The 141445-nt window shown below is 50.9% G+C and overlaps 3 protein-coding genes and 1 pseudogene across 7 annotated transcripts; 3 read left to right on the top strand and 1 right to left on the bottom strand.

Moving 5' to 3' along the window:
* Window positions 1-12372: 12372 nt before the first annotated feature.
* On the bottom strand, window positions 12373-22438 carry LOC145539168 (olfactory receptor 226-like). Of its 3 annotated transcripts, none has more exons than XM_081572723.1 (2): window positions 22415-22438; window positions 12373-13774 (listed from the first exon to the last, which is right to left on the bottom strand). In XM_081572723.1, the coding sequence occupies exons 1-2, from the start codon at window positions 22436-22438 to the stop codon at window positions 12845-12847; spliced, it is 954 nt and encodes a 317-aa protein (XP_081428849.1). In that variant the 3' UTR covers window positions 12373-12844. The 3 variants fall into 3 exon arrangements, with proteins under 3 accessions (XP_081428849.1, XP_081428848.1, XP_081428847.1); XM_081572722.1 differs by lacking the exon at window positions 22415-22438 and adding an exon at window positions 16690-19182 and having other exon boundaries at window positions 12373-13818; XM_081572721.1 differs by lacking the exon at window positions 22415-22438 and adding an exon at window positions 18942-19182 and having other exon boundaries at window positions 12373-13818.
* Window positions 22439-31163: 8725 nt separating this feature from the next.
* SCART1 (scavenger receptor family member expressed on T cells 1) lies at window positions 31164-73184 on the top strand. Its single transcript, XM_081570329.1, is given in 42 exon segments — window positions 31164-31326; window positions 32427-32744; window positions 33427-33723; window positions 34544-34852; window positions 35217-35522; window positions 35661-35978; window positions 36049-36363; window positions 38132-38446; window positions 38780-39094; window positions 39583-39618; window positions 40702-40839; window positions 41303-41580; window positions 42852-42905; window positions 44328-44485; window positions 44765-45002; window positions 45124-45157; window positions 45241-45536; window positions 45767-45848; window positions 47100-47160; window positions 47208-47408; window positions 48964-49066; window positions 49308-49390; window positions 49862-49955; window positions 50037-50165; window positions 57025-57092; window positions 57438-57577; window positions 57639-57824; window positions 57930-58061; window positions 58383-58490; window positions 59965-60288; window positions 60330-60434; window positions 61383-61691; window positions 63050-63363; window positions 63725-63779; window positions 63782-64027; window positions 64166-64483; window positions 64554-64868; window positions 66331-66645; window positions 66837-66905; window positions 66981-68972; window positions 70998-71102; window positions 72778-73184. Coding segments are annotated over 40 exon segments (8085 nt in total). The 5' UTR covers window positions 31164-31259; the 3' UTR covers window positions 67517-68972; window positions 70998-71102; window positions 72778-73184.
* An 18497-nt stretch (window positions 73185-91681) lies between these two features.
* On the top strand, window positions 91682-137906 carry CYP2E1 (cytochrome P450 family 2 subfamily E member 1). Of its 3 annotated transcripts, none has more exons than XM_081572717.1 (10): window positions 91682-91849; window positions 127397-127611; window positions 128544-128703; window positions 131786-131935; window positions 132214-132374; window positions 132826-133002; window positions 134008-134149; window positions 136054-136241; window positions 136723-136864; window positions 137544-137906. In XM_081572717.1, the coding sequence occupies exons 1-10, from the start codon at window positions 91831-91833 to the stop codon at window positions 137732-137734; spliced, it is 1545 nt and encodes a 514-aa protein (XP_081428843.1). In that variant the 5' UTR covers window positions 91682-91830; the 3' UTR covers window positions 137735-137906. The 3 variants fall into 3 exon arrangements, with proteins under 3 accessions (XP_081428843.1, XP_081428844.1, XP_081428845.1); XM_081572718.1 differs by lacking the exon at window positions 91682-91849 and adding an exon at window positions 92459-92606; XM_081572719.1 differs by lacking the exon at window positions 91682-91849 and adding an exon at window positions 120590-120641.
* Window positions 109537-110502, top strand: LOC145539903 (olfactory receptor 13A1-like; annotated as a pseudogene).
* Window positions 137907-141445: the final 3539 nt, after the last annotated feature.

The raw sequence follows: 141445 nt of genomic DNA, 5'->3' as shown, positions 1-141445 counted from the left end.
GAGACACCTGCTGAGGAGACACCTGTTGAGGAGACCTTGCTGAGGAGACACCTGCTGAGGAGACTCTGCTGAGGGACACCTGCTGAGGAGACACATGCTGAAGAGACCCTGCTGAGGAGACACCTGCTGAGGGACACCTGCTGAGGGACACCTGCTGAGGAGACACCTGCTGAAGAGACCCTGCTGAGGAGACACCTGCTGAGGGACACCTGCTGAGGGACACCTGCTGAGGAGACACCTGCTGAGGAGACCCTGCTGGGGGACACCTGCTGAGGAGACCCTGCTGGGCCAGGAGGTACCAGCTCTTTGCTGGCAGCAGGCCCTGACCATGTCTAGGTTTTTGCCTGTGGTAGATTTTCAAGCCTTGTTTCCCCAGCTTCCTGCAGACGTGTGTCCAAAGTGTCTGTCCCCACAGGCTTCTTTGGGCAGCAGGTGTCCTGCTCAAGGGCCAAGAGCTGAGGGCAGGCTGTCCCCCCGCCCAGCTCAGGAGCCTGTGCAGCAGAGTCTGGGGCAGCTGCTCATCAGTTGCCTCTTCCCTGACCTGCTGCACCCGAGGGAATGTCTTTCTTCTGAGTTCTGTTTCTGAGAAAAGTTGGTGTTCCTCAGGCAGCTGGGGAATCCTTCAGAATCCCCTTGGTGCCCAATCAACTCACAGTTGATGAGCATTCTGGTCCAGAATAATGGGAGAAGTTTTTGGAGCTGGGCGCTGAGGGGCTACCTGCCCTGGGGCATCATTAAAAAGAAGACAGGTGGGGCCGTGGGGGCTGAAGCCCCGGGGTCAGCAGGTGAGGGGCGTTCTGGCTCATTAGGCCCGGGCGACACGCCAGGATATCACCCTGAGGACAGTGAGGACTTTCCCAATTCACAGTGACGTCGCATCCTTCCGGGGTTCAGCTCAGAGGAGACAATTAATTTCAAACAAGCAATTGCCTACCAGGCAGGTGATGCCCCTCCTGAGAGCGGGAGTGTCTGCTGGGAGGCAGGGCCATGGGAGGGGAAGGTTGAGCAGAGACCTGGACTGTCCCCTCCTCCTTCCGCCTCCCAGGCCATGGGGGCGGAGGTGTGGAGAGTGTCTAGGCCTTGGCGGCCGCCTGCTCACCTGGTCCCCGTGGAGTCTCCCTGCGGAGCGGAGTCCTTCTGGCAGGTCTGCTGGCGGCCCCAGGGCGCACCCGGGAGGAAGGCCAGTCGACCTCGGTGTATGCAGGTCACCCCTTTCACACCTGTACACGCCGGACCGAGAACCTGATGAGGCTGGAGCCCCAGATCCCAATGCCTGCTTCCCCAGGGGTCCTCAAGGACAACCACAGTCTCGACCACCTAGCAGATTCATCTCGCCCTTTTTCTTCATTTTTACCTAAGTGGGATCACACAGAATGTGGTCTTCTGTGCCTGGCATTTCCCCTTGATGTCACGTGTGTGAGACTCTCCCGTAGTGATGTGTGGGTGTCGTTCACTAGTCCTCACTGCTGGTAGTCCTCCACTGCACAGACGGACCGCGGTTCATCTGCTCAGTCGCTGAGGTTGTCTCTGCCTTTCGGTTATTATAAATTATGCTGCTCTGATAATTCTTACAATGTCTTTGGGAAGAACACGCATGCAGTTCTGTTGGGCGTGTATGCGGGAGTGAAACTGCTGGGTCCCAGGCCAGTGAGTGTCCGCCTTTACAATCCGCCGTCTGCCCCGGTGAGTGCCGCCCTGCCCAGTCCCTTCAGGAGCGCAGGCGTGTCCTGCACCCTCGCTCACACGTCGTACTGTCTGTCTGCATTTTGACCATCGTGGGCGGTGTGTATCATGCTGTGGTTTCAGTCTGCATCTTCCTGATGACTAAGGAAGTGGGTCTGTCTTCTTGCTTGTTTGACATTGGGATATGTCAGACCTCCCTTGATCTTGGGTTCAGGAGAGCAGAACGCAGCTTTCTGTTCATTCCCAGCGGCCCACAGGATGGCACTGGGGTGGTCCTGCTGATGTTCAGCATTGACCTGGTCTGAGGGTCGCCTTGGAGACGGTGGACCAACCATATCCTCAATATGCTCCCCCAGCCTCTCCATTTGAAACGCATGTGCTTGGCTAACAAGCTCCCTTCAAAGCAGATGTGTCTCTGCGGCCATAGTGTTGCTGTGAGCAGGTGATGCCTTACGCCCGCGCAGTCACTGCTCGCAGGGCCACTTGAGGCATCACCGCCGTTGCCAGGAGCTGGGGCGGGGTCTTGCTCCCCCTCCCAGTGGCTCCGTGACCCTGTGCTCAGTCCCCGATGTGGGGGTGACCAGGCCGCCCCCGCAGCCCGGTGTGCTTGGCGTGCTGCCCTCCTGGCAGGATGAAGCAGGGGTAGAGCCTCTTTGCAGAGGAGGCTCACGGCTGCACCATGAGCGCAGCACAGACTCCGGTCTGAGCCTCTGTCCACCACTTCCTCGCACGGGAATGAAAGGACGTGGTCCCGCCCCGGGGAGGCAGCCGGATGGAGGCACGGGCCTGGTGGGGAAGGGGGCGGCGCAATGGGTAGACAGGTGTTGTTTTTTTCTCTTTGAAAATTAATTAATTTTTAATTGAAGAATAGTTGATTTACACTTAAGGTGTACAACAAAGGGATTCAGTTATACATATATACGTGTATATACATTCTTTTTCATGTTGTGTCCCATTACGGGTTATTACAAGACATTGAATATAGTTCCCTGTGCCATACAGTAGGTCCTTGTTGTTTGTTTTATTTATAGTAGTGGGTGTCTGTTAAACCCAAACTTAATTTATCCCTCAGCCCTGCTTCCCCTTTCAGTTCAGTTGCTCAGTTGTGTCCGACTCTTTGCGACCCCATGAACCGCAGCACTCCAGGCCTCCCTGTCCATCACCAACTCCTGGACTCCACCCAAACCCATGTCCATTGAGTCAGTGATGCCATCCAACCATCTCATCCTCTGTCGTCCCCTTCTTCTCTTGCTCTCAATCTTTCCCAGTATCAGGGTCTTTTCCAGTGAGTCAGCTCTTCGCATCAGGTGGCCAAAGTATTGGAGTTTCAGCTTAAGCATAAGTTTATTTTCCATGTCTGTGGGTCTATTTCTGTTTTATAAATACGTTCATTTGTATCATTTTTTAGACTCCACATATAAGTTACATCATATGATCTTTGTCTTTCTCTGTCTGACTTATTTCATTTAGTGTGATGATCCCTAGGTCCATCCATGTTGCTGCAAATGACATTATTTCATCTTTATGGCCAAGTAGTATTCCATTGCCTGCATGAACCATACCTTCTTCACGCAGTCATCTGTCAGTGGGCGTTGGGGTTGTTCCCATGTCTTCGCTGCTGTGAACACTGGGGTGTCTGTATCTGTGTTTGTTTTGGATGTATACTCAGGAGTGGAATCTCTGGATCATATGGTAGTTTTATTTTTAATTTTTTGAGGAAATGCAATACTTTTTCCACAGTGGCTATCATTTGCAAATTATTTTTCTAGGTTGTCTTTTCATTTACTTGATGGTTTTCTTTGCTGTGCATACAATGAACTATTATTCATCCTTAAAAAAGAAATAAATCGTGCTATATGTGACAGCGTGGATGAACCTGGAAGACACTGTGCTCAGTGAAATAAGCTGGACACAGAGGACAGCTCCTGCATGATCCCACTCACATGAGGCATCAGTAGCGGTCTAACTCATGGCAGCAGGAGCAGCATGGAGGTGCCAGGAGCTGGGGCGGGAGGAGGCGCCTGTGTCAACGACTATAAAGTCTCTGTGACACAGTGAGGGAGCGCTGGAGCCCCGCTGTACACAAGGTGCTCATAGTCAGCAACACTGTGTGTGCGCCTGCATTTCAAGAAGGGGAGAACGAGCTGGCAGTGTGGCCTGGGCTGGCCCCCTGCTCCCAGACGGTGCACTTCCTGGGAGAGGGCAGGGACCTCCCCCGCCCCGCCCGCCCAGAGCCAGGTCCTTGTCCAGCTAATGGGCAAGTGTATCTGGCTCTGTCCTAGGCACAGCGTACTAGATGTTGACAGAGGAGTAGGAGACACAGTCCCTGTCCGCTTGAAGCATACAGTCCAAGCATTTCTCAGGAGTTGCTCCATGGTCACAAATAAAACCTGGACTTGGTTGCCAGTATTGCAAGAAACACTCTTTAAAGACAACATTTTAATGGAAAACATTGCACCTCGCACTTACCTGGTATGAAATTTCTCCCTAGTAACACCAACTTCATCATTATCAATAAAAAAGGTTTACTTTTGTTAGAATTCACCTTATATTCCCTTCTGTAATTTGTATAAAGATTTTTTGAAAAACACATTTTGCAAGGCTAAGTAGTGGAAGGGTTAGGTACACAATCAGCCGGAGCTGCAGGCTGTGCAGGGCAGCTGGCTGTTCTGCAGGTCACTTTTACTGATGTTCTGAGGGCAACGGAAAGCCGCTGGGAGCAGCGGTGAGGGCTGCCCCCCCACCCCCCAGCCACGCGGCTTTCTGAGCCAGCCTGCTGCCGTTTGAGGGGCTTATGCCGTGGGCCTCTTGGCGTGAGAGCAGCCCGAAAGGAGACGGGCCTCAGCCCCGCGGCTGAGCGGAGACGAGTTCCGCCAAGAGCCACGGCTGCCGCCTTTCCCTGCACCTTCTTGTCTTCCTGTGTGCTTAGGAAGGAGTCCGTTCAGGCCGTTTGTCCGTTAAAACACCTGAGGTTTTTGTGTTATTCTTGGGCTTCAGGGGCAAGTTGCTGAGGTAAAGGGTCTGAGGTTGGAAACCATTTTCTCTTGTCAGGCTGGCTTTTAGTTTTTAACTGTGCCTCTTGAAGAGCAGATTTCAATTTTGATGAAGTCCAATGATACATTTTTTAAAAATGGATTTTGGTTTTACTTAGCAAAGAAATTTTTGCTTAACCCAAAGTAAACAAGATTTTTCTTAAGGTTTTTTTTTTTTCTTCAGGTTTTATAGTTAAGTCTATGGTCTATTTTAAGTTTATTTTTATATTGTGTGAGTTATTGATCAAAGCCCACTTTGAGGAATCCAGATTTCCAATTTTTCCAGCAATGTTTATTGTAAAGACTTCTTTCTCCTTTGAATCTTTGTCAAAAATCATTTGTCTATTTCTAGCCTCTCTCTCCTGTAACAAGCAGGCTTCCCAGGTAGGGCAGTGGCAAGGAATCCACCTGCCAATGTAGTGGGCTTGATCCCTGGGTCAGGAAGAGCCTCGGGAGTTGGAAATGGCAACCCACTCCATGATTCCTGCCTGAAGAGTCCCGTGGACAGAGGAGCCTGGCAGGTACAGCTCATGGGGTCACACACATGCACCCTCTTTCTGCTCGGTTCCGCGATCTGTGAGTCTGTCTCGATGTTGATAGCGCACTGGCTTGCTCTCTGTGGCCTTGTAATAAGACTTGAAATCTGGCTGTATTTTTCAAACTTTGTTGCTCTTTTGCAAAGTTGTTTTGACTATCTTAGGGCCTTTGCTTTTGATTTAAATTTTAGAGTCAGCTTGGCAGTGTGTAGAGAAGCCTGCTTAGATTTTGGCTGAGATAACACTGAATCCACAGATGAGTTTGTGGGGATTGGCATCTTAACAGTATCGAGTCTTTCAAAGAGACAATGTGGTTTACATCTCTTTCACTTTAGGTTTTTGATCTTCTCCACGTCATTTTGTGGTTTTTAGTGCATGACTCTTGCATATCTTTGGTAAGATTTACACTTACCTATTTTGAAATATTTGAAAAATATTCAGTTTCCTATTGCTTGTTACTAGTATATAGAAATAGAGTTGATTTTGAATATTGATCTTGTATCTGCAACCTTATTACTCACTTTTTTATGGATTCCATTACCTGGCCCCTTCTGGATGTGTCAGCTGTGAACAAAGGCTTGTTTCTTTCCTGCCTGGACTCCTGGTGTCCCTCTGTCCCAGTGCTGGGCTGGCGAGGCCCTCTGATAGCGTGCGCTGGGCACGGTGAGGGCAGACCCCTGTCTTGTTCGTGACGCTGGGGCAGGTGCTCTGCAGAGGCGCTCAGACCGAAGGGGTTCTCGTGTTTGTGTCGAGAGAGCTAACTTAGCAAGTTGATGAGGAGTCCAAGCCCAAGGCCCCTTTAAGGAGGAGGTAAACACTCTTTCTTTTCCATTCTTTTGCCTTAGACAAGTAGGCCTTGTAGGCACCAGTATCTCTTGTTCAAGGACCTGCCTCTTTTTTGAACTTTGGATGAATATTATGGAAGAAGGCCTGGGAAAACTTCCACAGCCTTGAGCTCTGGGTTAACCTTCCTTCTGATTAATCTTGTGCTGATGTCATCCCAGGATGTATGTTACGGGAAAGGGTCTGGGCAAAATTCTCACAGCCTTGAGGTGTTTTTTATCTGTTCTCAGCAGCTGGTTGAGAAGTAGACAAGGCCCCGCTTAAACGAGTGAGGCGGATCCTCTCCTGCCCTCTTCTGATGCCTGTGTCAGGAGCTTTTTCTGGCACTTCCACTTTAAATAAAATCTACACAAAGTTCTAAGTGACTGAGACTGTCTTTGGTCCCAGAATTAAATCTTCTCCTTCGGAGACCATGAATCTGGCGGTACTGATCACGTCCATTGTAAGCTATCAGTACTTTGCTGAGAATTTTCTCCAGGGATGAAGGTTTCAGGAATGAATTTTGTCACGTCTGTCTGCATCTGTTGAGACGATTATGTGGTTTGTCCTTTAAAATCTGTCATTATGTTGTTGATGTTTTAAAGTCGGTTGTTATTTTAAGATCTGTACTCAGTCACATTAATTGATTTTCAAATGTTAAGACCAACCACACTTGGGCCTGATGTATTATGCCTTGTGTACATGGTTGAATTCTATGGATTAAACTTTGTCTAGAAAGGCTGTGTGTACATTCATGAGAAATATAGCTCGTAGCGTTCCTTTTTTGGGTAATATCCCTTTTGCTTCTGAATCAAGGTAACACTGGCCTTATAGAATGAGCTGGGAAGCATTCCCTTCTCTTCAGTCTTCTGGAGAGTTTTGTGTATTATTGTTTCTTTAAATGCTTTGGGGAATTCACCAGTGAAGCCATCTCTCCTGAAGGTTTTTTGTGAGGATGGGGAAGTTTTTATTTGCAAATTTAACTGATATAGGGCTACTTCAGTTCCCTGTTTCTTCTTAAGTGAGCTTTGGTACTTTGTGTTTTTCAAGCTATTTGTTTATTTGATCTAAGATGTTAAATTTATTGGCACGAAGTTGTTTGTAATGTTTTCTTACACTTTGAAGCTCAGTAGAATATGTAGTGATGTCACCACTCTCAATCTTGATATTTTTGATTTGTGTCTTATTTTTCCTGATCAGCTTGAACAGAGATACACCAGTCTGATCGATGCCCTCAGAGAAGCAGGTTTTGGGTTTCTTTCTCTTTTTCCCCCTGTGTTTATTTCACTGATTTCTGTTCTGATCTTTATCATTTCCTTTATTCTGTTTATTTTGTGCTTAGTTTATTATTATATTTCTGGTTTCTTCGTGTGGGAGCTGATCTCATTGATTTAAGGCCTTTCTTCTTTCCTAACATAGGTGTTTGATGCTATGAATCTCTCTCTAAGTATTGCTTTAGGGGAATCCCACAATTTTTGATATGTTGTGTTTTTATATTGATTTAAAAACTTTCTTATTACTCTTCTGATTTCTTGTTTAACTAATGGGTTATTTAGAAATGTGCTGTTTCCAAATAGCTGGACATTTCCCAGATATCTTACTCTTAGTAATTTCATTTTAATTCTGTTGTGATCAGAAACATGCTTTGTATCGCCTATAATTCCCTTAAACGCAGACCCACTGTAGGGCCTAGAATACGGGTCTGTGTTGGCTGTGTTCCACGTGCACTTGAAAAGCACGCGCTCCTCTGTCCTGTGAAGCGCCCTCCACGTGTCCGTTGGGTCGGGTCCATGGTTGTTCAGTCTCCTGTGTCCTCCCACGTCTACTTGCTTCACCTCCTTGGGTCTCATAAATGCAGTTGTTTTTTCAGATGTTTCTGAGTCTGACACTGGCTGTTGCTTGCGGTCTTTCACCTCTTCATGTACCTTTTCGTCTTTGCTTTTGTGCTGATGATTACAGTTGAAACAAAATTTGAAGGACTGCTTGGCACATGTTGTCTTCCTGCAGGAGGGATTTTTTGTTGGTTTTTACGTCTTCCAGACACATGGTGGTGCTGGTTGTCTACGATCCTGCCAAGGTCAACGTCTGCGCTTCGTGTTCTGATTGTCCTGGGCCCCAGGGAGCTGGGTCTTGACCGAATCACGCTCACACCCTGTGGGCTGCCGCTTCCCAGGCAGGTTGTGGGTTTGCAGGGTCACCGTGGTAGTGGGGTCTGTGGGACCTCAGTTGCCTGAGGGCTGAGTCGGGGCTCCTCTGCCAGACATCAGTGGTCTGCGACGCTCAGCCTGGCAGTTCCTCACTGAGCCTTGTCCCTTTGGCGCTTTTGAGATTAAAACGTGGCTCACTCCCCGTATCTCATTGTCCTCCAGGAGAGCATTAATTTGAAGTGCCCAATTCTCCAGCCTGGGTCTCTTCCAAATCTCTGGTTTAGACATCAGATCTCCCGGCCAAGTGCTCGGTCCATGCTCAGGAAGCGTCTCTGGGCTGGTACCCCCACGTGAGTGTCCTTGGTTCTGGGCATGTGTAGGATAATTCCTCAGAGTTCTGCCCAAGCTCCTGTCTGGAGGGACCAGGGCCAGAGCTGGGGCCTCACTTTCCCTCGGACGTCCAGATGTGTCTTCCCTGGGTCTCTGTCTCTGGAGTCCTGAAGGGTCACACGGGGCTTTGCCACCTTTCCTAACCCCCCATTTTCAGCCCCTAGTGAGCTACACTAAAGCCTTCAACTGTGTGGATCATAAAAAACTGTGGAAAATTCATAAAGAGATGGGAACACCAGACCACCTTACCTACCTCCTGAGAAACCTGTGTGTAAGTCAAGAAGCTACAGTCAGAACAGGACAAGGAACAACAGACTGGTTCCAAATTGGGAAAGGAGTACATCAAGGCTGTATATTGTCACCCTGCTTATTCAACTTATATGCAGAGTACATCATGTGAAATGTTGGACTGGATGAAGCACGAGCTGGAATTAAGATTGCTGGGAGAAATATCAATAACCTCAGATATGCAGATGATACCACCCTAATGGTAGAAAGTGAAGAGGAACTAAAGAATGTCTTGATGAAAGTGAAAGAGGAGAGTGAAAAAGTTTGGTTAAAGCTCAACATTAGAAAAGTAAGATCATGGTATTTGGTCCCATCACTTAATGGCAAATAGATGGGGAAACAATGGAAACAGTGAGAGACTTTATTTGCTTGGGCTCTAAAATCACTTTGGACGGTGATTGTAGCCATGAAATTAAAAGGCGCTTGCTCCTTGGAAGAAAAACTGTGACAAACCTAGATAGCATATTAAAAGGCAGAGACATTAACTTTGCAGATGAAGGTCCGTATGGTCAAACTGTGGTTCTTCCAGTAGTCATGTATGGGTGTGAGAGTTGGACTATGAGGAAAGCTGAGAGCCGAAGAATTGATGCTTTTGAACTGTGCTGTTGGAGAAGACTCTTGAGAGTCCCTTGGACTGCAAGGACATCCAACCAGTCCATCCTAAAGGAAATCAGTCCTGAATATTCACTGGAAGGACTGATGCTGAAGCTGAAACTCCAGCACTTTGGCCACCTGATGTGAAGAACTGACTCATTTGTAAAGACCCTAATGCTGGGAAAGATTGGGGGCAGGAGGAGAAGGGGACGACAGAGGATGAGATGGTTGGATGGCTTCACCGACTCAATGGACTTGAGTTTGAGCAAACTCTGGGATATAGTGAAGGACAGGGAGGTTTGGCGTCCTGCAGTCCGTGGGGCCACAAAGAGTTGGACACGACTGAGCGACTGAACAAGATGTGAGCCCGGAGCTGGTGGACACCTTGCTCCCTGCTTCCCGGCGGGGGTGGGGGTGGGTGGGGGCGGTAGCTGGGCTGCTCTCTGGTCCCTGCTCCTCTGAGCCAGCACCCTCCGTCCCATTTCTGAAACATCGCTGTTGTCCCCTTGGTGGAGGGGGTCCCTCTGCCACTGTCCAGGGGGAGTTAAAGATGAGAGCACGTGGTGCGCGGTCCACTCTTCCTGAAGGCTGGTCTCCACTGGGGGTCGTGGGAGGACGAAAGAGGACACAGGAGACCTGCGGGTGGGGTGGGGAGGGGGCACTGTCCCGGCGTGAGTTGGGGGCCGCCTCACCGCTGATGGGGTGTCTTGCCTGGTGGAGCGGGGCGCACTGGGCAGTCCCCCTGGCTTCTGGCCGCTGCTCCGACAAGCTTAAGTGGGAGAGCCGGGCACGCAGGCCTCCTTCTTTGCTGCCACGGCCGCGTCTGCATGGTGCGGAAAGAAAGGCATAGCCACTAGAAATATACAAGCTTACAGAGTCCGAGGAAACAGGAACGGGCGTCAGCCGAGGTGGAGGGTGGGGCAGCGTGGGCTCAGCTGCGTCCCCCCGCGCCCCGCGCTCCCCGCCCTGGGCCCCTCCCCGCCCACAGAGGACCCCGCAGGGCGCCTTCGTTTGCCCTTAAGTTGGGGCTGTGGAACAGATGACTGCGGTGGGTGGACACACATGTGTGGACACTCCTGTGAGCTGGGGCGGTTTTAGGGGCCTCTGTGTGCAAGTCCTGCTGGTCTGTAAGAGAGGGGTGGGGGGAGAGGCGGGCTGCCCTGGGGGACCAGGCTGGGAGGCTGGTGAGCGCTGGATCTCAGGGTCCTGGTACGGATTTGGGACTTTGTCCGATGGGTAACGGGGTTTGAGGAGGATGGTGGGGAGGGGTGGGAGCCGGGGTGGGCCTGCAGGGGTCCCCGTGGGGGGAGGTGCAGAGGGTCGGTCGCAGAGCCCTGCAGGCTGGTGGTGTGGAAGGAACAGAGGAGGGTGCCCGGGCTGGGGCGAGGGGTGGAGGGTTGGCTCTGCCCCCTGGAGGAGGAGGGGCCAGCACTGTGCCGCATGGAGTGAGGGCGTTGAGGGCAGCTGTGGGTCTGAACCTAGAGGACCCTTCTCTGGGGATGGGTGAGAACGGTCCTGGGCAGCGTCCAGGGCCCAGGGTGTGGATTGGAGTCCAGGGGCCCACACAAGGAGGCCTGGGAGGCCGTCCCACAGCTCTGCAGAGTCTGGGAGGAGCGCCCCACCAGGGTCTTGGGGCTCAGAACTGTGCGGTGTAGTGGCCCTAACAAGAGGCAGCTGAGCCCTGATTACAGTCGCCAGGACGTGGCCGCAACCTGGATGTCCATCAGATGGATAAGAGAGCTGTGCTGCATACACACAATGCAATATTACTCAGCTATTAAAAAGAACGCGGTTGAATCAGTTCTAATGAGGTGGATGAAACTGGAGCCCATTATACAGAGTGAAGTCAGAAAGAAAAACACCAATACAGTATATCAATACATATATATGGAATTTAGAAAGGTGGTAACGATGACCCTATATGAGAGACAGCGAAAGAGACACAGATGTAAAGAACAGACTTTTGGATGCTGTGGGAGAAGGCGAGGGCGGCATGATTTGCGAGAATGGCACTGAAACGTGTCTATCGCCGCGTGTGAACTAGATCACCAGTCCAGGTTCGATGCACAAGACAGGGCGCTCGGGGCTGGTGCCCTGGGATGACCCCGAGGGATGGGGTGGGGAGGCAGGTGGGAGGGGGTTCAGGGTGGGGAACACGTGCACACCCGTGGCGGATTCACATCAGCGTGTGGCAAAAAAAAAAGGGCTGGCTGAGGGCTGAGACCACCCACCCGGAGGCGCCCTCCATCCCAGCTGAGCCGCCTGCCTGTCCCCTGCGCTGCTCTTGCGCTAGCGGGTCTGTGCTGTCTCTCTGTCCCCCTTCCCCGAGCCCTGGACCCTGCTCTCCCCGCTGGTGTCTGACCCGCTGCAATGAATCCAAGGGAAATGCCTCGTTTCGCCTGGTCCTCTGGTCCAGGTCGCCGCCTGCATCCTTCAGGGTTTCTCCGAGGGTGAGGGTGGTGTCTGGCCTCTTCCCTGCTGGGTCTGCATCCTGCCCTCGGGCATGGTCCTGACTTCGGCTCCCACTGTATCCTGGTGACACCGAGGCTTTATTCTGGCGCCTTCTGTCTGGAGCCCCAGATCCAGGCCGTGCACTGCCTGCTGGGCGTTTCCAGATGTGAGCTCAGCCTAGCCTGGGGTCTGCCCTCCTCTCTGCTTCCTGTCGCTGTCACTGCTGCTGGCCCACAGGGACTGACCCCGCCCCCCTCCCTCCGAGCCTCCACGCCCTGCTGGCTGGCTCGGGATGGGCCTGTGACCCCGGCACCTTGGAGGCCCTGCCTTGTGGCCCTGACCAACTGCACCTGCTACTCCACCGTGTCAGCCAGCCGTGATTCCCTGACCCCCTGGTCTCAGCAGCACCTCATAGCACCCGCAACAGGCTGGCATGCAATACTCGCTTTATTAGTTAAATGACAATCAGTGACCCAGTATTTTCCACTGTGCTTTTTAAAATAATCACTTTACAGATATTTGGTTTGAAAGGACACCCATTTTGAAAGAGGGACGTAGCCATAGTTTCTGACGTTAGGCACCTCTCGGGACATCTGCCACGATAGCTGAGCGGTCGGACTTGTAGAGCCAGGATCTTATGCAGTGATGGGTGGTCAGCACCAGCTCTCCCAGGGTGAGGCCCCTTGGTGGGCTCTACCCACAGTGCTGGCTGAAGGGGCAAAGCATGGACTTGGCCCCCCACCCGCAGAGCTGGGGCTCTGTCCCCCCTCATCTTTCCCTGTAGCTGGTGCAGAGTGCCTCCCTCTCAGACAGAGCCTTGGGCCTCCCAGCACTGTTTCCTGGTGCAGCAGGCAGTCCTGTCTGTCTGAGAGGTGTGCCGGGGGCGTGTGGGGCGTGTGTCCTAGGAGGTGGCGCCCCGGGCCTGGGCTGCCCTCTGCACCACCTTGTGCAGGGCCTCCTTGACCTCCCGGTTCCGCAAACAGTAGATGACGGGGTTGAGCAGGGGTGTGAGCACCGTGTAGACCACGGACACCAGCTGGTGGAGGTCAGAGGAGTAGATGGCACGAGGTCGGGCGTAGATGAAGAGGGAGGCAGAGTAGAAGATGACCACCACGGCCAGGTGCGAGGCGCAGGTGGAGAAGGCCTTGTGCCGGCCGGCGGCGGATGGGACGCGCAGCACGGCGCCGATGATGGCCGTGTAGGAGGAGACGGTGAGCAGCAGGGGCCCAAGCAGGATGAGCAGCGCCAGGAGGAAGTCCACCAGCTCGGCCAGGGCCACGTCGGAGCACGCCAGGTTCAGCAGGGGCGACACGTCGCAGAAGAAGTGGTTCATGACGTTGGGGCCGCAGTAGCCCAGCCGCGCGATGAAGAAGACCTTCCCTACAGAGATGGCGAAGCCCGAGAGCCAGGAGCCGGCAGCCAGGAGGCTACAGAGGCCGGGGCTCATGATGGCCGGGTAGTGGAGTGGGCGGCAGATGGCCACGTAGCGGTCGTAGGCCATGACGCCCAGGAGGACGCACTCGGTGCAGGCCAGCGCCAGGAAGAAGTACAGCTGTGCCATGCAGCCCGCAAAGGAGATGCGGTGGGACCCGGGCACCGCCAGGCTGAGCAGCATCCTGGGCACCGTGACGGAGACATACCACACCTCCAGGAAGGACAGGTTGCTGAGGAAGACGTACATGGGCTTGTGCAGCGTGGGGCTGGCGTGGACCACGGCGATGATGAGCAGGTTCTCGGTGATGGTCAGCAGGTATGCCAGCAGGAACAGCACCAGCAGGCACATGTGGAGCCCCAGCGAGCCCGGGAAGCCCACCAGGATGAACTCGGTCACCTCTGAGTGGTTGGCCCCTGCAGACGGGGCCTGCATGGCCCTGCCTGGGGGCAGAGGTGGCGGGTTACATGTTGTGCCTCCCGTGTGGCGCCCAGCTCCCTGTGAGGAGGGGTCCTGACCCTCGTCTGCATCCCCACTGCTGCCCATGCCTGGTCCACGGCACCGCGAGTTTCCTACCGGGCGCTTGGTGGGCGCTGGGCAGACGTCTGCTCTGGGCCGCCAGCCTGCCTGGCCGCCGGCAGACAGACACGATTATTGTGGGGAGGGGGAGCCAGTCGCCTGCGGGATACCTCAGAGCCTGACCTGGGGACCTGCCGGCAGGCTTCATGGGGATGGGTGGGGGGCCACGGCCCAGGGCCTCCGGTCAGGGACAGTGGGCAAGTGAGTGGGGCAGCCGGGAGGGGCCAGGCCTGGAGCCAGACTCGCTGTCTTCCCAGGCGAGGGCACCTGTGCATGCGGTGACAGCCCCGCCAAGTTTACCCACGGTCACACCATGGTGCTCGGCAGCTCCAGAGGGTTAGCAGCACCCATGGACCAAGTCCCCCTACCCTGGGTCGCCTCATAGCCCTGGACACGTGAGCTGTGACCCCAGCCTGAGTCCCCTCTGCGACCTTCAGGGTCCAGCCCTCAGCTGCCTGACTCCATGCCAGTTCTGCCCAGTTCCATCTGAGCCTGGCCCTGCGGGCATGCTCTGGGGTGGGACCATTCTGTGTGGGTCTCCGCCCCTCTACCCCAGGGGACAGTCAAGGGGCTGCCAGGGCACAAGGCTGGCAGCAGCTTCCTCCCTGTTACAGGAAATCATTCTCACAGGCTCAAAAGGGCTGGGTCCTCAGGCCGGAGTCAGCCCCCACCCCACCTCACTGGGCAGCCGGCGCTCTTTTCTCCTGCTGCTTGCTCTGCCCCCCGCCCCACGTTAGCCTGTTCCTCTGCCCTAGGCCCTCCGGACGTCCCTGTGAGCTTCCAGGCCTCCGAAACCCATTTACAGACCAGCCCGCTCGTTGGCGATGTGGCTGGGTTTAGCTTTGTGTCCACTGTAAGAGCCTCAGAATGTGGCCCCGAGCGGGCCCAGGCTTGACGCTGGACTCACACCCTGTCGGTCACTCAGCAGGCTGGTCACCTGTGGAGAGTGTGTCTGGGGAACAGAAGCCCCAGCCTCTCATCTCTGCCCTGTGTCTGGGTGCTCCAGGTGGCAGGAACTCCCGGTTTTCATCCCGCAAAGGCTTCAGGGGGCAGCGAAGCCCCGGCTCCCGGGTGTGGCTCCAGGACTGCCTGCTTGGGCTCAGACCTTGCCCTTCTGCACTCTCCTGCTGTGCCCTTGCCTCCGGCCACTCAGCTGTCCCGTGGGGTCATGGCAGGACCCTGGCTGGGCTCTCTGGGGTGGGGATGAGCTCTGAGGACCCGCACTCGCTACCGACCCTGGGGCACCTTGAGGCCCGCGGGGTGGCAGTGACTGCAGGTGGAGGAGGCACCCGGCTAGACCTCGGAGGCGGTGCTGGCCCTGCTGTGGCCGGGCCTGGGCAGAACTGCTCTGGGTCCCCTCTCCCTGCTGTGGCCCCTGGTGGTCTGACAGCCACGTCCGCTCAGATCTGCCGCTGACTGGCTGTGGGGCTTGGAACAAAGGTCTGTCCTCACCTAGCCCCCGTTTCTCTGAAAGAGGGAGCAAGAGGCTGCTTCCTGGGGCGTGTGGGAGGGGGAGCCCCGGTGCTCGCCACACGACACGTCACACAGACGCACGATCCATCGCCACCTGACACGTCACAGACACACGACATGTTACAGACACACAACACGTCACACAGGCAGACATGTCATACAGGCACATGGCACATCATACAGATGACACGTCACACAGACACATGACACGTCACACAGACGACACGTCACACAGATGACCTGTCACACAGGCACACGAGGTCCCTGTCCTGCACTGGGATGCACCAGTGAACACAAGTGCTCCCCAAACCTGGCATGATCGCTGGGCCCACAGGTCCCCAGACTCAAATGCACTCACAGGCACCCACTCCCTGCACACCCAGCCCACAGGCCCCAGCAGAGCCCCGTTCACGCGGACCCCACGCCTCTGGGCAGACAAGGACACCCAGACATCAGCGTCCGTGCCCCAGGCAGACAGACAGACGTCCTCTGCCCCACGCCGCCTGCCCAGAAACATGTAGGCTCTGACAGAAGGGTAATCCCCAAGCCACAGACACGCTGCCCTTCACGCGAGTGGAGTCGGGATGCAGACCTGGCTGCCGGCAGCCCAGGTGGGCTCGCGGCCCGTCGCTGTGGGCACAGGTACGCCAATACCGGCAGGGCCCCGGGGGTGCAGCCGGGCTCACTCCAGCCCTGCCGGGGCCCCGCTCACCTGTTGTGGGGCCTGAAGATCTCTGGGGCAGGGACCTGGCCGGCGAGGCTCCCTGCCTGGTCCTGGGCGCTGAGCGGGGCTCAGGGGAGCTGTGAGGTCAGGGCAGGGCACGTGGGGGCGGCCAAGGCTCCCACAGGCTGGGCCTGCTCTCAGCTGGACCCAGCTCTGGGCTCCTGGCCTGTGGATGTACCCCTCCCAGGGCGGTCTGGTTCCCCACGCCCACCCGGGTGTGCCGCTACCAGGACAGGGCTCTGAGGAGGTGAAAGGATGAGCCTGGCGGCAAAGATCCCCTTTGCAGCAAAGAGGCCCCTCCAGTCAGAAACAGCAGGCGATGCCCAAGGCAGAAACAGGCGCCTCCTCAGGGTCCCCGCTTCACGGGAGCAGGAGCTGGGCCTTTTGGGGAGCACAGGGACCCCGGTCCTCTCTGCGTGGGGAGAGTGGCCGAGGGCAGGCGCCCACACCGCCCGCTCCCCCGGCCACCAGTGTTTCTGAGGGATAGCCGAGTCTTAAATGGGAGGCTGAGCTTGGTCCCCACCCCCCGCCTTCTCACCTGAGACGAGGAGGAGGAGGAGGGGGTGGCGACAGGGCTGGGCCCCCCGCCCTCATCCCAGGGGCCAGCGCGCGGCCGCAGCTCCTCCGGGGAGGCCAGGCCTCTGCCCAGGGGCCCTCCGCTCCTGTGATCCGCTCTGTCAGCGGCGGCAGCTGGAAGCAGAGCTCAGAGGGAAACCTGCCTTCCCCGTGCTCCTCCTGGGGCCAGAGCTGGTGTGACGGGCGTAGGATGTGGGGACCAGTGGACACTCTCTTCACCCAGCAGCCGTGTGGTGTAGCAGAGGGGCCTCAGGCGGGAGCCCCTGCCCAGCACTGGCCACAGCTGGGGGTGCAGGAAGGGCCCAGGTCACGCCCCAGACCTGCTGTCCTGGGCGAGCTCCATGCAGGCCCCCAGAGGGGTGGGAGCTGGGGCCCCCTGCTAGTCTCACAGTCACCTGCCTCCCTGGTGGTCCACTGCGGGGGTGACACGAGCTGCACGGAGACTCCTCTGTGAGGCAGGAAGGGGAGCTGGCACTGGGACCCTCTGCCCCGGGGAGGTGAGGGGAGGTGTCGGGACCCCCCAAGTGGGCCTTGGCACCCCGGCACATAGGTGTCTGTGCTGGATCAGAGAAGGGGCCCCACAGGCGACAGGGACAGCCGGCCAACCTTCAGGGGTGGGCAGGGCCCAGGAGAGGAGCCTGGGACAGGCAGATGGGGGAGGGGGATGTCAGCCTGTGAGGCCCGTTTTCCTTTGCTACGGGCGAGGGCCTTACCGCGCCTCGTTCTGAGGATGTTAAAGCTGACCTATTCAGGGGGTAGTTTTAAGTGACCGAGAGTGTGGCCAGGCCTGATGACACTGGAGGACACTGAGACATTGTTGATGGTGTGGGTGGCGTGTCTTTCAGTCTGACACCCTCTTTTCCTGCTGGGTGGGGCCGCAGAGGAGCAGCTGTGGGCCCCTGTCTGCTGCGTCCTGGGGCTCTGCCTGCATGGAGGCCCCTGGCACCTTCGTGGGGGTGGGGCTCTGGCCGTTTGTGCAGCCCCCCATTCCCGTGTGCCCCGGGCTTGCTCTCAAGCCTCTGGGACCTGGCACCAACCGCCCCTCCCTGAGTCAAGGTCGGATGTCTCTCCTGGAACCCTGGTGGGCACCCAGTATCTCGTAGTATCTCAGGCTGCAGAGCGCCTGGGACGTTGTGCCATCTGTTGAAGACCATGGCATGTGGTTGGAGATTCTCTTCTTGGGAACCCAGGCATCCGTGGACAGCCTCTTGGCTCATGGTCGAGGGTTCCCCAGCCTCCGCTTCCCAGGGCCCTGCGCCCCACGCCGAGTCAGACCCCCCCACCAACACCCCGGCTTCATGTCACCTCTTGTCCAAGACTTCTTGTCCTGCCTGTTTCTTGGGTCACTCCCACAGCACCCCCTCCGCCCCACATGCGCAGCCTCCGGGGTTGGCAGTCACCCACCCCTGCGGAGCCCCCTTCTCTGTCTCTGCAACAGGAACTGCCTCCCCAGGAGGTTCCTAAACTCCACACCCCCACCCTTCTCAGAAAACAAGCCACAGGGTAGGGGCTGGACTTCCTGCCTCCGCACAGAGACCTTATCTGTACCCGGGGCTTCTGAGGCCTTCTGCCCACAAGTGAGGCTGGCCTCCCCTCGCTGTGCTGAGCGCTGCACCCCCCGCACACCCCAACAACCCTCCCCGGCTTCCCTCCTGGGTCTCCGCCTGCTTGCTTTCCTGGCTTCCAGCCTCGGTGTGGAAACTCCCAGCCCCGCGGTCTCCCCACCTCTGCCCTTGGTCGTCAGATCCTCCCTTTCACACCCCGCTAGTGCCAGCTGGGCAGGGAGGCCTGTGACCGGCTGTGTCTGCAGAAGGAGGGGACCCACTCCTGCCAGCTGGGCAGGGAGGCCTGTGACGGGCCGTGTCTGCAGAAGGAGGGGACCCACCGCTGCCAGCTGGGCAGGGAGGCCTGTGACGGGCCGTGTCTGCAGAAGGAGGGGACCCACCGCTGCCAGCTGGGCAGGGAGGCCTGTGACGGGCCGTGTCTGCGGAAGGAGGGGACCCACCACTGCCAGCTGTGCAGGGAGGCCTGTGACGGGCCGTGTCTGCAGAAGGAGGGGACCCACCACTGCCAGCTGGGCAGGGAGGCCTGTGACCGGCCGTGTCTGCAGAAGGAGGGGACCCACTCCTGCGCCCCGCTCTCTGCCCCTGCTCTGCTCCTCCGCCCCACGCTGCCAGCCCGTGTGGGAGACCCCCAACCGCGCGGACCGCTCACCCAGAAAGGGCCGCTGGTAGTTGCCTGGGATGGCTGTTCCTACTTGTTTGGTGCCTGCATGCTAGGTCTCTTCAGTCGGGTCCGACTCTATGTGACCCCATGGACTGTAGCCCGCCAGGCCCCTCTGTCCATGGGCTTCTCCAGGTAGGGATACTGCAGTGAGTGACCATTCCCTTCCCCAGGGAATCTTCCTGACTCAGGGGTCGAACTGGCCTCTCTTAGGTCTCCAGCGTTAGCAGGCAGGCTCTTTACCACTAGCGCCACCTGGGGGCCCAGGGAAAATTTAGAATCATTTTGCCAAGTTTAGTTGCCTTCCTTTGCAAAGTTAATGTCTCTGCCTTTTAATATACTATCTAGGTTTGTCATAGCTTTTCTTCCAAGGAGCAAGCATCTTTTGATTTCATGGCTGCAGTCACCGTCTGCAGTGATTTTGCAGCCCAAGAAAATAAAGTCTGTCGGTGTTTCCATTGTTTTCCCATCTATTTGCCATGAAGTGATGGGACCAGATGCCTTGATCTTAATTTTTTGAATGTTGAGTTTTAAGCCAGCTTTTCATTCAGTAGAGTTATTCCTAAATAGTTAATACTTTTGTTGCTTTTATAAAGCATTGCTATTAAAAGAATTAATTTTCTGTTTATTCTTACATGTAGAAAAACAAGTGACTTGTTTATTGACAAGTATCAACTACAAATTGGCACTTGCCAAGAGCATTTGCCAGCAACTGAACGAAAACAACAGGATGTTTGCCATCTGCCGCTGGGGAGATTGAAGCCTGTGCTGCAGCAGCTGCGGAACTTCACCACCCGCTGAGGGGAATTCAGGGTAGAGGGAGGTGCTCTGTGTTCCAGGAATTCTGGTGGGACAGGGCTTCAGGTAGTTAGACATTTTCAGGAACTGATTTCATGATCCCAATCCTTCCGTCTCTTCGTATCTAGAATATCACTAAATTCCTTAATGGTGTCATCAACTCCTCATGACTAGCAGAGAAACTTTTGTAAAGTAAGCACTTGATGGCCTTGAACTCCCCCCTTCACAAAATCTCATGTATTGATGTTCTCCCACCGCCTCTGGAGCAGTCTCTCAGCGCTGTCTGAGGGGCTGTCCCCAGGCTGCAGTTCTCCTTTTGCCCAGCTCTCACACTCTGCATCTTTTTGAGTCAACACAAGTTATCCAGTTACCTTGCTAAACTTCTTCTGAATTCTACTAACCTATCTGTAGCTTCTTCTAGATTTTTATAGTCCCAGGGACCTTGTCTGTGAGAATGACAGCTTCACACTCATTTCCAACCCTTACAAGTTTTCTTCCCATAACTCACCACACTGGTCAAGACTCAGGGCAAAGTCAGACAGAGAAGTGAGAGTAGCCTGTTTCTGGTCTCAGAAAGTAGGACGCTGGCTGCGAGCTGTGTTCTGGTGACAGTTCTCATCAGATTAAGAAAATTCCCTCCTACTTCTCGTTTGCAAAGACTTACCTTATTTATGGGGCTTCCCTGGTGGCTCAGACCGTAAAGAATCTGCCTGCCAATGCAGGAGACCTGGGTTGGATCCCTGGGTTGGATCCCTGGGTTGGGAAGATCCCCTGGAGAAGGAAATGGCAACCCACTCCAGTTTTCTTGCCTGAAGAATTCCATGGATGGAGGAGCCTGGAGGAGCCACAGGGTCGCAGAGACTCGGACACGACTGAGTGGCTAACACACATGGATTTGCCATGTTTGCCTGTTGGCAACCATTTTGGTTGGTTGAGTTTCTGTCTATTGTGAATAATGCAGTTATGAACATTCCCGTGCAAGACTTTTCATACACACAGGTTTTAATTTCTCCTGGGTAACCGTCTAGGAGTTCGACGGCAGGATCATGTGCTGGGGTGTGTACAGCTCACTGTGAGATGCCTGCCTTCCCAGGGTACTGTAGACTGTGAGCCCCAGCTGCCCCGAAGCCCTTCAGTTGTGCTGACAGCCGGGTAAGGCTGCTTTGCTATTTTAATTTGCAATTCCCCAGAGTCATTTGACATCTATGTTTCTTCTTTGGTGAAGTTCAAATAGTTTGCTGATTATATCATTGGGTGGTTTTCTTATCCTTGAGTATGAAAATTTATTATCTTTTGAATAGAAGTCCTGTATTAGATGTGTAATTTTCAAGTATTTCCTCCTCATCTGTAGGTTGTCTTTTTGTCCTGTTTCAAAGAAAGGTTTTTAATGTTGATGTAGTCCATTTTATCTATGGTTATTTTATATTTTGTATTTTGGGGTCATATCTAAGAAGTATTGGCATAATCTCAGGTCAAAAAGATTTTCTCCTATGTTTTCTTGATAATGTTAGATTTTTACATTGAAGTTTATGATATATTTTGTGTTAATTTTTGCGTATGGTATGAGGTCAAACGTTCATTGGATCACAGAGAAAGCAAGGGAATTCCAGAAAAACATCTACTTCAGCTTCATTGACTACATTAAAGCTTTTGACTGTATGGATCAAAGCAAACAGCGGAAAATTCTTAAAGAGATGTGACTACCAGACGACCTCACATGTCTCTGGAGAAACCTGTATGCAGGTCAAGAAGCAACAGTTAGAACTGGAAGTGGAACAACTGAGTGGTTCAAAATTGCGAAAGGAGTACGACAAGGCTACATATTGTTAGCCTGTTTATTTAACTTATATGCAGAGTGCATCATGTAAAATGCTGGGCTGGATGAATCACAGATTGGAAATCAAGATTGCCAGGAGAAATATCAACAACCTCAGATATGCAGATGATATGACTCAAATGGTAGAAAGTGACAAGGAACTAAAGAGCCTCTTGATGAAGGTGAAAGAGGAGAGTGAAAAAGCTGGCTTAAAACTCAACATTCGAAAACTAAGATCATGGCATCCGGTCCCATCACTTCATGGTAAATAGGTGGGGAAAAAAATGGAAACAGTGACAGATTTTCTTTTTTTGGACTCCCAAATCATTGCAGATGATGACTGCAGACATGAAATTAAAAAATGCTTGCTCCTTGGAAGGAAAGCTATGACAAACCTAGACAGCATATTAAAAAACAGAGACATCACTTTGCTGACTAAAGTCCAAGCTATGGTTTTTCCAGTAGTTATGAGAGTTGGACCGTAAAGCAGGCTGAGCTCTGAAGAATTGATCTTTCAAACTCTGGTGTTGGATAAGACTCTTGAGAGTCTCTTGGACTGCAAGGAGATCCAACCAGTCAATCTTAAAGGAAATCCACCCTGAACATTCATTAGAAGGACTGATGCTGAAGCTGAAACTCCAATACTTTGGCCCCGTGATTCGAAGAGCCAACTCATTGGAAAAGACCCTGATGCTGGGAGGAGAAGGGATGACAGAGGGTGAGATGGTTGGATGGCATCACTGACTCAATGGACATGAGTTTGAGTGAACTCTAGGAGATGGTGAAGGACGGGGGAACCTGATAGGCTGCAGTCCATGGGGTCACTAAGAGTCGGACACGACTGAGCGACTTCACTTTCACTTTTCACTTTCATGCATTGGAGAAGGCAATGGCAGCCCACTTCAGTGTTCTTGCCTGGAGAATCCCGGGGACGGGGGAGCCTGGTGGGCTACCGTCTATGGGGTTGCACAGAGTCGGACACGACCGAAGCAACTTAGCAGCAGCAGCAGCAGCAGCAGTGTTTTGTGTCTCTTAATTCTATACCCCCAATTTTCCCCTCTCCCTTCCCTATCTCCTTGGGTAACCATAGTTTTTCTTTTTCCCTCACATTTGTGAGTCTGTTTCTGTTTTGCATATACACTTGTTTGTATTGTTTGTTGGATCTCACATGTGAGTGATGTCATGCAGTGTCTGTCTCTCTCTGCCTCGTTTCACTGAGGATAATATTCTCTAGGTCTATCCGTGTGTGCACGCTCAGTTGTGACTGACTCTTTGCAACCCCATGGACTGTAGCCCACCAGCCTCCACTGTTCATGGGATTTTCCAGCCAAGAATACTAGAGTGGGTTGACATTTCATTCTCCAGGGGATCTTCCCAGCCCAGGGATTGAACCGGAGTCTCCTGCATTGGCAGGTGGATTGTTTACCCCTGAGCCACCTGGGAAGCCTAGGTCTGTCCACTGTAAATGGCAGACTCTCACTCTTTTTCATGGTTGAGTAATATTCCACTGTATATATGTACCACATCTCCTTTACCCGTTACTCTCTTGACGGGCACTGGGTTGCTTCCATATCTTGGCTGTTGTATTAACATTGGAGTGCACGTATCTTTTCAAATTAGCATTTTAACTTTTTCTGGATGTATGCCCAAGAGTGGAACTGCTGGATTCTATGGTAGTTCACTTTTCACTTTTTTGAGGAACCTCTGTACTGTTTCCATAGAGGCTGCACCAATCTACATTCCTATCAACCGTGTACAGGGGTCCCTTTTCTCCACCTCTGCTCCAACGTTTTTACTTGTAGACCTTGATAGCCATTCTGACAGGTGTGAGGTGATATCTCCTTGTTTTGATTTGCATGTCTGTGTCTATTGAGATGATCATGTGATTTGTATCTTTCTTTTTGTTAACGTGAATCACATTGATTGATCTGAGAACGTTGAACCATTCTTGTGTCCCTGCAGAATAAATCCAACTTGATCATGGTACATGATCCTTTTTATATATTGTTGGATTCCATTTGGCAATATTTTGTTGAACATTTTTGCATCTATATTCATCAAGGATATTGACCTGTAATTTATTTTTTTGTAGTGTCTGTGTCTATTTTTTGTATCAGGGTAATGGTAGACTTGTAACATAAATTTGGGAGTGTTCCAACCTCTTACATTTTTGGAATAATTTGAGAAGGATAGGTTTTACTTCTTTTTTATATATTTCATAGAATTCCCCTGTGAAGCCATCCAGTCCTGGACTTTTATTTTCTGGGTTGTTTTTCAATCACAAGTTCAATTTCACTACTAATGATCAGTCTCTTTAAATTATCTGTTTTCTGTGGGGTTTTTTGGCCATGCAACCCAGTTTGTGGGATTTTAGTTCCCTGACCAGGGATTGAACCCATGCCCCTGAAGTGGAAGTGTGGAGTCCTAACCACTGGACTGCAAGGGAAGTCCCCAATTTTGTTTTCTTGATTCTGTCCTGGCAGGTTGTATATCTCTAGAAATTTGTGGATTTCTTCTTTGTTGCCCTGTTTATTAGCACATAACTGTGGTTTTCTGTTATGAGTTTTTGTATCACTGTGGCGTGGTTGCTATTTCTCCTTTCGTTTTTTATTTGTTTATTTGGTTCCTCTCATTTTTCTTCTTGGTGAGTCTGGCTATAGGTTTATCAATTTAATTTTTTTCAGAAAACAGTTGGTTTCACAGATCTTTTCTACTTTGTTTATGTCTATCTTCTTGATTACTTTCCTTCTGAGGGCTTGTTTGTTCTTTTTCTAATTCTTTCAGGTGGCAGGTTAGCTTCTTGGAGATGTTCTTTCTTTCTTGAGGAAAGCCTGGCTGCTGTGTTACCAAAATAAAAGCAGTTCTTGGAACTGCTTTTGCTGCCTGCCATGGATTTTGGAGCATGTGTTTCTATTTGCATTTGTCTCTAGCTGTTTTCTGATTTCCTGTTTGACTTCTTCATTGACCCATTTTTGGTTTGGTTTTTATTTTAGTTGCATGTTGTTTAGACTCCACATATTTGTTTTTTCTTTTTGTTTCTGTAATTGATTTCTGGTTTCATACAGTCGTGATCAGAGAAATCGCACGAACAAACATGCATCTTTCTTGCGGCTTCGGCTGTGCAGGGGCCCTGCTGCCGGTCTCCAGTGCTAACTGCTCTGCGCGGAGACGTGGGTTTGGTGTGTTTGGTGCGTCCCTGGGAGCAGCTGACTCCACCTCCTCTGACTCCACCATCTTGACTGATCCCCCTGAAGTTTGTATAATTTTCTTATTAGTTGCTCTAGCTATTATACACACAAGGAACTTATCACCACTTACAGGTGAAGCACATATATTTAGATCAAATACTTAGGAAGTTGTATTTTTAAACTGGGAGGGTGAAAGTGAAAGTCGCTCAGTCGTGTCTGACTCTTTGCGACCCCATGGACTCTCCATGGAATTCTCCAGGCCAGAATACTGGAGTGGGTAGCCTTTCTCTTCTCCCGGGGATCTTCCCAACCCAGGGATCGAATCCAGGTCTCCTGCATTGCAGGATTCTTTACCAGCTGAGCCACAAGGGAAGCCCAGGGAGGGTAAACTGGGAGGGTAAAGGAACCTAAACGTAAGTAAAGCTTCTGTATTTCACTTGAAGTGGTAAAATGTCATGCTGTCTATATGGGCGTCTATATACACTACGCACCACTTCAGATGTTATAACTTTTGCTTCAGTCATAAAATGTGATGAAAGAAACTCACAAAGTGAAAGTCTATTATGTTCATTTCTACTTTCACCTATTCCACCGTCCTTTCCTTTCAGAAAGGTGCGTCTCACTGTTATCCTCCTCTCTCTGTTTGAGGGCTTCCTTCCGCCGTTATTTAAGGGCAGTTCTGGTCCTTTTAGGATTTCTTTCTTTGTCCCTAGTTTTCAAATGCTTAATTATTCTCTGTTTTCATGTGAATTTCTTTGAGTTTATTCTCTTTGGGGTTTACTCAGTTTCTTGAATCTGTAACTTTACATCTTCTATGAAATTTGGGGAGTTCTCAGCCATTATATCTTCAAATTCTCTTTCAGTCTGACAGTCTTTTCTCTCTTTCCCACATCTCCAATGATAGTAATGTTAGATTTTTAGTTATTGTCCCAAAGCTCTCTGAGGCTCTGTTAACTTTTTCCTATTTTTTTCTGTTGTTTACACTGAGTAAATTCTATTTTTTTCTTCAAGTTCACTGATGCTATCATTTATCATGTCCATTCTACTATTGAGTCCACTAAGTGAATTTTTAAAAAAATTCACTTATTCTATTTTCAGTTCTGTAATTTCCGTTTGGTTCTTTAAAAAACCTAACAGCTTTATTGAGATACAATTCACATAACACAAATGCATCCTTTAAAAGTGTATCATCCAGTGGTTTTTAGTGGATTCATTCAACAATCACCACTGGCTAATTTCAGAACAATTCCATGATACCCCAAAGGAGATCCTGTCCCCATCAGTGGTCATTTTCTATTTCCTCCTTCTTCCAGCCCCTGGCAACCGCCAATCCATTTTCTATGCTGTGGACGTGCCTCTTTCGGACACTTCATATAAATGAAACCGTGCATGCAGTCTTTTGTGGCCGACTTCTTTCACTCAGCATGATGCTTCCAAGGTTCATCCCACTGTGGTATTTGTCAGTATTTCATGCCTTTTAGTGGCTGACTAATATTTCATGGAAATATCTTGTTCTGCTAGAACAAGACCCAGTTTCCCCCACAGTCAGGCTCTCCCATCAGGAAGCTTCCATAAGCCTCTTATCCTTGCCCCTCAGAGGGCAGACAGACTGAAAACCACAATGACAGAGAACTAGCCAATCTGATCACACGGACCACGGCCTTGTCTGACTCAGTGAAGCCATGAGCCATGCCGTGTGGGGCCACCCAAGACGGATGGGTCATGGTGGAGAGGTCTGACAGAATGTGGTCCACTGGAGAAGGGAATGGCAAACCACTTTAGTATTCTTGCCTTGAGAACCCCATGAACAGTGTGAAAAGGCAAAAAGATAGGACACTGAAAGATGAACTCCCCAGGTTGGTAGGTGCCCAATATGCTACTGGAGATCAGTGGAGAAATAACTCCAGAAAGAATGAAGAGACAGAGCCAAAGTGAAAACAATGCCCAGCTGTGGATGTGACTAGTGATGGAGGCAAGGTCCGATGCTGTAAAGAGCAATATTGCATAGGAACCTGGAATGTTAGGTCCATGAATCAAGGTAAATTGGAAGTGGTCAAACAGGAGATGGCAAGAGTGAACGCCGATGTTTTAGGAATCAGTGAACTAAAATGGACTGGAATGGATGAATTTAACTCAGATGACCATTTTATCTAGTACTGTGGGCAAGAATCCCTTAGAAGAAATGGAGTAGACCTCATAGTCAACAAAAGAGTCCAAAATGCAGTACTTGGATGCAATCTCAAAAATGACAGAATGATCTCTGTTCATTTCCAAGGCAAGCCATTCAATATCACAGTAATTCAAGTCTATGCCCCAACCAGTAATGCTGAAGAAGCTGAAGTCAAATGGTTCTATGAGGACCTACAAACCTTCTAGAACTAACACCCAAAAAAGATGTCCTTTTCATCATAGGGGACTGGAATGCAAAAGTAGGAAGTCAAAAAAAAAAAAAAAAAAAAAAAGTAGGAAGTCAAGAGATGCCTGGAGTAATAGGCGTTTGGCCTTGGAGTACAGAATGAAGCAGGACAAAGGCTAATAGAGTTTTGCCAAGAGAATGCACTGGTCATAGCAAACACCCTCTTCCAACAACACGAGAGAAGACTCTACACATGGACATCACCAGATGGTCAACACTGAAATCAGATTGATTATATTCTTTGCAGCCAAAGGTGGAGAAGCTCTATACAGTCAGCAAAAACAAGACCGGGAGCAGACTGTGGCTCAGATCATGAACTCCTTATTGCCAGATTCAGACTGAAATTGAATAAAGTAGGCAAAACCACTAGACCATTCAGGTATGACCTAAATCAAATCCCTTATGAGTATACAGTGGAAGTGACAAATAGATTTAAGGGATTAGACCTGATAGACAGAGTGCTTGATGAACTATGGACAGAGGTTGTGACATTGTACAGGAGACAGTCATCAAGACCAACCCCAAGAAAAAGAAATGCAAAAAGGCAAAATGGTTGTCTGAGGAGGCCTTACAAACAGCTGAGAAAAGAAGAAAAGTGAAAGGCAAAGGAGAAAAGGAAAGATGAACCCATCTGAATGCAGAGTTCCAAACAACAGCAAGGAGAGATAAGAAGCCTTCCTTAGGGATCAATACAAAGAAATAGAGGAAAACAATAGAATGGGAAAGACTAGAGATCTCTTTAAGAAAATTAGAGATACCAAGGGAACATGTCATGTAAAGATGGGCACAATAAAGGACAGAAATGGTATGGACCTAACAGAAGCAGAAGGTGTAAAGAAAAGGTGGCAAGAATACACAGAAAAACTATACAAAAAAGATCTTAATGACCCTGATAATCATGATGGTGTGATCACTCACCTAGAGCCAGACATCCTGGAATGCGAAGTCAAGTGGGTCTTAGGAAGCATTACTACTAACAAAGTTAGTGGGGGTGATGGAATTCAAGCTGAGCTATTTCAAATCCTAAAAGATGCTGCTGTTAAAGTGCTGCAGTCAGTATGCCAGAAAATTTGGAAAACTCAACATTGGCTACAGGGCTGGAAAAGATCAGTTTTCATTCCAATCCCAAAGAAAGGCATTGCCAAAGAATGTTCAAACTACCACACAATTGCATTCATCTCACACGCTAGCAATGGGCTTCCCTTGTGGCTTAGCTGGTAAAGAATCCACCTGCAGTGTGGGAGACCTGGGTTCGATCACTGGTTTGGGAAGATCCCCTGGAGAAAGGAAAGGCTACCCATTCCAGTATTCTGGCCTGGAGAATTTCATGGACTGTATAGTCCATGGGGTTGCAAAGAGTCGGACATGACTGAGCAACTTTCATACGCTAGCAAAGACTGTGTGGGTCACAACAAAATGTGGAAAATTCTTCAAGAGATGGGAATACCAGACCACCTTACTTGCCTGCTGAGAAATCTGTATGTAGGTCAAGAAGCAACAGTTAGAACTGGACATGGAACAACAGACTGATTCCAAATCAAGAAAGGAGTACGTCAAGGCTGTATATTGTCACTCTGCTTATTTAACTTATATGCAGAGTACATCATGGGAAATGCCAGGCTGGACGAAGCACAAGCTGGAATCAATATTGCTGGGATAAATATCAGTAAACTCAGATATGCAGATGACACCACCCATATGGCTGAAAATGAAGAAGAACTAAAGAGCCTCTTGATGAAAGTGAAAGAGGAAAGTTTAAAAGCTGGCTTAAAACCCAACATTCAAAAAGCTAAGATCATGGCATCTGGTCCCATCACTTATGGGGAATAGATGGGGAAACAATGGAAACAGTGAGGGACTTAATTTTCTTGGGCTCCAAAATCACTGCAGATGGTAACTGTAACCATGAAATTAAAAGGCGCTTGCTCCTTGGAAGAAAAGCTATGACAAACCTAGACAGCGTATTAAAAAACAGAGACATTACTTTGCCGATAAAGGTCCATCTAGTCAAAGCTATGGTTTTTACAGTAGTCGTGTTTGGATGTGAGAGTTGGACCATAAAGCTGAGCACTGAAGAATTGATGCTTTTGAACTGTGGTGGTGAAGAAGACTTTTGAGAGTCCTTTGGACTGCAAGGAGATCCAACCACTCCATCCTAAAGGAAATCAGTCTTTGGAAGGACTGATGCTGAAGCTGAAACTCTAAGCCTTTGGCCACCTGATGTGAAGAACTGACTCATTGGAAAAGATCCTGATGCTGGGCAAGGTTGAAGGCAGGAGGAGAAGGGGAGGACAGAAAATGAGACGGTTGTATGGCATCACTGACTCGATGAACTTGAGTTTGAGCAAGCCCTGGGAGTGGGTGATGGACAGGGAGGTCTGGCATGCTGCAGTCCATGGGGTCGCAAAGAGTCGGACACGAGTGAGCAACTGAACTAAACTGAATGTTTCATGGTGTAGATACATGACATTTTGTTTATCCACTCATTGACTGAAATACATTTAGGCTGTTTCTATTTTTTCTATTATGAATAATGCTACTATGAACATTTATGTATAGGTTCTAATGTGAACATATCTTTAAAAAATTCAAGTATAACTGATTTGTAATATTATACTAGTTTCAGGTGTGTCTGTTAGTCACTCAACGATGTCTGACTCTTTGTGACCCCACAGACTGTAGCCCGCCAGGCTCCTCTGTCCATGGGATTCTCCAGGCAAGAATACTGGAGTGGGTAGCCATTCCCTTCTCCAGGGGATCTTCCCAACCCAAGAACTGAACCCAGGTCTCCTGCATTGCAGGCAGATTCTTTATCATCTGAGCCTTCAGTTGTACAGCAGAGTTGCAGTATTTTTACAGATTATACTCCATTTAAATGATTACAAAATAATGTCTGTAATTCCCTGATGTGCACGATATAGCCTTGTTGCCTGTCTTGGACATGACTTCATTTCTCTTTGATCCATGGGATTTCTGGTTCATAGGGAACCACTGTGTGCTGTGCTTACCCGCTCAGTCCTGTCTGACTCTTTTCGACCCCGTGGACTGTAGCCCCCCAGGCTCCTCTGTCCATGGGATTCTCCAGGCAAGAATACTGGAGTGGTTGCCATGCCCTCCTCTAGGGGATCTTCCCAACCGAGGGATTGTACCCAGGTCTCCCATATTGCAGGCAGATTCTTTACCATCTGAGCCACCAGAGAAGCCCTAGGGAACCTCTGTGTTTAACATTTGGAAGAACTGCCAGATTGTTACCCAAAGTGGTTGCACTATTTTACCATTCTGACTGCAAAGTATGAGTGTTCCAGTTTCATTTTTATAACTTCTATTTCTTTGCTGGAATTTTTTTCATTTATTTAAAAAGAATTTGCAATTTATAATAGAAGCATTTTTATGATAACTGTTTGAAAGTCCTCATCAGATAATTTTGACGAGTATTGACAGCTGATCGTCTTTTACCTTCAGATGTGGTCTCCCTGGTTGTTCTCACGGTGAGTGATTTTCAGCTGTGCCCCCTGCAGTTGGCTGCGATGTCAGACACTCTTGACTCTTTAAAGCCTCCATTTCAGCCGGCGGCTGTCTGTTTAGACTCGGCGTGTAGGTTCCAGTCTTCTTTTGCGGCCTTAGTTCCAATGATAGTTTAGGTCTCAGAGCCCTTGCACAGCTGTCATGGCCTGTCTTGTTCCTCTGTACTTTGGGCTCTCACTGTGTCCCTGCTGGTCCCCATGATGTCTGGGGTCACTGTCACCACCCACGATCGGGCTGAAGCCTGGGTGGAGGGCAGGGCTTGGCTGCTGCTGTGGCTGTGAGCCCATTGGACCACCTGCCTGTCTGTGGGGTCTGAGTGAAGCTACCGTCAGTGTTATCAGCAGAGGAGGAAACCCGAAGGCCGGGCCCCTCGCTCGTGTCTGGTGGTGCTCAGGGCGGCCAGGCCATTGGCTGCTCTGCCCACAGATGGAGAGACGGAGCCTCTGATACGCTCTGGAAAGGCCCTCGCGGTAGCATTGGTCCTGAGGGGCTGCTGACGGCCCTGGACTGTGATCCCTGCCTTTGCGCAGGCCGAGCCGCGGGAGCTGACTCGCAGCTGTGCGGCCATGAGGCTGGCTCTCTGGGCCTTGGGACTCGGCGTCCTCCTCCTCAGGACCAGGGCAGCCCCAACTGGTAAGAATTTCCTTCCTCCGTCCATGGAACCTTCTGGAGGCTATGCTGCACAGAGGCCAAGGCCCTGGGGTGTGAGGGTCCCCTGTTGTGATCAGCTGTCTGCTGGGGTCTTGCTCAGCCAAAGTGGGGGCACATCCTAGGGCAGAAGGGTCCAGCGAGGAGGTGACAGAAAGCCGGACAGGGGGACATGCTGGGTGGGGTAGGATCCGGGTGCTGATGCTGGAGGGTGGGAAGGGCCGGGGGCTGGGCTCTGAAGCGACAGTGAGGTCGGCTGGCGGGAGGGGTGTGGTTTGTGCTAAAGAGGCGCACGCTGCACGTGTACGTCCAGAGAAGGGGTGGGCGTGAGGGGCTTTGGGGGCTGGTGGGAGCGGTGGATGAGGGCCGGGCGGGCGGTGGGGGAGTGTGCCTTCTTCTGTCCTGGAGGGTCTCCCTCTCTCTCCTCCCTGGTGAGTGCTGGACTCTCTCCTGCCCCATGAGTCCGGGACAGGCCCTGGAGGTGGTCTGGCCCAAGCTGGGACATACTCGTCCCTGTGGAGGCTATGTCACCCCTCTGCATCAGCCTAGGGTTCGGTGGGAGGAGGACGGTCCAGGGTCTGAGACGAGGGAGGCTGTGCAGGAAAGATGGGGTGAGGGGCCTAGTGAGGGGTGCAGCCCTGCTCCCGGTGGAACTGGAAGGTCAGGGGCGGCTGGGACTCTTGGAGACCCAGGAGGCAGCCCCCAGGAAAGTGAGCTGGGGGACAGGAGGTGGGCAGACGGGGGGGTGGGGCAGGGGTGAGGAGGAAGGTGGGGGGCTGCGGGGCTGCTGGGAAATGACCTTCAGCTGGAGGCTAGGGTGGGTGGTGGGAGGAGCCCCCAGCTCCAGGCAGAGGATGGAGACTTCCACGCCTCGGGCCTGCAGTCACCCATGATGTGGGGCTCCGGCGGGCCAAGGAGGGCATTCAGGGCCCCTGCCCCACCACCTGTCTGGACTGCTTTGCAGGGCGTGGGACTTGGCTTTGCACTGAGTCCTCGGAGCCAGGCCTTGGCAGGGGCCCCAGGCACTGTCCTCACCACTACCGACTCTGCTGTCGCCAGCACTCACTGGCCCGTTCCATCTGCAGGCAGACCCGATGACCTGCGGTTAGCCTACCGGCCCAGTCCATGTGATGGGGTGGTGCTGGTCCGGCACGAAGGGGCCTGGGGACACGTGTGCAACCAGGAGTGGACGCTGAAGGAGGCATCTGTGGTCTGCAGGCAGCTGGGCTGCGGCCGGGCCGTGGGCGCCCCCAAGTACGTCCCGCTGCCCGGAGAGGCGGTGCAGCCCTGGCTCCACAATGTGTCCTGCAGGGGAGACGAGGCCTCCCTCTGGGGGTGCAGCCTGGGGGCCTGGACGAAGAGCGAGTGCCCCTACGAGTGGGTGGTGGTGGCTCTGTGTTCCAGTAAGTCGTGGGTCGGGGTGTGGGGGGAGGAGGGGGCTCCAGGGCTCTCGGTGGGGGCCCCCAGAGCCATCTGAGACGGGCCGACTCTCAGCTCTCCCTTCCTCCCCTGTCAGCAGTCGTCTGTGTTTTGCTTAACAAATTCCTTCTATACAAGGCAGCGGCAGTGTTCTGGGTGCTGGGGATGTGGCTATAGTAAACCGTATGAAATTGGCTGCACAAAGCCTGCTGTCCAGGGAGAGACCGAGAGGGAACGCACAGCAGGCGGAAGAGCGGTGAGGGGGTGGACACACAGGCAGGGGTGGGGGCGACACTCGAGGGGGCCCCACGGACTGTGCGGGCATCTTATCACCGTCGCCAGCTCAAATGTTCTCCCTGGAGGTCTGTCTGGAGGGTCTAGGGCTGCGTCCGGGCACTTCACGTCCTGTCTGAGCTGACCCACAGGGTGGTTTGTGTGGCCCGGAGCAAAGCGAGAATGTAGGCGTCTGTGTTGAAAAATCAACAAGGGTGTTCCAGAGATCGTTGAGCCAGGAGGGCTTCTGAGTGGCCCAGGGCTGACCCCTCAGCGAGGCGCAGGGCCGACCCAGCCCAGGCAGGGCCCCTGCTGGGGACGGCTGTCGTTGAGGCCTGAGGTCGCGCGGTCAGCAGAGCCTGGACTGTGAGCGACGCCCTGTGTGTTTCGCAGATGGCACTTTCCGGGAGGTGCGGCTGGTGAAGGGCCGGAGCCCCTGTGCGGGACTCCCTGAGATCAGGAATGTGAACGGGGTGGACCGCCTCTGTGGCCTGCACCGGGAGGAGGCCACGGTGTTCTGCCGGGAACTGGGGTGTGGCCCTGCCCTGCAGGCCCCCCGCCAAGATGGCAGCGTCGCCAGGAAGTACATGACCTGTGGGGGCGACGAGCTGACCATCCGGAACTGCAGACTGAACAACAAGTTCCGCAGCGGCTGCGACTTCCAGCGAGATGCCCAGGTGGTCTGCTCAGGTGAGACGGACCCTCCACCCTGGCGTGGGGTGGGTGGGGACAGCAGGGAGCTGGCCGTGGGCTGGCCATCCCTCCACGCTCCGAGTGGGCTGCGGCAGAGTGTGCCCCGGGAGTGCCTCCTGCTGGCCCAGTGCTGCCTGAGGCCTGGGGTGCCGACGTCGGGGGGCGGCCCCCGGACGCCTGTGCAGCCCACCTGTTGTGGGGGCGGCGAGAGCAGGCTGGGGGAGGTGAGCGAGGGCAGACAGGAGCGTCTCCTTGAGAACGGACGCTGTAGGTCCTCCTCGCTTTGGACAGAGACCTGGAGGTGAGGGCACAGATTGGAGCCGGGGGCGCGTACAGCTGGTGCCTCGGGAGCTGCTGCAGGAGTGCGGGGTGGCCCGGGAGAGCTGTGGGCCAGGGAGCTGAGGGTGGGCGCGGTCCCAGCCATGTGCCGCGTCTGTGCTGTGCTGGCTGTGACTGCTGTGGGTCTCACACAAGTCAGGGTCGGTAGTGGGAGTGATCTGGCCCCTTAGATCCTGGCTACATTCTGGGTGGAAATGAGGTAAAGTGTGCCCTCTCCTTGGTGCCCTCAGGGAGCCTTGACCTAGCCTCTGAGACAAGGAGGGTCTTGATGCCACCGCCCCGGGCAGGCAGAGGTTGTGTGGCACCTGTTCTGACGGGGACGGAGTGGCCTCTGGCCATCGGTTCTCCCGGCGCTCAGCAGGCCCCTGCTGCCGGCGGATGATCACCTCTGGCAGGACTGCTCAGGGTCCACGGGGCCGCTGAGGGCTGAGCTGTGAGCTGAGAACCCCGTCCCTGTCGGAACTGTCTCCTCCTCCAGGACACACGGAGGCCAGGCTGGTGGGTGGCGAACACTCCTGTGCTGGGCGCCTGGAGGTGAGGCGTGGCCTGACGTGGGGCACCGTCTGTGACGCTGACCTGGACCTGGCCACCGCCCGCGTGGTGTGCCGGGAGCTGCAGTGCGGCGCGGCCGTGTCCACACCCAAGGGCGCCCACTTCGGCCAGGGCGAGGGGCTCGTGTGGACCGAGGCCTTCCGCTGTGCGGGCAACGAGTCCCTGCTGTTCCACTGCCCTCGGGGGCCGGGGCACCAGTGTGGGCATGGCCAGGATGCAGGGCTCAGGTGCTCAGGTGAGGCCAGGAGGCTGCTGGGAGGCTGGGCCCTGCCCCCTCCCTGCCAGCCCCCTCTGTGCCGCCCCCACCCTCTTGGGGTGCAGCTGGCCCAGCTCCAGGGGGCCTCCTGCCGGGAGGTGAGCCCCTCCCTTTGAGGAAGTGCTGCTTCTGCGGGCTGAGGGCAGGCTTTGGGGACAGAGGGATGTGACCCCAAGGCCCGCACAGAGCCCTGCACACGGGTATCCGCTAGGCGCTGCCGCTGAGGCGGGTGGGGAGCTGGCAGAGAAGGGGCCCGGGAGCCCCACCCTGGGTATGAAGGGAAGAAACAGCCGGCAGCAGGGCCCGTGGGGGCAGCGACGCTGACCACCCCCTCTCCCCGCAGAGCTCCGGCTGGTCAACGGCAGCAGCGCCTGCGAGGGGCGCGTGGAGCTCCAGGTCCAGGGGGCCTGGGCGCCCCTCTGTGCCGCCCACTGGGACTTGGCAGACGCCACGGTCCTCTGCCACCAGCTCGACTGTGGGAACGCGGTGGCCACACCCCCGGGGGGTCACTTTGGGGGCGGGGACTCCGCCCTCTGGCCAGACGGGGTGCACTGCGTGGGGACAGAGCCCTACCTGTGGAGCTGCCCCGTGAGCACCCTGGGGGCGCCCGCCTGTGGCCCCGGCGACGCAGCCGCCGCCGTCTGCTCAGGTGGGTCAGCACGAGCGCGGCCGGAGGGGAGGCCGGGGGCGGACGGGGCTGAGCCGGAGGCGGCGGCCTCGGCCCGGGACAGGCCGGGTCCCCCCCGCCGGCCCCCGCCGCCCTGCAGTGTCCCGCCCCCGCCCCCAGGTCTCCCCGGCGCCCTGCGGCTGAGGGACGGACAGAGCCGCTGCGATGGCCGCGTGGAGGTGTCCCTGGACGGCGTGTGGGGCCGCGTCCTGGACGAGGCCTGGGACCTGCGCGGCGCGGCCGTCGTGTGCAGGCAGCTGGGCTGCGGCGCGGCGGAGCGAGCTTACGAGGCGGCGGCGCCCGCGCGCGGGCCGGTGCCCCTGGGGCTGAGCCGCGTGCGCTGTGCGGGCACCGAGCCCCGCCTGACGCGGTGCAGCGTGTCTGCGGCCCCGCTGGAGTCCGCGGGGGCGTCGCGGGACGCGGGCGTCGTGTGCTCGGGTGAGTGCGGGCCCAGCTCCCAGGGCCCCTCCCGGGGCCCCGCACCCTGACTTGGCCTCTCCCTCCGCAGGGAGCCTCCAGGTGCGCCTGGCCGCGGGGCCGGGCCGCTGTGCGGGGCGCGTGGAGCTGCTCCACGCGGGCGAGTGGGGCACCGTGTGTGACGACGGCTGGGACCTGCGGGACGCCCAGGTGGTCTGCCGGCAGCTGGGCTGCGGGCACGCGCTCGGCGCCCCGGGGGCCGCGCACTTCGGGGCCGGGGCCGGGCGCATCTGGATGGACGAGCTGGCCTGTGAGGGCCACGAGGCCGCGCTGTGGCGGTGCCCGTCGGGGGGCTGGGGCCGACATGACTGCGGCCACAAGGAGGATGCCGGTGTCCTCTGCTCAGGTGGGTGCTGCGACCCGAGTGCCCTCCCAGGGCCGCTGGGTCTCCAGGGGTCTCGCCGTGTTCGTGCGTAATGTGACGGCCAGTGCTTTCCTGGGATCGCACTGAAACGTCCAGGGCTGTTCTCCTGCCGGTTTGGAGAACTCCACGCTTGACCCCCCAGTGCCCTCCTGCTGCAGAGACGCTGCGCGAGTGATGACCCCCTCTTTGCCCCTGGCGGGAGGGGGCGGGTGGAGGCTGCTCGCTGTCCCTCCTGCTCTTGGAGCTGCACTGGGGAGCCTTTTCCCACCGCCGCCCGAAGCCCATCTCACATTTGTACTTGAGGCTTCCCTGTCTTGGATTCTTAATCTTGATCCACATTTCAGTGCCCTGGATGGCTTTTCCCCGAGTATTGTTAAGGCATGGTGGGAAGATGGCTTGTCTTTAGCTGGTATGTCTCCGAGGCTTTTTCTGTGCATCTCGTCTGGGTGCGATTCTTCTCAGGGGTGGGGTTTTATGCTGGAGGCGTCTGCAGGGCACCCTTTGGGAGGGGGTGGGCATTGCCGTGTGGCCTCTTGGCCTCTTCTGATGGATTTTGGTGCCTATTTTTGCTTTAGGAACGTTTTCTGCAACTTTCTTGGATGTCTTAGATGACTGCTTCCACTTCAGTCGTGGCTTTTCTTTTCAAGTAGCAGGCCTGTTACTCTGGCTCCCCCGACCTTGCTGCTCATCTGGTGGGGGTGGGGTCTCTGCTCTTTCCTCCTGCTTCCTAGGGGAGGGTGTCTCGGTGCTGTCCACTTCACACTTGGCTTTGCTGGCACTCCTGGTCTTTCTGTCCTTGGACGTACGTTTGTCTTCCACTGTGTTTTCAGCTTGAAGCTCTTCCTTCCCGTGCTCTGGGAGCTGGTGGTGCTTGCTGGCGGACAGGCCGCTGCAGGGGGCCTGGCTGTTGTAGGGGTGGGGACTCTGCTGTCCCGATTCAGCCTGGCAGCAGCGGGGTTCCGAGGGGAGATCAGAGGCAGGCAGGCGCTCAGGAGGCCCGGCGTGGAGCGGGCACTGGTCGCTCTCACCCCGTGCCTTTGGTTGGTGGAACATCAGAGGTCAGCCCCGATCCAGGGCTGGGAGTGGACTCGGTGAGGGGGCAGGGACAGGCGGGGATCTGAGTGGCCGCTTTTATTCTATTACAGATGTAATTCCTGCCATTTATTTTCTAAGCTTCTTTTACTTCCTTACGGTTCTGTCAGATGCAGTTCACATCCCAATTCCTCGATTTATCCCCGTGTATGTATTTTTGGTGTGTTACGGGCCCTTTTGACTTATTTTTAGAGGGCTGTGTCATACTTCACCGTGTGGTCATGTTATAGTCCGCTTGACACACCGCTTGTTGCTGGGCTTTCGCCGCTCCAGGGTGACAAGACACTGCTTGGGTGCTGACCAGCCAGGGCTAGTGACAAACGCGGAGACTGGGCTAAGTCCTCTTTTGTTGTTGAAGTTTTACAGTCACTGCTACATTGATCATGTTGTTTAAAAGGGTTATTCTGTATTTGGGGGATTTCCAGACACAGATTTCTACCATCAGTTGAGTTACTAGGGATTGCAGTGTTAGAGCCGGGGCTTAAATCGGCTCCCTGTGGGCAGCTGGTCCCATCTCTGGGTGGGGATGGATGGGGAGGTGGGGTGGATGTGAGCTGGATGTCGGATGCTCTTGCTTGGCTTGGGGCTTGGTGCTGGGAGGCCCTGGTTTTGGCCTCCTCCTTCTGAGGTTCCCTGACTTGAGTGGCTTGTCTTCCAGAGTCAGTGGCCCTGAGGCTTCGAGGTGGCGCCGGGCCCTGTGCTGGGTGGTTGGACGTGTTCCACAATGGAACGTGGGGGGCCGTGTGCAGTAACGGCCTGAAGGACGCCTCCTTGTCCATCGTCTGCCAGCAGCTGGGCTGTGGGGAGCAGGGCTGGCTGGAGAACAGGCCGGCGCTCACCAGTCTGGGCACCTCCTGGGTGGACAACATCGAGTGCCGCCGGCTGCGGAATGCCACGCTATGGCAATGCCCCTCAGCCCCCTGGCACCCGCACTCTTGCACCCGTGGAGAGGAGGCCTGGATCACCTGTGCAGGTAGGCCCTGCCAGCTACTGCGGTTGGGAAGACTCTGGGGCCGTTGAGGCAGCTTCATTGTCCTGACGGGTCATCCACAGGGGCTGCCTTTCACCATGGCTGGGGGTGGTGGGGTCTCGGGGCTCCACAGGCTCCTTTCTGAAGCTTCTCAGAGCGTTGACACCAGGTGGACCGCTATTTAAATCCAACAGGATCATCAGGGACAACGACACAGGATTCCGGGGAGGCCCTCAATTGCTCCTCGATGGGCAGCTGCCAAGGTACCACCCCCCGCCCCCCCATCCTCTCCCCATCCGGGTCCTGCCCCCTGGTGACCACAGGCCCCTCTTCCAGAGGAGGGCGAGCTGCGCGTGCGCGGGGGTGAGGACCGCTGCTCGGGCCGCGTGGAGCTCTGGCACGCAGGCTCCTGGGGCACCGTGTGTGATGACTCCTGGGACCTGGCGGACGCCGAGGTCGTGTGCCGGCAGCTGGGGTGCGGCCAGGCTGTGGGTGCCCTGGCGGGGGCCGCCTTTGGACCAGGCTCAGGGCCCGTGTGGCTGGATGAGGTGGGGTGCCGGGGCAGCGAGGCCTCCCTGTGGGGCTGCCCAGCGGAGCCGTGGGGCCGCGGAGACTGCGGACACAAGGAGGACGCAGGCGTGCGCTGTGCGGGTGAGTGGTCCGGGGGGGCTCCGTTTGCCCCCTCCATGGGGGGAGTGCTCCAAGGGGGCTCCGTCTGCCCCCTCCATGGGGTGAGTGCTCCAGGAAGGGCTCCGTCTGCCCCCTCCATGGGGTGAATGGTCCAGGGGGCTCCGTCTGCCCCCTCCATGGGGTGAGTGCTCCAGGAAGGGCTCCGTCTGCCCCCTCCATGGGGTGAGTGCTCCGGGGGGGCTCCATCTGCCCCCTCCATGGGGTGGATTGGTAGGTGAGGCATTCCTACGGGTGGGGATGGAGCACCCGCTGGGTTCCTTTGGAGGCCCCCTCAGCCTTGGGTGCTCCAGAATCCAGCCCTGAGGCTGGTCCGTGCTGGTCCCTGGACGCTGGGATGGAGGCTGTCTCCATGAGCTCTGTTTCAGCCTGAGGGGGCTGGGGTGCTGCTCTGGGGGATTGGCTGGCCACAGCCCAGGCTCCCACTCAGATCCCACCCACTTCTCCTGCAGGTGACAGAGGGGCCGTCACCCTACGTCCGGCATCAGGTAGTTGAGCCCTTCCTCAGGCCTCAGCTCTGGCCCTCCTGTTTCAACCTACCCGGAGGGGCCCTGCATGGGGGCTCTGCCCCACTCGAGGGGCTCTGCCCCGTCCAGAGGGGCCCTGTAGGGGCTCTGCCCCACCCAGAGGGGCCCTGTAGGACCCTGCCCCACCCAGAGGGGCCCTGTAGGGACTGCCTCACCCTAGGGGCTCTGCCCCACCCAGAGGGGCCCTGTAGGGACTGCCTCACCCGAGGGGCTCTGCCTCACCCAGAGGAGCCCTGTAGGGACTGCCTCACCCGAGGGGCTCTGCCTCACCCAGAGGAGCCCTGTAGGGGCTCTGCCCCACCCAGAGGGGCCCTGTAGGGACTGCCTCACCTGAGGGGCTCTGCCTCACCCAGAGGGGCCCTGTAGGGACCCTGCCCAACCCAGAGGGGCCCTGTAGGGACTGCCTCACCTGAGGGGCTCTGCCCCACCCAGAGGGGCCCTGTAGGGGCTCTGCCCCACCCAGAGGGGCCCTGTAGGGACTGCCTCACCTGAAGGGCTCTGCCCCACCCAGAGGGGCCCTGTAGAACCCTGCCCAACCCGAGGGGCTCTGCCCCACCCAGAGGGGCCCTGTAGGGACTCTGCCTCAGAGGTGCTGTGGACTCTCCCGAATCCACCTGGATCGTGGGTGGAGGTCAGTATCCCAGGACTGCCGTGCTGGAGATGCTCGTCTCTGCAGGTGTCCTGGGCCCAGCAGGCAGAGCGCCCAGGGAGGGTCGGCCAGCCCAGGCCCTGCTGGGCCTCTCCTCTGGGCCTCTCCTTTGCCAGCTGCGGGGTTCGGTTCTGGTACACTGTGTCTTCTTAGACAGTGAGTCTGAGTCCAACGCCGTCAGGACGCTAAGAGCTGCCCTCCGGCCCCTCCCTCCTGGACCCCCTCCTGGATTTAGCGCTGTGACCGCAGGGCCAGCTGGGAGAGGAAAAGCACAAGCCCACCTCTCCTCTGAGTGCCCCCCCCCCGCCAGGGGCTCAGGTGGTCCAGGCCGAGGGTCACAATGCCCCAGGAGGAGCAGGCACACAGGGGAGACCCTCCTCTTCCTGTCTTCACAGGCAGGCCTCTGGTCCTGGCGCCTGCCCTCGAGGCTGGGACTCTGCCCATGACCCTCGGCCTGGCCCTCGGCACCCTGCTGGTCGTCATCTCACTGGTTCTGGGGGCGCAGTGGTTCCGGGGCAGAGGCGCCTGCAGGGGTAGGTGGGCATGGTGGATGGGGTTGACCCTGGTCTCTGGGGGTGGGGAGGCTGGGGGGGAGCTTTGAGACCCTAGCCCATCGCAGGTTCTGTCTGTCCCTGCCCCTCTGCCACAGCCTGTGGCAACTTCATCCGAAGTGAACCCATGAGTTGTTGGTAACTGGAGACGCTGGGCCCTGCCCCACTTCTGAGAAGGGCCGGGGGGAAGTCCACAGCCCCAGGGCTGCCTGGGTGGGACAGAGGGCTCTGAGCGTATCCAGATCTCTCTGTCCCCCATGCAGCTGGGATGTCCCCCATACGCTGTGCCTGGAGAAGCGTGTGGCCACTGCTGTCCGTGGGGAACTGTGGCAGAGGAGTCCAGGGTCCAGAGGGTCCTAGGACACGTGGCCACCCTGCAGGGGCCCTGTGGGTGGGCTTAACTGCTCGGAGTGTCTCAGCTAAAGGGCTGGTGTGACCCCTGCAGGTTCTGGAATGTCGAGGAGTCTGCCCTCAGAAGGTGTTTATGAGGACATTGGAGCTGCCCCCATGGGGGAGAAAGACGAGGCTGCTGGAGCGTCTGGGGCCGAGGTGCCGGAGGAGGAGTATGATGACGCGGCGGAGCCGGAGCCTGAGGAGGCCGACGCGGAGGAGGGGGCCCCCCTGAGCCCCGCGGGTGTGCAGCTCTGCGCCATGGCGTCCATGGCACTCTTCCTGCTCTACTGCTGCTACGCGCAGGGCTCCGCTCCGGCCAGCCCCTACATCTAAAGGGCGCTCCGTGGGTGCGTGACTCCCTCCCGCCACAGGCTTGGTGCTGGAGCGCTTGGCTTTCCGTTCCAAGCTGTTCCCTAGACTAGAATATTCTCAGGGATAGACTCGGAGTTTGGGGGGGGCCTGGGCTTCTCTTTGGGTTTCTTCTCGAGCGGCAGCCGCTGTAGGGGCTGAGCCCGCGGTGGGAGGAGGCGTGCCAGCAGCAGCCCGGCCCCGCCCGTCCTTGTCTCGCCCTCTGGCCTCACGGTGAGCGGGAAGCTGGGGCCCAGGAGTCCTGGGTCTCTGAGGAATTGCTGAGGGTCCCCAGTGGGTGTCTTTCTCTTTCAATGCAGGCGGGGCTCTTCCTAACCCGGGCCTCCTCACACCTCAGGCTGGGAAGGAAGACCCCAGTGGCCTCTGCCCCGGGACGTGCTGACCACGAGCCGGCTCCAGGGGACATCATCGAGACTGGGGCAGGGGAGAGGGCAATGTGCCTGGGGGCTTTCATTCTCCTTGTTTCTTAAAGAGTTTTATTAAATGTCTCATCCATAATTCATCTCAGACATTCCTCAGATGCCCACCACCGCCCGGGGTCTGTTTCTGGCCCCCTCTCTGCCTCGCCGTGGTCTGGGGTGGGCTCTGAGGGTCTTTAGCTGTCATGAACTCTTGCCCTCACGGGTCTCCTGAGTTGTTTCTGTGTGTGTGTGTGAGTTGTGAGTGTGAGTTGTGTGTGTGAGTTGTGAGTGTGAGTTGTGTGTGTGTGAGTTGTGTGTGTGTGTGTGAGTTGTGTGTGTGTGTGTGGGGTGGTCCCTGATGAGCCAGCTCTGGGACACCTCTCCTTTCATCTGCGGACGTTGCTTGACCTGGCTCAGGTGTTGTGCCAGGGTCCCCAGCGTTCACGCATGTCCAGCCCTGATGCCCCCACCAAGCCCCTTGCTCCCACAGCTCCCTGACTACACCCTCTTTGGGAAACTAATTGCTCTGTATCTTCTTCCCTGTGTGGGTCTGGTATCAGTTTGCAAGTGACTAGGCCCCCCTCCCCTATGTGTAGATCTTTCTGGACTCCCACCTCCCATCTCAGCACCCTGGGAAAGACCAGGCTTGCTTCTCCTGTGATCCCTCCCCCACAGGGTCTGTCCAGCACTGCCATTGATTACCACCTACCCTCCACGTTTAGCTTCAGGATCTGGCCAGCCTGGGGTGGCACCACTGGCACTGGGCTCTTGGAGTGTCTGTCTGCTGCCTCCCCCCCGGCCCTTCCGCTGTGCCCCGCCCTTGTCTGTAAGAGAGACGCCGCTGTGATCTCAGGGACCACGGTGCTGCAGAACGTGGACATGAAGGTCTGTCTCGGATGGGAGCCCTGATGAGGAAGATGATCAGGCTCATGCCCAGAGCGACTGGGCCGGGCCTCTGGTGCAGTAAGGAGGGCAAGTCACCAGGTCCCGGGGCAGTTCCTCACAGAGCTTTGGGGGACACGCAGGGGTTTCCTGGGTGTCTGAGCCCACCTTGTACCCCTGTGCATGTTCAAGGCCTGCCTGCTGGCCCAGAGAGTTGGCCAGCCTGGCTTAACGGTGTGCACTGGACATCTGGGGGGCCTGGGAGTGGGGGAAGGTGTGCAGGGGGAGAAGGTCCCTGGGTTGGAGGAAAGTGAGCTTGCAGGAAGTGGGGTGGGGCCTGAACAGAGTAAGGGTGCCAGCCCAGCAGGCGGTGGGGGGGGGAACTTTGGGAAGGCTGCACCTGCCCTTCTCTGCATGCCTCTCCCTTTTCCTATCCCTGGCATTCTGGCTGCACCCCCTCTTCCTCGCGGGCTTCCAGCCCTCTCAGTTCACCTGGGGGTGCTGATGAGGCACCTTGTGAGCAGAGCCCACTGGGGACCCCCCCAAGGCTGCTGCAGGTCCACACGCCCCTGAGGTCCAAGCTGGGTTGCGGCTCAGTGCGCTGTGCAGGCTGTGGTTTGGGAGGCACTGGGGCTGCTGCACAGAGGGTCCTGCTGACGGGCCCCTGACTTCTCTAGAAACCCCTCATCTTCTCCACCCTCATCTGACAACCCAGGCTGCTCTTTGTAAAACCAGTTCTCTGGCAAATCGTTTGGAAAGTTACCTTTATTGATCTTATTCTGCTTAGAACATAATGCACATTGAAAACCTCATGTAAACGAGAGAAAATGAAAAACATGCATTCTGTCACTCAGAATGCCTCAGCATCTTGGCTTAGATCCACTGAGAACTTTTCTTTCCGAAGATGCAAAGACCTGAGCATGATCGCCAGCAGCGCGTGTTACCCGCTCTGTGTTCCTGCGTGTTTCCCACTAAACTGCGCGGCTGACGTGCTCGCCACGCCGCATGTTCACTGCTGCAGATTTTGTTTCATTTACTCCTCTGCTGTCACATCTTTGGCTGCTTCCCAAGGACACCACCCTCTGAGAGTCATGGTGTTAAGGATTTGGATCGGACTGCTGTCTGTTCATGACACGCCGGCGCGTGGACTCATTCTGTAGCATACCTCTGTGTGTGGGCAGAATGGCGTGCCTCCCACCGAGCCTGGCCCCTGGCTCCAGCCTGGCCTCCGCGGGGCCCCAGCTCTGCAGGAAGCCCAGCCTGGGCCTCACCACAGGCGGCTCCACTTCATGTGTCTGGCTGGCGGATGCCTTCGGGAGATGGGGTGGGGCTCACGCGCTGACTTCTCAGACCGGCTCCCTTCGAGCTGGAGGCCGCCTCCTGCACCCGAGGGCCGCTCACTGGCCTGTGCTTGGGCGGCTGCAGGGGCAGAGGGGCCAGGCTGGTGCTGTTCCCACCGTGGCTGCTGCACGGCCTCCCGGGGAGGGTGCTCTGCGGGCCCTGGGCTGGGAGTATGCCCCATGGGGGCCCATCGGGGATGCTGGCTCGGCAGTGCAGGGCCGCCTGAGGGGAAGTGACCACAGGCATGTCAAAGCCGGGGCCCCAACTCCAGAGATTCCACCGAACGTGGTCCTTGGATGTTCATTTGTGTTAACCTTTTACTTTGTTAATGTCGTTGACGCCATGGAAATACAGCACGAGAAAACGGGAAAGTTGAAATTAAGGGCACAAATTGGAATGGAAGAGGAAATTAGATTTTTAAGTTTTGAAAATTCTGGACAAGAAGCACCTTCCCGCCATCCACGAAGTTCCCGCGTTCTTGTCTGGAAGGCCTAGCCATCGAGTCCCTGTCTCTGCTGCAGGCGGGCCCCCAGCCAGGGCCTGGTGAGCGGGGACCGCCAGGCGGGGGGCGGGAAGCAGGCGGCTTGGCTGCGGCCACGGCCCCACCTCCGCGGCGGCCCCGGAGAGGCCGCGCTCGCTGCTCCAGGGCCGGCCGTGCCTGGGCCCGAGGCCTCGCTCGGGGCGGCTGCTCGCTGGGGCCGTGGGGCCGCCGGGGGCGGGGCGCTGCCTGTGTGGATACGGGAGCACCGCGCGGCCCAGGTGGGACGCGCCCCTCTCCCCGCCCCGCCCCACTCCCGCCTGAGGCAGCCGCCAGGGTGGAAGCCCAGGAGCCCTGGGCTGTGACCCTCCGCCCTCCCCATGTTATGATGACCCTACACAGGGCACCTTCTTGAGCCGTGGTGTCCTCTCCGAAGGCCGGGCGGCACTTCCCCAGCTGCCTTTCATGCCCCGGCCCTTTCAGGGTTCAGGGGTCTCTCACCTTCACGACCATCTGCAGCGCGGCGCTCCGCCCCCAACCCCAGGCCAACCCCGCCGCCTGCCCTGCGGCCGGAGCGAGGCTCGCCTCCGGCCCTCTCCGCTCTGGCGGGGAGCCCCCCGAAGCTCTGGAAGCCAGAGGGCAAGGGGCGCGTTCCTGCCACGCTGCTGGGCACCTGGCTGGGGGAGCTCGATGCACCTGCTGGCCGCCTCCCTCCCCGGGGTCCTTTCTGCCCCAGTGCCCTGATCCCTGCGTGCGAGCGGGGCCCTCACGGCAGCGGGGGCTCAGGCGCGGAAGGCGGGCTCCTGTGCTGCTGTGTGCGGCGGGAAGCTGGCCACCCAGGGACTGAGCGGTGGGCAGCCCTGTGCTGGGACCTCTGAGAGCCGATGGATGGGAAGACCTGTCTTGAAGTGTGGCTTGCACGCAGTGGAGGCGGGTGTCTTCTGCAGGAGGCTGGGATGCGGCTCTGAGCTCCAGGCATCCAGACCCCACCTCTTTGGGGTCCCTGAGGGCTGAATGCCTGAGGTCATGAACTGTAAGGAAACAGTCCAGCATCTTCAGCTATAGGTTCAACCTGAACTTCCTGGACCTGTGCAAGCTGCCTACAGACTCCCAGGTGCTGTGTTCAGGTAGGGAGTTCAGTTCAGTCACTCAGTCACATCTGACTCTTTGCGACCCCATGAACCGCAGCACGCCAGGCCTCCCTGTCCATCACCAGCTCCCGGAGTCCAACCAAACCCATGTCCATTGAGTCAGTGATGCCGTCCAACCATCTCATCTTCTGTCGTCCCCTTCTCCTCCTGCTTTCAATGTTTCCTAGCATCAGGGTCTTTTCCAATGAGTCAGTTCTTCACATCAGGTGGCCAAAGTATTAGAGTTTCAGCTTCAGCATCCATCCTTCCAATGAATATTCATTCAGGACTGATTTCCTTTAGGATGGACTGGTTGGATCTCCTTGCAGTCCAAGGGACTCTCAAGAGTCTTCTCCAACACCACAGTTCAAAAGCATCAATTCTTCAGCACTCAGCTTTCTTTATAGTCCAACTCTCATATCCATACATGAAAGTGAAAGTGAAGTTGCTCAGTCGTGTCTGACTCTCTGCGACCCCATGGAGTGTAGCCTACCAGGCTTCTCTGTCCATGGGATTTTCCAGGCAAGAATACTGGAGTGGGTTGCCATTTCCTTCTCCAGGAGATCTTCCTGACCCAGGGACATGACTATTGGAAAAACCATAGCTTTGACTGGACGGATAACCATAGCGTATCCTTCTCCATCAGAGGGCAGACAGAATGAAAACCACAGTCACAGGTAGGAGATTTCTGAGACAGAGGCATCCACTCTAGCTATGCTCCGTGCATTAAGGGGACGTGCACTGCCTGGAGGAGGGGCAGGAGGCTGTCCAGCTTGGCCGCTTGCCTCCACGCCCGGGAGGGAGAGCAACTGGGAGCCTCCCTAGGAGTCTGCTTCTCTCCTTGGTGGCCTTGAAGTCACCTGGAGAGATGACCCTCTGCTGTGCCAGCTCCCCCAAGGGGTTCTGACTGCACCAGCCAAGGTGAGGACAGGCACCAGGATTTAACTGACCAAGATGTTAAAGTGCCAGCCACGCATGCAGACCAAGCTTTGGGGGTGAGGGCCCAGGCCCTGGGTGCTGGGCTGCAGTAGCTGTGCTCCACCCACGGCCCTTGTGGGGCCTGAGGGGGCAGGACGTGAGCACTGCTGTCAGAATCCCAGTGGTGTCCGGGTCCCCGGGGCGGGCCCTGGTGACTGGGACAGGCCAAGCAGTCCGGTTTCTCCTGCATCCTTCCTCTCCGTGGGACTTGCCCAGAGGCCTGCCTACCCCTCAGGTGGGGGTCTGCTTCAGCCTAGCGTCTGCCCCCAGGACACATGGAAGCCCGGCTGGTGGGTGGCGAACCCCCCTGCACTGGGCACCTGGAGGTGAGGTATGGCCTGCCCTGGGCCACCGTCTGTGACGCTGCCCTGGACCAAGGGCCGTGGCCCATGTTGTGTGCTGGGAGCTGCAGTGTGGTGTGCTGATGCCCGCTACTGGGCGCACCCACTTCGGCCAGGGCGCGTGTGGACGGAGGCCTTCTGCTGTGCTGGCAAGGAGTCCCTGCTGTTCCACTGCCCTTGGGGGCCCAGGCGCCAGTGTGGGCACGGCCAGGATGCCAGGTCAGGTGCTCAGGGGAAAGTAAGTTCTTATGGGGTTGTAATGGTGATGGTTGCTAAGTTGTGTCTGACTCTTTTACGACCCCATGGATTGTAGCCCACCAGGCTCCTCTATCCATGGGATTCTTCAGGCAAGAATGCTGCAGGGAGTTGCAATTTCCTTTTCCAGGGGATCTTCCCCACCCAGGGATTGAACTCGCATCTCTTGCGTCTCCTGCTTTGGCAGGCAGATACTTTACCACTAGTGCCACTTGGGAAGTGTCTTCTTCAGAGAAATGTCCGTTTAGGTCTTCTGCCCATTTTTTAAAGAAATAATTTTGTTTATTGACTCTGGCTGTGCTGGCTCTTCATTGCTTTGAGGGTTTTTCCTCTAGTGGCAGCGAGTGGGGGCTCCTGTCTAGCTGTGGTGCTTGGGGTTCTCCCTGTGGTTGCCCCTCTTGTTTCAGGGCACGGGCTCCAGCAGCTGCAGCGTGTGGGCTCAGCAGCTGCGGTTCTCAGGCTCTAGAGCACAGGCTCAGTAGTGGAGGGGCATGGGCTTAGTTGCTCTGTGGCATGTGGGATCTTCCTGGACCAGGGACTGAATCCTGCATTAGCAGGTGGATTCTTTACTACTGAGCCACAAGGGAAGCCCTTCTGCCCATTTTTTTTTAATGGGTTTTTTGTTTTGATGCTGTGAAGTGTCATGTTCAGCCAGTCGCTCAGTCATGTGCAACTCTTTGCGACACCGTGGACTGCAGCACGCCAGGCCTCCCTGTCCATCACCAACTCCCAGAGCTTGCTCAAACTCATGTCCATCGAGCAGGTGATGCCATCCAACCACCTCATCCTCTGTCGTCCCCTTCTCCTCCTGCCTTCAATCTTTCCCAGCATCAGGGTCTTTTCCATTGAGTCAGTTCTTCACATCAAGTGGCCAAAGTGCTAGAGTTTCAGCTTCAGCATCAGTCCTTCCAATGAATATTCAGGACTGATCTCCTTTAGGAGGGACTGGTTGGATCTTGCTGTCCGAGGGACTCTCAAGAGTCTTCTCCAACACCACAGTTCACAAGCATCAGTTCTTCAGCGCTCATGAGCTGTTTGTACACTTCAGAGACTTACCCTCACCGGGCGTGTCACTCGCAGGCGCCCCTCACTGGGCCCGCCATTCGCAGGCGGCCCCCCTCGGCCTGCGGGTTGTCTTTTCATTTCGGTTATTCTTTCCTGTAATGTGCTGCTGATTTTTTTTATTGTTTTGTCCTCCCTTTTATTTATTTACACTGATTTCCATTGTTTCCTTCCTTATGTTTACTCTGTTTAATTTCTTCTTCTTTTTCTAGGTTCTTACAGGAAAAACTGAAGTCATTAATCTGCCATTTCAAGAGGGGAACCCAATGCTTGACCCTGTGGGGCCTGTGGAACCCACAGGAGGGGCCGCATCCTCCGTGGTCTCATCCTGCACGTTCTCCACACAGAGGCCAGGCCGACCTTCCCTTCCATCTGGGTCCATGCTCGTGACTGACTGACCGGTGCAGGAGCAGAAGTGGTGTCCAGAGACTCCGAGGCGGGTCGCAGTGAGCCTCAAAGCTTCTGCTGGGCCTCAGGATGGTCCCTGTGGGCACCCAGCTGCCACACGGCCAGTCGCTCCAGCAAGAAGACACCACTCAGACGTGCTCACGCTGCCAGCTGGCCCCAGCTGACAGCCAGGTGGGCAAGTGGCTTTGGACTCCAGCCCAGTCAAGCCCTCATCTGACCACAACCACGTGAGAAACCCCAGGCAGGAACCACCTCGTTAGCACACCCCTGAATTCTGAAAGATGATCGTACACAGTGGGTTCTCAGCAGTTAGGGAGCAGGAACACATTCACGCCCCGTGAGGGACTGGGCTGGAGGCGAGAACACGTGGAGGAGCAGAAGGTGGCTCCTCTCTACCCTGTGCACCGGGCAGCCCCAGCCCTCCCGGGACCGAGGCTTCATCCAGAGGCTGCAGCTGAACGGGACAGTGGACAGTTTGGCCACAGGATCCATAGTGTGAGTGTCTACCCTCCGGGAGCCTCAGGGCCAGCATCCAAGACTCTTGGCTGCAGCTGTGAGCGGTACCCAGCACATCAGAGATTGCTGCCCTGGGATGCTCAGGGCCGGGTCGACGCCTCGTGGTTGATGGAGATTGATTCCTGACAAAGCATTGGGTTGTCGCATCTCCATGGAGGCCAACTCAGAAGGGTCAGGCTGGAATAAATTGACCCTTATCTCTTGCCAACTTTCTGTTTACTGTTTACCATGCAGATGAAGGTGATCAGAGGTGGGCTTGGGGCTGTGTGAATGTGAAGGGCCACAGTCTGTGCTTCTCCTGCTGCCACGATGTCACAGCGTCCCCCTCCGCAGGCCCTGAGCCTCCGGGTCCTACTCTCAGCTGATGACTTTGCTGCCATGTCACTGAAAAATCACCGTGAGTAAGATGAAGGCTCTGCACTCCAGCTTCTGCACGCTCTGTGCTTCCAGCCGGGCAGCCCCTGGCTGTAGCGAGCCTGGCCTCCTGCTTGTGAAGGCCCGGCTCCAGCTGCCTCGAGCCCCTCCCACAGGCTCCGTGCTCCCTGTCGCCAGGTCCTCACCAGCAGCCGCCCTCCCTGACTCACTTCCCTGAGCCTGACACTCCATTTCTCTGGCCCCTGGGCAGTGGCCTTGCTGGTCCCCCTTGGGCACCTGCCGACACGACGCGGTCGGCTCTGGCCTGATGCCCTTCCGGTCACTGTCACTGCCTCCTGCCGCGTCCAGTCTCACCCCGTGTGACCACCAGCAGCATTTGGCTAGTTAATCCCGTGCTCCTCATGGAAACATTCCTCCTTTCTCTCCTCACTCCTCCTGGGCTGCTTTGCTCTTTCCTCCTCCCCTCCAAATCTTTTGAAGTAGAATTTTTCCAGATCTCGTCATTGAGAGAGACGAGACCTTCTTTCTCTTTTCTTTCTGTCCTCATTCATGGCACCCAGGCTCCCAGAGTCAGCCCTGCAGCCCAGCCTTTCCCTGGACTCTAGGTTCACAGTCAACTGCCTGCAGGCTGTCTCCATTTGGATGTGTAACAGACACCTCATCCCCAAATTCTGTGACCTGCAGATTCAATGCAATCCTTATAAAAATTCTAACCCTAACCCTTATAAAAATTCCAACTGACTTTGTGCAGAAATTGACCAGCTGACCCTAAAATCCATAGAGAAAATCAGGGATCCAGAATAACCAAAAGAATCTTGAAAAGGAAGAAAAAATATGGAAGAATCATACTTCTTGATTCTAAAACTTTATTCAAAATGACAGTAACCAAGACAGGTGACCCTGGTATCAGGATACATATGGAGTTGAACTGAGAGATAAACCCTCATACCTATAGCTGACTGATTCTTGACAAAGGTGCCGAGACTAATGAGGAGAAGATAATCATTTCAACAAATGATGCTGGGACGATTGGACTGCATAAGTGCTAAGTCACTTCAGTCAAGTCCAGCTCTCTGTGACCCCATGGGCTGCAGCCCACCAGGCTCCTCTGTCCATGGGACTCTCCAGGCAAGAATACTGGAGTGGGTTGCCATGCCCTCCTCCAGGGGATCTTTCTGACTCAGGGATCAAACCCAAGTCTCTTATGTCTCCTGCATTGGCAGGTGTGTCCTTTAGTACTAGCACCACCCACTACTAAGCCCTGGACATACTGGACATACTCATACAAAGAGTAAAGGTGGACCCCTAGCTCACCAGAAACAAAACTTAAAATTATCTTGGGATTTTTTGAAAAATACAAATGCCCAGGTATTGCTTTTTCTTTTTTGTCAGAGCTCCAGATATGTTTCTAATGAGCAGCCATGTTTAAAACCACCTGGACTATATGAGGATCTTGTACTTTTATCTAGTTTATTTCACTTTATCTATTTCATAACCAGTGCTCCCATTTCACTTAGTTTATGTTCTCTGATTTCTCTATCTCCTCTTTTTTTAATGTTCTTTCTCAAGCCTTTATTAAGCATAGTAGAAAAGCTTTTGTATACATATATATAAATAATATGTGTAATATATATATTTTAGAAAACTTACAAATTTTTGCCTAACCAAAACATTTATGACATTTTGATTCCACTTGTTTGACTTAGTATAAATAGAATGCTAGATTTCTAACTTTAAAAAATAGTTGTGCATGGACAACAAGCTTACTGGATAGCACAGGAAACTGTGGTCAGTGTCTTACAATAACCGACAGTGAAAATAACATACGTGTATGTGTATAACTGAGTCACACACACAGAAAAGAATCCTACTTTTTGAAATTTAGTAATACTACTCAGTCATTAAAAAGAATACATTTGAATCAGTTCTATTGAGATGGGTGAAACTGGAGCCCATTATACAGAGTGAAGTAAGCCAGAAAGAAAAATACCAATACAGTATACTAATGCGTATATATGGAATTTGAAAGATGGTAACTATAACCCTATATGCGAGACAGAATAAGAGACACAGATGCATAGAACAGTCTTATGGACTCTGAGGGAGAAGGTGAGGGTGGGACGTTCTGGGAGAATAGCATTGAAACATGTATATTATCACATGTGAAACAGAACACCATTCCAGGTTCAATGCATGAGACAAATGCTCAGGGCCGGGGCAATGGGATGACCCAGAGGGATGGGATGGGGAGGGAGGTGGGAGGGGGGTTCAGGATGGGGAACACATGTAAACCCATGGCTGATTCATGTCAATGTATGGCAAAAACTACTACAATATTGTAAAGTAATTAGCCCCCAACTAAAATAAATAAATTTATTAAAAAAAAAAAAAGAAATTTAGTAATGCTTATCTTTTTGCCAGTTTTTCTAAATGTCCTGTGGATATCTAATAACAACATATAAGATACAAAATTTAAATGGATTTCGGTAGGATATGATTAATATACATTAATTAAATATAAATCTATTATATTTAAATTGTTAGTGACATTGAAAGGTTGTTGCTGAACCTTGAAAGATGCTGGGATTCTTGGCCTCCAGAGGAGAAGAATTCAATCTGGGGCCAGTGAAGAGGTTTGATCACTCAGAACTTTTCTGTGATAAAGTTTTATTAAAGTTTAAAGAATAAAAGAGATAGAGACAGTTTCTGACATAGACATCAGAAGGGGGCAGAAAGAGTGCCCCCTGCTAGTCTTTAGCTGGATGTTTTATAGCTACTAGCAGGCTGCTAATTAGAGAAAGGAAATGTCTCAAAACTCAGAGACTGGCACCAGGCCCTTCACCCACTACATGCATTTTGAGATAACATTGGCACAAGGTGAGTTGTCCCAGGCCATAAAATGATCGACATGAATCTTGAAGAAAGGCAGGTTTCCAAGCAAATACAGTCTCGTTCAGTTCCTTTCGGTCGCTTAGTCACGTCTGACTCTTTGTGACCCCATGAACTGCAGCACGCCAGGCCTCCCTGTCCATCACCAGCTCCCGGGATTTACTCAAACTCATGTCCATTAAGTCAATGATGCCATCCAATCATCTCATTCACTGTCATCCCCTTCTCCTCCCGCCTTCAATGTTTCCCAGCTTCAGGGTCTTTTCCATTGAGTCAGTTCTTTGCATCAGGTGGCCAAAGTATTGGAGTTTCAGCTTCAACATCAGTCCTTCCAATGAATATTCAAGACTGATCTCCTTTAGGATGGACTGGTTGGATCTCCTTGCAGCCCAAGGGACTCTCAAGACTCTTCTCCAACACCACAGTTCAAAAGCATCAATTCTTCGGCACTCAGCTTTCTTTATAGTCCAACTCTCATATCCATAGATGACCACTGGAAAAACCATAGCCTTGACTAGATGGACCTTTGTTGGCAAAGTAATGTCTCTGCTTTTGAATATGCTGTCTAGGTTGGTCATAACTTTTCTTCCAAGGAGTGAGTATCTTTTAATTTCATGGCTGCAATCACCATCTGCAGTGATTTTGGAGCCCAGAAAAATAAAGTCAGCCACTGTTTCCACTGTTTCCCCATCTATGTGCTATGAAATGAAGGGACAGGATGCCATGATCTTAGTTTTCTGAATGTTGAGATTTAAGCCAACTTTTTCCCTCTCGTCTTTCACTTTCATCAAGAAGCTCTTTAGTTCTTCTTCTCTTTCTGCCATAAGGGTGGTGTCATCCACATATCTGAGGTTATTGATATTTCTCCTGGGAATCTTGATTCCAGCTTGCGCTTCCTCCAGCCCAGCATTTCTCATGATGTACTCTGCATATAAGTTAAACAAGCAGGGTGACAAGATACAGCCTTGATGTACTCCTTTTCCTATTTGGTACCAGTCTGTTGTTCCACATCCAGTTCTAACTGTTGCTTCCTGACCTGCATACAGGTTTCTCAAGAGGCAGTTCAGGTGGTCTGGTATTCCCATCTCTTGAAGAATTTTCCACAGTTTGTGGTGATCCACACAGTCAAAGGTTTTGGCATAGTCAATAAAGCAGAAATAGATGATTTTCTGGAACTCGCTTGGTTTTTCAATGATCCAACAGATGTTGGCAATTTGATCTCTGGTTCAAACAGTCTTATTAACATAGCTTAAGAGAAGATTTGCATGAGTAAAAACATACTGGTTTGTCCAGTTGGTTGTGAGTCTTAGGCAGAAACGACTTGAAGACAGAGTCTAGGGTAAATACATAGTTCATTGACATAGTTGAAGACAAACATTTCCATAAGAAAAACGCATTGGTTAGCTGAAGGTTTGAGAAAAGTTAAGTTCAGGTGGAACCAGGTGTTGTTATGGCAACACAGAATTTTGAGAGAAACCTCTTTTTAAATTTGTATAGAGAAGGGGAAAAAAATCTGACACTAGTTTGTTTCCTCCTGCTGCTTAAGAGAGAGAGAGAACATGTCTGATGCTTGCAGCCTATTTCCTCCATTTGGGGGCCCCCGGCCTCCCCGCCTGTCACCCTCAGCGTCGTTCAAGATGCTCTATTCTTATTTTGCCTGTGCTTGATCCAATATTCTCAGAGAAATGTTAATGTTTTACTACGACTATATATTTTTCTTTTCCCTTATATTTCTTCTGATTATTGCTTTATGTATCTTTGTTTCTTTGTTGTTAGGGTGTGTAATGGTTTATGATGTCTATCTTTTTGTGAATTGTACCTCTTATCATTAAAAATATTCATCTTTGTTTCATTTAAAGTAAATAAGTTTAAGAAAAAAGAAAAAACACATCAAAGACTTAAATTTAAAAGTTAAATCATAAAACTCTTAGGGAAAACATAGGGGTAAATCTTCATGATCTTGACTTAATGGTTTCTTAGAAATGACACCAAGCAACCAAGAAAAAAGGTGTATTGAGTTTCATCAAAATTAAAACCTTTTATGCATCAAAGGACAATATCAAGAAAGTGAAAAGGGAACCTTTGGAATAGAAGAAATATCTGAAAATTATATACCTAATAAGAGTCAAGTGTCCAGAAAATGTAAAGAACTCTTACAACACATCAATGAAAAGATAACCACATTCCAAGTTAGGTGGAAGAGCTGAATAGACATTTCTCCAAAGAAGATGCGCCAGTGGCAACAAGAACATGCAAGTATGCTCAGCATCGTCAGCCAGAGAGGGATGCAAGACCGCAGGGAGGCTCCGCTGCGCATCCACTGCGGGGCTGTCAAAAGGGCGCGTCAAAACCAGGGAGGCTCCGCTGCACACCCTTGTAAAAGGCACTGACACTAACAAGTGTTAGTGAGGAGACGGAGAAACCAGAGCCCTCACACTCGGGAGGCAGACATGTTGAAGGAGGAAACAGAACAGGCTCCATCTTGGGCCTGACTGTGGGCTTCGAGCTACATGCCCAGAATCTATGGAAGCGATATACCAACTGGAAAACCAGGGCCCTGGAAGGGAGAGCCCCAAGGCTTGTACCTAGACTCTCCGTTGCCTAAAAGAATACCCTAATTATCTGTGTAACCGAATAGAATCATAAATTCTATTATGCTTGTTGGGGTATGACCACTGGCCTATTGATAATTGTCCACTGTTAACTACCTAGGCTTAAGGCATATGAATCATGGGTTAACTTTGTATCTTTCTTTTCCTTTGTTCAGACTAGTTTCAGGGAATTTGGGGAGGTGGGTTTGGGCACATACACTTAGGGTATATAAGGTTTTCACAAAAACTGCTCGGGGTCCTTGGCTAAGAGGGTTAGGGGAAGCACTGACTGAGACCGCCCACCCCGGCCAGGCTCTCTAGTAACCATTTGCATGAGTTGTTTTATGACAGGAGGTCCTGGTAAGGAATACTGAACTAATAAGCCACCACCAACTGGAAGAATTCGGGAAAGGTCAAAAGGAGACCCTGCGTGTCCATCTACTTCCCAGAATCCCTCTCGCTAGCATCCACCTTGGCTGAGTGATGCATGCGCCACCAGAAAGGACTCTGAGTCAGAATGATCGCTCGGCCAAGATGGATGCTGGCGAGAGGGATTCTGGCAAGCAGACGGACACACGGTCTCTCCTTTTGACCTTTCCCAAACTCTTCCAAAGAGACTCTGCCTTGGGCCTGCCTGTGTAAGAAACTGCACAGCTGCACTCCACTATCTGCGTTGTCCTTCTGAGTGAATTTGTTTCCCGAAATGTGGGGCTACAACAAAGGGAGCGTTGCGGCTGCTCTGGGAAGCAGTCTTCCAGCCTCAGAGGCCGCCTCAGGTCAGCTGTGATACAGCAGTTCCATTCCTAGGTACACACCCAGGAGAAATGGAAATGTGTGTTCATACAATAACTTGTACACAAATGCCCGCAGCAGCATTATTCATAGCAGCCAAACGTGTCCGTTAACTGACAGTTGGGAGGGTGGGGAGGTGGGTTTGGGACCCTGTTCAGCCGTAAAAGGAATACAGGACTGACACACGAGACAACGGGGGTGATCCCTGCACACGGGCGGCTCGGCGTCAGACACAGAAAGTTACACGAGGTGTGATTCCATTTATGCGAAACAGACGGACCTGGCGAATCCGGGAGCAGAGGCCAGGTGAGGGGCGGGGCTGAGAGCGAGGCGAGGGGCTGGGAGTGGCGGCCAGTGGGCACGGGGCTTCCTTTTGGGGTGACAAAGTGTTCTGGAATTAGGTGGTGCTGGTGATAGTACAACTTTGTGAATATACTAAAAGCCACTGCATTTTACAGTTTCAGGTGGCGAATTTTGTGGTATGTTAATTATATCTCGGTAAATTTAATGCTGGGCTTCCCCAGTGGCTCACTGGTAAAGAATCCACCTTCAGTGCAGGAGACTCAGGAGATGTGGGTTCGATCCCCGGGTTGGGAAGACCCCCTGGAGGAGGGCATGGCAGCCCACTCCAGGATTCTTACCTGGAGAATCCTACGGACAGAGCCTGGCGGCCATAGTCCATGGGGTCGCAAAGAATCAGACACAACTGAAGTGACTGAACAAAGCGCACACACAATGTTATCTTTGAAAAATCCAACCTCGTATCAAAAGCAGCCTGTCTCTGTCTGTAGTTCACCTCTGCTCCTTCAGTCCCTGGGTCCACCTGCGATTCTTTCCCCCTCACATCTGACGGATGTGGTCAGTTTCACTTGCAAGAGGGCTCTTCCTGCCGTGACCCTGCCTAGTCCTGGCCAGGGCCCCTGCCTGCCGTCCCAGACAGTCTCCCTGCTGTTTCTCTCCTGCCAGCCCGAGAGTGAGGGTCACACGGTTCACGCCGTCTCGGGCCCCCCGGGGCTCCTGTCCCCCGAGCAGAGGTCAGTCATCTCTGTGTGCCCTCTCCTGCCCCTGCCCTGCCCCAGCCACAGGGCCCCCGGCTGCTGCAGGACCAGGCGAGGTTCTCCCACCCCAGGGCCTCGACACTGGCTCCCTCTGCCCCAGAAGATTTTCCCTGTGACACGCCCCAGGTCCGTTCTTCAGGTCTTTATTCACGAGCCTTCCCTGACCACTTGACTTAGGGTTGCAGCCTCCCTGGGTCTCCAAAGTCTCTCCTCCCACTGGTCCAGCGTCCACTCCCAGCGTCCCTCCTGGGCGCGCGCTGTCGGCCTGTGCACGCCGCCTGGGCCACACCGCCTCCTCCGAGGGGCGCGGGGCCTCTGCAGGGCCTGCCTGCTGGGCCTCTGCTGGTTTCTCCACTGTGTCACAGCCTCGGGCTCAGCATTTCTGCCCCTTCACTCCGTGCACTCAGCCGTCCGCACCGGGCAGGACTTGTGCCACCTGGGCCGAGGAACACCCACTTCAGGTAACTCGCTGGGCACGGAGCTGCCTTTCCAGGTTGCGGCTTGGTGTTGTCCTGGGTGCAGGGACCTCGCCAGCCTGCACCCTAGTGGTGCCAGGCACCGAGAGCTGCACGCCTCCCAGTGATCGGGCTCAGGGTTACAGGCGGCGGGGGCCGCCCCCTGAGGCCTCTGCAGCTGCACCTTCTGCCCGAAGGTGTGCTTGTCCCGATGGAGGCACCGCCCAGGCCGGCCCTCCTTGCACGTACAGGGGTACGGGGTGCGTGGGGCTGTGCAACCCACTGGGTGCCTGTGTGTGCAGCATCACAGGTGCACCCACTGATAAATTCTGAGCCCTCATTGGCCCCTTCGCCCCAGCCTCTGCCTGCACTGCAGCAGCCCAGCCCCAGGGCGCTCACTTTGGCAGCTGGGCAGGTGGCACCACGAGGCTCCCTCTCTGCCTCCTGGGCCTCGGGCCCCTGGTGCTCACCCTCCAGGCCGCTCCCCCAGGTGAGTGACTTGCTCCCGCTCCAGGGGCAGTGGAGATGGGCGACTCGGGAAGTGTAGGCCTTGCTCGAGCCTGGGTATGGCTGGAATGGGCTCCCATGCCCTGTGCCAGGGGTCCAGCCTCAGTTCTGAGATTTGTGACTAATCATGATTCTTGAGAAGATGTTTTACAACGTAGAATGATTTACAAATACAGTTTGTTGGTGAGAATGCCACCGTGGGTGCTTTGTCTGGGATCTCCTCTGACACTGGTCATCTCGCCACCTCCCCTGTCCCCCGCTTTGCCCGTCTCCCCTACGGCTGCCGGGCCGCTTGGCGCCGTAGGCCCACGCACACCCTGCCACCCCCGCGAGGTTTCCGACATCTGGTCCCAGGAGCTCGGGAGCGCCCCTCCTCCCTCTGCGCGGGGCCGGAGCCATGGAGGGTCTGCAGGTGGGGGAGGGGGTCGGGTTTAGCTTTGCTTCTCCTGTTTGTAACCTTTCTCTCTTGGCCTCGCTGGTCTCCCAGGAGCCCTTCAGTCTTCCTTCTCCGAGTCTCAGACTGACAGCCGGTCTTCTCTCATCTCAAGGAAATCCCCTAAGGCCTCCACGGTGCCAAGCAGTGGCCCCAGCTGGCTTTGCCCTGACCCCACATCCTGACCTGGCTGACTCTCCCTGCCTTTCTCTGGGCTGGGACCGCGGGGGGATGCTCCTGCCCGTAGAGGTGTCCTGCACAAGCTGTGTGTCCCAGGCCGATCTTCCGGCTGCGGCCTGGTTAGGAGACATACAGGTGCCCCACACACCACCTGGGAGAGGCGGGCATCCCTCCAGCTGTCACCACTGCCGCGCCTTCCTCTCACCGGAGCCGGGGTAGGGGGCTGGCCCTCACTCTGGTCTTGCTGCTGATGGGTGCTGGCCGCACGGCTCCCCGGTCAGGCAGCGAACCCCTCGGGAGGGATTTTATCCTTTGGAGTCAGGACAAGGACAGAGGGGGTTCTGAACCTTCTCAAGTGTGCAAGCGATCATGCACACGTGTGTGTGAGTGTGCAGCTGCCATGTCTGGAGAGCTGGGTGAAGGAGCGTGAGCAGGTTTCTGCTCTCAGGGCCCAGAGGGGCTGGGTGTGGCCCCGTGTTTGGAGGCGCTTATCCAGGCCAGGTCACACACGTGGTGACCTGGATGGGCAGGAGGGAGGATGGGCCCTCCACACTGGGGGCAGTGTAGATGGGTTAGGGAGGGAGGGTGCTGTGTCCACACTGGCCCCTTGCTGCTGGTCCCTTTCATACCTGAGGTCCCTGGATGTTCACCTACCTGCTCCCTCTCTGTGACCCTTGTCTGGGCCTGAGCACCATCCCCACAAGCCACCCCAGCCTGCCCTCATGAGTTCCCCATGCTTTCCCAGCCCCCTTGAAGCCATGTCCTGCCTTCTTCCAGGAGGATTCAGGATCCATGAGTCCCTCCCCTCTCCTGCTGGGGAAGCCCTGGGAGAGTGGTCACAGTGGCCTGGTCCTGGCCTGCCCCGTGGTGGGCTCTCAGAGCCCCCTTGTCCTCTGGGGGTGGAGGTGGCAGCCTTGAGGTTTGGAGAGAAGGGCCTGGATGCTGCTTCAGAGGGCCAAGGCCCCAGGGATCCGGCCTGAGTTGGGGCAGGTGCCCTGGGGCTCCTTCTGCAGCACTGTCATGATGATGTGGGCATCGGGGTGGGGCTTCCTCTGAGCTGGGGCAGGAGGACCCCAGCATGGCCACCCCAGAGGCCCCGAAATGGTCAGTGCTGCTGGGACTGTTAGGACCTCACTCACAACAGGTTTGTACTTGTCCCATGAAAGGACCTCAGACCTCTGGGGGGCCTGTTCCTGGGCTCCTGGAAAGACCCCTCTGGTCTGGGGGCAGAGTCTGCACGGCGCTCTTTGACCAGAGCCTGCATCTCCCACAGGAGGGGCCCCAGAGGAGCAGCTGACCATCTTCCTTCACGTCACCTGCTGCAACAGGATCCTGCTGTTCCGACACCAGGGCCAGCTGGGCACCGCATGCTCAGACACCTGGGGCTTCCCAGAGGCCGTGGTGGTCTGCAGGGAGCTGGGCTGTGGGGCCCCCTTGGGTGCCCCCAGGGAGGTCCTGGGCCCTGAGATCATGGCTCAGCCCTCGCTGCATGGCCTGACCTGCCAGGGCAATGAGTCCTCCATCCAGGAGTGTGCTCTGGGCGCCTGGGGCCCTCAGCCCTGTCCGCACGACTGGGTGCCAGCTGTGATGTGCGTGGGTAAGGGCCTCCCCTCCCCCCATTCCCTCTGACGCCCACAGTGGGGACTGTGCTGGACCTGGGAATGCCAGGTGACCCCGCAGTCCTGCTCCCAGCAGGCAGGGAAGAGACCCCAGTGCCACGGCTGCAGGGACCACCAGCCATGGGTGCGCAGCTTTCACAGAAGCACAGGAAGGGCCCGTGGCCTGGGGACCGAGCTCAGAAGCTTCCCAGTTCTCTGAGCAGCGTCCATATGGGCAAATCGCATCTGTGTGGCCCGCAGGTCGATGACTTGAGAATGGCGATGAAATTCCTGCTCCACAGGTCGGGGAGTCAGGGAGACACTAGTCCGGCCTGGCTGGTGGAGGGGTGCTTAGAGGCGCCCAAAGTTTCAGCAGGGAACCAAGCCCGACACTTTCAGTGGGCAGGCGATTCTTGCCAGGCTCCTGATCCCTCGGGGAGTGGAAAGGCTGGGTCTTGGTTGAGTGGTGGTTACACGTGGACGCGCTTGCCTACACCCATCAAGCCGTAGGCTTGGAACGTGTGTGTGGAGGAAGACCCCCACAGGGAGGGGGGTGGGTTGCAGGGAATTGCACGGGGATCTGGCAACACTTCCAAGGAGGGTCAGTCAGGGCTGCGGGGTCAGGGATGGGGGTGGGAGTGCAGACAGTCAGAAAAGGGTAATAACAGGAAGTGGGGGTGGGAGTTGGGAGGCATGTGGGGGGGGAGGGGTCACAGCATGGGTGGGTGGGGTTCTCTGTGCCCAAGGCTGAGGTGGGACTGGGATCCTGGACGAGGTAGGGGTCGAGAGTGGCAAGTGGAGTTTGTTGGGTGGGGGAGGTGAGCGTCCTCTCCTCCTCTGGTAGAATGTTCAGGCGCAGGGCAGGGGTGGGTGCTGAAAGGCCGGTGCAGGATCTCGGAGGCGAAGCCAGGACTCCCGGGGACTGTTCTGGACACAGAGTGGAGGAGTCAGGCAGGAGGATCTGGGGGCTTGGCCGTGAAGAATGGGGAGGACCACTCCCCAAGGAGCAGGCAGGAACCCTGCAGCCTGAGCGTTGTACCTGCAAGGCCAGTGACATGGCTGCCTTTCTTCTCTGACACTCGCTCCTTTGCAGGGGGTCTGGAGGTGGTGATAAAGCTGGTGGGTGGAAGGAGCCCCTGCGGTGGCATCCCAGGGCTGGAGCACTCCAACCAGACACTAACCTCCTGTGACCCGCAGTCAGTCGAGGCTGGCACCATCCTGTGCAAGGAGCTGGGGTGTGGCTCAATGCTCCAGGCCCCCACCCCCCCACCAGAGACAGAAGGTCCCAGAAAGGGGCAGCAGTTTGTTGTCTGTGAGGGCTCTGAGCCAACCGTCCTGAACTGCAAGATCAACTGGGCAAACTTCAAGCCTTGTGTCTCACATGGTGAAGTGATCTGCTCAGGTAAGAAGGCCGCTTCCCGATCCTTTAGGGCCCCTGTGACTGACCCTTTAGATCTGGTGTCCATGGTCTAACCCCAGTTGACCTGGGGCTGCCCATAACTTTTGAGGTTCTTGGTCTCTGCATCCCCTTATGGAGTCAGCTGGGTGACCTCTCGATGAAGAACTGGTGCCCAGTGTTTCATGATTCTAGGAATGCTTCCTGGAGGTTAGGGGAGGAAGAGGACTCTCCCCAGAAATGCCACGGTCCTCCCCCTCGAATTAGGCCTTTCCAGGGTTCTCTGACAGAGGTAGTGCTTTCCTCCAAGAGGCTCCTGAGCCACATAAGTGGTCACTCTCCTGCTGCACGCACATGCTTGAAGGCCTTGTCATCAAGGAATCAGTGCAGGATGGAATTTTGAAAGTGGTAGTTTTGTGTCTAAAGGAAGAGCTGGATGGTTTAGGGTGCTGGTTTGGGAGGTGAGGTGGGGTGGGAGGAGGCTGGCCTGTGCCCAACCTTGACCTCAAGCGATGGCCCAAGTCCTGCTTGTAAGTGATGGAAGCTCAGCCCCAGTGACCTCAGTAAAGAAAGGGACGGGAGGGGTGAGAAAGCACGCCCGGGCTCAGCCACTGGGCACAGTGAGTGTCGGGGCGTGCTGGGTCTGTGCTCGAGGATCTTGGCATCCAGAGCCTCAGCCACCGGAGCAGCAGGAGGAGTGGGTGCAGGGCAGCTGGCTGGCGCCTTTCTCTGCCCTTCTCTCCGGGAGGTGCAACAGTGATCCGCATCGTGGCGCTCAGGGATCACTGCCTCTGGGGGTGCACTGCGCCCCTCATGGGGAGAATCCGTCAGAACCTTTAGGGGATTTTTCAACACCCCCCTGCTGAGTAGGGTGCAGCCAGCTTTGAGAATCTCTGGGCTAACTTCAGCTGTCACTGGGGGTTATTGGAAACACACAAGACAGCTTCAGAGTTCAGACAACTGCCTGAGCCAGCAAAGGAGCGCCCGGCTCCCTGGTCTGAAAGGGATGAGAAGCCCAGGTCCCATGCTCCTTGGGAGGCCTGCTGGGTTTCCCCGTCTCCACCTGCCATCTCAGGGTCACAGGCACTTGCCAGCATGCAGTGCTTAGAGGCAGCCTGGCTGTGGGGGGTGGAACACCAAGACGGCCGTCTAGGAGGGACGGGCAGAACTGCTCTGCGATCGTTGCGGACCAACGGTGTGGCAAGTGAGGGGCTCCAACAACTCCAGGAAGTTGTAAGAGGGACTGGATGCAAGAAGAGATAACTGCGGATGTGGGGAGCCCCTGGGTGGTCCCTGGGTGGGAGGGAGAGTACCCATGAACCCACTGAGGAGGGAAGGATGGTGTGAACCCTCTGTGCCCACAGGACACACGGAGGCCAGGCTGGTGGGTGGCGAACACTCCTGTGCTGGGCGCCTGGAGGTGAGGTGTGGCCTGACGTGGGGCACCGTCTGTGATGCTGACCTGGACCTGGCCACCACTCACGTGGTGTGCCGGGAGCTGCAGTGCGGCACGGCTGTGTCCACACCCAAGGGCGCCCACTTCGGCCAGGGCGCGGGGCTCATGTGGACCGAGGCCTTCCACTGTGCGGGCAACGAGTCCCTGCTGTTCCACTGCCCTTGGGGGCTGGGGCACCAGTGTGGGCATGGCCAGGATGCGGGGCTCAGGTGCTCAGGTGAGGCCAGGAGGCTGCTGGGAGGCTAGGCCCTGCCCCCTCCCTGCCAGCCCCCTCTGTGCCGCCCCCACCCTCTTGGGGTGCAGCTGGCCCAGCTCCAGGGGGCCTCCTGCCGGGAGGTGAGCCCCTCCCTTTGAGGAAGTGCTGCTTCTGCGGGCTGAGGGCAGGCTTTGGGGACAGAGGGATGTGACCCCAAGGCCGGCACAGAGCCCTGCACACGGGTATCCGCTAGGCGCTGCCGCTGAGGCGGGTGGGGAGCTGGCAGAGAAGGGGCCCGGGAGCCCCACCCTGGGTATGAAGGGAAGAAACAGCCGGCAGCAGGGCCCGCGGGGGCAGCGACGCTGACCACCCCCTCTCCCCGCAGAGCTCCGGCTGGTCAACGGCAGCAGCGCCTGCGAGGGGCGCGTGGAGCTCCAGGTCCGGGGGCCTGGGCGCCCCTCTGTGCCGCCCACTGGGACTTGGCAGACGCCACGGTCCTCTGCCACCAGCTCGACTGTGGGAACGCGGTGGCCACACCCCCGGGGGGTCACTTTGGGGGCGGGGACTCCGCCCTCTGGCCAGACGGGGTGCACTGCGTGGGGACAGAGCCCTACCTGTGGAGCTGCCCCGTGAGCACCCTGGGGGCGCCCGCCTGTGGCCCCGGCGACGCAGCCGCCGCCGTCTGCTCAGGTGGGTCAGCACGAGCGCGGCCGGAGGGGAGGCCGGGGGCGGACGGGGCTGAGCCGGAGGCGGCGGCCTCGGCCCGGGACAGGCCGGGTCCCCCCCGCCGGCCCCCGCCGCCCTGCAGTGTCCCGCCCCCGCCCCCAGGTCTCCCCGGCGCCCTGCGGCTGAGGGACGGACAGAGCCGCTGCGATGGCCGCGTGGAGGTGTCCCTGGACGGCGTGTGGGGCCGCGTCCTGGACGAGGCCTGGGACCTGCGCGGCGCGGCCGTCGTGTGCAGGCAGCTGGGCTGCGGCGCGGCGGAGCGAGCTTACGAGGCGGCGGCGCCCGCGCGCGGGCCGGTGCCCCTGGGGCTGAGCCGCGTGCGCTGTGCGGGCACCGAGCCCCGCCTGACGCGGTGCAGCGTGTCTGCGGCCCCGCTGGAGTCCGCGGGGGCGTCGCGGGACGCGGGCGTCGTGTGCTCGGGTGAGTGCGGGCCCAGCCCCCAGGGCCCCTCCCGGGGCCCCGCGCCCTGACTTGGCCTCTCCCTCCACAGGGAGCCTCCAGGTGCGCCTGGCCGCGGGGCCGGGCCGCTGTGCGGGGCGCGTGGAGCTGCTCCACGCGGGCGAGTGGGGCACCGTGTGTGACGACGGCTGGGACCTGCGGGACGCCCAGGTGGTCTGCCGGCAGCTGGGCTGCGGGCACGCGCTCGGCGCCCCGGGGGCCGCGCACTTCGGGGCCGGGGCCGGGCGCATCTGGATGGACGAGCTGGCCTGTGAGGGCCACGAGGCCGCGCTGTGGCGGTGCCCGTCGGGGGGCTGGGGCCGACACGACTGCGGCCACAAGGAGGATGCCGGTGTCCTCTGCTCAGGTGGGTGCTTCGACCCGAGTGCCCTCCCAGGGCCGCTGGGTCTCCAGGGGTCTCGCCGTGTTCGTGCGTAATGTGACGGCCAGTGCGTTCCCGGGATCGCACTGAAACGTCCGGGGCTGTTCTCCTGCCGGTTTGGAGAACTCCACGCTTGACCCCCCAGTGCCCTCCTGCTGCAGAGACGCTGCGCGAGTGACGACCCCCTCTTTGCCCCTGGCGGGAGGGGGTGGGCGTCGCCGTGTGGCCTCTTGGCCTCTTCTGATGGATTTTGGTGCCTATTTTTGCTTTAGGAACGTTTTCTGCAACTTTCTTGGGTGTCTTAGATGACTGCTTCCACTTCAGTCGTGGCTTTTCTTTTCAAGTAGCAGGCCTGTTACTCTGGCTCCCCCGACCTTGCTGCTCATCTGGTGGGGGTGGGGTCTCTGCTCTTTCCTCCTGCTTCCTAGGGGAGGGTGTCTCGGTGCTGTCCACTTCACACTTGGCTTTGCTGGCACTCCTGGTCTTTCTGTCCTTGGACGTACGTTTGTCTTCCACTGTGTTTTCAGCTTGAAGCTCTTCCTTCCCATGCTCTGGGAGCTGCTGGTGCTCGCTGGCGGACAGGCCGCTGCAGGGGGCCTGGCTGTTGTAGGGGTGGGGACTCTGCTGTCCCGATTCAGCCTGGCAGCAGCGGGGTTCCGAGGGGAGATCAGAGGCAGGCAGGCGCTCAGGAGGCCCGGCGTGGAGCGGGCACTGGTCGCTCTCACCCCGTGCCTTTGGTTGGTGGAACATCAGAGGTCAGCCCCGATCCAGGGCTGGGAGTGGACTCGGTGAGGGGGCAGGGACAGGCGGGGATCTGAGTGGCCGCTTTTATTCTATTACAGATGTAATTCCTGCCATTTATTTTCTAAGCTTCTTTTACTTCCTTACGGTTCTGTCAGATGCAGTTCACATCCCAATTCCTCGATTTATCCCCGTGTATGTATTTTTGGTGTGTTACGGGCCCTTTTGACTTATTTTTAGAGGGCTGTGTCATACTTCACCGTGTGGTCATGTTATAGTCCGCTTGACACACCGCTTGTTGCTGGGCTTTCGCCGCTCCAGGGGGACAAGACACTGCTTGGGTGCTGACCAGCCAGGGCCAGTGACAAACGCGGAGACTGGGCTAAGTCCTCTTTTGTTGTTGAAGTTTTACAGTCACTGCTACATTGATCATGTTGTTTAAAAGGGTTATTCTGTATTTGGGGGATTTCCAGAGACAGATTTCTACCATCAGTTGAGTTACTAGGGATTGCAGTGTTAGAGCTGGGGCTTAAGTCGGCTCCCTGTGGGCAGCTGGTCCCATCTCTGGGTGGGGATGGATGGGGAGGTGGGGTGGATGTGAGCTGGATGTCGGATGCTCTTGCTTGGCTTGGGGCTTGGTGCTGGGAGGCCCTGGTTTTGGCCTCCTCCTTCTGAGGTTCCCTGACTTGAGTGGCTTGTCTTCCAGAGTCAGTGGCCCTGAGGCTTCGAGGTGGCGCTGGGCCCTGTGCTAGGTAGTTGGACGTGTTCCACAATGGAACGTGGGGTGCCGTGTGCAGTAACGGCCTGAAGGACGCCTCCTTGTCCATCGTCTGCCAGCAGCTGGGCTGTGGGGGGCAGGGCTGGCTGGAGAACAGGCCGGTGCTCACCAGCCTGGGCACCTCCTGGGTGGACAACATCGAGTGCCACCGGCTGTGGAACGCCATGCTGTGGCAGTGCCCCTCAGCCCCCTGGCACCCGCACTCTTGCACCCGTGGAGAGGAGGCCTGGATCACCTGTGCAGGTAGGCCCTGCCAGCTACTGCGGTTGGGCAGACTCTGGGGCCGTTGAGGCAGCTTCATTGTCCTGACGGGTCATCCACAGGGGCTGCCTTTCACCATGGCTGGGGGTGGTGGGGTCTCGGGGCTCCACAGGCTCCTTTCTGAAGCTTCTCAGAATGTTTACACCGGGTAGACCGCTATTTAAATCCAACAGGATCATCAGGGACAATGACTCAGGATTCCGGGGAGGCCCTCAATTGCTCCTCGATGGGCAGCTGCCCAGGTACCACCCCGCTTGCCCCCCCATCCTCTGCCCATCCGGGTCCTGCCCCCCGTTGACCACAGGCCCCTCTTCCAGAGGAGGGCGAGCTGCGCGTGCGTGGGGGTGAGGACCGCTGCTTGGGCCGCGTGGAGCTCTGGCACGCAGGCTCCTGGGGCACCGTGTGTGATGACTCCTGGGACCTGGCGGACGCTGAGGTCGTGTGCCGGCAGCTGGGGTGCGGCCGGGCTGTGGGCACCCTGGCGGGGGCCGCCTTTAAACCAGGCTCAGGGCCCGTGTGGCTGGATGAGGTGGGGTGCCGGGGCAGCGAGGCCTCCCTGTGGGGCTGCCCAGTGGAGCCGTGGGGCCGCGGAGACTGCGGACACAAGGAGGACGCGGGCGTGCACTGTGCGGGTGAGTGGTCCGGGGGGGCTCCGTCTGCCCCTCCATGGGGTGAGTGCTCCAGAGGGGCTCCCTCTGCCCCCTCATGGCGTGAGCAGACAGGTGGGAGGGAATGGGAGCCGGTTGAGCAAAGGGGGACCTGGTGGGTGGAAGTGTCCAACCCAGGCAGGACTGTTACCCAGGCCAGCGATCCTTCTCCGTGTTCTGTTCCCCTATTCCCAAGAAGCTTCTAAGTGGCTGTGAGGAGGAGTACTGGGGTCTCTGGAGCACAAGAGTCCCACGGTGCAGGGCTTGGGAACTCACCAGGCCCTTTTCCTGCAGCCTCGCCTGGACCACCCATGGAGTCTGTTTGATATACTTGTGAATGTGTGAGTATGGTGGGGTGAGTGTTGTGTGCCCGTGTCCATGTGTAAGTTTTGTGTGTGTGTGTGCATGCGTGTGCTGGATTCTTGTGCTGCCAACCATGTGGCCTGGTTGATCCATGTCCCGTGGGGGCTCCCCCGACTTGCTCTGGGGATAAAGGTGGCCGTGCAGGAACCTTGGAGTGCCAGTGGGTGGGGACGCCATTGGGTCCACGGCTGAGGACTTGGCAAGGGCTGAGGACCTGAGCGCTGGCAGGTAGGCCCCTGGCGTAGCTGGGCAACTCGAGACCGGCTGAGGCCGGGGCTGCAGCCCTGCTGTCCTCATACCCCTCCTGTCCCTGCTGGAATGTGGCTGCAGCCCACCTTGGAGATGTCCCCTCTGCCCATCCACAGAGTGGTCTTTCTGGGACAACACCAGGAGCTCAGAGGCCCAAGGACACCTGGGCTGCGCCATCTGCCCTTACCTGGAGGCCTGTGTGACTCCCTCTTTCTTATAGGAAAAGTGGATGTGGGAGGAGTAGCTTAGGAAAGCCTGATCTCAAGGAGGGTCAGGCCAGAGCCGGCCCTGGCTGGACACCTTCTGCAGTCTCTTCGCTGGTCTTCCCACCTTCAGCCCTCCCCTGAAGCACGTCCTCAGGGCCCATGTGGGGTCATGCCCTGTTGCTCTGTGGCTCTTCCTCTGGAGCCGGGCTGATGTCCAGGGATCAGCCTGCCTTTCTGGACTCTTTCTGGCACTGACCCAGGGCCTCTGCTGCCTCTTGGCACAAACCTTTCTCCAGCCCCAGCAGAGCCAGCTGCACCTCACCTTTGCTCCAAAGTGATCCGTAGAGTGTTCATGCCAGTCACACATGTGCACACACATCCCTACAACATACACGCGCAACCCCCCACAACATATACACACGTGCACACCCCCCCCACATATACACACGCACACACACCCTCACAGCACATACACACATGAACATCCCCCCCACATATACACACGCACACACACCTCTAAGCTGCTCTCCCATGGGCATTGCTGCTGCCTTGCTGAGTCCCCTGAGCTCCCCCCAGGCAGGGCCCTCACAGCTCTGGGCCTCTCACACCCAGGGCTTCACCCACAGCACGAACACAAGAGGGCATGCAGTTGAACACCACACTGGGCATGCTCCCCCCTCTGGGTATCTCCCTGCAGGACCTGTGGAGCCCAGCCAGGCACCGCTGCCAGGATCACAGGGGACCCTGCCTACCACCGTGGCCATCATCATCCTGGGGGCACTGCTCAGCCTTGTCTTCAGTGGGCTGGCAGCTAGGATGCTGCTTGGGAAGCTGTGGGGCAGGGGTAAGTGTCCTGGCCCTTAGGAGTGTGCTGGGGACCAGGCCAGTGAGAAAGGAGGCCCAGCAGAGAAACAGGAGATGGACGCACACGTGTCCCGCCCAGCGTGGGGGGCAGGTGGCGGTGTGTGGAGCTGCTTCAGCGATCCCAGAGGTTCAAGGCCGCTGACCAGGGCTTTGCCACTGAGGTCTGGAGCCAGTGACCCTCTGCTGTAAACATCCTGGGTGCTGTGGGGTGGAGCAGCACCTTCCCCCATGCCATGACAGCCAGCAGTGTCTCCAGACACGACCAGCTGTCCGCTGTGGGCAAAGCTGCCTGGGTCAGGAACTCCAGGATCAGAGGCAGATTTGATAGGATGAGGAGCGTTTTTCCAAACCACCACCAGCCTGTAGGATCTGACAAAGGAAGATTCCTTATTTATGAATTAATTTGTGTAAAAAGTCTTAAAATATGAAGATATTAACTCCTTAGTAATTATACATATAATGAGTCATCTATAGAAAAGAACACTACATAGAAAAAATAAATTTTAGCAAAATTGTAACATGGGGAAGGTTTTGCTAACCTGGAACCTGAGTGGTGGCTCAGCTCGTTCAGTGATTATGACGCGTCAACCTGTCAGTGGCGAGCCTCCTCATGTTGCAGTTACACTCTATTCACTGATGGTCTCACTCATCTAACGTTGTTCACTTCTGAGATTTTCAGTGGCAGCATTGGAAGATGATTCAGGCAGTTTTGTTATACTTCAAATATTGCATTCTTGTGACAGGAATTCTCCTTTGTGTTACCAACTGTTATGCTTATCCTTGTTCATTTCATGAATTTGCATTTAAGTTTAGCTTAAGCAACAGTATTCATTATAGAGACTGGACTACAAAAAAGAGGTAGAACATTGCCTGACTGTTGTGTTAGGAGGCCAGGGGGTAGAGGTGATTTGAAGCCCCCTGTTAGCAGCTGTAAGGGTTCACCTGGGCACAGCCCTGTGGCCCTGTCTCTCAGGTGCTGACGGGGGTGCAGATGGGTGTGGGGTCAGGTCTGATATGTCTCAGCCCCTGTCCAGCACATTAGCAGAATCAGAGCACCCTGGCTCCAACCAGAGGTGCATTAAACTAAGGGTGTGGGGTTGAGCCCCAGCCCAGCCCTGCCAGAGCCTTTGGCTCCCTCACCCTCATGGTGCCATTGCAGAGTTAAGTCAGACAGTGTTCAAATGTGCAGGTGATCGGTACGTGAGCTATTGGTACTGGGCCCTTGACTGTAACTACTGACAGCTATAATATGATGACAGTGCCAGTTTTCACCATCCTTTGTGATTAACTGACAGCCTCAGGGAGAGATTCTCGGAATGTGATGATTTGGAAATTCTACGGTAGTGTTGTCATGGACACTTTCAGAGACTTATCAAGAAGTAGGCAAATGCTTAGAAAGGAACTGTTACTTAATCGCTGACCTCACAAGTTGTCCAGCAAGTTAATAAAAATATAACCATCAGCACTGGGAATCCTTTTACATTTAAGGACAGAAGGATGGAGGCAGGCAAATTCCTGTTGCAAATCTTATGATATCTGAAACAAGAAGTAGTTTTATTTATTGCTGTCTGGGTTTAGGCTGATGCTCCCAAAGACAAGCAGTGGATTGTACGTTGGTTGTGCAAGCCCCCTGCCATGGATCTGACCTGGATTCCACACTGTCACCCTGAACCCATCTCTCTGAGTTGTCTGACCCTATGTGGGCACCCAGCTGCCTTTGCAGACTCATAGGTGCAGAGAGCTGGTGACCTGGGACACGACTGGAGTCCACACCTCCATTTGGAGGCAGAGCTGGAGCTGTGAAGGGGCCGCGACCAATAGAAGTGCTGGGGCCAGTGAGGACCCTGGGAGCCCCCAGGCCTGGGATAGACAGGTGTCCTCAGCTCCAGGGCTGCAAAGGCCTGAGCACCGAGGCTGGAATTGGAGATTGATTCGCCTTAATCATGAGGCAGCCCTGGCAGGTTGGCTGCTCCAGGGCAGGGTCTCTCACTGTGCTCCTTTGCAGAATCCCAAGGACACGAGGAAGTCTCTGAGGTCATCTATGAGCAGATCCTGGAAGAATGGGTGGACTCAAGTGGTGCAAACCTGGGGCCTTGGACCTCCCTGACTGGTGGGTGTGTGGGCCCTTGCACCTCTGTTTTAGGCTGTCATCAGGATGGGGAGGCGTAGCCACCATGACCTTCCCCCAAAGCCCTCTGCCATTTCTGACGAGACTAATGTCCATGATGCAGCAAGTGGGCAGAGCTTGTCATGAATGGATGGTGCGTGAGTGTCTGGCAGGTGCTGGCAGCCTGGTTGTCTCTAAAGGCTGAAAGGAGGACAAGGTCTCTGGGGTCAGACAAGGACATGTGCTGAGCAGGGTTAAAGTACAGAGATGTGATGGGGTGGGTCCTGCTTCAGCCCCCAGGTGACATTAGGGCAGGCCCTCAGGGGCAGGTGGGGACCAATTTGTCAGAAGCAGGGAGGAGCCTTGTGCTTCCAGGGTGGCAGGAGGCCTGTGGAGGGATGTTAGGACAGGCAGCAGCAGGGCCGGGCTCCAGGACTCATGGACACACAGGTGTGTGCCCTCCCCACGCCCACGCAGTGTTTGCTGGCTGCACACTCTCTTAGCTGTCCTGGGTTCCCCGAGGCCCCTTGGCCCTAAGGGGACCCAGCCAAGCCAGCCAGTCTCCTGGCCCATGAGGAGGGGTGATAGAAGGTGCCCACAGGTCAACAAATTCTGACCCATCCCTGGGATCCCACACACTCTGCTCTGGTGGTTAAGGGGTGGGGGCATAGCATACCTGGAATCAACCGAGGGGAGGTAAGCAGCTGAACCAAGGCTCCTGGGGGGTCAGAGAAGCCCAGCTCAGAGCCCACTGCCAAGGATGCGCTGGGGTCAGGGGCCAGGAGGACTGGTGAGCAGTCATTACAAGCCAGGCAGCCCCTCCCCTACTCTCTCCCTCCAGGACATGGCCTGAACTTCTCCAGCGAGTCTTTTGGACAAACTGGTGTCCTGGGCAACCCCCCTGTGCCTCCCGGGTGGGCTCTGCCCAGGCACAGAGCATGGGAGCCCCTGGGACCTGATGACCCTGGTAACCCACGCTTCTTCTGGCCCTCAGGTGACCCGCCCACAGAGGACACGCCTGCAGAGGACGTGCCCGTCACGCTGCAGGGAGGTGGCCCCCTGTAGGTGGGACAGGAGCTGCCCTTGAAGGCGTCCTTGGGCTCCAGCTATGACGACGTGGATGCGGTGCGCACGGGGCTATGAGCCCACCGCTCCTTCCCCACCGGCTCTTCTGCCCTGGGGTGCTTCCAGGGCGAGCCTCGGTTTTCCTAGTTTTGACAGATTTGTCTTTGGAAGCTTCCTTAGCAATCCTTTCCTCTGCTGATGTTAATAAGAGTCCCGCCTCACGCTCGTGGGAATGGACTCATTAACCACAGAAGCCCTGGACAGTGCAGATGCCCAGTCCGCGCCTCTGCCGGTTCCCATCCAGCGGTGCCGGGTGCCGGGCGGTGGGGATCTCACCCCCACCACCTCCCCTCTGAGCCGGCGGGCTGGGTCCCAGACGCCGGTGGTGCCCCGGCTCGCGTTGTGCCTCTTTTAGGAGAGGCCACCGCTTCGTTCTGACCCTTCACTGGAGCTTTATGTTCCCAGCACACATGATTTGCAAGGAGTGGGGGTCCACTTTTTCCCATTGCTCTGATAGTTCTCCATTTTCAGGCGACTTTTATTTTTAATTGGAGGATCATTATTTTTCAATATTGTGATGGTTTCTACTCAGGCAACGTTTTTATTCTTACAGACGAGATGTTCTTTGTAGAGAATGTGTGAAAGAGGCATCAGAAGCAAGAAATGTTCACCCTGCGGTCAGACTTGCTAAGAACTGTCTCCTTAAAAACACGTGTGAGGGGCTTCCCTGGTGGCTGAGCGGTGAAGAGTCCTGGGTTCCATCCCCGACCTGGGAGGAGCCTGCTCCCACGTGCTGTGGAGCAACCAGGCCTGTGTGCGGCAACTGGCGAGCCTGTGCTCTGGAGCTTGAGAACTGCAGCTGCTGGAGCCCGTGCACCCTAGAGACCCGCTGGACAGCAGGAGAGGCCGCCGCAGTGAGAAGCTCGTGCCACAACTAGAGAAAAGCCCTGCCGTAGCAACCAAGACTCAGCACAGCCCAAAACAACTAACTAAACAGATAAAAATGTAAAAATAAAAAAACATACCGAAAGAAAAAACATGTGCAAGCACTGAGGTATACCTATGTCACTAGTCTGTGTGCCAACCAGATACAGACAGTGAAACAGCAGCGACGGAGGGTATGAAGCCTGTAGCGAGATGATTGGGGTCCCACCTGGCCCAGAATGGACAGCTTTCACGTATCCAGACCTCAAAGCTGTGAGAGCACTGTGAACACACGTGTGTGTGCACACACATATACACGTGTGTGCGCGCCAGCATGGGCACCCACACGGGTGCTGCACACTTGGGGCCCTGCCTCCGCTAGGTTCCAGGCCAGGCCTGCATGCTCACGCCCCCAGGCCCTCGGCGAGAGCCCCTCCTCCATGACGTGTTTTTTCAGGCAATAGACCTGCTATTTTGGCTTCCGTTTGCTTTGATCCTCCTCCAAGTCTCAGTTCCTTTTTTTCTGGTAGGGAGGAGGAATGCTTTTATAGGGGCCGTGTGGCCTCAACACTGAGGCCAGTTCCTGGAGGGGTGTGTGTAGGGAAAGATAGCAGTGGTCAGGCTCTCACCCCACGTTTTGTAAATAATGATTATACAACAGCTGAAATCACTTACAGCAGTGCACACATGCCTCACCAGTTACTTGCTTGGCCACAGGCTACTTTTGTTCTGTACGCATATATGATTTCCACCTGGAAAACCCTGGCAGGTGTGTGGTGTTGTGTTATATTAGGTCTGCTGTTAATGGCTGCTGCGCCAGCCAGGAGAGAATAAACGTGTCTGCAGCTCCTGCGGCTCCTCGCATTTTCTCCCGGCCTGTTAGCTTGTCCCTTGCCTACCAGGGGTTTAGTGAGCAGTGCACACGGTGAGATACGGCGAGACAGTCGGTGTAGCCAGCAGGGTACCTAGCAGGCAGAAGAGCCTGAGGCCGCACTGGATGGAGGAAGCCAGGGGCCACCATAGAGCATGTGGTACCATGTGGCTGCGATCCTCTCGGCGTGGGCTCCAGTGGAAGACAGACGGTCGATGGACGGGTCACCGGCTAGCACTGAAAGTTGTTAGGGGCAGTGAGTTCCCATTTGCTTGAACAAGGCGGCACAGACTGCTGCTGGCCCCTGGGGTGGATTTTCCTGACCGCCCTGCAGGCGGGTGTGGATCGTGCCCTACGCGATGCTGAGCTGGCGCACAGCATGCCGAGAGGCGTGGAAGAGCCAGGGCAACGTGTGCTGGAGTTAGAGCAAGAGCCCAGCATTTCTGACAGCAAGGCCGTAAGTGACGGTGATGACGACGAACACTGTGGACCGCAGGTCCCCACTTGGCAGCAAGCCCCGTGGTGCAGCAGGTAGGAAGCATGAGTAGCCTACGGCCTGGGGGGACATCCTCAAGGGGTCCCCAGTGCGACTGGGTTCACGACGTATCAACCATATGCTCGGGTGGAGTTTGTCGACTTGAATAAGCAGTTTTGGCAAAAACAAGGGGAGACCTTGGAAGTCTGGCTTTTGCAACTCTGGGATACGGGGGTGGGCCCAGCACCTATGGGGGGTTTTGTGGATCCTTACTGAGAGAAGGCCAGGGATGGCATATGAGATGCCATTTTGAAAATGAAGATCCTGAAGGGGGCCCGAGCTGGCAGGGGTCCCATCGGGTTACACAGATGCAAATGTGGGCTGATTCGTGCAAGGACAGAGAGTGGACTAGACTTGGCCATGAAAGATAAAGGTACTCCATGTGTGGTGGGTGGCGCTCGTAGCGAGCCCCCTGAGGGCAAGGACTACAACTCGAGTTCCAGGTGATACCTGGCGTTGGGTTTCACTCTGTGTTGGGAATGTAACTGTTTGTTGTTGAAGCATCTACTGCTATTGCAGGATGTGGGTTCGAAGGTCAGTGTTACTCGCCAAGGGAGTATAGCAGAAGGTGGATTGCGTGCAAATTGTGAGGCAAGAAACCCCGGAAGGGGTGGAATGTAGGGAAAGAGCAAATTAGCCAAGATGGCTGTGGTCAGGCAGTCTAATGCCATGTCCTCTGATCTCACCCCAGGTTTTGTAACCAATGATTACCTAACAGCTGACTTCACTTCCAGCACTGTGCATGCGGGTCACATGCGGGTCACGGGGTACTCGCCCGGCCATGGGCTGCTTTTGTTCTGTGCGCGTCTGTAACTCCACTCGGAAAGGCCTGGAGGGTGTGTGCTGGGTTATGTCTGCTGCTGCTACGGTGGCTGCACCAGCCAGGAGAGAATAAATGTGTCTGCAGCTCCTGCAGCTCCTCACGTTTCCTTCCAGCCTTTTAGCTCGCCCCTTGCCTACTGTGGGTTCAGGGAACAGCGCTTATAGTGAGACACAGTGAGCCGGTGTGTGTCTGGGGGAAGGGTCCTTGTGTTGGCCCCTCCTCTTCTTACAGAAAAGAAAGAAAAGCGCTCAGGACACTTAGCACCGGGAGCAGCTCCTCAGCGTTCAGAGGTCGGAGGTCAGAGCTTCGTTGTGGGGCCTCCTTTCTCTTTTACTCCGTGAACTCGGTTCCGTGCTTCATTTCACCTGGTTTACCTTCTCGGTGTCCTTGAGGTGGGCGGCTTTGTAGGTGCAGCTTGTCTCCTTAGCTGTGGTTTCCTTTTCTTTTAACACCCCCGCCCCGTGGCAACCTGGCCGTGAGGCTCCTCAGACGTCTCCTCTGGGTCCTCTTCAGCTTCATCCCAAGCTTCTGATTCATCCCCCCCATCACCCCTTATTTCCCCTTTGGTAACCAGAAGTTTGTTTTCAATATCCACAAGTCTGCTTCTGTTTAGTAAATAAATTCATTCGTATTTTTGTTAAAAGTTAGATTTCACATTTGAGTGATACCGTATGATACTTGTCTTTGTCTGATAATCTCTAGGTTCAACCATGTTGCTGCAAATAGCACATTTCATTCCTTTTTATGGCTGAGTAATATTCCATTGTATACGTATATACCACATCTTCTTTGTCTTTTCCTCTGTTGATGGACACTAGGTTGACTCCGTGTCCTGACTCTGTCAACAGTGCTGCAGTGAACACAGGGGTGCATGTACCCTTTTGAATTACGGTGTTCGCAGGGTCTGTGCCCATTAGCAGGATTGCTGACTCAGGTAGTAGTTTTATTTCCAGTGTTTTAAGGAATCCTCATACTGTTATCCAGGGGCTTCTCTGGTGGCTCAGTGGTAACGAATCTGCCTGCAATGCAGGAGACACAGGAGACATAGGCTCAATCCCTGGGTCGGGAAGATCCCCTGGAGGAGGGCATGGCAGCCCACTCCAGTATCCTTTCCTGGAGAATCTCACAGACAGAGGAGCCTGGCTGCTACAGTCCATAGGGTTGCAGAGTCAGACATAACTGAAGCACACATACTCTTCTCCACAGTGGCAGTACCAGTTTACATTCCCACCAACTGTGTAGGAGGGTTCCCTTTTTCTTCACACCCTCTCCAACATTTATTGTTTGTAAACCTTTTGATGATGGCCATTCTGACTGGTGTGAGGTGATATCTCATTGTAGTTTTGATTTGCATTTCTCTAATAGTGCTATTGAGCATCTTTTCATGTGCCTTTTGGCCATTTGTATGAGGCTTCCTTCGTGGTTCAGACAGTAAAGAATCTGCCTGCAGTACAGGAGACCTGGGTTCAATCCCCGGGTTGGGAAGATCCCCTGGAGAAGGAAATGGCAACTCACTCCAGGATTCTTGCCTGGGAAATCCCATGGACAGAGGAGCCTGGCAGGCTGCAGTCCATGGAGTTGCAAAGAGTCAGACTGAGCAAGTAGCACTTTCATTTTCACGCCTTCTTTGGAGAGCTATCTATTTAGATCTTCTGCCGATTTTTTGATTTTTTTTATAGCGCTGCATGAGCTGTATATTTTGTATATTTTGGAGGTTAATCCCTTGCAAATGGCTTCATCATTTGCAAATATTTTCTCCCATTCTTTGGTTGTCTTTTCATTTTGTTGATGATCTCCTTTGCTGTGTAGAAACTTTTAAGTTTAACTAGGCCTCATTTTTATTTTTGTTTTTATTTCATTACTCTAAGGTAGGTAAATGAAAAGATCCTGCTGTGATTTATGTCAAGTGTTCTGCCTATGATTTCCTCTACGAGTTTTATGGTGTCTGGCCTCACGTTTAAGTCTTGGATCCATTTCAAGTTTATTTTTGTGTATAGTGTTAGAGAGTGTTCTAATTTTATTCTTTTCCATGTAGCTTTCCAGTTTTCCCAGCAAAACTTATTGAAGAAACTGTCTTTTCTCCATGGTATATTCTTTTCTCCCTTACCATAGATTAGTTGACTATAGGTGTGTGAGTTAATTTATGGAATTTTTATCCTGTTTCATTGATCTATATTTCTGTTTTTGTGCCCATACTGTACTGTTTTTATTACTGTAGCTTTGTAATATGGTCTTAAGTCAGGGTGTCTGATTCTTCTAGCTCCATTTTTCTTTTTCAAAATTACTTTGTCTTTCAGGTTCTTCTTTGTTTCCATACATTTTAAAATATCCAGATATATTGGAGCTTTTACTTGTCTTTTTCCAAAATTTTATTGTGGAAGATTTCAAACTTACAGCAGAGTTGAAAGAATTTGTAGTAAACACCCATGTATCCACTGTTAGATTTTGTCTTTAATGTTTACTTACACTTACTTTGAAGTAAAGTGAGACTGAGGCTGCCTTGGTGGCTCAGATGGTAAAGAATCTGCCTGCAAGCAGGAGACCTAGGTTTGATCCCTGGGTTGGGAAGGTACCTTGGAGAAGGGAATGGTTACCTACTCCATACTTACATTAGCATGTCAGACCTTCTATATCCATCTGTCTATTCACCCACGAATTTATATTTTTTGGATGCATTTCAAAATACATTACAAATTTCAGTATACTTCCTCCTAAGTATCTCAACACGTGTTAACTAGAGTTCAAAATTCATTTTTCTTTTGTTGTATAATTTGAATATAATAAAATCTTACATATTCATTGAACTTTGAAAATGCATAAAGCTGTGTAACCCAATACCTATGAAGTTGTGGAAAGTTACCATCACCTCCAGAGGGTCCCTTCATGTTCCTTCCCAGGAAGATCTCATACCTTCCCCTGATAGAACCACAGTTCTCATTTTTTCTATAATAAGATAGTTTTGCATTTTCTAGAATTTCACATAGAGTGGAATCATACAACATATACTCTTTGATGTAAAGCTTCTTTCACCTAGCATAATGTTTTTGAGATCTGTTGTTGTGTTCATCTAAAGTCTGTTTCTTTATATTGCTGAGGAGCCTTCTATGACATGACTACACAATGGTTTGTTTTTTCAGTTTTCTTACTGGGCTATTTTTGCTTTTTGGGTGAATGAATAAAGCCACTCCAAAATTCTTGTACAAGGCTTTTTGGGCATATGTTTATGGTATATATTTATAAATATATACCATAAATGTAATTGGCATATATTTAGTTTTCTACGATACTTCCAGACCTTATTCCAAAGTGGTCCTACTAGGTCTCACCCCCACCGACAAGTACACTGGGTGTTGTCGGTCTTTTCAACGTCAGCTGTTCTAGGCTGTACAGTTGCGTCCCGTTGTGGCTTTAATCTGTGTTTCCCCGGATTGAGTGAGCACCAGGATGTCTCCTCAGACAGGTGATGGTGGAGGGAAAGCCTCACAGTGATCACGGTTCCTGCTTTGCTTTTTTTATCTCCATCAAATGCTCTCTCCTATTTCCTTTCAGTTTCTTTCTTTCTTTTTGATATTTTTCTTGTTTCTTAAGTTCAGTGTTTATTTATATGTCTACCATTTTTTAAAAAATTGACTTTATTGGTTCTTTTGACCACTGCCAAGGACAGACCCTCGAGTCCTCTGTTGCGATGCAAGGAGGCCTGTGCGTGCGGCAGATGATGCGGAGTTTCTTCTGAGCCCGAGATCTCCGTTGTGTTCTTGTGCACTGGCTTTTGGAGCTCAAATAAAGGCTTTTCATTTCAGGTGAAATTCCTCATGGTAGATTGAACCTAGGCTGGCCTTTGGAGAGATCAAGCCCTGAGTAGGAGCACCGACTCCAAGACCCTAAACAACCAGAGAACTAACCCTCAGTTCAGTTCAGTCCCTCAGTCGTGTCTGACTCTTTGCAACCCCATGGACTGCAGCACGCCAGGCCTCCCTGTCCATCACCATCCCCTGGAGTTTACTCAAACTCATGTCCATCGAGTCTGTGATGCCATCCAACCATCTCATCCTCTGTTGTCCCCTTCTCCTTCTGCCTTCAATCTTTCCCAGCATCAGGGTCTTTTCAAATGAGTCAGTTCGTCGCAGCAGGTGGCCGAAGGATTGGAGTTTCAGCTTCAGCATCAGTCCTTCCAATGAATATTCAGAACTGATTTCCTTTAGGATGGACTGGTTGGATCTCCTTGCAGTCCAAGGGACTCTCAAGAGTCTTCTCCAACACCACAGTTCAAAAGCATCAATTCTTCAGCGCTCAGCTTTCTTCACCGTCCAACTCTCTCATCCATACATGACTACTGGAAAAACCATAGCCTTGACTAGACGGACCTTTGTTGGCAAAGTAATGTCTCTGCTTTTTAATATGCTATCTAGGCTGGTCATAACCTTCCCTCCAAGGAGTAAGCGTCTTTTAATTTCATGGCTGCAATCACCATCAGCAGTGATTTTGGAGCCCAGGAAAATAAAGTCGGACACTGTTTTCACTGTTTCTCTATCTATCTCCCATGAAGTGATGGGACCAGATGCCATGATCTTAATTTTCTGAATGTTGAGCTTTAAGCCAACTTTTTCACTCTCGTCTTTCACTTTCATCAAGAGGCTCTTTAGTTCTTCTTCGCTTTCTGCCATGAGGGTGGTGTCATCTGCATATCTGAGATTATTGATATTTCTCCCAGCAATCTTGATTCCAGCTTGTGTTTCTTCCAGGCCAGCGTTTCTCATGATATACTCTGCATATAAGCTAAATAAGCAGAGTGACAATATACAGCCTTGACGTACTCCTTTTCCTATTTGGGTTTATTCCAGGAATGCAAGGATTCTTCAATATATGCAAATCAATCAAGTTGATACACTATATTAACAAATTGAAAGATAAAAGCCATATGATAATCTCAATAGATGCAAAAAAAACCTTTGAAAAAATTCAGCACTCATTTATGATTGAAACTCTTCAAAAAATGGGGATAGAAGGAATCTACCTCAACATAGTAAAGGCCATATATGATAAGCCTACAGCAAACATTCTCAATGGTGAAAAACTGAATACATTCCCCCTAAGATCAGGAACAAGACAAGGGTCTCCACTTTCACCACTATTATTCAACATAGTTCTGGAAGTCCTAGCTCCAGCAATCAGAGAAGAACAGAAATAAAGTGAATCCAGATCGGAAAAGAAGTGAAGCTCTCACTGTTTGCAGGTGACATGATACTACATAGAAAACCCTAAAGATAGTACCAGAGAATTACTAGAGCTGATCAGTGAATTTAGCAAAGTTGCAGGATACAAAATCAATACACAGAAATCACTTGCCTTTCTATATACTAACAATGAAAAATTAAAAAATAGAAATTAAGGAATCAATCCCATTCACCATTGCAACAAAAAGAATTAAATATCTAGGAATAAACTTACCTAAGGAGACAAAAGAACTGTACCCAGAAAATTATAAGACACTAATGAAAGAAAGATGACATAAACAGAGAAATATTCCATGTTCCTAGGTAGGAAGAATCAATATTGTGGAAATGACTATACTACCAAATGCAATCTACAGATTCAATGTGGCCCCTATAAAATTTCCAATGGCATTTTTCACAGAACTAGAACAAAAAATTTCACAATTCATATAGAAACACAAAAGACCCCGAATAGCCAAAGCAGTCTTGAGAAAGAGGAATGGAACTGGAGGAGTCACCCTTCCTGACTTCAGATTATACCACAAAGCTACCGTCATCAAGACAGTATGGTACTGGTCAAAAACAGAAATAAAGACCGATGGAACAAGATAGAAAGCCCAGAAATAGACCCATGCACCTATGGATACCTTATTTATTTATTTTTTTGAATACCTTATTTTTGACAAAGGAGGCAAGAGTATGCAATGGGGCAAAGACAGCCTCTTCAATAAATGGTTCTGGAAAAACAGGACAGCTACATGCAAAAGAATGAAATTAGAACACTTCCTAACACCATACACAAAGATAAACTCAAAATGGATTAAAGACCTAAATGTAAGACCAGAAACTATAAAACTCTTAGAGGAAAACATAGGCAGAACACTCTCTGACATAAATCAAAGCAAGATCCTCTATGACCCACTTCCTAGAGTAATGGAAATAAAAACAAAAGTAAATAAGTGGGACCTGATTAAACTTAAAAGTGTTTGCACAGCAAAGGAAACTATAAGCAAGGTGAAAAGACAACTTTCAGAATGGGAGAAAATAATAGCAAATGAAACAACTGACAAAAGATTAATTTCCAAAATACTACGAGCTGTACAAGCAGCTCGTACAACTCAATGCCAGCAAAACAGACAACCAAATCAAAAAATGGGACAAAGACTTAAACAGACATTTCTCAAAAGAAGACATACAGATGGCTAACAAACACATGAAAAGATGCTCAATGTTGCTCGTTATTAGAGAAATGCAAATGAAAACTACAATGAGATATCACCTCACACTGGCCAGAATGGCCATCATAAAAAGTCTACAAACAGTAGATGCTGGAGAGGGTGTGGAGAAAAGGGAATGCTCTTGCACTGTTGGTGGGGATGTAAATTGATACAGTCACTATGGAAGATGGTATGGAGATTCCTTAAACAACTAGGAGTAAAACCACCATATGACCCAGCAATCCCACTCCTAGGCATATACCCCGAGGAAACCAAAATTGAAAAAGACACATGTATCCCATTGTTCACTGAAGCACTATTTGCAACAGCTAGAACATGGAAGCAACCCAGATGTCCACTGACAGATGAATGGATAAAGAAGTTGTGGTGCATACACACAATGGACTATAACTCAACCATAAAAAGGAACTCATCTGAGTCAGTTCTGATGAGGTGGATGAACCTAGAGCCTATTATACAGAATGAAGTGAGTCAGAAAGAGTAAGATAAATATCGTATTCTAACGCATATATATGGAATCTAGAAAAATGGTACTGAAGAATTTATTTTCAGGGGAGCAGTGGAGAAACAGACATAGAAAATAGGCTTATGGACTTGGGGAGAGGGGAGGATAGGGTGAGATGTATGGAAAGAGTAACATGGAAACTTATATTACCGTATGTAAAATAGACAGCCAATGGGAATTTGCTGTATGGCTCAGGAAACTCAAACAGGGGCTCTGTATCAACCTAGAGGGGTGTGATGGGGAGGGAGATGGGAGGGAGGTTCAAAAGGGAGGGTGTGTGTGTAATGTACCCTGTGGCTGTGGCTGATTCAAGTTGAGGTTTGATAGAAAACAACAAAATTCTGCAAAGTAATTATCCTTCAATAAAAAAATTAAAGAAATTGACTTTAATTTTTAAAGCACTTTCAGGCTCACAACAGAATTGGCCAGGAAGTCAGAGATTTCCCATGTACCTCCTACCCCCCTCACACCACCCCCACTGTCAACATCCCTCCAGAGTGGTGCAATCATTGAAACGGATGAACCTACACTGACACATCATTATCACTCAAAATCCACAGTCTGCATTAGTATCTAGAGTAATTTTTCTTTTTTATTTGTGAATTTTATAAAATAAATTTTTATTGTGGTACAATTGGCATGTAGCATTATATTCAGTTCATTTCAGTTCAGTCACTCAGTCGTGTCCGACTCTTTGCGACCCCATGAATTGCAGCACGCCAGGCCTCTCTGTCCATCACCAACTCCCGGAGTCCACCCAAACCCATGTCCATCGAGTCGGTGATGCCATCCAACCATCTCATCCTCTGTTCAGGTTATACAACATGATGCAATATTTGTACACACCGTAAGCTGATCACCACAGTAGGTCTAGTTAACATCTGTCATATCACAGAGTTACATATATTTTTCTCATGATAAGAACTTTCAAGATTTTTCTTTCCACAACTTTCAAATATGACATTTAGTATTATTGACTATAGTTGCTGTATATTATATCCATGACCCGTTTATAATGAGAACCTCGTGCCTTTTGCCAATGTTGCTCCCCCATCTTTGTCCCACATCTGATAACCACCATTCTTTTTCTGTATCCAAGACCTCACTCTCTTTTCAAGACTGGACTTGTAAGTGAGGTTATGTTATTTGTCTTTGTCTAACTTATTTCATTTAGCATAATGCTCCCAAGGTCCACCTTTGTTGTTGCAAATGGCAAGATCTTCTTTTTTATGGTAGAATAATATTCCACTGTGTGTGTGTGTGTGTTTCCATGTCTTGGCTGTTGTAAATAATGCAGCTATGAACATTGGAGTGCTTGTATTTTTTTGAATTAATGTTTTCATTTTCTTCAGAGAAGTACCCAGAAGTGGAATTGCTAGACCATATAGTAGCTTTATCTTTAATTTTTGAGGAAACCCCATACTCTTTCACAGTGGCTATACCAGCTTACCTTTACACCAACAGTGTACCGGAATTCCCTTTTCTCTGCATCTTCACCAACACGTGTTATTTTTTGTCTTTTTCACAATAGTCACTTTAGCTGGTGTTTGGTGATAACTCACTGTGGTTTTGATTAATGATTTATGGATCTGTTGGCCACTCATCTCACACGCTAGTAAAGTAATGCTCAAAATTCTCCAAGCCAGGCTTCAACAATACGTGAACCGTGAAATTCCAGATGTTCATTAGAAAAGGCAGAGGAACCAGAGATCAAATTGCCAATATCCTCTGGATCATCGAAAAAGCAAGACAGTTCCAGAAAAACATCTATCTCTGCTTTATTGACTATGCCAAAACCTTTGACTGTGTGGATCACAATAAACTGTGGAAAATTCTGAAAGAGATGGGAATACCAGACCATCTGACCTGTCTCTTGAGAAACCTGTATGCAGGTCAGGAAGCAACAGTTCGAACTGGACATGGAACAACAGACTGGTTCCAAATAGGAAAAGGAGTACATCAAGGCTGTATACTGTCACCCTGCTTATTTAACTTATATGCAGAGTACATCATGAGAAATGCTGGGCTGGAAGAAACACAAGCTGGAATCAAGATTGCTGGGAGAAATATCAATAACCTCAGATATGCAGATGACACCACCCTCGTGGCAGAAAGCAAAGAGGAACTAAAGAGCCTCTTGATGAAAGTGAAAGACGAGAGTGAAAAAGTTGGCTTAAAGCTCAACGTTCAGAAAATTAAGATCATGGCATCTGGTCCCATCACTTCATGGGGAATAGATTGGGAAACAGTGGAAACAGTGCCAGACTTTATTTTTGGGGGCTCCAAAATCACTGCTGATGGTGATTGCAGCCATGAAATTAAAAGACGCTTACTCCTTGGAAGGAAGGTTATGACCAACCTAGATAGCATATTTAAAAGCAGAGACGTTACTTTGCCAACAAAGGTCCGTCTAGTCAAAGCTATGGTTTTTCCAGTGGTCATGTATGGATGAGAGAGTTGGACGGTGAAGAAAGCTGAGCACAGCAGAATTGATGCTTTTGAACTGTGGTGTTGGAGAAGACTCTTGAGAGTCCCTTGGACTGCAAGGAGATCCAGTCACTCCATCCTAAAGGAGGTCAGTCCTGGGTGTTCATTGGAAGGACTGATGTTGAAGCTGAAACTCCAATACTTTGGCCACCTCATGTGAAGAGTTGACTCATTGGAAAAGACCCTAATGCTGGGAAGGATTGGGGGCGGGAGGAGAAGGGGATGACAGAGGATGAGATGGTTGGATGGCATCACTGACTCGATGCACATGGGTTTGGGTAAACTCCGGGAGTTGGTGATGGACAGAGAGGCCTGGCGTGCTGCGATTCATGGGGTCGCAAAGAGTCAGACACGACTGTGCGACTGAACTGAACTGGCCACTGTATGTCTTCTTTGGAAAAAAATGTCTATTCAAATCTTCTGCCCATTTTTAAATTGATTTGTTTGCTATTGAGTTGTAGGAAGAACTAAACAGTTCTAGGAGAAGCTAATGGCAAAGAAGAAAAGGAAAGATATACCCATCTGAATGCAGAGTTCCAAAGCATAGCAAGGAGAGGTAAGAAAGCCTTCCTCAGTGATCAATGCAAAGAAATAGAGGAAAACAATAGAATGGGAAAGACTAGAGATCTCTTCAAGAAAATTAGAGATACCAGGGGAACGTTTCATGCAAAGATGGGCACAATAAAGGACAGAAATGCTATGGACCTAACAGAAGCAGAAGAGATTAGAAGAGGTGGCAAGAATACACAGAAGAACTGTACAAAAAAGATCTTCATGACCTGGATAATAACAATGGTATGATCACTCACCTAGAGCCAGACATCCTGGAATGTGAAGTCAAGTGGGCCTTAGGAAGCATCACCAAGAAGCTAGTGGAGGTGATGGAATTCAAGCTGAGCTATTTCAAGTCCTAAAAGATGATGCTGTTAAAGTGCTGCACTTAATATGCCAGCAAATTTTGAAAACTCAGCAGTGGCTACAGGACTGGAAATGGCCAGTTTTCATTCCAATCCCAAAGAAAGCCAATGCCAAAGAATGTTCAAACTACTGCACAATTGTACTCATCTCACACGCTAGCAAAGTAATGCTCAAAATTCTCCAAGTGAGGCTTCAACAGTACATGAACTGAGAACTTCTAGATGTTCAAGCTGGATTTAGAAAAGGCAGAGGAACCAGAGATCAAATTCTATGATCCAACATCTGCTGGATCATCGAAAAAGCAAGAGAGTTCCAGAAAAACATCTATTTCTACTTTGTTGACTATGCCAAAGCCTTTGACTGTGTGGACCACAACAAACTGTGGAAAATTCTTCAAGAGATGGGAATGCCAGACCACCTTACCTGCCCCCTGAGAAATCTGTATGCAGGTCAAGAAGCAACAGTTAGAACTGGACATGGAAAAATGAAGTGGTTCCAAATTGGGAAAGGAGTACATCAAGGCTGTATATTGTCACCCTGCTTATTTAACTTATATGCAGAGTACATCATGCAAAATGCAGGGCTGGATGAAGCAGAAGCTGAAATTAAGATTGCTGGGAGAAATATCAATAACCTCAGATACGCAGATGACACCACCCTTATGGCAGAAAGCAAAGAGGAACTGAAGAGCCTCTTGATGAAAGTGAAAGAGGAGAGTGAAAAAGTTGCCTTAAAACTCAACATTCAAAAAACGAAGATCATGGCATCCAGTCCCATCACTTCATGACAACTAGATGGGGAAACAATGGAAACAGTGACAGACTTTATTTTTTGGGCTCCACAATCACTGCAGATGGTGATTGCAACCATGAAATTAAAAGACACTTGCTCCTTGGAAGAAAAGCTATGACCAACCTAGACAGCATATTCAAAAGCAGAGACATTATTTTGCCAACAAAGGTTCATCTGGTCAAAGGTATGGTTTTTCCAGTAGTCATCTTTGGGTATGAGAGTTGGGCCATAAAGAAAGCTGAGCACTGAAGAATTGATGCTTTTGAACTGTGGTGTTGGAGAAGACTCTTGAGAGTCCCTTGGGCTGCAAGGAGATCCAACCAGTCCATCCTAAAGGAAATCAGTCCTGAATATTCATTGGAAGGACTGACGCTGAAGCTGAAGCTCTAATACTTTTTCCACCTGATGTGAAGAACTGACTCATTTGAAAAGACCCTGATGCTGGGAAAGATTGAAGGCGAGAGAAGAAAGAGACGACAGAGGATGAGATGGTTGGATGACATGAGTTTGAGCAATATCCAGGAGTTGGTGATGCACAGTGAAGCCTGGCATGCTGCAGTCCGTGAGGTTGCAAAGAGTTGGACACAATTGAGCTACCGAACTGAACTGAACTGTGTTGTAGGAGTTTTTAAAAAAATATATTTTAGATATTACAATACATTGTTGGATATATGCTTTGAAAATATGTTTTCTCATTCAGTAGGTTGCCTTTTCCTTTTGTTGATGGTTTCTTTTGCTGTGCAGAAACTTTTTAGTTTGATGTAGTTTCACTTGTTTCTTTTTGCTCTTGTTGCCTTTTGGTGACACATCCAAAAAACGATTGCCAAGACTGATGTCAAGGAGCTTTTAGCCCGTGTTGTCCTCTAGAAATTCCAAGGTTTTTGATCTTATACTCAAGTCTTTAATGTATTTTGAGTTAATTTTTGCATATGGTGTAAAGTAGTTTTATTCTTTTGTATGTGGCTGCCTAGTTTGCCAATACTATTTATCAAATAGACTGTCCTTTCCTCATTATATATTCTTGGATCCTTTGTCATAAATTAATTGACCATTTTGTGTGAGCTTATTTCTGGGCTCTCTATTTAGTTCCACTGATATTTATACTTGTTTTTATGCCAGTACCATACTCTTTTGATCACTGTATCTTGGTAATATAGATTAAAATTAGAAAGTGTTATGCCTCAAGATTTGTAATTCTTTCTCAAAATGGCTTTGGCTATTCTGGGTCTTTTTTGGTTCACATAGATCTTAATATTGTCTGTTATATTTCTGTGAAAATAATATTTTAATAATAAAATGGTTCAAACCTCTCAGATTGCTTTCTGGATGTGTTCTGTGAGCTTCTGGGCCAATTGCTCTCTGTCCCAGGGGAAGGTGGTGAAGGAGGCACTGATGCAGCGTGGGTGAGGGGCTTCGGCTCGCGGAGGAGCACAGCCCGTTACCCCAGCTGGGCTCTGCCTGCAGCCGAGGTCCTGGGTGTCGGGTGGGAACTGAGATGGGTAGGGGTTACACCGTCCTCTGCTTCCCTTTGACCCTGTTACCCAGGCTCAGGAAACAGCTGCTTCCTGTATGTGCTGGTGCTGCAGTTGTCAACCTCAGCCTTTTACCAGTGGCTTCTTGAAATGCCACTTGCTTTTTATCTTTCCAAGAGCCACAGACATCTTGTCAGGGCTGCTATCAGTGGTGAGAGTCTAGTTGATGGTGTGTCTTCTGATATGATGTGTTGAGGATCCTCACTTCTGTGATCTCCTCCCCAAACCCTTCACCCTAGTCTGATCACAAGAAAAACAGCAAAGTCCCAACAGAGGAACATCTACAAAATGCCTGGCCAGCACCCCTCAAAACTGCCAAGGTCGCCAAAACTAAGGAAAGTCTGAGACACTGTCAGCCAAGAGAACCCTAAATGACATGTGGTGTCCTGATGAGATCCTGGGACAGAAAAAGGACATTGGGTGAAAAGTAATGCAGTCTGAACTAACTGTGGACTTCAGTTGATAATGTCAACATTGGTTCATCAATGGTACCAAGTATACCACACTAACGTGAGGTGTAAACATTCAGGGAAACTGGGCGTGGGGCTTAAAGGGACTCTCTGTACTGTCTTCTCAAATTTTACAGAAATCTAAACACTGTTTTAAAAATTAAATCTGTTTGAAATGAAACCCATCTTTCTCACAGGATCTGGTTGTGCACAGCTCCCGTCTTATACACGGAAGAGACCCTTGGCAGAGAAGCCGCCAGCTAATGCTGTGTTCACACTGAGCCCTGCTGCCCGGAGCCCTGTCCCCTGTGGCACCAGGCCCCCTGTCCCTTCTCTGTGCCCGTTGGGGGTCCTGGTTCTGCTCAGCCTGGGGACTGTGCCCACAGAGGCCCTTGTTTGCCTTCAGGAGGGGTAATTGCTCCCTGAGAGATGTGTCTGGTGGTGCTCCTAGCTCCCTTGAGCCTCAGCGTCCACCGGAAGGGACGGACTCTTTTTAAAGGTCAACAGCAGCCAAAGGAGTCACTGAGCTGGGAGATGGGCTTCAGGCTATGTCTAGTCTAGTCTTCCACCAGAGGAAGAATTTCTTGTATTTTTCCGTGAAAATGTAAACGTCGTCTCTTTAGGACAGGAGCCGAGCAGAGGCTCATCACTGACATTCACAGTGAGTGACTTTCTGTCCTTGTCTCTTCACGCCTTTGGGACTACCTTCCCTAGTTTTCCTTTTGATGTTTCTGCAAAAGACAGATTTGTTTTGTCTTGACCTATTTTATTGTGGAAAAAATGATGCCCAAATTGCTTTGCTTGTCTTTTACCACCCCACCCCTGAAACTGGAACGTTCCCAGGAAGCTGCTGCTGGTCTGTGACCTATCTTTGCCCCAGATCAGTAGGAGGGAGGAAGCCAGCAGTGTGGCTAGGCTTCTAAACAGATTGAGCTCTTTAAGAGAAACCAGGTCCCGAGGCCCCTGACCCAGCAGGGGTTCCGTGAATCAGAGGTGAAGTTCGGTGGGCAGCCAACCAACATAGCTGGACAGGCACCTGGGGTGCCAGAGGGGATCCAGGCGGCTCAGATGTGCAGCCAGAGGGGGCTTGGGGAACTCATGCCTACAAATGGCAGGTGACTGCTAAGAAGGGCTGTGTGTGGTGTGTGGCACTGGACAGGGCCGGCAGTGACCAGCAGGCGGGAACCCGTCCTGCAACTCAGTGGCACCTCAGCTCTGCAGGGGTGGGAGCGCGAGGGTGAGAGGACTAGACGAGTAGCTGACGAGGCCACCAGGGAGCCCAGCGCCTCCCTGTCCTGGAGCTTCACCACGGATTACGGCTGAGGACACACGTCTACAAATCACATGTCTTTGCTTGCATTCCACTGGGGAGTGACAAGCCTTCCTGTGTTGTTGACACTTGTTTCCAGGTAGGGTTAGGGTTCAGCCCTCCTGAACCCCCAGAGCAGGTCATAACACCCTCTGGGGCTGCCTGGGGCTGGCACCAGGGAGGCAGGCATGGTGGCCTCCCTTCCCCCGAGTGCTTTGATCTAACTGCTCATGGGCACAAGGAAGATGGTCTCTTCAACTGAGCTGGACTCCCGGAGGCCTGGTGGTCCCAGAGGGCTGGGGGACAGGTGTGCTAGGCTGTGGGGGAGGCCAGGGAGCTGGGTTAGCGTAGAAGCTGGGGGTCCTGCGGCCACGCTGACCTCTGTGTGTCCTTCCTTCCTGTGTCCCAGCCCCCAGCCCAGCCTGACCCTCATCCAGCTGGGGAGTGAGGGATGGAGTCAGAACCACGAACACAAGAGTCTGATGACACAGACTCCTCAGCTCACCGAGTCTGCCCTACCTGAGGGCACAGCTGGGAGTAGCCCAGGCAGGGCTGGGCAGCTGTGGTTGCAACTAATGGGCTGTGGCCAGGTCCGTCCACAGCTGACTCCGACAGCTGAGGGCAACCTTCCTCCAAGAGCTGGAGCCTTTGTGTCCCTGGCCGCTCATTCCCTTCCAAGACCCTGTACTCCCCCGTGAGCACCCACTTTGCAGCTGGCAAGGGTAAAGCTTCCCTCCCTTCCCTAAGCCCTGACCCAGCTGACTGGGTTTTCTTTTTGGGAATCTGGCGTTTTGTGCTGGGCTTGATGGGGTCTTCCCCACACGGTGGCGGGCCCAGCACACGTGCTGTAGAGAGCTTCCGCGTCTCTGGAAGCTGCAGGAAGTGTTCAGAACCAGGGCAAGGCGGACTGCGGACTCAGACTGCCCTTCTGTGTGGTCCAGGTAGTGATGGAGGCTGTCGTGAGACGGGGTGTCTGTGGGGCTGATGAGGGTCACCAGGGGGGCAGAGTGGAGTAACATCCCTGAATGTCTCCCTGGGTGCTGGGACCTTGGCTGATATCTTAATTATGTGCTTTCTGCAGCAAAGCTGCCAACAACAAACATTCCCGCAGCTCTGCCCTACCACCCCATGTCTCCCTGTGCCAGGCCGGCTGCGTCCCAGAGGCTGCAAGGGCTCGACCACCACATGGACACACACAACCGCACAGCTGTGGAGGAGTTTGCCCTGCAGAGCTCAGAGGAGCCTGGGCTCCGGGGTCTCTTCCTGGCCTTGTTCCTCCTCCTTTTCCTGGGGGCTCTTGTAGGGAACACCCTCATTGTCACGGCCATCAGCCTGCACTCAGGCCTCCATACCCCAATGTACTTCTTTCTCACCAACCTGGCCGTTTTAGACATCGTCTGCACTTCTACAGTTCTCCCCAAATTGCTGGAGAACCTGGCGGTCAAGGGTGGCACCATCTCCTATCAGGGATGCATGACTCAACTCTTACTTCCTGACCTGGTTTCTGCGGGCCGAGCTGCTGCTGCTGACGGTCATGGCCTACGACCGCTACGTGGCCATCTGCCGCCCGCTGCACTGCAGCTCGCGGATGGGCCGGCCTGTCTGCGCCCTGCTGGCCGGCAGCGTGTGGGCCGTCAGTGCGGTCCGCACGTCCGTGCACGCAGGCCTGATGACAAGGCTGACATTCTGCGGCCCCAATCAGATCCGGCATTTTCTCTGTGAAGTCCCCACGCTGCTGCTGCTGCTCTCCTGCAGCCCAGCCACGCTGAACAACGTCATGATAGTCATCGCTGACGTCTACTTCGGGGTCGTCAACTTCCTTCTCACCTTGGCCTCCTACGGCAGCATCAGTGCCCATCCTGCGCATGCGCTCGGCCGCAGGCAAGCGGCGCGCCTTCCCCACCAGCTCCTCCCACCTCCTGGTGGTCACCTTGTACGACTCCACCGTCATCCACACTTACATCCTCCCGGGGCCCGGCTCCTCCTTGGAAAACGGCAAAGTTGTCGCCGTGCTGTACCCAGCAGTCAGCCCCGCCCTGAACCCCCTCATCTACTCTCTGTGGAACAAGGATGTCAAGGTGGCGCTCAGGCAAGTGTTTTCCTGAATCCAGTAAAGAAGGGAAGTGGCTGATGCGGACTTTGCAGGCTAAGCAGCGAGTTTCAAAATAGGACATTGAGAGTCTGATGTAAGAGGCAAAGAGCAAGAAGGTAGTTGATGTGATAGACTTACCTGTAATGGAGAAGGAAATGGCACCCCACTCCAGTCTTCTTGCCTGGAGAATCCCATGGACAGAGGAGCCTGGAGGGCTACAGTTCATGGGGTCGCAAAGAGTCGGACACGACTGAGCGACACTTTACCTGTAATGTGCGATCCTGGGGGCACTGCTGGTGTTCCAGGCGGCCCTTAACTAAGCCTTCCAAAGCCCTAAGGGTGGATGCTGTCAGGGCTTCAGCGGGGAGGGGTTAAAGGGGTAATGGGAGAGACAGCGGGGGCGAGGAGGAAGGGCAGGAGGCAGGCAGAGTCCCTCAGCACCCCCCGCAGCGCCTTGCAGACTAGTTTTCCCAGCACCAGGCACCTGGGTGTGCGGCTTGCCCCCTCCCTTTCCCGGGCCAGGGGTCATGTGCAGGGGAGTTCCAAGAGTCAAACTCACCCGGTGTGCACACTGCCTGGTACATTCTGATGCAGGGCCCCCAGGCCACGATTCTCCTATCAGATGCCCATTGGCATGTGGAGAAAACACAAAGGGCCATGCCCTTCGCCATGTCTGGGAGCTCCTGGTCCTGGCACACAGGGACGCAGTGAGACAGCGGAATCCAGCCTTCCACCTCATGACCTGCAGAAGGAGGTGTGCTTTTATTTAGTTTTTCTTCTCTCAGGAAAGGGCACGTTTATCCTTAATAGTTGCAGGGCACCAAACGTGGAGCCGCAGGTACTGCCTCAGTGCTGAACCCCAGACCCCTGCTGTGAGCGCTTACCTGATACTTGGCACTCAGAGGCACCCTTGGCAGACCTGGAGGTCCTCAAGGGCTTGCACGACAGGTGAAAGACCGCCTTCAGCCCCAGCCAAGTGGATCATTTGATGCAGATACAAGAAAAAATGAGAGAAAGAAAAAAACCTTTTTCTTGTGATGAGAACTTTTGGGATCTACAATCTCAGCAGCTTCCCAATGTACCGCACACTTGTGTTACCTGTATGTTCATCCCAGGACTTGCTTATAACTGCAAACTTGTGACTTTTGACCCCCTTCCTTCTATCCCCCAGCCCCACCCCTGCCTCTGGTAACCTCAAATCTGATCTCTTTTTCTATGAGTTTGTAAGGGTTTTTAGATTCCACATTTAAGTGAGATCATACAGTATATATCTCTGTTTGACTTATTTCACTTAGCATAATGCCCTCAAGGTCCCTTCATGCTGTTGCAAATGATAGGATTTCCTTCTTTTTAAAGAAGGATTTTTCTTCTTTTTACGGTATGTATGTGTGTGTGTATGTGTGATATGCATGTATATATATCTTTGACATGGTGATATCATTTCCTTTGGATATATACCCGTAGGTGGGATGCTGGATCATATGAATTCTATATTTAATTTTTTGAGGACCCTCTATACTGTTCCATAGTGATGGAACAAATTTATAGTCCCACCAGCAGTGAACCAAGATTCCCTTTTATCCGCATCCCTGCCAGCATTTATTGTCTCTGTGTTTTTACTGGCAGCTATTCTAACAGGTGTGGAGTGGGACCTTATCGTGGCTTTTATTTTCATCCCCTGGTGGTCAGTGATGTTGGGTATCTGTTCACATATCTGTTGTCCATTTGAATATCTTCTTTGGAAAAAAGAATGTCTATTCAGGTCCTTTGTTTATTTAATTTGAGTTCATTTGTCATTTGGATTCTTTGTTCGCTATTGAGTTGTATCAGTTCTTTACAAATTTTGGATATTAGCCCTTTATCAGATATATGATTGACAAACATTTTCTCCCACTCGGTAGGTTACCTTTTCGTGTTGACTGTTTCTTTTGTTGTGCAGGAACCTTTTAGTTTGATATAGGCCAACTTGTTTATTTTTTATTTTGTTGCTTGTGCTTTAGGTGTCATATCCAAAAAGATCATTGCCAAGACCCATGGCAAGGAATTTGTTTCCTATGTTTTCATCTAGGAATTTTATGGCCTCAGGTCTTTCAGGTCTTACATGTAAAACTTCAACCCATTTTGAGTTAATTTTTTGAGTAGTGTAAGAAAGTTGTTCAGTTTTATTGTTTTGCATGTGGTTTGGTATCATTTATAACTTTGGCTATTGGGAACAGAGCTTTTATGTATGTGTATATATATACACACACACACACACCTGTTTTTGTTTCTGGTGGCTCAGTGGTAAAGAATCCACCTGCCAAGCAGGAGACATGGGTTCGACCCCTGGTCAGGAAGATCCCCTGGAGAAAGAAATGGCTACTCACTCCAGTATTCACTTTTCCCTTTCATGCACTGGAGAAGGAAATGGCAACCCACTCCAGTATTCTTGCCTGGAGAGTCCCAGGGATGGCGGAGCCTGGTGGGCTGCCGTCTATGGGGTTGCACAGAGTCAGACACGACTGAAGCAACTTAGCAGCAGCAGCAGCCAGTATTCTTGCCCGGGAAATCCCATGGACAGAGGAGCCTGGCAGGCTGCAGTCTGTGGTGTTGCAGAGTCGGACATGGCTGAACCTTTGTTTCTTTTCAGTAAGTAATTATGAGTGGAATTAAGGGATCAAAGCTGTGCATTTTTTAGTTTCATAAGAAACTACCACTGTTTATTCCAAAGTGATTGTACCATGTTTTACTCCCAGAGCAATGGATGAGAGGCTGGTTGCTTCATATGTTTTAGTGCTGAACAGAAAGACATGTAAACAACTGAAATCTAATTATGTCATTCCCCTGCTTAGAATATTGAGTAGCTTTCTCTTGCTCATGGGATGAAATTGGAATTTTTCTTTCTTTCTACATGGATATAGTGTTAAAAATATCCCCTTAACTTCTGCTTTAACATCATCCCACATATTTGCATATGTCTTTTCATTTTCATTAAGTTCAGAATGTGGTCTAACTTCCTGATTCTTGAATGACTCATGTGCTGTTCAGAAACGCATTATTATGTTTCAAAGTGTTTGAACATTTTCCAGGTGTATATCTATTATTGACTTCTAACTCAATTTCACTGTGGTCAGCACACATTATTCCTGTGACTTAAACCCTTTAACGTTTGTTGAAACTTACTTTATGATCTAGTACCTGGTCTTTCATGGTAAGTGTTTTGGTGTCCTCAAAAAGTGTGTATTCCACTGTCATCAGGCAGAGTGTTATGTAAGAATGAATGAAGCCAAGGCGGTCATGGTGTTCAGGTTACTGTATCCTTGGTGTTGTTCTGTTTACTTCTGCGATCAATTACTGAGAGAGGAAGTGTGAAATCTCCCTCTATAATTGTGGGTTTATCTATTTCCCCATGCAGTTCTATCAATTGTTACTTCATGTATTTCAAAAGTCCGTAATTGGGTGCATAAAAATTTAAGGATCTTATGTCACATTAACTAATTGTTTCAAATTTTATTCTAACCCTTTATTATTAGGTGACCTTCTTTATCCCTGGCACTATTTTTTGCTCTGAAATGAACACTGTCTGATATTAACATCATCACTCTAGTCTTCTTTTGACTGTCATTAACATAGAATATATTTTTCCATCCTTTTACTTATAATGTACTTGTGTCTTTGTATTTAAAGTGCTTTTCTGAGTGGGCAGCATGGTTTTTATGCCAATCTAAAATTCTCTGCCTTTTAATTGGGATGTTTTGACCATTTACATATAATGTAACTATTTCACTTTCATGTTTGAAAGATGTATTTGCTAGGTATGGAATTCCTAGGATTTTTTCTTTCAGTACATTAATGATGTTGACCTGTTTTTTTTTTTTTATAGGTATGGTTTTAACAAGAAATTTACCATTATATTTGTTCCTTTATATAGAATATATATTTGTGATTTGAAATTAACTTGAGTGATCATTTTATTAATGTGTTCCTCTTGCAATAGGCTGTAATCTCACTAAAGGTAGAGGTCATGTTTATTTTCTCTTACTGTTATATCTTAAATCAATACCATAGTCTCTGGTACATAATAGAGGATCAATCAGTGCTGTTGGATGCATGAATACATTTTCTGTAATTAATGGTCTATACAATATATTCAGACATTGGCAGTGATAAAGTGTAGATCAAAAAAAAAGCTAAAGGCAAAGGAGAAAAGGTAAGATATTCCCATCTGAATGCAGAGTTCCAAAGACTAGCAAGGAGAGATAAGAAAGCCTTCCTCAGTGATCAATGCAAAGAAATAGAGGAAAACAATAGAATGGGAAAGACTAGAGATCTCTTCAAGAAAATTAGAGATACCAAGGGAACATTTCATGAAAAGATGAGCACAATAAAGGACAGAAGTGGTAGGGACCTAACAGAAGCAGAAGATATTAAGAAGAAATGGCAAGAATACACAGAAGAACTACACAAAAAAGATCTTCATGACCCAGATAACCAAGATGGTGTGATCACTCACCTAGAGCCAGACATCCTGGAATCCAAAGTCAAGTGGGCCTTAGGAACCATCACTATGAACAAAGGTAGTGAAGATGATGGAATTCCAGTTGAGCTATTTCAAATCCTGGAAGATGATGCTGTTAAAGTGCTGCACTCAATATGCCAGCAAATTTGGAAAACTCAGCAGGGGTCACAGGACTGAAAAGGTCACTTTTCATTCCAATCCCAAAGAAAGGCAATGCCAAAGAATGCTCAAACTACCACACAATTGCACTCATCTCACATGCTAGCAAAGTAATGCTCAAAATTCTCCAAGTCAGGCTTCACCAGTATGTGAACCATGAACTTTCAAATGTTCAAGCTGGATTTAGAAAAGGCAGAGGAACCAGAGATGAAATTGCCAACATCCATTGAATCACAGAAAAAGCAAGAGAGTTCCAGAAAAACATCTACTTCTGTTTTATTGACTTCGCCAAAGTCTTTGACTGTATGGATCAGAACAAACTGTGGAAAATTCTTCCAGAGATGGGAATACCAGACCACCTTACCTGCCTCCTGAGAAATCTGTATGTAGGTCAAGAAGCAACAGTTAGAACTGGACATGGATGATGGACTGGTTCCAAATTGGGAAAGGAGTATGTCAGGGCTGTATATTTCACCCTGCTTATTTAACTTTATAATATGCAGAGTGCATCATGCAAAATGCTGGACTGGATGAAGCACAAGCTGGAATCAAGTTTTCTGGGAGAAATATCAATAACCTCAGATATGCTGATGACACCACTCTTATGGCAGTAAGCGAAGAAGAACTAAAGAGCCTCTTGATGAAAGTGAAAGAGGAGAGTGAAAAAGTTGTCTTAAAACTCAATATTCAAAAAACAAAGATCATGGCATCTGGTCCCATCACTTCATGGCAAATAGATGGGGGAACAATGGAAACAGTGATAGACTTTATTTTTTTGGGCTCCAAAATCACTTCAGATGGTGACTGCAGTCATGAAATTGAGAGACGCTTGCTCCTTGGAAGAAGAGTTACGACGACTTAGACAACATATTAAAAAGCAGAGACATTACTTTGCTGACAAGGTCCATCTAGTCAAAGCTATGGTTTTTCCAGTGGTCATGTATGGATGTGAGAGTTGGACTATAAAGAAAGCTGAGTGCCAAAGAATTGATGCTTTTGAACTGTGGTGTTGGAGAAGACTCTTGAGAGTCCTTTGGACTGCAAGGAGATCCAACCAGTCCATCGTAAAGGAAATCAGTCCTGAATATTCATTCGAAGGACTGATGCTGAAGCTGAAGCTCCAATACTTTTTCCACCTGATGTGAAGAGCTGACTCATTTGAAAAGACCCTGATGCTGGGAAGGATTGAAGGTGGGAAGAGAAGGGGATGACAGAGGATGAGATTGTCGGATGACATCACCGACTCAATGAACATGAGTTTGAGTAAGCTCCGGGAGTTGGTGATGGACAGGAAAGCCTGGCGTGCTGCAGTCCATGGGGTTGCAAAGAGTCGGACATGACTGAGAGACTGAACTGAACTGAACTGAAAGTGTAGATCAAGAAAAAAAAAAAACCACACTATGAGTAAAGAAAATAGATCCTAACAGGAGTTTGTGGGTTATTCTTATTCTTAAGGTTCTAAGGAATTTTGGGGAATATTTGGAGTGACTAGGGATTTTGTGGCCACAACCCAGTGATTTGCTCATGAGATGCTGCTTATGTTTTTGTGTGTGAATTGCTGACCAGAAGGGACTGAGAAGGTCACGCCAGATTACTCAGAGCCTCTGCTGGGCTGTGAAACAGACCCTGCGATGCCATCTTCTTCCCTCTCCCATGTTAGTACTGTCACAAAATGCAAAAGAAATGCATAAATGGACCTCCTTCAGGCAAAATGGATGAAGAATGTCCAACAAAAGGAGAGGGTTGTGGCCAAGCCTTTAGAAAAAAATGATGAATTCCTTGTTCAACTGTTGGAGAGGCAATGTGAAAACTAAATTCCAAAAAGTTGTATTGCAAGGACACAGTTTGTGTATATCTGACCCATTGTTTATAGACCAACTTCATAGACTAGGGAAACACCACCCAATGTGGTGCCATCAGCAATGACAGTGCATTTAGGGGATCTGTGGCCCAAAGAGCCCCATTCACATTCTGGAGTTTAACGTGTGCTCCTGGCGTTGTTATAGGAAAGAACTGAGTGAGTTCTAAAATCCAGCTCTGCTCACTGACTGGTCAGATTTCCCTGGTGAATCTGACTGGAAGTAGAGCCATGAAGAGGCATTCAGGTTAGGATGCAGTCATGGTCATCTTTGCCCACCCACTGTCATCTTTTGCCCACTTCAAGGATTCCATGGGATGTTGAAAGAGGGTATAAGTTTAGCCCAGCCATTGCTGGACCCCGAGAAGAGTGGGGAAGAGGGAGGCATGACCTGGAGTGTAAAGAATGAGACTAGAGATCAGCAAATTGTTGCCCAGCAATCGTTTGCCCTTCCCCAGGTCTTCATCCAAAATACAGACACTGCAATTGCTTCTCACCACACTCTGAATAAAAGTCAGACTCCCTGAATCTCCAGGGTCCCCTGTGATCAGCTGCACCTTCCTCTAATCTCGCTCCCCACTGTCCCCTCACCATCGGCTCCATTGCATCAACATGCTCTTTGTGTTAAACACATTCCAGTTCCCTACTGACCTCCCTCCTCACCTGGCTTCAGGTCTCAGATGAACTGTAACCCACAGCGTCCTTCTTTGTCCTCTAACCTAGAAGTCCTCCTCCAGCTATTCACATGGTATTGATTTATTTTTTGAAATTATATTATTTATTTACATGTATATTTTACTAGAACATAAGTTCCATGGGTGATAGATTTTTATCTGTTCAGTTTAGTTTTTTATTTCTAATAAATGTCAGTTGACTGCATGACTGTCTTACTTGCTAGAATGTAGATTCTATGTTTGTGAACTCTGTATCTGCTTTATTCAAGCTGAGTATAACACTGAATGCCTGACACATAGTAGGTATTCAGTAAACATTTATTGGGTGAATGGTATGTGCATGTTCTTCTGGAGAACTGTGATGCTGGACTTTAGACTGGAACTGAGATTTTGTGCAGTTTAGAATTGGGCCACACAATGTGGTGCGGTGCTGACGACCCCAGTGGCAATCTCGCCTATAAGTGATGGCGCTGAGAGATGGGAATACCAGACCACCTGACCTGCCTCCTGAGAAATCTGTACGCAGGTCAAGAAGCAACAGTTAGGGACATGGAACAGCAGACTGGTTCCAAATCGGGAAAGGAGTATGTCAATGCTGTATATTGTCACTCTGCTTATTTAACTTCTATGCAGAGTACATCATGAGAAACGCTGGACTGGATGAACAACAACCTGAAATCAAGCTTGCCGGGAGAAATATCAATAACCTCAGATATGCAGATGACACCACCCTTATGACAGAAAGCGAAGAAGAACTAAAGAGCCTTTTGATGAAAGTCAAAGAGGAGAGTGAAAAAGTTGGTTTAAAACTCAACATTTAATAAATGAAGATCATGGCATCTGGTCCCATTACTTCATGGCAAATAGATGGAGAAACAGTGGAAACACTGACAGACTTTATTTTGGAGCCTCCAAAATCACTGCAGATAGTGACTGCAGCCATGAAATTAAAAGACACTTACTCCTTGGAAGAAAAGTTATGACCAACCTAGATAGCTTATTAAAAAGCAGAGACATTTCTTTGCCAACAAAGGTCCATCTAGTCAAAGCTATGGTTTTTCCAGTGGTCATGTATGGATGTGAGAGTTGGACTGTAAAGATAACTGAGCGCCAAAGAATTGATGCGTTTGAACTGTGGTGTTGGAGAAGACTCTTGAGAGTCCCTTGGACTGCAAGGAGATCCAACCAGTCCATCCTAAAGGAAATCAACTCTGAATATTCGTTGGAAGGACTGATGTTGAAGCTGGAACTCCACTACTTTGGCCACCTGATGTGAAGAACTGACTCATTTGAAGTGATCTTGATGCTGGGAAAGATTGAAGGCGGGAGGAAAAGGGGATGACAGAGGATAAGATGGTTGGATGGCATCACCAACTCAATGGACATGAGTTTGAGTAATCTCCGGCAGTTGGTGATAGACAGGGAAGCTGGGTGTGCTGCAGTCCGTGGGGTTGCAAAGAATTGGACACGACTGAATGACTGAACTGAAGTGAACTGAAGAAGTCAAAGGAGCAAAGTGCACAGTACCAAAGCCTGAACCACATATTCAGGTGTTTCTCCCCCAGCCCTTTGAAAGGAGACCTGTCCCTGAAGTCTTCAGTAGACATGGAGGGGAGACAGTGGCATGAGAAGGGAGGAGATGATGATGGAACATTCTCTGAAAGCAGGACTGAAATCATGTGCATCACATTACATGGAACTCCCAGGAAGGGTGGAATTGGGAGCATCAAATAGGGTATATGTGAAAGTCTTTGGAAGTGCTGAACCCATCTGGATCCTTGGTAAGCTGGTGCTGCTCCCCCTGCAGTGGTATAAGTTGGCCCCAAGGCACACCATCCAGAAGTCCATCATTGCCCATAATACACACTTCCCATTGGTGTAATTATTTACCTGAATTATAAGTAGCTTCTCAACCCAAACACCTATCGTCAGCCAGTAGCAGCCATTGGCTGACTGCCTTGGGTGGGCTTCCTAGACCAGACCCAGAGGTAGCACTTTGTGCAAGAGGTTTATTAAGCAGATTCTCCAGGGAAACCATGTAGAGAAGGAGATGACGTGAAGCTTGAATATGATTGATTTCAGGTGAAGTTTCAGCCTGATCCCACAGGGAGCTCTGGAGCATAAAATTGGCAAAAGTAAGGGCAGTGGGATTTCATTCTGACACTCTGACCAGTCACTGTTCACTTGCTGTGGGGCTGGACTGTAAATATGCAAGACATCCTGTTCTCATACCAAGTGATGTGGCATCAGGAGTTGAAGTGTAGTCCTCAGAGGGAAGTGGAGGTCCAGTTAGGAGGGAAGCATTCAGGAGCCAGGGGCACAGACAGAGCAAGGCAGAGCTGCTGCTGTGTCTATGAATCCCCACTTCACATCTGCCATATGTGTATTGTGTAAACTCTTAGGAAGGGCACGGATGTGTCCAGGCTTTCACTGCATCCCTGAGGCTAAGCTGGTGTTTGGTGCCAGACTATGATCTACAAATTTCTGATGAATGCATGGATGTTTGGACCCCCTGCTGGAATAAAATTTGTTTTGAGTCAAGGGGATCTGGCCTGGATGATTAGGAGGATGAGAAATCAAAGATAATACAGAGCGAACATGGGGTTGGTGAGGGGAGAGGTTGCAGGGTTCCTCCTGAGGGATGTGGAGGAACTAAAAAACCTAGGTCCACACTGGGAGAAGTGAGTGTCTGTGCCCCTGAGGCAAACCCTTTAGTCTTGGTATGTCTGTACGTCCTGACATGGTTTTGTAATTTGGCTGAACTCCCAGCTGTGAGTGTGCTTCAACTTGCCCAGTGACCCACGTGTAGCCATGCCCATTTGTGCTCCCAGAGGTAGGTCTGCTGATATCGGTCCAACTGTGGATCCTGAAGCAGTCCTGGGACCTGGCTCCACTCAGGCTGCAGTAGAGGGAGTCCTGACTCCACAGGAGCCTGGCAGAAGACACCCTTCTTTGTGCCTTGAGCCCATCTCAAACCCAGTCTTGGCTGTGCTTCCTGAAAGCAGCCCTGTGACTCAGCACCACCTCCTGTCAGCTGCATCTGGGGGAATCCTGCCACCCAAGTGACCTGCTGAAGCCACACACATCTGTGAATCTGGTAACACTGTCTGCAGACTGTCTGCAGACCCTGAACAGATCTTTGTCTAGTGTTAGCTCTATTGAACAAGATCCTAGAGACAGTGCCATCCACTCAAAGACCAGACAGAATCCACACCCACCTAGGAGAGAGATCCTGTTAATGGGACTTCCAACTGCAAACCCTGCTGTGGGCTCACCAGCAGACATTTGACTGGGCTCCCACCCACTCAGCTGAGTTCCACAAACAGTACCATCAGCCCAGGGACCCAAAAGAAGTTTTTTAGCTGCCAAAATTAGTTTTTAAAGACTGGAAGAGGTGTTCGCTCCTTTGAGTGCACAGAGAGAAATTCAAGGCTAAACAGAACATGAATAATAGAGCAAACATGACACCACAAAATGAAGAAAATAAAACCTCAGGAACTTACCCTGAAGAAACGGGAATTTTCAATAATGAAAAACAGAAAACATTCCCTCAAAGATCAAGAACAAAACAAGGATGTCCACTCTCACCACTTGTATTCAACCTAGTTTTGGAAGTCCTAGCCATAGCAATCAGAGAATAAAAAAATAAAAGGAATACAAATTGGAGAGGAAGAAGTAAAAACTGTCACTGTTTGTAGATGATGTGATACTATAGATAGAAAATCCTAAAGAGGCTACCAGAAAACGACTAGAGCTTATAAATGAATTTGATCAGGTTGCAGGATACAAAATTAATTCACAGAAATCGCTTGCATTCCTATACACTAACAGAAAAAGAACAGAAAGAGAAATTAAGGAAACAATTCCATTTGCCATCACATCAAAATGTATAAAATACCTAGGAATAAACCTACCCAAGGAGGTAAAAGACCTGTACTCAGAAAACTATAAGATACTGATGAAAGAAATCAAAGATGACAGACATAGTTCTTGGTTTGGAAAAACCAGTATTACCAAAATGATTATACCACCCAAAGCAAGCAACAGATTCAATGCAATTACCATCAAATTATCAGTGGTAGTTTTTCACAGAATTAGATAAAAAATCTTTTTACAATTTGTATGGAAATACAGAAGATCCTGAATAGTCAAAGCAATCTTGAGAAAGAAAAATGGAGCTGGAAGAATTAGACACCTTTACTCCAGACTATACTAAAAAGCTACAGTCATCAAAACAGTATGGTACTGGCACAGAAACAGAACTATATATCAACAGAACAGGATAGAACGTCCAGAGAGAAACCCACACACCTATGGTCAATTAATCTACAACAAAGGAAGCAAGAATATACAATGGAGAAAAGACAGCCTCTTCAATAAATGGTGCTAGGAAAACGGGACAGCTACAGTAAAAGAATGAAATTAGAACACTCCCTCCCTAACACCGTGCACAAAAATATACTCAAAATGGATTAAAGACATGAATCTAAGGCCAGAAACTACAAAACTTGTAGAGGAAAATGGGCAGAACACTCTGACATAAAAAATTTTTTTGACCCACCTCCTAGAGTAATGAAAATAAAAACAAAAATACACAAATGGAACCTAAACTTAAAAGCTTTTGCACAGCACAGGAAACAATAAACGACATGAAGAGATAACCCTCGGATCAGTCAGTCATAGGAAATACTATGATAGACAGTCATAAGGAAATACTATGAACAATTATACCCCCTAACTGGATCATGTAGAAGAAATGAATAAATTTCTATAAACCTAATCACCTATGAAGACTGATCAGAAATACATAATCCGAACAAAACTAGTGAGTAAGGAGATTAATGCAGTAATAATAATAATAATAATAGCAGAAAAACTTCCCAACAAAGAAAAGCTCAGGACCAAATGATTTCATGGGTGAATTCTACAAAATATTTAAGGATCAACACCAGTCCTTTTGAAAGGTTGCTGCTGTCAGCTGTGAACACCAGCATTCATGGCCTCTGAATCTGGGGCCAGAGATGAGGCTTGATCACTCAGAGCTTTTGTGTAGCAAAGTTTTATTAAAGTGTAAAAAGACGTAGAGAAAGCTTCTGACATAGACATCAGAAAGGGACAGAAAGAGTCCCCCCTTGCTAGTTTTTAGCAAGGCGGTTTATATATGTTAGTTGGCTGCTAATCAGATAAGGGGAACACCTCAAGGCTGAGGGAGTTTCACCAGGTTGTCTCCACAACACACATTTTTGAGATAGGATGGCACATGGTGAGCCATCTCCGGCCATAAAACAATTTATGTGAATACTGGTTTGTTGAGCCATTATCAGCCTAAGGTTTGAGAAACAATGTCCGCCACTTGCAGTTTATTTGCTCCTGTCCCTTGGGGACCTCTGGCCTTCCTACCTGTTAACCCTCTCACTTTCAAACTCTTATAACGATATGAAGAGAAGGAAACACTTGTAAACTCATTTTACCAGGCCAGCACTACCCTGTTACCAAAGTCAGACAAAGACACTATGAGAAAAGAATTCCAGGCACATATTCTTGATGCACATAGATCCAAAAATCTTAAAATGTTAGTAAACCAATTCAACAGCACATTAATAGGTAGAATCAGTGGGCTTTAACCCTGTGATGCAAGGATAGTTCAACATATGCAAATCAATCAATATGATTCACCACATTGATAGAATAAAGGATAAAAACAATATGCTCATTTCAACAGATGCTGAGAAAATATTTGACAAAATAAAACATCCTTCATGATAAAACCTGTCAAGCATCAGGTATAGAAAGAAGGTACCTCAACATAATGAAGGCCATATATGACAGTCCCACAGCTAACATCCTCAATGGTGAATGAAAAGTTTTCCTCTAGATGAGGGATAAGACAAGGATGCCCACTCTCACCACTTTGATTCACCACAGTACTGGAAGTCCTAGGCAGGGCAAAGATGCAACAAAAAGAAGTATCCAAATCAGAAAGGAAAAAGGAAAACTATCTGTATTTGCAGATGGCATGACCTTACACATAGAAAATACTAAAGACTCCATCAAACAGTTAGATATCACCCTGCCATTTGTGACAACCTGGAGGACACCATGCCCAGTGAGATATGGTGGACAAAATGACAAATACTGTACTGCTTGTCCTTTGGAACCTAACAAACTGATCACAGAGAATCAGAGTAGGATGGTGCTTGCTTGGAGCTTGGGAGTGTGGGAAACGGGGACATAGGGATCAAACAGTACAAACTCTCAGTTACGAGACACGTAAGTTCTCAGGATGGAATACATTGCATGGAGTCAAGGTTGATAATGCTTATTGTTTACCTGATATTTACAGAGAGAGTGAACGTGAAGCATTCTTAAAAAGCAACTTTGTGAGATTGTGAGCGTGTTAGTTACCTTTACCGTGGTCATCATGTCACAGTTTACACGTATCAAATCATGTTTTACACCCTAGAAAACCCATGTTGTACAAAGTATATACTTTTACTTATCAATCATACAGAAGTAAACGTAGTCCTCAGCAGTGGCCACAAGACTGGAAAAGGTCAGTTTTCATTCTAATGCCAAAGAACGTTCAAACTACCACATAATTGCACTCATTCTCCATGCTAACAAACTAATGCTCAAAATCCTCAAAGTTAGGCTTCAACAGTATGTGAACTGAGAACTTCCAGAATACAAACTGGTTTTAGAAAAGGCATAGGAACCAGAGATCAAATAGCCAACATCCACTGGATGATAGAAAAAGCAAGAGAATTCCAGAAAAAGACCCATTTCTGCTTCATTGACTATGTTAAAGCCTCTGACTATGCAGAGTACATCACGCAAAATGCTGGGCTGGATGAAGCACAAGCTGGATCAAGATTGCTAGGAGAAATATCAATAAACTCAGATATGCAGATGACACCACCCTTATGGCAGAAAGCAAAGAGGAACTAAAGAGCTCTTGAAGAAGGTGAAAGAGGAGAGTGAAAAAGTTTGCTTAAAACTCAGCATTCAAAAAACAAAGATCACGGCACCTGGTCCCATCCCTTCATGGCAAGTAGATGGGGAAACAGTGGAAACTGAAGGACTTTATTTTCTTGAGCTCCAAAATCACTGCAGATGGTGACCGGGGCCATGAAATTAAAAGATGCTTGCTCTTTGGAAGAAAAGCTATGACAAACTTAGATAGCAAATTAAAAGGCATAGACACACTTTGCTGACAAAGATCTGTCTAGCCAAGCTATAGTTTTTCCAGTAGTCATGTATGGATGTGAGAGTTGGACCATAAAGAAGTCTGAGCACTGAAGAATTGATGCTTTTGAACTGTGGTGTTGGAGAAGACTTTTGAGAGTCTCTTGGACTGCAAGGAGATCCAACCAGTCCATCCTAAAGGAGATCAACCCTGAATATCACTGGAAGGACTGATGCTGAAGCTGAAGCTCAAGTACTTTGGCCACCTGATATGAAGAACTGACTCATTTGAAAAGACTCTGATGCTGGGAAAGATTGAAGGCAAGAGGAGAAGGGGACGACAGAGGATTAGATGATTGGATGGCATCACCAACTCAATGGACATGAGTTTGAGCAAGCTCCGGGAGATGGTGATAGACAGGGAAGCCTGGCATGCTGCAGTCAATGGGACCACAAAAAGCCGGATACAACTGAGTGATTGAACAACAACAATGGTAGCATATTGACTCTCTACAACCACCCTAAGTTAGAAGCTGACCCCTTTTCTGAAAACACAGAATGGAGAATGAAGACATAAAACCCCTGTGCTGAGTCAGGGTGAGTGAGTAGATCCTTGAATTAGATCAAACTAGAAATTGAAGCTATCCAGGCAAGATCAGCAGGATGGGTCTAAGAAGACCTGCTGACCAGTCACCAGTGATTCCACATTTAATGTCCTGGGAGACTGAAGTCCCCAGTGGTACAGTTAATGCTTTGTAGGAGTAGGGAAGCCTGCAGCCACTGGTTAGCACTAGCCAAGGTGTGTAATTTGCCCAGGGCAGGGCATCTTCCCTTTCCCCCTCATGTCAAGTAATTGTTAAGAGGAGTTGTAGCCATGACTGGGTGAAATCCGCACTTGCTGGCTGTGTGAGGAAGACAGCAGGGAAGGAGCAGACACTGAAGGCAATGTCTGCAGAGGCACATGGCCATTAACACTCCAAGATGCTGAAGTCTGGAGACGACCAGTAGGAGCCCTGGGCCAATGACCAGCTGATAGGGGTTAGCCGTGACTTCTTTGTGCTTTCTTCTTGGGATGGGAGGTCAGTGTCTGCCCTCAGCAGAAATGATGGGCCAGACTGTTGACTGATTGGGTGCCACCACAACCTCATTGATATGTCAGCTCTGTACATCCTGCAGCTGTTCATGCTGCTGCTGCTAGTCAACCCGTCCTTGGATGGACACTTCTGAGTACCAGTCCATGTTCCAGTAGCTTCCAAGGATGACCTCAGTTCTTACTTGGTGGTGATTTGATCTGTCCCCAAGGTGCTGGTCAGCTTCTCCAGAGAGTCCTGAATCCATGGTGGTTTCGCCTAGTGAAGGAGGGCAGGTTCTGTGCTAATTGGCCCCTCAGGGCCCTTGAGCATGATCTGTGAGTCATGTCTGCTGACATTAGACAATATAGGGCTTGTCTAGCCCTGGTCACAGATTTCTGATGGACTCTACTCTTTATCCCATGGACAGAGGAGCCTGGTAGGCTGCAGTCCATGGGGTCGCTAAGAGTCAGACGCGACTGGGCGACTTCACTTTCACTTTTCACTTTCATGCACTGGAGAAGGAAATGGCAACCCACTCCAGTGTTCTTGCCTGGAGAATCCCAGGGACAGCGGAGCCTGGTGGGCTGCCGTCTATGGGGTTGCACAGAGTCAGACATGACTGAAGCGGCTTAGCAGCAGCAGCAGCTACTCTTTATATCAGGTGGATCCACTGTATTATTTTTTTCTTTTAATCATTTCTATCTCCTAATGATTGCTGAGAATTCTTCAGAGTTTTTTCCTTAGGACAGAGAAGGAAGTTTCTTGAGAGAATACCAAGAATACCGGAAAGATATTTTCCATCTTTTGTAAGCACATACTATAATTGAATGTGTATTGTATGTATCATGTGTCGTATAGATGAAAAACAATGCTCTGATTTGGGTGGATGATTATATTTTCCTGTGACTAAGAGTCATGAGATCACTTTGGCAGTCATATTTGAGAAAGTTCAGTAAAAAGGAGAATTAATAATGTGCACGAAATGTGGTCTAAAATCTCTCTCTCTTCCTATACTTGTCTTTTTTTCTCTCCTTTCATGTAAGAGATGGTTGGTTGAAAGCTGTCACCACTTTCCACAGCAGTGAACACATTTCAGTTGGTCGTCTGGGTGTCATTCTCGGGCCACTCCTCACAGGGACCTGTCTCTGTAGAGTTTAGTGAAGCCCTAACCTTCAGATGTTAGCTTTAAAGCAGACGGGCACAGGAAGGCCAGGTCTTAGCCGACACCATGAAGTAGTTTGCTGGTCACCAGCTTTATGCAGACAATCTTCCTTCATAACTAAAGTGCTATTATCTAAGTGGTGAAATGTTTTCAAGAAGCACGAGTTTGAAATCAGCAGAGCCCCACACAGAAGCTTGGTTTGCAGAGAGCCAGGACATCTGCACTTACATCTCCATTTGGAAGCTGGCATGCAAGCGCCTGAGTGCCCACTATTTCAGGATTATCTGGGCGGATTTTTTTGATTCAGGTGAAGCATTTTGGTGGTGATTTGTCTCTGATTTTGGGGAGGGGGGCCTCCCTGTTGTGGGCTGTGCAGGGGCTGGCAGCAGAGAATCTGGAGTTGAATCAGGGTCCAGTCCCATCCTGACCCCTGGCTTTCCAGTGACCACTTGCAAGTCACTAGGCAGTGGTGTGAGGACCCTTGGTTGACCTCCATCAGTACTGATTGGATGTAGTGAGTCCAGGAGGAGAATGGGGATTTGGGAAAGAGGTTCTTTCCAATAGCAGGTTATTTTTCTCGCTGTTCCTCCCCTGTTCCCAGACACTGTCTGAGCGTATGAGTGAGTGGCTGTAAATACAGATTTTCAAATAGGAGATGAGGTCAGAACACCCCTCCCCAGGGTTGCCCTGGAAGTCCACCGCAACTCCACCCCACAAGTGCTCCATGAGGGCTGGGGAAGCACAATCCTTGCACACTGACCAGGAATCAGAGTCTGGGAATTTCTGTGAGTGGCCATCTAGTCCTGCACCAGCAGAAAGGCGTGGGGATTTGAGCTTCTCCACACCTCAGGGGGCAGTTGCTCTCACTGAAAGTTCCCAGGGGTCCACAATTATCAGGAGCGCCAAGCTCCATTTTTATTACCAAAATAAGTTTTAAAATCCTCTTTCTAAGCGGGTCATGCACACAATTGCAAGAGGGAGCACGCAGAACAAGTTCAAACTCTTTCTCTACAGCCTGAATCAGAGCCGTGCCCATGGTCCCAGAGGGACCTTGCCGGCACGATCCAGGGCTGTGATGAACCAGACGCTGGTCACCGAGTTCTTCATTCTGGGATTCTCAGAAACACCTGGGCTGCGAACGCTGCTCTTTTCGCCTTCCTGCTTCTGTACACAGTGGCCCTCTCTGGAAACTGCTCATTGTGGTGGTCATCAGCTCCAGGCCAGCCCTGCACACACCTCCATGTACTTCTTCCTGGTCAACCTGGCCGTGGTGGACATTCTCCACACGTCCACGATCCTACCTGAGCTTCTGGTGGGCATGGTGGCCAGCAAGACCATCTCCTATGGGGGCTGCATGGCCCAGCTCTTCTTCTTCACGTGGCCCATGGGGGCCGAGCTGCTGCTCTTGTCGGCCATGGCCTATGACCGCTAAGTGGCCCTCTGCCGGCCCCTGCACTAGGGCGCCCTCATGGGCCCCCGGCTGTGCGCGCTCTTGGCGGGGGTGGTGTGGACAGTCAGCTTGAGCTACACCAGTGTGAACACGAGTCTGTTGCTTCGCCTGCCCTTCTGCCGCTCCAACGTGGTGGAGCATTTCTTCTGTGAGATCCCCCTCTGCTGAAGCGCGCCTGCGCCCCGACCCAGCCGAGTGAAACCGCGGCCTTCGGGGCAGAGCCCTTCCTGGCGGCGGGGCGCTCCTCGGCGATCTCGCCCTCCCGCGGCCGCATCGCGCCAGCGTCCCGCGCATGCGCTCGGCGGTGGGCGGGCGGCGCGCCTTCTGCACCTGCTCCTCCCACCTCCCGGTGGTCGCCTGGTACCACTCCACCGTCATCTACACTACTCTCTGGACAAGGACAAGCTGGTGTCGGCGATCCACACTTCCGTGGCCCCCTCCCTGAACCCCCTCATCTACTCGCTGAGAGACATGGAGGTCAAGGTGGCGCTCAGGAGGCTCCTGGCCTGCTGCCGAGGTCGCGCCCGGCAAGATCCTTGTGCCTGGACGGCGGGGCCCAGTGTGGCTTTCCCTAAACTTGGGAGCGCTTGAAATCACTGAATGAGACACTTAAAATGGGTGATTTTGTAGTAAATTAAATGTACATCATTAAAGCTGTTTTTAACAAGAGGAGGGGAACTCAGGGAAGATACCTAAAAAGCTAAAAGAAGTAAGCTTTTTCAGCGTTTTCCTCCTGTTCCCTGGCACCTAATATCTAGCTCCTGGGTAGTCGAGGTTCACGTTTTGCTGTTGCCCAGATATTTCAGGAATTTCCTGGCCGTTCTTCCAGACCCACTTTTAACAGACTCATTTCCAGCGCTGGCATCTGTGTAGCTTTGGCGCCAACCCTGCTGAGACATCATTTGTTTAGGCCAATATGCGGCTGCAGTGGGGACCACCTGAAGTAGGTCCACGCACCTCTGCTCTGTATGTACCAACAGGTTCTTCAGTTGGGCTTGGGAAATCCAAAGTTTATATGAAAATGATCAAGACAGATTAAGTTACACAACTTCACTAAATGTTTAACATGAGCAGAAGCAAGAGGTTTCATGTGCCCTTTTGGAAGGGCATCTTGTCCAGCATCAACCAGGCCACCCTTCTGTTGGGAGACATTCCTCTAGGAATGGGGTTCTGGGATCCTCTTTATGGTTTTCTCAGTCCTCTTGAGTCCACAGGATTGCAAGGGATCCGCTCCCTTGACAATATGCACAACACCCAATTGTACCCAAATCTATACCTGAGTCATAAAGGCATTATTCTGATCCTGTTCTTCAAAGGACGGCCTCTTTTTTCTTCAGCCCGTGTGTCCTTGAAATGTTCCACAAACATCTCTGTGTGCAGATTCTTGACTCATGACTGAGGAACAAGATAAGGTGTCAGTGATGACAAGGCCGCTTGCGGGCTTGTCTGTTATGTGATACTGAGTGGGCCCAGTCTTCAGGGTCTTGGGGGCCAACAGAGGAGAGTGTTCTCAGCTGTCAGGGTCATCGGAGGAGTAGGGGCCTTGGGGCAGAAAGGTAATCCGCCCCCCTCTCTCCCACCCCCAAGGGTACTCTTAACAAAGAATCAGAGTTTGAGTTTTTTGATCTTTTTAGTGTTTTTTTAAATTTCATTAATTTCTTGCTTTATGTGTATCATCTTATTTCTCCTACTCTCTTTGTGTATAATTGACTATTCTTCATGCAACTTGTGAAATTAGGTCTTTTGATCATTGGTTTCTGCCTTTCCTCTTTTCTAATATATGCATCAATGATTTAAAATTTCCTCATTAAACATGGTTTTAGCTGATTCCCACTAATTTTGACTAAAATTTTATTAAAATTCACTTTATTTTATAACTTTATTACAATGCAATTATCACAGTATAATTTAGTTCAAAACCTTTTCTAATTCTCATGGAGAGTCCTTATTTGAATTATGGATTATTTATATGTGCTTTGCTCAATTTCCAAATTCATGGAGAGTATCAGTTCTCTTTAAGTAATAATTCTAACTATATTCCAGTGTGATCAGAGAGACTATATTTTATGTTTTTAATATTTTGAAGTATGTTGAGATTTGTTTCGTGACTCAGTCTATGGCCGACTGATAAATCATCCATGCGTGCTTGAAAAAAATATGTGTATTCTATAGTTTAGGCTTGTACTGTTCTTTTTTACAACTATGTTCATTTAAAAATTTGTATTGTTCAAATTTTCTATATATCTATTGTTTTTTATCTGCTTCTTTTGTCAGCTACTGAGAATGTATTCTAAATCTCTCATTATTAGTGTTGATTTGTTTTTTCTCTTTTTAGTTATATCTATTTTTTAATTTATATATTCTGAGGTTGTGATATCAGTTCAGTTCAGTCACTCAGTTGTGTCCGACTCTTTGTGACCCCATGGAATGCAGCACGCCAGGCCTCCCTGTCCATCACCAACTCTGGAGTTTACTCAAACTCATGTCCATTGAGTCGATGATGCCATCCAACCATCTCATCCTCTGTTGTCCCCTTCTCCTCCTGCCTTCAATCTTTCCCAGCATCAGAGTCTTTTCCAGTGAGTCAGTTCTTCACATCAGGTGGCCAAAGTATTGGAGTTTCAGCTTCAGCGTCAGTCCTTCCAATGAATATTCAGGACCGATTTCTTTTAGGATGGACTGGTTGGATCTCCTTGCCATCTAAGGGACTCGCAAGAGTTTTCTCCAACACCACAGTTCAAAAGCATCAATTCTTCGGTGCTCAGCTTTCTTTATAGTCCAACTCTCACATCCATACATGACTACTGGAAAAACCATAGCTTTGACTAGGCGGGCCTTTGTTGGCAAAGTAATGTCTCTGCTTTTTAATAAGCTGCCTAGGTTAGTCCAGAGAAGGCAATGGCAATCCACTCCAGTACTCTTGCCTGGCAAATCCCATGGATGGATGAGCCTGGTAGGCTGCAGTCCATGGGGTCGCTAAGAGTCGGACACGACTGAGTGACTTCACTTTCACGCATTGGAGAAGGCAATGGCAGCCCACTCCAGTGTTCTTGCCTGGAGAATCCCAGGGACAGGGGAGCCTGGTGGGCTGCCGTCTATGGGGTCGCACAGAGTTGAACACGACTGAAGCGACTTAGCAGCAGCAGCACCTAGGTTGGTCATAACTTTTCTTCCAAGGAGCAAGCATCTTTTAATTTCATGGCTGCAATCACCATCTGAAGTGATTTTGGAGCCACCCAAAATAAAGTCTGTCACTGTTTCCACTGTTTCCCCATTTATTTGCCATGAAGTAATGGGACCTGGATGCCATGACCTTTGTTTTCTGAATGTTGAGTTTTAAGCCAAGTTTTTCACTCTCCTCTTTCACTTTCATCAAGAGGCTCTTTAGTTCTTCTTCACTTTCTGCCATAAGGGTGGTGTCATCTGCATATCTGAGGCTACTGATATTTCTCCCGGAAATCTTGATTCCAGCTTGTGCTTCCTCCAGCCCAGCGTTTCTCATGATGTACTCTGCATATAAGTTAAATAAGCAGGGTGACAATATACAGCCTTGACGTACTCCTTTTCCTATTTGGAACCAGTCTGTTGTTCCATGTCCATTTCTAACTGTTGCTTCCTGACCTGCAAACAGGTTTCTCAAGAGGCAGGTCAGGTGGTCTGGTATTCCCATCTCTTCCAGAATTTTCCACAGTTTGTGGTGATCCACAGAGTCAAAGGCTTTGGCATAGTCAATAAAGCAGAGGTAGATGTTTTTCTGGAACTCTCTTGCTTTTCCGATGATCCAGCGGATGTTGGCAATTTGATCTCTGGTAGGATAGCTCACCAGCTTTCTTTTGATTAAATTGGTGCACTATAGCTTTCCCTTCCTGTTCATAGCCTTATATTTAACTGATGTCTCTTCTATTCATCACAGGTAGGTTTTTCTTAAATAATATAGGGATTGACACTCGTGTTGTTTGTTTGCATTTATAGAATTACAGGCTGGTTTAGGCTTGCTGTTTTACAGTGTACTCTCCATATTCCTTTTTGTCTTTTTTCTTGCTTTCACTTAATGATTTAAATATGCTGTATTATTTCATTTCCTAAAAGACAGCATGCCTTTTTTTCATAAGGCTAATTTTAGGATTTTCTCTTTGCTTTCAGCTGTTTTACTAGGATGTTGGTTGTTCCACCATGTTCTGTGTTTCTGAAAAGATTTGAAAATATCTAGCCTCGTGTCTCCTCCCTTACTCTTTTCATATTCCTGTTATACTATGTCCCACACTGTAAATTTAGTGCTCATCTCACTGTTCCCCCCCTTTAAAATTTCCTTTTTTTTGGTTTGGATACTAACTTCTGAACTATCTTCAGTTTGCTTCTCTCTCCAGTTGTATCCAGTGCTTTTTGCTTGTTTTTTACAGTATTTTATTGAATTATATTTTACATACAATAAAATGGAAAAGAAGCCTTATGCCAAGGGTCCAATACTTTATATATATTTATATGCATATATCCATTTACACATATATCTATATAATCATTTCCTACATCAATATAAACAATATTTTGATCACCCAAAAGTTTTCTCTGCCATCTTTGCTGTCAATAAGATTCTCATCCCTCCTCCAAGGGATCTTCCCAGCCCAGGAATTGAACCCACATCTCCTACACTGGCAGGTGGATTCTTTATTGCTGAGCTACCAGGGAAGCCCAAATCATAGTTTAGTTTTGCATATTCTTGAACTGCATAGAAATGGAATTATAAAGTAGTGCAATTTGTTTTTGATTTCTTTGCTACAAGTAATGTTTCTGAGATTCACTTATGCTGTCACGGTGAAGCGAAAGTCGCCCAATCATGTCTGACTCTTTGTGACCTCATTGACTGTAGCACACCACACTCCTCTGTCCATGGAATTCTCCAGGCAAGAATACTGGAGTGGGTAGCCATTCCCTTCTCCAGGGGATCTTCCCAACCTAGGGATCGAACCCACGTCCTCCACATTGCAGGGGGGTTCGCTACCATCTGAGCCACCAGGGAAGCAACAGATGTAAAATACCCAATTAATCTACAACAAAACTTGTAGAATTAGACAACAAAGTGCTCCAAACTGCAAGATATTACAAAAAGACTAGATTTCTATATACTGGCAACAAAGAGTTAGAAACTGAAATCTGAAAATCATTACCACTTACTATAACACAAAAGCCATTACATACCTAGGAATACTTGCACTGAAAGAATAACAAAGTCTCTGTAAATTACAAAATGTTGCATAGAGAAATTTTTTAATTCTCAAATAATAAAAGGATATTCAAGGATATTGTTAAAATGTTAATTTTCCCCCAAATTAATCTATAGATTCAGTGCAATCCCAATAAAAATTCAAGCCAACTTTTTATTTGTTTTTATAAAAACTTGTGAAGTTCATTTATTTATTAATTTTTGCCCATACTGCATGGTTTGTGGGATCTTAGTTCCCTGATGTGGGATTGAACCTGTGCCCTCAGCAGTGAGTGCATGGAGTCCTAACCCCTGGACCCACCAGGGAATTCCCCAAGCAAGCTTTTTAGAAATAGTAAATAACAAGCTGATTCTAAAATTCTTATGAAAGTGTGAAGATATACAATAGCCTAATCAATTTTCAGGAAAAGTAGTAAAGCTAGAGGTCTTATGCTATCAGTATCAAACTTTATTTGAAAAGAAGGTTAATTAAGATAATATGGTACTACCTTTTGGAACACTGATCAAAACAGTAAATACATCCACACATATATGACATTCAACATTTATAAAAGGATCCTATACAATTCAGTGAGGAAAGTAAGTCTTTTCATAAATAGTGCTGGAGCAAATGGATAATTCTCTTTTAAAAATCAATCCGATCCATATCTCGTAATATAAATAAAAATCAATGCTTGGATGGAATCACCAATTCAATGGACATGAACTTGGGCAAACTCCAGGAGATGGTGAGGGACGGGGGGCCTGGTGTGCTGCAGTTCATGGGGTTGCAGAGTTGGACACGACTAGGCAATTGAACAACAACAAAATAGACATAAGTGTGAATAATATCCTGGAGGAGGGCTCGGCAACCCACTCCAGTACTCCTGCCTGGAGAATCCCATGGACCAAGGAGCCTGGCAGGCTACAGTCCACAGGGTTACAAAGAGTTGCACATGACTGAAGAAACTTAACTTGTATACACATGAATAATATAGGAAACTATTTTATAACTTTGGGACAGACAAAAATTTATTGGACAAGATACAAAGTTAGCAATGTAAAAATGAAATTTTATAAAACTGGTCTAGTCTTTGTCATTTATTTTTTAAGAAAAAAAACTAAAGTGCTTTTGCCAGACATTGACATGAATCCGCCACGGGTGTACATGTGTTCCCCATCCTGAACCCACTCCCACCTCCCTCCCCATCCCATCCCTCAGGGTCATCCCAGTGCACCAGCCCCGAGCACCCTGTCTCATGCATTGAACCTGGACTGGCGATTTGTTTCACATATGATAATATACATGTTTCCATGCCATTCTCCCAAATCATCCCACCCTCACCCTCTCCCACAGAGTCCCATAAGTGGTGCTGGGAAAACTGGTCAACCACTTGTAAAAGAATGAAACTAGAACACTTCCTAACACCATACACAAAAATAAACTCAAAATGGGTTAAAGATCTAAACGTAAGACCAGAAACTATAAAACTCCTAGAGGAAAACATAGGCAAAACACTCTCGACATAAATCACAGCAGGATCCTTTGTGACCCACCTCCCAGAATATTGGAAATAAAAGCAAAAATAAACAAATGGGACATAATTAAAATTAAAAAGCCTTTGCACAACAAAGGAAACTGTAAGCAAGGTGAAAAGACAGCCTTTAGAATGGGAGAAAATAATAGCAAACGAAGCAACAGACAAACAATTAATCTCAAAAATATACAAGCAACTCTTGCAGCTCAATTCCGGAAAAATAAATGACCCAACCAAAAAATGGGCCAAAAAACTAAACAGACATTTCTCCAAAGAAGACATACAGATGGCTAACAAACACATGAAAAGATGCTCAACAGCACTCGTTAATTCTGAATTATACAATAAGGATCTCATGACCTGAGCCATGGTCAGCTCCAGGTTTTGTTTTGGCTGACGGTATAGAGCTTCTCCTTCTTCTGTTGCAAACAATCTAATCAGTCTGATTTCGGTGCTGAACGTCTGGTGGTGTCCATGTGTAGAATCGTCTCTGTCGTTGGCAGAAGGTGCTTGCTCTGACCAGTGCATTCTCGTAGCAAAACTCTGTCAGTCTTTGTCCTGCTTCATTTTGCACTTCGAGGCCAAACCTGCCTGTTACTCCAGGTGTTTCTTGACTTCCTACTTTTGCATTTCAATCCCCTATGATGAAAAGGACGCCTTCTTTTGGTGTTTGTTCTAGAAGGTCTTGTAGGTCTTCATAGAACCATTTGACTTCAGCGTCTTCAGCATTAGTGGTTGAGGCATAGACTTGAATGACTGTAATGTTGAATAGTTTGTCTTGGAAATGAACCAAGATCATTCTGTCATTTTTGAGACTGCACCCAAGTACTACATTTGGGACTCTTTTGTTGACTATGAGGGCTGCTCCATTCCTTCTAAGGGATTCTTGCCCACAGTAGTAGATATAATGGTCATCTGAATTAAACTTTCCCATTCCAGTTCATTTTAGTTCACTGATTTCTAAAATGTTGATGTTCACTCTCACCATCTCCTGCTTAATGACCTGGTTAACCACAATGGTGTGATCACTAACTGAAAGCCAGACATCCTGAAGTGTGAAGTCAAGTGAGCTTTAGGAAGCATTCTCATGAACAAAGCTAGTGGAGGTGATGGAATTCCAGCTGAGCTATTTCAAGTCTTAGAAGATGATGCTGTTAAAGTGCTGCAATCAATATGCCAGCAAATTTGGAAAACTCAGCAGTGGCTACAGGACTGGAAAAAGTCAGTTTTCATTTCAATACCAAAGAAGGGCGATGCCAAAGAATGTTCAAACTACTGTACAATTGCACTCATTTCACATGCTAGTAAGGTAACGCTCCAAATCCTTCAAGCTAGGATTCAGCAGTACATGAACCGAGAACTTGTAGATATATAAGCTGGATTTAGAAAAGCTTTGTTCATAGCAATGTTTCCTAAGGCTCACTTGACTTCGCACTCCAGGATATCTGGCTCTAGGTTCAAAACCACACCACCGTGGTTATCCAGGTCATTAAGCAGGAGATGGCAGGAGTGAACATCAACATTTAGGAGTCAGTGAACTAAAATGGATGGGGATGGGTGAATTTAATCCAGATAACCAGATTGCCAACATCCGTTGGATCACAGAAAAAGCAAGAGAGTTCCAGAAAAACATCCACTTCTGCTTCATTGACTACACTAAAGTCTTTGACTATGTGTTTCACAACAAACTGTGGAAAATTCTTCAAGAGATGGGAATACCAGACCACCTCACCTGACTCCTGAGAAACCTGTAGGCAGGTCAAGAAGCAACAGTTAGAACTGGAGATGGAACAGTGGACTGGTTCAAACTTGGGAAAGGAGGGCGTCAGGGCTGTGCATTGTCACCTGCTTGTTTAACTTACGTGCAGAGGCGTTGCTGCTCTTCAGTCGCCAAGTGGTGTCCGACTCTTCACGGCCCCGTGGACTGTGGCCTGCGTGGGCTCTCTGTCTGCCACCATTGCTGGAGTTTGCCCAAGTCCATGTCCACTTTATTGTTGATGCCATCCAACCATCTCATCCTATGTCACCCTCTTCTCCTTCTGCCTTCAATTTACTCAGCATCAGAGTCTTTCCAATGAGTCGGCTCTTTGCATCAGGTAGCCAAAATATTGAGGCTTCAGCTTCAGCATCAATCCTCCCAGTGAGCATTCAGGGTTGATTTCCTTTAAGGTTGACTAGTTTGATCTCCTTGCTTTCCAAGGGCATCTCAAGAGTCTTCTCCAGCACCACAGTTCAAAAGCATCAGTTTTTCAGTGCTCTGCCTTCTTTATGGCCCAGTTCTCACAACCGTACATGGCTATTGCAAAGACTTGGCCTTAACTAGAAAGTGAAAGTTGCTCAGTCACGTCCAACTCTTTGTGACCCCATGGACTATAGAGTCCATGGAATTCTCCAGACCAGAATACTGGAGTGGGTAGCCTTTCCCTTCTCTAGGGGATCTTCCCAACTCAGGGATCAAACCCAGATCTCCCACATTGTAGGTGGATTTTTTTACCAGCTGAGCCACAAGAGAAGGCCAACCTTTGTTGGCAAAATCATGTCTTTGCTTTTTAACACACTGTCTAGGTTTGTCATAGCTTTACTACCAAGAAACAATTGTCTTCTAATTTCATGCAGGGTACATCATACGAAATGCAGGGCTGGATGAAGCACAAGCTGGAATCAAGATTTTGGGGAGAAAATCAATAACCTCAGATACGCAGATGACACCACCCTTATGGCAGAAAGCCAAGAGGAAATAAAGAGCCTCTTAATGAAAGTGAAAGAGTGAAAAAGCTGGCTCAAAACTCAATATTCAAAAAACTAAGATCATGGCATCTGGTCCCATCACATCATGACAAATAGATGGGGAAAACATGGAAACACTGACAGACTTTATTTTCTAGGGCTCCAAAATTGCTGCAAACAGTGATTGCAGCCATGAAATTAAAAGGCGCTTGCTCCTGGGAAGAAAAGCTGTGACCAACCTAGTTCAGCTTTGTCACTCAGTCATGTCCGACCCTTTGAGACCCCGTGGACTGCAGCATGCCAGGCCTCCCTGTCCATCACCAACTCCCGGAGTTTGCTCAAACTCATTTCCATCTCACTGGTGATGCCATCCAACCATCTCATCCTCTGTCGTCCCCTTCTCCTGCCTTCAATCTTTCCCAGCATCAGGGTCTTTTCCAATGAGTCAGTTCTTCCCATCAGGTGGCCAAAGTATTGGAGTTTCAGCTTCAGCATCAGTCCTTCCAGTGAATATTCAGGACTGGTTTCCTTTAGGATTGATTAGTTTGACCTCCTTGCCGTCCAGGGACTCTCAAGTGTCTCCCCAGCACCACGGTTCAAAAGCATCAATTCTTTGGTGCTCAGATTTCTTTGACAAACCTGGACAGGGTATTAAAAAGCAGAGACATCACTTTGCTGACAAAGGTCCACATAGTCAAAGCTATGCTTTTTTCCAGAGTCATGTACAGATATGAGAGTTGGACCATAAGGAAGGCTGAGCACTGAAAAATTGAGACTTTTGAATTGTTGTGCTGGAGATGACTTTTGAGAGTCTCTTGAACAGCAAGGAGATCAAACCAGTCAATCCTAAAAGAAGTCAATCCTGAATATTCATTGGAAGGACTGATGCTGAAGCTGAAACGCCAATCTTTTGGCCACCTGACACAAAGAACTGACTCATTGGAAAGACTCTGATCCTGGGAAAGATTGAAGGCGGGAGGAGAAGGGGACGGCAGGGGACGGCAGAGGATGGGATGGCTGGACGGCGTCACCGACTCGACGGACATGCTGTTGTTGTCCAGTCGGTCTGTCGTGTCCGACTCTTTGCGACCCCATGCGCTGCAGCACACCAGGCCTCCCTGTCCATCACCAACGTCTGGAGCTTGCTCAAGCTCATGTCCATAGAGTCAGTAATTCCATCCAACCATCTCATCTTCTCCATGTTTGTTTGTAGTGAGGCTTCCTAAGGCCCATTTGACTTCGCATTCCAGGATGTCGGGCTCTAGGTGAGTGATCACGCCATCATGGTTATCTGAGTCATTAAGATCTTTTTTGTACAGTTCTGTGTATTCTTGCTACCTCTTCTTAATATCTTCTGCTTCTGTTAGGTCCATACCATTTCTGTCCTTTATTGAGCCCATCTTTGCATGAAATGTTCCCTTGGTATCTCTAATTTTCTTGACGAGATCTCTAGTCTTTCCCATTCTATTGTTTACCTCTATTTCTTTGGATTGATTACTGAGGAAGGCTTTCTTATCTCTCTTTGCTATTCTTTGGAACTCTGCATTCAGATGGGTTTATCTTTCCTTTTCTCCTTTGCCTTTCACCTCTCTTCTTTTCTCAGTTATTTGTAAGGCCTCCTCAGACATCCATTTTGCCTCTTTGCATTCCTTTTTCTTGGGGATGGTCTTGATCACCGCCTCCTGTACAATGTCACAAACCTCCAACCATAGTTCTTCAGGCACTCTGTCTATCAGATCTAATCCCTTCAATCTATTTGTCACTTCCTGTGTATAATTGTAAGGGATTTGATTTAGGCCACACCTGAATGGTCTAGTGGTGTTCCCTACTTTCTTCAATTTCAGTCTGAATTTGGCAATAAGGAGTTCATGATCTGAGCCACAGTCAGTTCCTGTTCTTGGTTTTGCTGACTGTATAGAGCTGTTACATCTTCGACCGCAAAGAACATAATCAATCTGAGTTTGGTACTGACCATCTGGTGGCGTCTGTGTAACAAAGGACAAATTGCTTCAGCTGGTGTTTTTTTGCCTCTCTCTGGCGCCCTCCGGTGGGTCTTAACAGTGGCGGGTCCCCGCCCTGAGTCCATCCTCCTTCCGCAGACATCACTGTCCTCCACAGAGTCTTCTCTTGCAATGTCAACCTACCACTGCCCGCACCCCCCGCCCCGCCCCCTGCCCCCGGCCATTCCCCACCACTCTGTGCTGGCATCACCTTTGGAGTCTTCGGAAGCTGCACCCATGCCCCTGGAATCCAGGAGGGCCCCTTCCTCCACCTGGTGGGTTAGAACTTCCGCACACAAGCAGTTTTGCTTGATCCATGATCTTAAACAGCAGCTCTGAGATAAAGGTAGAACCAGGAGCAGATAAGAGAACATATGCTTATGATCCCCAGTTCCTTTGATGTGAAAAGTTTTGTTCCTGGGCCAAGCCAGCTGGCCCTTTGTACCTGGGAAATTGTGTGTTCTTTGCTTTTGTTTAACTTGGAAAAGATTTTGGCTTTTGTCAAGGTCATTCTTTTTAGCCCCGAGTGCATTAAATGTTACATACTTGCCTGCCCACATTTTTATTTGTCTGTTCTTGATCCTTTTACATACAAAGTAAGAGGGAATTTTCAGGAGAGCTTCCTTAAAGCGACACTTTGAGCATATTTTCGACTCAGTCTCTATTTCACTCCCTTCTTACTTATCCAGAGAAGGCAATGGCACCCCAGTCCAGTCCACTTGCCTGGAAAATCCCGTGGATAGAGGAGCCTGGTGGGCTGCAGTCCATGGGGTCGCTAAGAGTCGGACATGACTGAGCGACTTCACTTTCACTTTTCACTTCCATGCACTGGAGGAGGAAATGGCAGCCCACTCCAGTGTTCTTGCCTGGAGAATCCCAGGGACGGGGGAGCTTGGTGGGCTGCCGTCTATGGGGTCACACAGAGTCGGGCACGACTGACATGACTTAGCAGCAGCAGCAGCTTGCTTATCCATTGCCTTTTGGGTACCCAGAAAAGTAATATTCTACTTTTCACCTCTTCAGTCTAAGGATTCATGACTGCTGGGTTGCCTCTTAAGGAAATTTGGGGATAGCTGTACGTCCTTCCTGTGAGTAGGAGGGAGGGGAGAACCAGTGCTCTACCTCAACCTGGTAGAAAACACTGTTGCCAATGAATCTACTGCTCAGGGGAACTTGGCCCATGGAGGGAGGTCAAGGAGCCTATAGGGAGAGGCCCCAGCCCAGCAGCTGTCTTGAGGGACAAGGCTCACTGGGTATTCCAGTGTCCTCCACCCTCTCCCCATAAACCCTGGCTGAGTGTAAGTTTACCCTTCAAGGAGCAGGAATCCAAGAAATACAAGGTGTGGTGTAGAATTAGCAGGCAAAGAGACCAGTAAAGCGGATATTTAAATACAAATACTGACTTGATAAGATGGCTATAAATATTAATGCAATTGCAAAAGTTGACTTACAAAAACAGAAGAAAATACATTTGGACAAATCTAAAACTAGTGTTATAGAACTAAAATTCCTAGCATTTGGGAAGGAGTTGTGTATTGCTTGGAAAAGAAAGAAAGAAAGAAAGTGAAGTCTCTCAGTCGTGTGCAACTCTTTGCAACCCCATGGACTGTAGCCTACCAGGCTCCTCAGTCCATGGAATTTTCCAGGCAAGAGTACTGGAGTGGGTTGCCATTTCCTTCTCCAGGGGATGTTCCCAACTCAGGGATTGAACCCGCATCTCCTATTGCAGGCAGATGCTTTACCTTCTGAGCCACCAGGGAAGATCCATTGCTTGGAAAGTAGATAAGAAAAGTATGCTAAAGGTCTCTTTTTGCTCAGATCAAAAGATATTGATTAGCTCTTCAGGTTAATAAGTCTGTGTACTTTCAGACTTAAGGGTAATCATTAGTAGAACATCAACAGGACAGAAATATACCAAAGCATCAAGGAAGAAAAGGAACAAAGAAACTGCGACAAGCTCAGCGAGTGGCAGGGACGGGTGCACACCGGGAGGCCACGTTCACCAGCAGCCATGAGACACGTGATTCTCCTCTAACAAAAATGTTCAGTTATGTCAAAGCCATAGGGTGGTAGAGGCGTTTCTCAAGGACAACATGACATAGAGATACTTAAAATGCTGGGACGAACAAAGGAAAATACCTGGCAATAATTATCAAAAGGGACAAAAATATGTTTATGCTGCTAAAAAGTACAATTCAGTAAAGATAAATCCCCAGTTTTAATGTGCATTGAATGGATGAAAGTAACTTTTCAAATAAAGCATCTTTTAATAAAATATGATTATAATGTGAAAAATTGGCACAGCTTACTTAGAAATGACAAGACACGAATAAAAAGCAATTAACAGAGACAACAATATAACATAAACATTTGGTAATCTCAAAATAGAGTTCTTTTAAAGCATGAGCTAAATTCTGAAAATCATAAAGGAAAAGTTTTGTTTTACTTTCTTAACTGAGATGATATTTCTAATCTTTATAAACAATTGTTTAGCTTCAATGACATCATGTGAAATGCTGGGCTGGAGGAATTACAATCTGGAATCAAGATGGCTGGGAGAAAGATCAACAACACCAGACATGCAGATAATACCACTCAGATAGCAAGAAGTGAAGGGGAACGAAAGAGCCTCTTGATGAGGGTGAAAGAGAAGAGTGGAAAAGCGGGCTTGAAACTCAGTATTAAAAAAACAAAGATCGTGGCATCTGGTCCCATCACTTCATGGCAAATAGATGGGAAAAAAATGGAAACAGTGAAAAATTTCTTTTCTTGGGCTCCAAAATCCTATTAAAAAGCAAAGACATTACTTTGCTGACAAAGGTCCACATGGTCAAAGCTATGGTTTTTCCAGTATTCGTGTACAGATGTGAGAGTTGGACCATAAAGCAGGCTGAGTGCTGAAAAATGGATGCTGGAAGATTGTGGTGCTGGAGAAGACTGTTGAGAGTCCCTTGGACTGCAAGGAGATCACACTAGTCAATCCTAAAGGAGATCAGCCCTAAATAGTCGCCTGAAGGGCTGAGATGCTGAAGCTGAAGCTCCAATACTTTGGCCACTCGATAGGAGGAGCCGACTTACTGGGAAAGACCCTGATTCCGGGACAGATTGAGGGCACCAGGAGGGGACGACAGAGGATGGGATGGTTGGATGGCGTCACCGACTCGTGGAGATAAGTTTGAGGGTACGCTGGAAGACGGCTGAGGACAGGGAAGCCTGGGATGCTGATGCTGCAGTTCATGGGGTCACAGAGAGTTAGGACTTAGTGACTGAATAACAACAACTTCAGTAAGTCCTTTACATATCGATTGACCTGTGATTTCTCTCAAAGTTTTGAAGTCCAGTTAATTCTCTAACAGTTTAAAGTATCCCAGGGACTTTCCTGGTGGTGCAATGGATAAGAATCCACCTGCTAATGCAGAGGACATGGGTTCAATCCCTGGTCTGGGAAGATTCCACATGCTGTGGTACAACTAAGTCCATGTGTCACAACTTCTGAGTCCCTGCTCCAGGGCCCACAGGCTGCAGCTAATGAGCCCCTGTGCCTTAACTACTGAAGCCCGCGAGCCTAAAGCTTGTGCTCTGCAAGAAGACAAGCTGCCACAATGCAAAGACTGTATACCGCAACTAGAGGAACCTGCCTGTAGCAACAAAGACCCAGGGAAACCAAAAACAAATAAACAAATAAAATTTTTAAAATAACTTCTAATGTATCCCAGACAATAGAAAAAGATGAAGATAATTTCAATTGTTTCTAAAGTTAGCACAATTCTAATACAAGAACATAAGGAAACATAAGAATCTGAAGCCCAATTTTGTCTCTGGATATAGACGCAAAACTACTAAAAACACTGGTCAACAAGTTGAATCCCTCAGCATGTAAAGAGAGTGTGGATTCATGAAATTCCTGGTTGTGAAGCAGAACTGTAAGACTGCTCTTACATGAAACAGTGTTTTCATCCAGCATCATACCAGCAGATTTAGAAAGAAAAATCCTAGGATTTTCTCAGTTAAAAAGGTATTTCATTACCTCAATACCCATCCCTGCTAAACACTCCTTGTTAACTAGAGAAAGAAGAACATTGTCCCTATATGATTGTCTTTTTGCCACAACCAACCAACCATATACTTGATGGAGAAGTACCCATTCCTGCCAGGCAAGGGCAAGGCCACCTCTGTCATCCCGATTAGTCAACATTGTCTGAGAAGGTGCAGGCACCTGAAAAAGATATAAGACAAATAAAAAAGACGTGCTTCTGGAAAGATATACTCGAAAACGTCATTACTTTATGAAGACATCTGTACCTGCATCTTGAACTTGTTGTTTGGCCATCCGAGAGCATTTCCACAGAGGACCTGGAATGGTAGGGCCTGGCCCCAGACCACTGCCGCGCGCCTGGGAGGTCCAGGCTCGCCTGCCCCTGCCCTTGGGCCCCCTTTCCGGGACGCACACACTCAGATAAGCTGCCGCATGCAGTTATTTTGGCCTGTGGGAGCCATGGGGCCTGGTTTGCCTCATATACATCCTGTCCTCATGCCCACCTGTCAGGGCTTGAACTGGAGCCCCAGGGAAGGCTGACCCTGCCTGACCCTCCAGCACCAACAGGAAGGACAAAACAAAAAGAAAAATGCTGTGTGGACATGTCTGCCTGGCAGGGCGTAAGAAGAGGGCAGAGGGGCCAAGGTGGCTCTGTGGCCCTTCCCGGGAAGGGGCCCTGCTGTCCCACATCAGCCCCGGGCAGGGAACGACAGAGCGCGTGCCACTCGACAGGGCCCTCAGCCCACCAGCCCGCAGGGCACAAAACAGGCCCAAGAGTCCTGCCAATGCCAACGCCCCTTCACAGCACAGGGAGATAACAAGTCGGACACCAGTAACATGGCTACAGTTCTAAATATAGAACAATCAAGGGACTGTCACACTGCTGATAGACGGGGAGGGAGAGTGGCTTAGAACTCAGTGTGTGGAATGTAGCCTCAGTTTTAAGTATGTGCAAAGCACATGTTCTACCACTGAGCTATACCCCCTACAGAGGTGATCTTTGTTCTTTTCACTTTCCTTCATATTTTGTATTGTACATAGAGATGGATCACTTATTTAAAAGTATAAAATTAGAACCTATTAATTAAGATTTTCCTATGTCATAAGATAGAAGACAGAATTAAATCACACAGAAAACCTCTGTGAAATACCCCGAACATGATAACAGGAACAGCTTGGAGCCCGGTGGTGTTCTGCACAAATAAAGACAGGACACTTTAAACATAACGTCTACCCAGACAGCTCATCGACTTTAACATACACAATAAAAACGCTAATATTTTTGATTTTAGAATTTGACAAAATGCTTCTAAACAGTAATTATCCCCTAATTTTCTATAATAAACATGTACCTTTTTTAATAGTCAGAGATTAACTTGTTCACAATTGGGCAGCTCTTTTGCTTTTTCCCCTCTACTGAATCTGCCAGTTTATTTGACAAAGTGGACTAACATTCAGGTGCTGAATTTTTTTTCTCTGGCCTAGGAGTTTGGCTGCTGCTGATTCATTACCATTGGGGCTGCTCAGACAAAACTCCTGCTCAAGGGTTGAGAATTGCCCCAGGAGGTCAGGCAATCTGCCATGGAAACAATCAGCACAGAATTGATGTTGCCTTACATAAATCCTGCCAGAAACAAATCCATGTAAACAGGACCTTACTCCTCCTTGTCTACCCGATGTCAAAGGGAGGACAGGCCCCCACCCCATGTTCTGACCTGTGGGCTGGTGGGGCTCCGCTGGATGCTGTGTTTACTGATGTTGGTGCGGGTGTCAGCAGCAGTGCTGGCAGAGCCCATGCCTGGCCCTGTGGGCTCCTGGGTGAAGTTCTAATGAGTTGCTGCTGAAGGGATCAGCCTTTGAAATGATGGCCAACAGCAGCTAATAATAAACTAATATCTTGGAGTGGAGGACAAGGAAGGTGGCATTGGTCAGCTGCTCACCCTCCTTCTCAAGAATGCATTATAAAAGCATTGCCTCTCCACAGGAGCATCCTCAAAAGTCAGCAGATCTCCCAAGGGCACCATGGCCACCCTGGACATCACGGTCGCCCTGCTGGTGTGGATGGCCACCCTGCTGCTCATCTCCATCTGGAAGCACATCTACAGCAGCTGGAAACTGCCCCCTGGTCCTTTCCCACTGCCCATCATTGGGAATGTTTTACAACTGGATCTGAAGAACATTCCCAAATCCTTCACCAAGGTAAGAGAAATATTGTTGATTTGAGGGGGGAGAAATCAGAAATTAGATGTAATATGTGTGCATTCAACTCACTCAGACAAATTGTTGTGAATCAACTGAATTACCAGTACCACCCAAGAGTGATAATCAAAATGTTAAGCTGCTGATGCAGCTTGGGCATGGTGCTCAGTGGGCACTGGTCACAGTTGGCCCCAGAGGTCCTGCTTAAGCAGTGGTGACCACCTCGTCGCTGGGCGGCTTGGCTAGCCCAGTGCGGCCGTGGCTGCCGCTGTTTGCCGCTGCTGTGCAAGGGGGGACCTGCATTGACGCCTGCCACACAGTGGCTGGGTGTCAGTCTGCAGCTCTTCTCCGGCGCCAAAGAACAAGAGCGAAAGTGAGGTGTGTGACCCCGGTACACACACCTCTTACTGCATTTGTTGTGACCAGCAAATGAGCTCATAAACCTAGAAACTAAATGCGTTGATGAATCTATTAAAAGAGTTAATAAAAGAATGTCTAGGGCACAGAGCCGCTTTAAAAGGCATTGATGAGCTTCACGCTCCAGGGAGGAAGACGGTGTTGGGGACTCTGGACCGTTCAGATCCAGGGTGTCCAACAGCGTCCTAGGGTCCAGGACCTTGACTGGGGACAGCAGACTGGAGGTGGTGGGGGCAGTCACGCGGAGAGACCTCAGGGGGACCAGAGGAATCCGCCAGGCCCTCTGAGTTAACTGTGTCCGGGATGGAGGGGCACTAGGTGCACCCAGGTGCGCGGGCCAAGTGTGCTTGCGTGGGGGATGCGCTCCCTGCGGAAGAAGCCACCGTGGGGAGGGCCTTCCCCAGGTAGCTCCGGGTTCTCCTGGTCAACAGCAGCGGCCTTGGGGATCACTCTGAATCATGGGACTCCTCTTGGAGTCGGCGCTGGCTCACTCTGCGGCCTGTTGGTCTCCGCAGCTGGCAGAGAGGTACGGGCCGGTGTTCACTCTGTACCTGGGCTCTCAGCGTGTCGTGGTTGCGCACGGCTACAAGCCCGTGAAGGAGGTCCTGCTTGACTACAAGAACGAGTTTTCTGGCAGAGGAGACAACCCCGGGTTCCAGGCGAACAGGAACAACGGTGTGTCCTACTTGGGGTTGGGGTGCTGGGAGAGATGTTGGGGGAGGCCCGGAAGTGACAGTGACAGCTTACTAAAGACAGAGAGGTGATGCGACCCGCAGACAAGGCAGATGATGACTGTTCATTTAGCCATCGCCCTGCGTGTTTTGATGAAAGCTCCTGTGTGAGCCTTGCACACCAGAATGAACAAGACCTGGAACATCCACCCACTGACCAGCAAGACAGACACATTCGTGGAGAAACAGGACCGAGGAAGCCGCTTCTGCCGTCTGGCCCGGCGGTGCCTCCCTCCACGGGCCTTTCCGCCTCCCTGGGTCCCCACTCTCTCCCGGGAGCTCTTTCCACTCACAGCTCCAACCGCTCCAGGGTGTTGGGGCTCCACCTACTGAGGTCCCCCACCCACGAATGGCACGCACGTCTCCATTGAGGGGGCCTCTGATGTCCCACCTGGGGCTGTTCTTAGATCAGGAAGACGGTGCTGAGATGTCCCTGTGATGCCTCTTTCCTCTGCCCCTCCTGGCCCCCAGGCTCCAGGCCCAGGTGCTCCCCTATGCAGGGGAGGAGACCTGGGGATCTAACTGGTCTTTACGGGAGTATTTTCCAGAGTCCTGACTTCAGACTCCACCATCTGTGTCTCCCGGGAGGTCCTGGAGGCAGGGTGGAGGCACTGGCTGCTGGCGGTGCCCCTCGCCCCCAGCTCTGAAAGCTCCCTGGCCCACCTGCTGTCCTCCGACCTCAGCTGCTTGCCCTTGGCCACTTGCTCACTGGCGTTTAAGTGAGATTCTAAAGCAGATTAGGATGAAACAGTGTCCCTTCTACCCACAAAACCCTCACTTCTTCCTGGGTCAATTTTGGTGATGAGCTTCTGGAAAACTCTTATTCATTTTATGAAGAATTTCCAAACTGATGTGCTTACAGTTGCATATGGACTTCTTGCCTTATTTTTCCAGTCTGCATTTCTGAGGCCTTTGGCCGTCTCTCTTAGATACTGTGCTTTTGTCTGTCTTCTTAGGGGCTCCTGAAACCAAATTAAGCACCTAAGCTTTGTCATTTACACAGAGGAGATTTACTGGAGCAGGAGCCCCAGGAGGGCAGGAGTTCTGGAGTCAAAGAGCTCTATCACGGTCAGGGGCATCCAGGGAGCCCTGGTGCAAGTCACGTGACCCTGAAAGTAGTCAGGCGGAGCCAGCTTCCACATCCTGCAGCTGGGACACGAGGGGCCTGACCACCCCCTGCCTGGCCCACACTGTGGGGCACGCGATGCGTGTCTCACACGGCCTAGGGCTGACCCTGAACATCAGCCAGGCACTGGAACCAGGTCTCTGGTCCCCAGGAATAGTGACGTGAATGTTCTAGATTACCATAGTGTGGACAGCGGCTGTGTGAAAGGGCCGCCCATCACTTCAGTCAGTCTGCGAAGCTCTGGAAGGGGAGCTTCCTTGCCTCCGTTTCAGCCTGTTTGATCCCAAACGATGCCGCTCCTCTGGGATCTGCCTCTTCATCTGTACGTCTCTGCACCTCACTGTCTCTGCCTCCGTATCTTTCTCTCTCTTTGTCTCTTCTCACATTTTTCTGTATCTTCTTTTCTCTCTACACAGTTCTCCCCACAGCATTTTTAACTCCCTTCTTCCCCGCCCCTCCCTCCTCACCACGTCCCCTCCTCACCACGTGCTCTTCAGAGCGGCCCCCCAGCGCCTCTCCTCCCTGCCTTTCCTCTGGCATCTCAGGCCCTTAGGCCTCGGGCACAGCCTCCGCTCTGTCCTCCAGCCTCCTCAGCACACACTCCCTGATCCCTGCCACCCTTGCTTGTCCACCCTGTGTCCTGGGCCAGCAATGTGGGGGGTCAGAGCTGCCCGAGGCCTGGCCAGGCCGAGGGCGTGGGCACCCATGAGTTTGGGCTGCTCCTGCCCTCGGTGCCCTCTTGGGCTGCTATGCTGCATGCCTAGCTTCCGCTTGGCCCATTATGCAATGTCCCACAGGTATCAGTGCCAGGACACCTGAATGCATGACCCTGAGCTCAGTCCTACCTGTACTTTTAACTTGGTGAACAGTGCCTGTAAATGGGCCTCCTTGATGCCCACACACCCGTCAGTGGTCATGCTCTCTGTCCATGGGCTCGTCTGCATGGCTACCTCCTTGGGTCACACACCTCTCCTCCCAGCCCCGCTGGCGCTTCCTCTGCAGGCCATCCAGGTATCCTCTCGGGCCTGGCCAGACATCCTTCAGGAAAGACTGGGGCCATGGCCTTCCTCAGACCTGGACACACAGGAGGGAAACAGCTTGAGGGCTTCTCAGATCCCAAGGTCTGCAGGCCCTGTGACCTTGGATTTTAGGAAGGACTTGCTGTGAAGCCACAAAGTGCAAGTCGAGGTATCTGTAATGTGAGGGTCAGAAATGATAGAAAGCAAGGTTATGTGCCAGCCCGGGTGGAAGGGGAATTTTGCAGAGAATGGGTACATATATATGTATGGCTGAGTCCCTTCGCTGTTCACCTGAAACTCTCGCAGCGGTGTTAATTGGCTATGTTGCTACTCTCATGTGAGAGTCGCTCAATTCTGTCCGACTCTTTGCGACCCCATGAACCTTACAGTCCATGGAATTCTCCAGGCCAGAATACTGGAGTGGGTAGCCATTCTCTTCTCCAGGGGATCTTCCCAATACAAGAATTGAACCCAGGTTTTCCACAGTGCAGGCGGTCTTTACCAGCTGAGCCACATACCCTAATACAAAATGTTTTGGTGGTAAGAAAAAAAAAATCACGGAAACCAAAATGACCTCAAAGGAATTAGTCAGCAGGCAAGAAAGAGGCGGGAAGCACTCCTTGCTAGTCAGGCATGGTCCCCCTCTCATGGGGGGACGCAAGACATAGTGAGGGAAGCAAGGAGGCTGTAATTGAGGAGCTTACATGAGCAACAGAGAAAACCAGGCTCCCCACCAAAGGCCTCCCTGCAAACCGGAGTGTTGGTCCCTGTGTGGTCAGTAGGCCCCTCAGTGCCCCCTGCAGAGCCGAGCCCATCACTCCTGCCCTCCTTCTCCTGAGAAAAATGTGTGTGGTAACGGCTCTCCTGCTCCCTCTCCTTAGGGATCATTTTCAACAATGGACAAGCCTGGCAGGACACCCGGCGGTTCTCGTTGACCACCCTCCGTAACTTAGGGATGGGAAAACAGGACAACGAGCGGCGGATCCAGAGGGAGGCCCACTTCCTGCTGGAGGCGCTCAGGAAGACCCAGGGTGCGTGCAGCCCGGGCTCACACCCACCCCTCCTCGGCGGTTAGCCCACAGGCGCCACTTCACAAGTCGGTTTCCTCTCTGATCCCGGGGTGAGGTGGTCACCGAGGGTGCAGCTGGTGTGTCCTGAATCACTGACAAGTAAGGGAAACCCAAGTGGCTCACACTTCCACCACCTCCCAAGAATTCTCATGGTTCCAGGGTGTCTCCTCGCAAGCATTGGAAATGTCCCTCCTGCCGCGCCCACGAGCCAAGCGCCCTGTAACTCCCCTGTTTTCCAGGCCAGCCCTTTGACCCCACATTTGTCATCGGCTTCGCGCCTTTCAATGTCATCTCTGACATCCTCTTCCACAAGCGCTTTGACTATAAAGACAAGACGGCTCTGAGGTTGATGAGTTTGTTCAATGAGAACTTCTACCTGCTCAGTAGCCCCTGGATCCAGGTGAAGCACTTTCCTCTCTCTTGCCTGCTTTGCACCCTTGCTTCAGTTTGATGGTTTACAGCAGGAAAAGGATAAGAAGTGTCACTTGTATGTGTGGACAGATGGGCACACAAGGCTAGATAGCATGAACGCTCCTTCTGGAGGCTTCCATGGGGCCCGCGGTTCCACCTAGCTAGCCTTGGGACACTTACCGTTTCACTCTGTAAATTGATCCTCACCAGACAGGTGGTACCTGTGCCTATGTGCTCACGCTCCCACCACAGAACTCACACGGCCTCATAGAGTGGTGCCCAAAAAGATACTTTCAGACAAAATGTTCCAAATAATACAATATTGACAGCCATAAATTTGGGTTTGGGGAAGGTTATCATCCTGGCACACAAAATGCTATTGCATCCAGAAAAAATGTGTATAGTAAGAAAATTCTCTCCCTTCCTCCCTCTCTTTCTAGGTTTATAATAATTTCTCAGACTACCTACAGTACCTGCCTGGAAGCCATAGAAAGCTACTGAAAAATGTGTCTGAAGTAAAAGATTATACTTTAGAAAGAGTGAAGGATCACCAGAAGTCCCTGGAGCCCAGCTGCCCCCGAGGCTTCACTGATATCATGCTGATAGAAATGACGAAGGTACACTTTCAGTTTGCGGCTTCCAGACCAGATGGAGCTGAGCGCTCAGCCATTACGAGATGGGTTTGCAGGGCAGGGAGTGCTTTCTTCAGATTTACATGATGACTTGCACTGTGGTGTCCACACTGGCCACACTGGCTGCATCCCGATGCTCTCCGTTTTACACAAATGTGCTGGCTTCAGCATGACCACCACACACATCAACACTCCACCAGCCTGCCGGGGCACGCTGCACTCTTCTGTCTGTTGAGCTCACCAACAAGATAGCTTCTCTTGGGGAAGCTGTCTGGGGGGTGTGGATTGGGGTGAGTGGCACCTTCACGCTGGCTCCCTCCAGCCCATGATTTTTAACCACTTCTGATCAATTAATGACTGCGTCTCATCTGGGGGGAGGCCCTCAGCATTCCCCCTCAGCACTAAACTCCCAAATTGTGCACGACCTCGGGGGGTGCAGCCCTTCCCAACACAACCTCCCTGACATCCTCTTGGGTCTCCACCCAGATCGGCCACACTTCTCTGTCTTTGGCACCACGGGTGGCTCTGGAATGCCACGCCTGGCTTCCCTAGATGACTGGCTCTAGTTGTCTGAGAGCCTGCTGGGCCCCCTCCCACCCCTCTTCCCACCATAACGTGCTTCCTGGGACCAAAATGCCCAGCTGTGGGGGCAGTAGGAGGCCAAGGGCAGCCCTGCAGGAGCCCCACAGTCAGCCCTGGGCTGCTGGAGGTCATGGCACAGGGCCAGGGAGGGCCTCAGCCCCCAGGAGGGCCCTTGGTTGCATAGAAGGATCACCAGTCTCACAGCCAGGTGAGGCTACAGCCCTCCCCACAGTCTTTTTCTGGGAGCCTTGGTTCCCTAACTGTGCGATAGAGTTGATGGTTCTGTGCAGGATGGGCCCCCTGAGGAGTGGGCGGGGCTGGCAGGTGCTCCTCTGCTGAGGGACACAGGGTCTGTTTTTCATCCACCTGAAGATGTTCCCTCATTGAATTCCTGTCTCTCATCCACAGGAAAAGCACAGTGCAGATCCTGTGTACACCTTGGAAAACATTGCTGTGACCGTGGCCGACCTGCTCTTTGCGGGGACAGAGACCACCAGCACCACCCTGCGCTACGGGCTCCTGATTCTCATGAAACACCCCGAGGTTGAAGGTAGGACAAGTAATAGGCCAGGACTCTGGACACTGTGGCTGTCACATGGGGACAGAGACCCTGTGTCCCTCAGCCTGGAACATTTAGGCTTCAGCTTCCTGTCTGCCAAACAGGGAGTGACACTGGGATCTCTGGAGGAGTGCCTTGGGGGACGTGCTCTTGTGCATGACAGGCACCTGGCACTCAGCCCTCCCACACCCACTGACACACCCAGATTGCAAAAGAAAGCCCAGTGAAGAAACACCACACTGCCAGAATCCACTCCAGGACACGGTCTGTTTATGAGAGAGCGAACATGTGCCCATCACCCTAAGACCCAGCCTTTCAGGAAGAGCTGGGAGGGAGGAGCGGGCAGGGGCAAGACCTCCTGGCTTGTCTCACCAGATTGGAAGAGGGATCAGAATAGGAGCCCCAGGTAAAGCATTGCGAGTCTGCCTGCTGCCCTGGGTCCAGCCCTCCCTCCCAGGGCTCCTCCCCAGCACCTGGACCAGGTGAACTTGGGGTGGATCAGGCATGGCTTTGGGGGCCGCATGCACAGAGCATCAGGCATCAGAAACACCCCCCATCCCGGCCCATAGGTTAGCAGTACCGTATGTTAGCAGGCTGGTCAGCACCAACCCCTAAGGAAAGAGGAGGTAGAGGAGCCAACACCAGTTCTCAGGCCTGGAGCTCCCACCTTTCACTGGGCCCAGAGCTGCAGTGGGGGTCCCCACTGCAAGGAGCCCCTCACCACCTCAGCCACGCTTGTTGCTGATGATAATAGTTTGGTTCCTACTGTGTGCCAGGTGTGGGTATTAGCCCTTTAATACACTGTGGTCTTGAAGGCTGATGTGAAAGGGCATGAAGTTATTTCCTGGGAAAATGGGTATGTGACCCATGCAGGGTCAGACCCGGTCCATCTGACTCCAAGGCCTTTGCCTTTCTATTGGACAGAAAAGTAAGGGGAAGGAGCCCAGAGTCCACAGAGCTAAGCCCCTATGGGTCTGGGGCAGTTTTGAAGGAGCTCTGACCGCTTTGTACTAGGAGATCCACAGCCTCCAAAATTGTTTTATATTATTAATTATGACAAATTTCCAGTCTAGAGAAAAAGACAGAAAATAAATATGACAGTCATCTATACATCCACTGCCAAATTTAACATGTTAACATTTTGCATCACTGACTCAGAGCTCTTGAAAAGAGAGCAGATTGCAGAGCCAGCTGAGGACCCTCCTCCCCTCCCGGCCTCCCCGCCCACCCCAGACTGCAGTCTTCCTGGAGTGATGTGTAGCATCCCATGTAGGGCTTCTTATATTTACCAATTACTGAGTATTTACTTAGTATTTACCATTTACTAAGTAATACCATCTGTACTGTTACATGTGTTGAAATTTTTTTACTTGGTTACCATACCGCAGGGAGCTGTGTAGTCCTCTCAACATATTACAAAGGCCCACAGGCAACCTCAAACCTAGCAAGGCCCAGCAACTGCCAAAGCCTGCTGTTGCCGTTGCCAGGAGAGGGGCTTCCAGAGCCCTCCCTCCAAGGCCCTTCAGGACGCACCATGCTTGCCTGTTTGCATTCTCCATCCGCCTCCACACTCCGAAGAACCGTGCAACAAGCCAGCCTGGGGTAACAATTAACACAGAGTTTCCCTCCTGCTAGAAATCCCCAAGATCCATTTTTATTTTCTACTCCTGGAGTGAAGACAAGCACTGGACTAGCCATGACCAGCTAAGAGAATGGAGTCCACAAATAGACATGTAAATGCTGTGGACTGCACATAACCTCACTGAGCTTAGCTCTTACTGACACGTGTGGATGAATTATCCAATAATCTGAAGCTCCATAAACATCTACCGGGTCTATGGATGGGTGCTGAGCCGGCCTGGAGTCATGCATTTATTCCATGCATATCTTGGCAGAGAAACTTCATGAAGAAATTGACAGGGTGATTGGGCCAAGCCGAATGCCTGCCATCAAGGACAGGCTGGACATGCCCTACCTGGATGCTGTGGTGCATGAGATTCAGCGATTCATCAACCTCGTTCCCTCCAATCTGTCCCACAAAGCAACCCAGGACACGGTGTTCAGAGGATACGTCATCCCCAAGGTCAGATGTGAGCCTGCAGTGCACACCCAGATCAGCTGCCTCCCAGGGAACAGGATGGGACCAAGGACACCCCGTCTTGGCAGGCGTTGCTGGGCACTGGGGGCTGGGCCAGCATCCCTACCTGCAGAGTGCCCCTCCCCCAGCAGGCCTGGTGTGGACCTGGTGACCCCAGAAATGAGGCCGTCTGGGAAAGGGGTTCCTCAGGTGGTGCCTGGGGTGGTGGTGTGTCCCAGAACCAGAAACAGAGAACAGTACCATCCAGCCCTGGATGTGTCGCTCAGAGAAGCTTCTGGCCCAGGAGGCTGAGAGCTCTCTTCACCATTCAGTCATGACTCCACCTGCTCGCTATCTGCCCTCAGGGGAAAAACGTCTCCAACTGGAAATGTATCATTTGTCTAACGTAAAACTCAACTGGGGGCTCCCAGATGAAAGCCTATGATGTGTTAACCTGACTGACCAAGGGGGCTTGTGTTCCTTCCAGGGCACAGTCATAATTCCGACGCTGGACTCTGTCTTGTATGATAGGCAAGAGTTTCCTGAACCAGAGAAGTTTAAACCAGAGCACTTTTTGAATGAAAATGGACAGTTCAAGTACAGTGACCATTTTAAGCCGTTTTCTGCAGGTAAGAAGCATCCAGAGCAGCACCCTCCCCGGGACTGCCCCTGACTCCTCCTCTCCGCCCCGCATGTGATCTGCGTCGCGCCCCTACTTCTGCCCCAGCCGGACCCCAGTGCCTTCCTCCCTGTGTAGAGAGCTTAAATGACGTCTTGTCACTGGAAGTCCTGAGACTGAGTTGAGGATGAGTCATTTTTTCCCTTAGGTACTTCATTTAATAGAACTTGGTGAACTCTCTCACAGCTATATTGCCTGTCTCTCCATAATTTTCAACGAGGATCCCTGAGCAAAACCTAGTACTTGGTCACCTGGACCCATCATAGGGCCGCCTCCCTCCCCAGGGAAGGCCTCCCCTCAGCGTGCTGTGAGGGAAGGTCTGTGACCAACTCTCTGACTGTGACCCTCGATGTGAGAGCACTGGCTTCCACGTGGGCCCCCCTTCTTCCTCTGCGACAGCGGGCTGAGCACTGGCGGAGCCGAGTCTCCCAACCTACCACAGGGGTACGCGGTTGAGTGCTGGTGGTTGAGGCCCGGATCCTCCCACACTGAAGTCCACTCTGGGCTCCCGTTTAGAGGGTAGATGGGGCCCAGGTTTGCTCCGGTGCCGTGACACACGGCACCCTCCCACCTGCTCTCCCCCTGCTCCCTGGCCTGGGGCAGAGTCTTACTGTCGTTGTCACCTCCAGGAAAGCGGGTGTGTGTTGGAGAAGGCCTGGCTCGCATGGAACTGTTCCTGCTCTTGGCTACCATCCTGCAGCACTTTAACTTGAAGTCGCTTGTTGACCCCAACGATATTGATCTCAGCCCCATTGCAACTGGGTTTGGCAGGATCCCGCCCCCTTACAAATTGTGCCTCATTCCCCACTCAAAAGTATGAGGCACAAACACCCTGAAACCCTGGGCTCCCCTGCATCCCCTCTGCGAGGATAGCCCAGGCTCCAGAGGGAACCAGCTGGGCCAGAGACACTGCTTTCTAGGCCACGTTCCTCAGACAGAATTTGAAAGCAAAGTGCAAAAAGATTGTGTCAATTAAAGCAAACTATGACTTAGCTTGTGTTGGAGTTCCTAGAAATTATGATAAGTAAGAACATATCAGTATAGTTTAAACTAAACTTCGGAAAAAATAGAGCTACCCAGTCACCAGAGTCAGTATGTCTTATAAAGGAGTCACAAAGAGGAAAACAGATGCTATTTTGTTGTTCAGAAAAAATAAAAATAATATAGCTTTGGCCATCTTCCCTAGGATATGAAGTTCTTCCTTCAGGCTCACTAGTAGCATCAGTTCAGTTCAGTTCAGTCGCTCGGTCATGTCCGACTCTTTGCGACCCCGTGAATCGCAGCACTCCAGGCCTCGGTGTCCATCACCAACTCCCTGAGTCCACCTAAACCCATGTCCATCGAGTCGGTGATGCCATCCAGCCATCTCATCCTTTGTCGTCCCCTTCTCCTCCTGCCCTCAATCCTTCCCAGCATCAGGGTCTTTTCCAATGAGTCAGCTCTTCGCATGAGGTGGCCAAAGTATTGGAGTTTCAGCTTCAACATCAGTCCTTCCAGTGAACACCCGGCACTGATCTCCTTTAGGATGGACTGGTTGGATCTCCTCACAGTCCAAGGGACTCTCAAGAGTCTTCTCCAACACCACAGTTCAAAAGCATCAATTCTTCGGCACTCAGCTTTCTTCACCGCCCAACTCTCACATCCATACATGACCACTGCAAAAACCATAGCCTTGACTAGATGGACCTTTGTTGGCAAAGTAATGTCTCTGCTTTTTAATATGCTGTCTAGGTTGGTCATAACTTTCCTTCCAAGGAGTAAGCGCCTTTTAATTTCATGGCTGCAATCACCATCTGCAGTGATTTTGGAGCCCAGAAAAATAAAGTCAGCCACTGTTTCCACTGTTTCCCCATCTATTTGCCATGAAGTGATGGGACCGGATGCCATGATCTTAGTTTTCTGAACGTTGAGCTTTAAGCCAACTTTTTCACTCTCCTCTTTCACTTTCATCACGAGGCTCTTTAGTTCTTCTTCACTTTCTGCCATAAGGGTGGTGTCATCTGCATATCTGAGGCTACTGATATTTCTCCTGGCAATCTTGACTCCGGCTTGTGCTTCCTCCAGCCCAGCATTTCTCATGATGTACTCTGCATACAAGTTAAATAAGGAGGGTGACAATATACAGCCTTGACGTACTCCTTTTCCTGTTTGGAACTAGTCTGTTCCATGTCCAGCATGTCAGGTGGTCTGGTATTCCCATCTCTTTCAGAATTTTCCACAGTTTATTGTGATCCACACAGTCAAAGGCTTTGGCATAGTCAATAAAGCAGAAATGGATGTTTTTCTGGTACTCTCTTGCTTTTTTTGATGATCCATCGGATGTTGGCAATTTGATCTCTGGTTCCTCTGCCTTTTCTAAATCCAGCTTGAACATCTGGAAGTTCACAGTTCACGTATTGCTGAAGCCTGGCTTGGAGAATTTTGAGCATTACTTTACTAGCGTGTGAGATGAGTGCAATTGTGCAGTAGTTGGAGCATTCTTTGGCATTGCCTTTCTTTGGGATTGGAATGAAAACTGACCTTTTCCAGTCCTGTGGCCACTGCTGAGTTTTCCATATTTGCTGGCATATTGAGTGCAGCACTTTCACAGCGTCATCTTTGAGGATTTGAAATAGCTCAACTGGAATTCCATCACCTCCACTAGCTTTGTTCGTAGTGATGCTTCCTAAGGCCCACTTGACTTCACATTCCAGGATGTCTGGCTCTAGGTGAGTGATCACACCATCGTGATTATCTGGGTCGTGAAGATCTTGTTTGTACAATTCTTCTGTGTATTCTTGCCATCTCTTCTTAATATCTTCTGCTTCTGTTAGGTCCCTACCATTTCTGTCCTTTATCGAGCCCATCTTTGCATGACACGTTCCCTTGGTATCTACTTTTCTTGAAGAGATCTCTAGTCTTTCCCATTCTATTGTTTTCCTCTATTTCTTTGCATTGATCAACCTGTGCTATATTTTATATCTGAAGAGTCAGCATAGACATCTCTTATTATCTCTTAATATTAAAGTCTGACTTTGTACCTGCAAGGGGAAGTTCTAAGCATGTGGAGACTCTTATGTGGAATGAGGCAGAAACTTGGAAATCATTAACCAGCTCCATAACCTGAATCTCAGAAAAATCTGTGAAACAGAAGAATAATTTGGGACAAGAACACTGTCCCCATCCAGCAGGCACGCACCAGGAAAACCACTGTATGCCCAGCCCTCCTGCCTTGACTTCCCCGTCAGGAAAAGGGGTGTGAGAGCAGCCCCTCCCAGGCAGAGATGTGAGGGCTGAGCAGGTGCAATGCAGAGCTTTGGAACACTGTGCAGTACCTGGGTCCCATGTGTGTCCCAGGCTCCTTAGTAAAGAGTCACCCCAGCAGTGCAGCCTCTTCCCATCTCTCACTGACCCTCTTGCTTCTCATGTAGGAGGATCCTGTGATAACATCGTGCCCACCCACGTAACCCAGGACCATCTCCTGTTCTCAGGGTCCTCGCACTAATCCATTACATATTCAAGTTCCACCTTCCATGTGAGATAGCTTACTTATAGGTTAGAAAGAAGAAAGTGGTGTCATGTCCCAAGCAAACCCAAAAGCTGGCAGAGCAAATTACAAGATCTGAAAGCCTGAGGATCCCTTTGGCTTGAAGCTCTGCCTGCTGAAGCCAGTGGGGCAGAGGTTCCACCCTTGATTCCCTGCTGGGCAGGTATCATGCCCCTAGGTCTTTGTCAGATAGCCCTGCCTCCAGTAGTTTAGACAGGAACAGTCTATCTTGTCGGAAGCAAGTCAAAGATTCCCATTTTTGAAACCAAGGAATCGGCCCTGATGATCTGAGTCACCTTTGGGGTCATGTGTCACTTGTCTAAAAGTATAACACACTTCACAGCTGAATAGCTCTATCATCTCATCCTGTAAAATCCACGAAGTCCAACAGCATTTATTGGTTGCTTCCCATCTTCACTCCAAACTGGCAGTTTTCCTGCTGAGGTAGCTGATTAATTCCCAGTTCACAGCCAATACTAATTTCCTTATCCAAGGGACACTGAGTCACACCCTTGATGTTCTCTTCCAAACATGAATATATTTTTTTCAATCAGTTCAGTTCAGTTCAGTGGATCAGTCGTGTCTGACTCTATGACCCCAGCTCACCTGGACTGCAGCACACCAGGTCTCCCTGTCCATCACCAACTCTCGGAGATTGTTCAAACTCATGTCCAAAAGCCAGTGATGCCCTCCAACCATCTCATCCTCTGTTGTCCCCTTCTCCTCCTGCCTTCAATCTTTCCCAGCATCACGGTCTTAACAAATGAGTCAATTCTTCACATCAGGTGGCCAAATTATTGGAGTTTCAGCTTCAACATCAGTCCTTCCAATGAATATTCAGGACTGGTTTCCTTTAGGATTGACTGGTTTGATCTTCTTGCAGTCCAAGGGACTCTCAAGAGTCTTCTCCAACACCACAGTTCAAAAGCATCACTTCTTGGGTGCTCAGCTGTCTTTATGGTCCAATTCTCACATCTATACTTGTCTACTGGAAAAATCATAGCT

Source organism: Giraffa tippelskirchi, chromosome 2, assembly GCF_054371585.1.
Source record: "Giraffa tippelskirchi isolate mGirTip1 chromosome 2, T2T-mGirTip1v1.2.pri, whole genome shotgun sequence".
Classification (NCBI taxonomy): Eukaryota; Metazoa; Chordata; class Mammalia; order Artiodactyla; family Giraffidae; genus Giraffa; species Giraffa tippelskirchi.
Note: the sequence above shows the minus strand (reverse complement) of the source record. Positions and strands in the feature narration are given on the sequence as shown.

Bases quoted from the DNA above. Each gene is read 5' to 3' on its own strand.
- LOC145539168 (XM_081572722.1), bottom strand. From the start codon at position 13,810: ATGCAGGCCCCGTCTGCAGGGGCCAACCACTCAGAGGTGACCGAGTTC.
- CYP2E1 (XM_081572717.1), top strand. The intron at 127,612-128,543 runs GTAAGAGAAATA...TGGTCTCCGCAG, and splicing joins TTCCCAAATCCTTCACCAAG to CTGGCAGAGAGGTACGGGCC. The intron at 132,375-132,825 runs GTGAAGCACTTT...CTCTCTTTCTAG, and splicing joins TCAGTAGCCCCTGGATCCAG to GTTTATAATAATTTCTCAGA.